Source organism: Phlebotomus papatasi, chromosome 2, assembly GCF_024763615.1.
Source record: "Phlebotomus papatasi isolate M1 chromosome 2, Ppap_2.1, whole genome shotgun sequence".
Classification (NCBI taxonomy): domain Eukaryota; kingdom Metazoa; phylum Arthropoda; class Insecta; order Diptera; family Psychodidae; genus Phlebotomus; species Phlebotomus papatasi.
This window is the reverse complement of record NC_077223.1, coordinates 79,928,325-80,072,503: the sequence shown is the minus strand read 5'-3', so window position 1 is coordinate 80,072,503 and position 144,179 is coordinate 79,928,325. Positions and strand designations below refer to the sequence as shown.

Genomic DNA, 144,179 nt, shown 5'->3' with positions numbered 1-144,179 from the left:
AAAAATCAGTGTTTACAACTACCCTATGTTTACTACTGCCCCAGCATCATCTAAATTGTGTTTTCATTGTGTTCTGTGAACTGTGATGTTATTATCCTTAATGATTGCGATTTATAGAAGAGAGTAACCTTTTGAACTTGAAAAAGGGTTAAAAGTAATTGTTCAAGGTCATTTACGATCATAGACGAGATAAGGACATGAAAAGCTACTTTTTGTCTTAAAGGATTCATAGTGTAAAACTTTTCTTAAAGTGTACAATTATTTTGTATTGTAACTTAGTAATAATGTAATTTAGATTCACAATGCATTTGTAAAGCTAAATAATATCCGGTGAAGTTCAATTTCATTTTAAAAAAGGAGAAAAAGTCCATTTTTAAAGCTGCCCGAGGTGCTACAATTCAAAGGTGGCCCACATCCTCCCTTAAGGCATTATAAAACCAAGATTCTGGTAATTTTCTTATAGTGATCTTGATTCCGTCTTTGAAACTACTAAAAGTAAAGTGACGAACATTTAAGGGCTTAAAAGTTTCTACAGGAATTTAAACACTAAATTTTAACTGATAAACTGATTAAACATACTAAATAAACTAATTTTTCCACAATTTACAAAAATACACTATTTAACTGTTTCCATAAAAACGCTCATGAGAACACAATGGTGTCACTTTTAAAGAAAACTTTTTCTTCTACATGAGGAGATTACACAGCTCTCTCGGATATCCGGCTGACAGCTGCCAAACACTGACGGTTGATGAAATAAAACCGTTTTTTTTACGAAACATGCAGCTTGTCCAGAGTGAATTAAAATGTTACTTTGACTTTATCAAAGCCTTTAATACTTAATTGGGGTACAAAATGAAACATAAGTGCACCATCGAAGAAAATTCTGTTGTTTTTCCACAGAAAATAAATTCACACAGTGCAAAATAGTAAAACCGCTAACCAGATTTAAAAAAGCCAAATGTGTTTTTGTCCCCACGTCAACCGGATATCGGAGAGATCTGTGTACTGTTTTCTTCCCATCAGTGGCGCTGGTAACTGTTCTCAATTTATAGTTCTCAAGCTAAAAGTCGAAAATTTTGACCATACAGGGGCTCCCGGGATTATGCATATTTTCGGGACCGAGAAAAAGCGCCCGAAACAGCTTTATACATGCAGAAATTTTGCATACTCTCAGGAGACTTCTTTTGAATAAGTTACGGAAACGCCGTAAAATATGCTAAATATTACTCGGGTCAATTTTTGGAGTTATTTTCAGCGCCATCTGTTCATAAGTTACGCATTTCAAATTTACCGACAAGAAAAAATGCATACATTTAGGGGGATTTCAAAACTGCACATATGAGCTCCTAATGGTAAGCAATAATGCATAAGTATATCTGCATAATCCCATCATACGCATAAGTGTGATATGCATAATTCCGGGACCCTCTGTACTGCAGTGAAAGAAAAACTAAGATCATGTTTATGATTCTTAGGGTCTCGACAGACCTGAGGATTAGCCGAGAGACGGCCTAGCGTAATTATATTCGAAATAATGATTAAAGTACATTTCCATAATTTTCCACTAAGTCGTCTCTCGACTTAAGTCGTAAGTGTGTCAAGGGCATTAATTTAATAGACCCCTAAGAATAAGTATAATTTGGATTTTTCTTACTCTGAATTATGACAATTATGAAAATTGAGAACAATTGCCTACACCACTCACGGGAGAAAACCTTTACGTCCTAGATGACTTCATTCATGTCACAGTCTCACCTTTGGTCTTCTGCTTCTCTGTTAATGTTCAGCCGTAACAGGGACTGACTATCACTTTTCCAACATCTTTTTTTGGAAAGTAAAATTTTAAAATTATAAAAATCTAGTAATAAAGAACTTATACATAATTACTCTCTTTCTCTGGTAGAGTTCGAGCAAGAAATAGTAAGATTTGGGAAGATGACATAATTTGGGGAGACACAATTAATCCCACAAAGGAGATATAATACGTGCAATATAGAACATGAGACACAATTGGAGTCATGGACAAATTTTCTGATTGGCATATATTATTTGCAGTTATAATATGTACATATATAAATGTTTGTCTGTTTATTTGCAGGAAAGAAAAAAAGACTTACTGGATCACAGGGATGATTCCACATTCAGTTTCGATCCGTCCAAATTGAATGTGAAGAAACTAAATAAAAATCAGAAGAAGAAAATTGATTCACGCAAAGGGGTTCTCCTAGCCAGTTATTCACGTAAGAAAACGAGACGGAGAAAAGGCAAGACGAACGAGGGCAAGAGTAACAATCAAGTAAGTAAACTAGTCCTTTGACTTTGAACATCAAATGCAACCCTTGGTGTCTTTATTTGCCAGACAAAGGGGGGAAGGTCTGTGACACCGAGTCCGAGTCCTAGTCCACGACCAGCTTTGGCTATTCAGAGAGGCCGTGGGGTCACAGTTCAGAGCACAACACAAAATCCAAACACTCTCCATCCATTAGGTGAGAAACCCAATATCAAACTACATAATCGATTGAACCCCATTTCAGGAAAGTGTCCAAATCTATTCAACAGAAAAGGAAAACAATGCCCATCATTCTCATATTTCTCGTTAAAAATTCCATCAGAAAGTTTCCTATTATTGCGGATCTGTGATTACTTTTTTTTTGGCAACCGGAGAACTTCTGACGTCAGAAATTTTCTATATTGACTCCTCTTAAGAAAGCATGAGTAAAGTTTTCCCGCCAGAAATAATTGGATAAGAGCATCCCCTTCATGCTCAACACAGTAGAAGAATGAAAGGAATAATTTGATATTGGTCGTTAAAAGTTTTTATCAGAATACTTTCATCAGCATTTGCTGAAGGAATGCAAATTGAGTGTATTACTTTGGGATGAAATTTCACTTTAATTATTTAAATAAATTTACAAAAAAAACAACAATAAAGTTTAGCATTCTTCTTGTAAATTTTACTTAAAACATTTCTATTTCATACATTATAACAAGTTTAAGTCAATTTGTTGCATATTAGGGTCGAATGAACACCTGTTTGGCAGGGAACTTGGCATTTTTTCAATATGTTGAAATTTACGTAATTAGTATCTATAAATGCAAGTAATATAACGATTTTTCATTAATCTATTTCTTGGCATAGGTGTTCAAATTTCGTATTCCAAATGGTACAAAATAGTGTGCCAAGAGGCCAGGATACGGTTTTTTTAAGTGCAAATAGGTGTTTCTTTGACATTATCAAACATTTGTACACCTGATAAAGAAATTAGCACTAATAGTAACAGATAACTTGATGAACTAGATTTATTTCTTCAGAAAAAAGGCTGAGTTTCTTTACAATCTCAGTTTAAAGTGCGTCTCCTTGAGGATGATCTAATGCAAAGAGCTTGGCAAGTTCATTACCGATTATGTTATCTTCTTAATATTCCCCATCAAAATACATAGGCTAAAGTGATATAATTTGGAATTAGTGTTACAAGTTGGACAATTCGCCGGTACAAGTTGGTCATGGTGTTTTTCTTGATAAATACAGTACAAAATGTGTTTTTAGGCACAAGGAACCAAATTATAAAACTAAAGCATTAAAAATATACAAATAAAAATGAAGTACGAAATTTATCGAGACCAAAAGCCCTGTCCAAGTTGTACCATTGTCCAAATTGTACCACTGCACTGTCCAACTTGTACTACTTTACCCTATAGTTTCAATTCAAGGGTATTAAAAGAGTAGCAAGGAAGGGACAGGGAAGTGCCATAGCCCTGTCCCTCAGACTGTATTCCATAATTTGAAAAATAAATAAATTAAGAGTTTTCTGTCGAATTATATGAGATTTTCAAAAAACCCAATCTTTCAATTTTGATTAAAAATTGAATTGTAGTGAATTTTTGTAGAGATTGCTCAAAATAAAATATTTAAAAAAGCTTTAATGGATTTTTTAAGGAAGTTTCGATTAACATTTCTTTGAAAAAAGTTATGTTATCTTAAAAAGAGTTTCTATCAAACTTTTCTCATTGGACTATCATAATAATAAAAATCGGTTCAGCATTGAAATTTTGGCTATTTGTAAAAAAAAAACTTAAAAATAAAACTCTTGGGACTTAAGAGCATTTCCATACAACTTCTCATCATTTTCTCAGTATTTTCTTCAAGAAGAAGTTTTTCTGGTTTTTCTTTAACCGAATTTTTAGCTAAGGATACACGCCATATTTATTGAGAAATGATTTAAACTAGATTTTCAAAGAAATGAGAATAGAACATATTTTTATATTAATTCATATTTTTACCTAATTTCCCCACAAAGAAAAGCCCAATTGGGAAATATTTTAAGAAAATTAACATTTTAAGAAAAATTCTTAAGAGAATTTTTTGTGGAAATGTTTCTGTCTCTTACAAATAATTTGAGATCAGAAAAAATCGAGATGTTAAATTTTAGAAAATCATCAAAATGTCAAAATCAGATAAAAATAGAATTTATGTTTATTTTTTCTAGTAGATTCTTAAACGCCTTTTGGTCCAAGCTATTTCTTTTTTTTGCCATCATTTTCAAGCTTTAACACTTTAAGGACCAAAGGTACACCGGTGTCCTAAAAACAAAAGCTATTTTTAGGACTTTAGAAGATAAAAAGCTCTTTATGATCAAAAAAGAATGTTTTTATTTTTGGAACACCAGTGTCCTTCTCGTCCTTAAAACGTTAAACTTAATTTCGACCAAGAGAAGCTTAAAAGTTTTATACCCCTTTCGTTTAAATAAGTTACATCGAAATCGTTAAAATATTTAGATCAAGGGACAAAATTTCCTCAAAGAACAGTTTCTAAGTCGTTTTTTTCCAAAATGTTTAAATAAAGGATTTTGTTGGTTTTTAAAAAGGTCAAATTTAAATTGGAATTAGGTTAATTTGATTTTTTGCAAATTTTTCTTCAGAAAATTCCGGGTGCTTTGCTTTAGAAAAACGACGGATAATTCTCCAAAAGTATTCTTCTCAATTTTTTTCTTTAAATTTGGCCTCGTCATATTAAAATCCTGGCTATATCCTTGAAGAGTATGGTTACAAGAATAGTTTTTCACGTACTAGAATCTTAAACATTCTACAATAGAATATAGGGGATAGAGGAAAAAGGAAAAAAGACTGTCCGAGATAATATCCACTTATAGGGGCGGGGCAGGCATCGAAGACCAAAATTCTATATTTCTTACTGTTTAACCCGTTTGACCCCTCTACCTCAGGAACAAACTTAAGGTCAAGTACAAATTAATTCCGAAAAAAATTATTCAAAAATCGGTACTCAATCGATTCATTACCGATGAAGACCGATAGAGCCGGGTTCGAAGTTTCAATACCTGTCCAAAAAATCAAAATTTAACCAAATTGCTTGAAAAATGAGCCCTCCAAATTTATTGACTTTTGACCTTGAAAAGAAGCGATTATATAACTGCTCTCTCTTTGAGTTTGAGCAGTAAAAAAAATTTATACTTTAATTTAATGCAAGGGTAAAGGAAGATCTTAAATTCCAAAACTGATTTGGGATATGTGGTTACTTTTCTTAAATTGTTAAACCTTTTATGTTAATATACGTATAGATGAAAGAGTATTTAAAAGAAAAGTTTATAAATGAAAAAACTATTTTCTTCCTGGATATATACGGCACATTCAGCTCTAATTCTTTAAAATTCAATGGATCACTAAGAATCCAAAAAAAAATCTGACTATACAAGATAAAACAACTATATATCTATAGAAAAAAAATATGTTATTGTTTTTTTTTATAATCGCTGACCCTTTGGTCCTTAAAGGGTTAAATGCTTTATATTCATATCTTGTTCCTTTTTTTAACGTTTCAAGGAAAAACTTAGAAAAAACTTATGTAAATATAAGAATTAAAGTAACATTTTCCATCTGAACAATGGTCTATACTTAATAAGGCTTAAAACAATTCAGCACATGAATATACCATATATTAACTACAATAGTCCGGTGATCGTCGGATGGGAGAAATCAGCCCAGAATAAAAAACTTTTCTTCCCAGAGCTTTCGATGCCCTACGCACCTTCTTCAGTGGCTATAGGGGCAGTTTTATTACAATAATGAATTTACAAAATTTAATTTTCTCTTATTTTCCACTCACTCGAAAATGTCAGGTTTCTGGGCCTTTGTCTTTCTTGGGGGCCGAAGGGATGTCTTCATTGGGTACATGGATTCTGAACTACACACTTCACGAACAATTCCACAGCGATAATCTACTTTTTACAATTAATTGACTATACAATTTACACAAAGTTTAATAAATTAAATAAAATTCTTTGGCTAATATCTCTCTTTCTTGGCGCCTTTTTTTTTCTCCAGTTTTCTCACACAAAGAGTACCAAAAAAAAGCGCCAAGAAAGAGAGATATTAGCCAAAGAATTTTATTTAATTTATTGAACTTTGTGTAAATTGTATAGTCAATTAATTGTAAAAAGTAGATTATCGCTGTGGAATTGTTCGTGAAGTGTGTAGTTCAGAATCCATGTACCCAATGAAGACATCCCTTCGGCCCCCAAGAAAGACAAAGGCCCAGAAACCTGACATTTTCGAGTGAGTGGAAAATAAGAGAAAATTAAATTTTGTAAATTCATTATTGTAATAAAACTGCCTCTATAGCCACTGAAGAAGGTGCGTAGGGCATCGAAAGCTCTGGGAAGAAAAGTTTTTTATTCTGGGCTGATTTCTCCCATCCGACGATCACCGGATTATTGTAGTTAATGAATTGTTACGTCGGCTCCTTACCCTAAAAGTATATACCATATAATGTATTGATTTTAATGCTTGATTGAATTGACATCAATTTGATTATACTACTATGCAACAAAGATTTTGCCTAATGATTTACGTTAACGTTTAGGGGAGACTGGGGCAAAACTTGTCAAAACGCATATTTAATTCTTTCACGAGCTCTGAGAAAACTTAAACGTTTTATAATGAGCGTATTCTTATAGGAAATTTACTGCTCTACAACATTGCAGAAGACTATTTTCCTCTAACTCGAAAGAAATGTGATTTTCGAATCATTTTCTAAAAGTCGATTTTGTGGAGATTCACAAAATTGCTGGGGCAAATTTTGTCAGTCTTCGGATAATTTGTTACGTTTTACTCTCGCAAAGTGTTAAAAATATCAAATAGACATATTTTTATAGGAAATTTATTACTCTACAACTTTGTCGAAGATAATTTTTCTCTATCTTAACGAGAAATGTGCTTAAATTGAGGTAATCAGTATTAATATTTTCTGTGCCAATTCCAAAAACAGGGATCAAAATTTAATTATTTTTTATTTTACATAATCCTTCTACGAATCCCTTGAAACTTTGTAAGTTTAAGAAAGTTCATGAGGCTATCTATAATACAAATTTCAAGCCTGAGTCTGTTTTATTTTAGAAAATAGTGAATATTCAAATTTTCCTTTTGACAAATTTGCCCCAGTCTCCGCTATCATTTAGACTTCAATTTTTTGAACCCTAGGTGAAACCGTCTTTTTTTCTGTTTTTCGATACTTAACTAACCATAGCTTCAATTCTAAGGAAGTAACTTTTACTCTATTTAGGAGAAAATTAAAGATCTTTGAATGTTCAACAAGACGTTCTAATTTTTTTCCTCTATAGTTTATTTTGTAGCCACACACTTGTAAAAGGGCTGAACCCTATTTTGTTGTTGGTATTTTGAATAAATTGAAATTGAAATTGAAAATTGAAGGCTGTAATACAATTACAGTGCTTAAGTTGAATACTAGAAGCGTTTAGTCTCTTATACCAAAATATGAAAATATTGCATTTTAAAACCGGTTTAAACGGAGGTTTTGAACTTCTGAATTTTTAGGGTTTTGCATTAGCTGCATTTTATCTCCACTTAACTTATCTAGCAAACGTCTTTCACTTTCAGATCGTTATTTGAGTTCGAACGAAAACCGAAAACTGAAATCCTTAAAAGTCAAAATAAAAAGTCTTTTTAAAATACAACAAACATCTTCCTTACAGAGTTCTAAATTCGTATCTCCGTTTATAAGCTTCGATAATTTGTACACATAAAAATATTAATAACGACTATATTTTCAATAAGTGAAAGACAGTGATTACATGTACTGCAATTGTAGGTATATCAAAAGCTTTTAAAAGCACGTAATTGATATAAGAAAATCCTTAATCTCCTTGATCGACAATCCTTGGTTATATGCATAGAGCCATAATAATGTATTGCTTTTATAGAAGCAGTTCTAAATTAAACGGATTAGACTTGGCCACATCTTCCACACAATTAAAAAAAAAACGTGGAATAGTGTTAAAAATTTATTAGAATTTTCTCTAGGGTAGTAGGATGTGGTGCTTGAGCAAATAGAAAAGTTTCATGAGTTGTTGTGTGGTGAGGGGTGGGATATAGTTAGTAGTGCAGAAACACTAATTAGTGGTGTATGCTCTTGGTAGCAACCTTTTTACCGCCTGGACCAACCCCAACCACTCTCTGGTTGTATGTCCCATGAGCACTCATTAGGGGATTTATACTAAGAGCTCTCTGTGGCTAATTCGATTTTCTCACTTTTGAAGGAGCCAATTACAGGGGTCAACTTCTGCCTACCAGTCGTCAGGCGAGTTCCAACGCCAGCGAGGGCGGGGGTGTCAATCGTGAATCTTCCCTCGATGATTCTGGCGTTGTGGATGACCATGATGAGCAGGATCTAGCCATGGAATTGCTCCATGCAGCTAATATTGAGGTAAAATTTTACTTTCTCATAAAATCCGATCTCCATCATCTAATTCCACCTCATTCTTTTATTAAATAATTAATAAATTTATTACTATACACTATTTTATGACATAGCAACTCCATCGGGATGTGACGCCTGTAACGTTAGCGCTTTCACCCCGTGAAGTGCGAATAATTAAGTGCAATGGCAATATTGCACGGATGAAGAAGCACAATATGTATGCTCTTCATCCAGAGTATCTATCTCAAATTGTTGTTTTAGGTAAGTGCATTAGTAATTAATATTTGTTTTTGTTATGTTACAAGGAGAATATGTGGAATTTCTGCAGGTATCATGCTTAATTAAACATTTTCTTAACCAAATTAATATTTAATTAAAATTCTACTGACTTTGTAGAATCTACATCACACAATTAATTGTTCTCTTACTGGGTCAATTACTATCATAACAAACCTCAAAAAATAAACAATATTTTTATTTAATCGTTTTATTCTCCTTTCTAATTAACACTAAACCTACCGACCGTTTTTGGTCGTTTTTCGGTCAAATGACAAACCGTAGTAAGGTAGGATATTCAACAAATTTGTCTTGGAAAAGAGCAAAAAATTAAAATTTAAACACTGAAAAGTATATTACATGCATATTTTAAGAAATTCATAAAGTTTGATAGTGATATTGTACCGTTTTAATATGAGTTAATTTTAAACCGGTCAATTTGACCGATTCTTGGTAGGTTTAGTGTTAAAATTGAAAAATTAAATATTAAATTTATTAAATTTAAAATTCAGTAAACAACTTTAGAAAAAAGTAAAACTGGTTCGCGAACGTTGAGTTTAAATTTTAGCGAATTTTTCTATATCTTTGAAAGCAATAAACTAAAAAATCTTTATGCCTTACATTTACTCACTATTATAGTCTTTGTGTATGCTTTTACTAGCTTTGCTATTAGTTTTATAAAACAGTATCACAATGAAACTTTCTACCATTTCTTCATTTCCTCAATTTTCAATTTTAATAATTAATAAAATACAGTCACTGAATTAATTTTAACTGTTTATTATTTAACTTTACAATCTAAAAGTACAGGTATATTTAATGCGTCCAAAAAAAAGTTATTCTATTGTAACTCTGACTGATTATTTATTTATAATATGTTTTTTCGTGAAAAAATAAAAAAAAAATAAGAAAAAAACACAAGGCAAAATTTGAAATTATATACAAACAGTGCGAAATTTCGAAAAAAATCAATTTAGAATTAGGACAACTCTTTTAAACATGATAAAAATATGTGGTTGAAATTATTCTAGACTTGCATAATTTCTAATCAATGCCTTATTCTTATTTTTACCCCACTTTTAATTTTCTTTTTTTGAGAAAGTTAAATTTCAAAATTAGATTCTTCATTGTTTTATACAAACATTAGTTCAAACTTATTCTAAATTCATTAAAAGTGCAAAATGAGAAACAAATAGATACGTTCTTTATAATGTAAAATGGGTCCCAATCAAAATCCCGAACACCAAAGTCCCGAAGAGGCTAAATTCCGAACGCCAAAATCTCGAATGGATCGAAATCCTAAATAAACAAAATCCCAAATGGTTCAAAATCTCGAAAAACACATATCCCTATTGGCCCAAAATCCCAAAAAGGCCAAATCCCGAACGCCAAAATCTCGAATGGATCGAAATCCTTAATAAACAAAATCTCCGAATGGTTCAAAATCTCGAAAAACACATATCCCTATTGGCTCAAAATCCCAAAAAGGCCAAATCCCGAACGCCAAAATCTCGAATGGATCGAAATCCTAAATAAACAAAATCCCAAATGGTTCAAAATCTCGAAAAACACATATCCCTATTGGCCCAAAATCCCAAAAAGGCCAAATCCCGAACGCCAAAATCTCGAATGGATCGAAATCCTTAATAAACAAAATCTCCGAATGGTTCAAAATCTCGAAAAACACATATCCCTAATGGGCCAAAATCCCAAAAAGGCCAAATCTCGAACACTAAAATCTCGAATGGATCGAAATCTCGAATAGGCAAAATCCCAAATGGTTCAAAATCCCGAAAATCACATATCCCTAATGAACCAAAATCCCAAAAAGCCAAATCCGGAACGTCAAAATCTCGAATGGATCGATATCCTAAAAAAATAAAATCTCCAAATGGTTAAAAATCCCAAAAAATACATATCCCTAATGTCCCAAAATCTCGAAAGCTAAAATCCCGAAAGCCAAAATTCCGAATACCGAAATTCTTAAAGGACTAAGATCCGGAATCCTGTTTAAAAGTGTTATAACTACTACCAGGTTTGCATCCGCGCTTGTTGGACCCAAAAGTAAATTTTCTGTTTTAAGATATCATTCTCCTGCGTATAATTTAGCCTCTTGCAGGATTGTGGCGTTCAGGATCTTGACTTTTCGGGATTTTACATTTCAAGTTATGTACTTTTCGGGATTTGAGTTTTCGGAATTTTGGTTTTTCGGGATTTTGGTTTTCGGTATTTTGTCCGGCACACTGCATATTTTTATATTAAATTTTGGAAATACTTCTTAATAATATTTGCTCAAAACCTGTTCTGGCTGTTATGGTGTTCCAAATTTCAAATAATGACTAATTTATTTCTTTTAATAAATGATTTTGATCAATAACAATTATAATTTTATCAGTATTTCAAATTATCAATAACAAAAAATAGTGAAATAATTTCAACAAATAAAATATAATACTTTAAAGAAGATAAGCATCTTAAGTGTTTTAGACTTGATTTAAAATAAAATATATGACATTAAATTTTTTAGTGCATTACTGATAAAAATTGATATTGTAACTGATCATCTTGAATAATCAACGGCCGAACTTGATTTTTTACGGCTCCTTTTAGATCAGGAAAATTTCATGTACAGTGCCCGTTTCGTAATCCGGATGATTGGGAGACAATATGACAGATACCCGATTCGTAATCCGGATGGATTTTTTGAATTTGTTCAACGTATCGAAAATATAATACAAGTTTCGAATATCGAAATTCCAATAAAAATTTTAAAGAAGATTAAAAAGACATAATTAGAGAATTCTATGCTATTATACTTCATTTATTAAACAAAAACATCACAGGATAATTAATTTTCATTGCTGAACACACATGCATACATAACCTCAAATTTGTTTTAAATGTAACCGTCGAGAACTTGTCCGTATTACGCCGATCCGGATTAGAGAGCGGGCACTGTATTCGAAATTCAAATCTATTTTATTCTCAAACGTTTTGCATGTGCCTATCTCACTCTTTCGAACTCTTCTTCTTATTTTAAACATCAGACCAAATAAAATTTCGTTCAATGGAATTTGGAGTACGAAAGAATGATATAGCCATATGCAAAACATTTAAGGCAGAAGGGGACGTTAATTTTGATTTCATGAAATTTTTCCTGATGTAAAAGGTGTGCTGGAGCCTTTAATGGTCAATTTGCTAATCAACTGATCAAAAATGTGTAAAATATTTTTGATTATGATATTGTTGCTGAAAATAATTTATCTCCTTATTAGAAAAATTATAATTACTTTTTATTAAGTTAGATTTTAAAATTTTACAAAAGGTTCATAAAAAATATTTCAGATTCTTACTGAAACTCAACCAAATAATCTTTTTTTTACTAATCCTAATTGTTAGTAAAAAAACGAATTAAATTTCAAATACCTATTTTAAATTTCAGATGATCTTCCTGATCGAAATTGTGACAGATGTGTTCAATGCTGTATAGATTACGAGGGCTGGCTACAGTTCCAAAATTGTTTATACAAAGTATGATGATAATTAGAATGATAATAAGCGTTTACTTGTTTAATTTTCTGGCACATTTTCCACTCTCTTTGCAGGTAGTTAAGGATCCACTGTTTGAATTAGCAATTACATTATGTATAGTCCTTAATACAATGTTCTTAGCGTTAGAACATCACGGAATGAGTGAAAATATTCGTCAAGCCTTAGATATTGGAAATAAAGTTAGTATATATTCTTCTTAATTCTTGTTTACTCTCTCTTTTAGTAACTTTTGCCTGGTGGAACATTCTTGTCTACAACTTTGGGGAAATGTAAACTTTTTTCCCCCTGCACAGCTCAGTACATTTTCTTTAGGCGAGGCGAAAGACCTGTAAATGTAATCTTTAATTACATGACACTGTCTGCCAAGGGAAGTTTTTTTTGGTATCTCTGTCTTGAAAAGTTTTTTCTCATAGAGAATTCCATTCACTTGCCAAGATTTTCCCCTTGGACAACTTTTGATCATTATATAATTGAAATTGGTCTTGTTTTCTGGCAGGTAACTCAAAAATTAACCCTGAAACTTTTAATACTCAGAAAAATTAAAAGTTAGAATACTTGAAAAATTTTATATTCTAGGCAATCGATGAGAAAAAAAAGTATAAAGGAAATTTGAAAAGGTATTTCTATTCATCGTTCGAGGAAGACATTTGAATGGAGTTTAAAATCCAAGTGAATAATTTCACTGAAGTAAGAATTTTCCACCAGATATTCCGTTCTGGATGAATAATGACATAATTAAGAAGAGTTATATAGCCATATCTCATGTATTTCTCATCGTGAAGAGAATTTTATTAAATCACTAAAATGTTTAATAATTTTATTTATGTAAGGATCTAAAAACTTTTAAATTTCTATGAATCATATAAAGTCGCATTGATAATAAATTAATTACACCAAACACACACAAAAGAGCTTATCTTTTATTCGGGATTATTATGCTCAGCGCACAATAACTTTTGTTTTGTAAACATGTTTTCGAAACTGCCTATTAGAGTGAGCGGGATGACTAGATCTAGATCTCACTTCCTCTCACAGGAAGCTCTGAAAACATGTTTACAAACAAAAGTTATTGTGCGCTGGGCATTAAAATCAAAAAAAAATTAAATCGAAAATCAAAATAAGGTCCTTCAAATTCAGTTTGCGTCATGGAATATGGCTAATTTAATAAATAATTAAAATTTTTAAATAAGATGAAATTTTTATTAATTATTATTTATAGAAGATTTAGAAACTATAAAGACCAAGGATAAGTTCCGAAGAACTAATAATCCTAGAACGATGCTTCCAAATATAGAATTTTAAAGATAAAAATAAAGGAGGGGGAAGTCTTTCAGGTTTCGCAAATACTCTAACTTCGAACACTTCATATTTTTTTCACGAAATATGTGACTTGAGACTATCTTAAAATATATTGCTATTAGGTCAGATTCATTATAGGAATAGGGGAAGTTTGGCATGCTTCGCACGCGCGAGCCTTTGAACAATCCGAATTTTTTCTTTGTTGGGAACACTGAGAAAAAACGGGGGTGCGATTAACTTTTTTTCCTCATAACTTTGACACTTTTTAGGTGTAAAAATATATCAACATTTTTTAATGTTAATTTTACACTTTTTTAAGGGTAAAAATAACATGGAAAAGGGTAACTTTAACCCCTAATACACCTTAAAAGCATAATATTTACACCGATTTTGGATCAATACTGTAAGGTAAAATAAACATTTCCGGAATATTATTTTAACTTTTTCGGATTTCTCTCACTGAAAGAGATGAATCCTAATTTCTTAGCCATAATATAGGTAATTATAAAACATATCTTTAGAACAAAAATAAGCAGTCTAACCCTTCTTTCCTAGGATCTAGGATAATAAATAAAAAATTGGCCCAAAATTGCTAATTTTGATGGCGTATATTTCGTGTGATTTCTCACATCTAAGTTCATTTTCAGAAAAACCACTTAGGGGAAACTGGGGCACCACCAAACACTCATTTTTATTTCTAAACTACTTGGACTATCTCGACCATTCCTTCAGTGGACAAGCATCCCTATAGTGCCTATAAATTCCTATCGGTCTTATTCTCTGATATCCAATATCCGATTAAAAAATCGCAGTGTTTGGTGGTACCCCGTGTTTGGTGGTGCCCCAGTTTCCCCTACACCAATGGATGAAGGGTTAATGTGAATTAATATTTACGTAATAATGTTTTGCATCGGAGGAAGTTTTTCCCTACTGGCGAAAAGCTCGCAAATGCTACACTACGTAATGGTTCAACTGCTGAAAGTGTTATGGTTCGACAACCCATTAGGCCACTCCAGCAGCTTGACCGTGGTATCACACTAGAGAATTTCACATTAAAATTTTAATGTGATTTATATTAATTGTTGCTGATATATGTCCTAATGTGCAATTTTTGTCTAGAGCTTTTATAAATTGATTCATTCAGTGATAAAAAAGTGGACTCGGGTCACAAAAATTGGTTTAAATAGATTAAAATAGGATAAATACGATTGATAATTAATGAGCAAAATAATGAGCAAAATTTGCTCATTAAATTTTCATCGGGTAAGACTTTATTGCAGTTATTCGGGTGATTTCTGCGCCACAATTTTCCCACCAGTTTATTCGTGATTAAATTGTTATAAAAAGTAGTTCCAATACCTATTTTATCGCGAACGAGATAGAGAAAGGACAAATGACATTAAAAAGATTGGTCAGGAAGATAAGTAAGAAAAAATCTAAGCAAAAATGTGTTCGATCTGCATTTTATATATTCCTTCATAAACTTCTAGGATATCGTGGTCAAATGAGATGATGGCCGAATTTATTGAGGCTGTACATCAAGAATCCGTCATTTAGGACTACAAAATGCCGGGAATAAAAAAAATAGAGGCAACCGATCTGATGGCTTTCAGTCCGTTTGCGACAAATTGAGTCACCAATCGCCGGAACTCACACATAAGTTGGGATTTGGGTGATATTGGCTCCCTCGTTTTCGTAGTCTTCTTTTGTAAATAAGGCAATACGATGAAGCTCTTCAAATTCCTCCGAAGTCATCCGGAGAAAATTATTATGTCCAAAAATTCGTTACTTGCGATGTTGTCATCATAGAGATTTTCAACGAAATCGCCATGTGAAGATCGTATTAGAAGCCAATCACTCGCCCACATCCACCTTCTTCTCGCTTGGCGAGTCCTTTTCCACGACATAAAAGTAGCGTACAAGAGAACTTCCTCTTCTTCACTGACATTACTCATTTTCACACAAACGACTAAAATACTTCAAAAACAAAATCATTCATTTAACAACCCGCGTGCCATCGTGACATTGAGCAATTCGAGCAATGTGTCCTGACTAAATCAGCAATTTCGAGTGATTCTAGAAGTTTTAATGAGCAACTTTTCACTTTAACTTTAATGTAAAATTTTCTAGTGTGATAACTCCGTGAAAATCAGAACCTAACCTCAATGAGGAAAACAAAGGGAGGAAGAGATGAAGAAAGAGTTCAGAGAGACCAAGAAAATTGAGCTGATAAATTTTCTTATGTTGTCGTATTCGAAATCCTCACATTTTAGTCAATTTGTCGACATTCAAATGCAAGAAAAATAGTGCTTCAGATAAATGGCAAAAAATTGCTTTATACGGGTATTAGACCTAAGGGCCTAGACAGACTTGAGGATTAGCCGAGAGACGGCTTAGCGCAATTATATTCGCATTAATGGTTATAATACTTTTCCGTCATTTTCCACTAAGTCGACTCTCGGCTTAAGTCGTAAGTGTGTCGAGGTCGTAAGGCTTAGCCATCTGGCTTAACTCCTCGATTTCCTTATCAGGCACGTTTTTATAGGAAATTGTTGTTTAGAATTATATATTAAGGGCAAATGATCCATTAGATTTTAATAAATCAATAAAATTGCTTGTTATTTAGATTTTTAGATCTTCGGGAACTGGGCTAAACCTCCAGTCTGAAGCCGGTATTAGGGACAGTCTTGTAGTGAAACGATGGTTTTCACGGATTCATGGCTCTTTAATCTAAAACTAAAACTATAAAAAAGAACTATTTAATTGGGAGGAATAATAATTCCAGGAAAAAATGCAATGACGAACCTATACCACCTATAGGTTGAACCTTGGCTCCACAGGCAAGGTTTGCACAAATCGTCATTCTTTTTTCATTTTCCTGTCCAGGAAAAATCAGAGACTTTGTTTGTGGTAATGAATCAGGCACATAAAGAAACCCAAAAGATCAAAGATTTTTTGGTGTAGCGTAATCTACTGTCCATTTCACAGTTTAGCCAGAAAAAATCTTAAAAATGGACTTCGAGAAAACGTGCGACCCATGCCTAACTTCCCCTATGAGAAAAATAGGAAAAATATGAAGTACTCAGTCAGTCTATGTGTGAAGCCTAAAGCTTTCCCTACTTAGGGGATTGTAGGAATGGTTCGCACAGAGTGAACCTTCAAACGATGCGAATTTCCTCTTTGTTTGCAAAGAGCTGACCTACCATTTCTCATCTCGTTTCATCAGCTTAATAATGATCTATCTTATGGCTAAGAAATGACGAACTAGCTCTTTGCAAACAAAGAGAAAATTTGCGTTGTATGAAGGTTCACTCTGTGCGAACCATGCCAACATTGCCCTATCGTCTAGATCTAGACTATTTGATATTTAAATGATTAAATACACACTTAGAAAATAAATATTAGAAATAATGTATTTTTTGCAGGTGTTCACATCAATTTTTACTTTTGAATGCATTATGAAGCTGATGGCTTTATCAAAAGACTTTTTCCTCTGTGGCTGGAATATTTTTGATTTAATCATCGTATCTGCCAGCCTTTTAGACATTATTTTTGAACTTGTTGATGGGCTGAGTGTCCTCAGAGGCCTGAGATTGGTAAGTTTGAAAAAATTTGTAGAGTGAATTTACCCTTTTCCGCCACTTTTACCTAAAAGAAATCTTTTATTTATTAGTTAATTAATAGTAGCGGAAAACGGTGAATCTCCCAAAATACTTTATTTTAATCAAGCATATTTTTTTTACAGTTGAGAGTCCTAAAACTGGCTCAATCATGGACAACGATGAAAGTTCTACTTAGTATTATAATATCGACAATAGGTGCTCTCGGAAATTTGACTCTCGTATTAGTGATAGTAATATATATATTTGCCGTGATTGGAATGCAATTGTTCTCCAAAGATTACACACCCGACAAATTTTTTCCCGATCCTGTTCCCAGGTGAGGCTATAAAAACAAATCTTTATGCCATGAAAATTGATTAAAAGAGCTGAGTTGAGAGGTGATGGACATTTCCTATTTCAACTGTTTTCATTTCAGATGGAATTTCAACGATTTTTTTCACTCCTTCATGATGATTTTTCGTATTTTATGCGGAGAATGGATAGAGCCTTTGTGGGATTGCATGAGAGCTGAGGAGAAAGTAATATACGCTCGTTGAATTGTGGAAGAATAAAAATAAATTGCGAGCTTTTTTTTCTGCAGTGGAGAAAACTTTTAATTGAAGACTAATAAATTCTTTTTTTCTTCTTTCTCCCATTTTGCCTTTAGGATGGAGCCTCGTCGTGTTTTGCCATCTTCCTACCGACACTTGTAATGGGAAATTTCATGGTGCTGAATTTGTTCTTGGCCTTGTTGCTCAACAGTTTCAATTCAGAGGAGCTTAAATCGAAAAAAGAGGTTCGTTTTCCTTCCAACTCTATCTGCCCTATTTATTTATTCACTGTCCTGTGTGTGTAATAATTTGTAACTTAATGTGAATGGCTGGGTGTGATTATTGCTGGTGTTACAGTGTTTGATGTGTAATTTCTGCATGAATGGAGAGAAAAGATTGAAGATAAATGTCTCCTGAGATGGAGATTTTCCAAGCATAATATACCCTGCTACACTGAGAAAACCTTGGACCAAAAAGCTGGGATTGTAAAGAATCTCAGCTAAAATTGTTTATATTCTTTGGACAAACAGAGATCATATCAATATCAAAATCTATGAGAAGATAAAGAAATTACCAACTTTCAAAAGATTTTTAGAAGCTATCTAATATTTAGAATTATAAAACTTTCTAAATTAAGAGAAGGCTTTCAGGCTTCGCACATACTCTTGCTTCAAATACTTCATATTTTTTTCAATATTCTTTTAATGAATCTATCCTAATTTCAATATAATTATAGGTAGTCTTAAGTCGCTTAAGTCACACATTAAGTCAGATCCAATAAATTAATATGCGAAAAGTACAAAGTATTCGAAGCCAGAGTGTGTTCGAAGTCTTAAAGCTTTCCCCTACTATCTAAATATTAATATTTAACATGAAGAGTTAGATTCAAAAAAAAAGGTAATTTGGAAAACAAATCGAAATAGTTCTATTAAAATGTATCTTATCTTATAATCTTCATACCTGGATAATATTTGAAATCCTTGATTTAAACAAATCTTTACAGTGATTTTTAAAATGAAAAAAAAATCATGTGATTATGAAGAAAAATAAGAGATTTGGTAATTTGAAGTAATCTTAATGATTTCAGGGTTGATTTATATAAGGGGTCTTCAGATGATTTAAAGCTGCTATCTCTAACCGTGTAGTCTGTGGATCTAATAATGTATGTAAATCGATCAGATAAATAAAAATTAAAACAGTATATAGCTCCAAGAAGAACAAATAGATACAGAAAATAGAAGTACTATTCCTACTAAGATCATCCTAACAAATCAGAAAGTTAAGCCTTTACGAACAAGACGATTTTTATTGACCGAAAATCAACAATAAAAAATTATATGGATACATAAAATCAATGAAACGTGTAACATCAAACCTTAGAATATCTAATAGAGGCGAATTTGGTATGTTTTTCACTTTATGAATGATGGGAACCTATAGCCCGTAACATTTAATAAGTTTTCCTGAATATACCAATGAATGATAATTTTCGTTCTTGTGATGAATAGTATAGTTATTGTAGTTTCTAATGATACAAGATTTCTGCGTAAAGAAAATTGGAAATAAAAAAAAATTATTCATCAATGTGAGATCTTGTAAATTCCCCATTTTTTAGCTTAAATTTCTACTACACAGCAAATAGCTGGAGCCTTGCAAATTAATATCCTAGACCTAAATTGACTAAATTCCTTCAATCGTCTATTTTCTGATAGTGTACGAACTTTAGATACTCAGAAAAAATAATTTTCTCTGTGTTCCAATCGCCCTTAAATGGTTAACGTAAAAAAAACGTTATCTTACGTTGCTAAAGTTATTTCAAATGCAAGTAATTTGCTTGTCACGTGAGTGACTTACATGAGAATTTTATTCACGTGATGCAAGTTTTTCAAAAACGTTCATGCGATGCTTACGTTTAAAACGTTTTGCAACAACAAAGTTTTTAAAGTTTGCTTTAAAAGAGTAACGCGCTTAATTAATTTTCGTTACTTTTCCAAATTAACAAGTTAAAGGAACTTATTTCATTCTTCATCTCAAAATGTATTTGATTCGATCTCTAAATATTCCTTCAAAAATTCGTCAAGGACAATGGACAAAACGATTGAACCTTTCGTCACGAATGAGACCTATACCATAGAATAGGTAATGGCAAAAGTAACAACTTTTGCTCCGGATTCAATCGCAAAAGCATAAAACATGCTTAAGAAAACATGCAAAGAACAATTTGTAGGGGAAGTCTTAAGGAAGATATTTCTAGACCAAACTATATATACCTCTCTGCATTTTTATGCAATTTTCCAGATTTTCCTCATCAATCCTTGAGCATCCTTCAAATTTATGAAAAAATTGCATGTAGGGACATATTTTCCATGCAGAAATATTCTCCTTGAAAAACAATTAAGGACTCTGATAGAGCCTCTGATAGGGTCATACAAATTATACCATTTACTCAAAAACTTTGAATTAGTTTAGAGTAGGGGAAAGTGACCATGCTTGATACGATCCAAGCTTGATAATAACTATTTTTTTCCTATGTTAATCAATAGTTATGACTCATCGCAATATATTTCAATAGCTGGTGCTAAGCTTCACATTTCCTAAAAAAATTAGGATCCTAGCTCTTTTTTCCTGGTTTCAGGAAGCAAAAATCAAAAATAGGCCCAAAACTGTAATTTCGATACATGATATTTTATAAGTATTTCTTAATTAATAACGCTGTTCACGAAAACTACTATCATAGGCACATAGAGGGGTCATCAGTACTAATTTTTATGTAAAAATATTTTTACTTGGTGGACACTGTTTTTGTGGGTGGTAACAAATTCATGAATTCTACTTGTGTCCATCCTTTATTTTAAGAAGGGTCCATGAATGATAATTTTAATGTGGCAACTATATCATTAGATGTGATTATTTCATAATTACACATATTGCAATCCGCCAATTTTATCGACAATTGACATAATCTTTAACCCTGTTGCCTGAATTTTAAGGTTGCAGAATGACATTTTCATGGGCTCAAAGTGAAAAAATGGTTTTCGCTAGCGCCCTAATGTCATAAAAACATGGCTTAGAAAAATTACATAAAAGTGATTTTAAAACTAATAACCAGTCATATAAACGATTTAGGCAGATAGATTAGAGTTCCGTCTAAATATTGATGTGCAATTTTTTGTATCCGGTGAATTTTTTGCAGTGAAAATGGGCCTCCGAATTGTCGAATCAATTATTATACAGGAAGGCCCCGGACCCAACTTGTATAAAAATCGCTACTGAATTTCCACTTTCTTCTTGAGGAAAATCTAAGAATTTCCAGGAACTATTTGAGGTTGGATTATGAACCTAATAAGTGAGACATTTTTTTGTCATAGTGCAAGAATCGCTTTGGTTTGTGTGTTAATCAGAAAATAATCACAAACCTTGGACATCATTTTACAGTATCAAGCATGGTCATTTTCCCCTATAGAGTAAAAATATTTTAATAAAGCCATTAAACTCTGAACTTTTTGTAAAAAGTTTCTTAATACCTCCTTTTTAGACCCTAATCTACAGCAATTCTAATTTTTTGTAATGTGAAAATTTTCGTAAATAAAGAAGTTTTTGCATGTTTTTGGGGATCTCAGTGGCGCAATCGGCAAGAGCGTCGACTCTGGCGGAGACATCCCTGACTCAACTCTCGCAGTTGTGGGATCGAGTCCCGCCTGGTGCAAACAAACAAACGATCACCGGATTTTTCATTAAGTTGATATCAGTACTTAAAAAAGGGCCTAGTCTCTAGTCCCATCTCTGGCGAAGGGTAGGACCAGCTTCTATACATTTCTGCCCATTGTCCTTTTTCATAATTATTTTTGTAAACTTTTCCGTGATGTGTTTTATTGGCTTCTCATCTTTTTTCTCACTTATCGACTTTATCGAATACAAATTTTGTATGGGAAAGTACGGAAGGTACTGTCATGAGGTACTGTCAATGTGCTTAGGTTCTAACTATTATTTGCTAAATTCGTATGAGAATTCATATTTTCTAGAATTTTTTTTAAAGGAAAATAAAAATGTCATTCTAAGTGATAATAAAATTAAAATTCCCATCAAAAATATATAAATTAATTCAAACTAATAAGAGTTATAGCTTGGAACGCCGGGAAGATAGTCGATTTTACGGTTATTATTATTACCGTTTTATTATGTGGTTGTAAAAGATTCTAATAATCCACATAATAAAATTGACACTTCTCTATTGTGGGTAAAAGTTGGAAATGAGTTATCAAATTATACTATTTTAAAATTTGTAAGCTAATTAAGAGAGGATAGGGCAGTTGCAAGCAGCTGAACATTTTTTCAAAGCTCATGTGCCAAACGTATGAGCTACGTACAAGATAATTCAATTTGGAAGATAGTTTCTCTTGGGTATTGACTATTTGAAAATACATGGCAAATTTCCCAGATATAAATTTAAAAAAAAAGACTTTTATAATGTTCTAAAGTCATGCATGAGTGAAAGTGAGTCACCCTCCCTTGCCAATTTTAATGTGATATATTCAAATAGTTAAGTTTTCAGTGGAAGTTGGTAATTTTTACTATTCTGTTATTCTCAGTTGTATAACTTGCAAAATAATCTTGTAGATAACTGTTTTTGTAAATATTCTATGCTGCAAATATTGATGTTGTGTATTAAATGCGGTGCGCTACATGTGGTATGAGTGTGTCCTGTAAAAAAACAATTAACGCAGTATACATATTTCAGCGCTCATCAAGTTTCCAAGAGTGTAATTATGAATCCTAAAAAAAAAGCAAATTCACGTAATTCAAATAATTTAAAAAATAAAAGATAATCATCGAGGCATGACATTGAATGTCTCACCCCTCTATCATCCATTTAAATGTTTAATTTCTCTTATCTTTCTGTGTATTTTTGCACAAATTTGTAATACTTGCACAACGAAGAGATTGAAGAAGGTAAATCTAAATGTGTAATATTTGCAATATGTAGAAAATTGTCTTTGCATTTTTTTATTAATGCTTTTTCTGCACATAATTGGTGGAGCAGTGTTATTTCAAATGTAGACATCGATGAAAATTCTATTTGCATATTGCAAGCAAAATATATCAATAAATTATCTCATTTTCTGAATGACAATAATGTGATAATGTTATATGCTAACTCAGGAGGTTGGTGAAGAATCTAAATTGGCAAGGAGCTTTGAAAGGATTCGTTCGATTGTACGAAAGAAGCGATTAGCAAGAGAAGCGAATAGACAGAAGCCAAAACTCGAGGAGATCGTCAATGAAGTGATGGTGAAGCGAAGAAGCAACAAAGATCGACTGAAGACTGCTGATAAACATTTCTTATCAGTGGAAATTCAACAAAAGACTCTCTATAGACATAGTTATCAGGTAAATTATCTTATCAATTTGCATAAAAAATTAACTTAGAATCAATTACTCAAAAAAAAATTATTACAGGAATCGCTTAACAGACCAATTTCTGGCTCGGACTTTGGGCTAGATATTCCATTGAATCCCAAAGGGCATCTCCAACCAATAACAGGAAGTCAAGAAACATTTCGAGAAGTTGATGATCGTCAATTCCCCGAGGATCAGTTAGAGTAATATTACATATTCTTCAATAGCTAACTGAGCCAAGTTAACATATTTTCCATAAACCAGGTATGATGATCCAAAACCTCCAATTCCCAGTGAAAGAAAGCTTTTGCATCAGATTTCATCTGGATTTGGTACACAACAAAATGATAGTCGAGAAGAACCAACGACAACAGAATCAATAGAATTAAGAACATTAGGACCAATAAATTCCACAGATACTGATCCAGGTGATCTTCACATGACGGAGATTGATCACTATGAACCGAGTCAGAAGGACGAAGAGTTATCGGTACGATCACCAGTAACTCAGCTCAACATATCGCCACAGTCCAGGCGTTCAAGTCAGAAATCACAGAGTTTGAAGGTGCCTGGAACCGGGAAATTGCCTCCTAATCAAACGGATCCAACGGATCCCGAAGAGTTGCCAAATCAAATGAATTTACGCGATGAACTGCTCAATTGTGAGCAGAAAGAATTATGGCAATTTCTCAGTGATGACTTTGATAACAGCAACAACTACTTCAGTGAAACAGTTGGATATGGAAGTGCCCTAATAGATCCCGATACCGATAGTTTGGTCTTTGATGATGGACGTCGAGATGACTCTGTGTTTTCCGATCGAAAAGTTTCAAGTGCGAGTTTGCGGTCAAATCTTAGCAATATTTCAAATTCAATTTTTCAGACGCTAGAAGCAAAACGAGGAGGTAGTATAGCTGGTTCCATAGACAAGATGTACCATGATAAAAAACCCTTGGTTGAGACATCGGAGTTTGATCATTTGATCGAGAGTTTTGACAAAGAAATGACTGATCTCAAGAAACAATCTTCCCTTTCGTTGGAACGGAAGCCATCGATTAAAGTGAGTCACGATAAGACTTCATCTCTTCCAGCTACTCTTGAAGCCACTGATATTGTACGTCGACGTCCAAAGCCCGTACATGCTGTACCCACGGATGGGGGCAGTGTGAAGATCAAACGACGAAGTTTGGAGAAACAGAAGAAAATCTCCGATGATGATTTTCACGTGACGGCGGAAATTAAAAAAATCTGTGATCAACTGCAGGCACCCTTCAGCAACGATATGGGTGGATTGAAGCCAAAATCTGACTTTCATGCCTCGTTCGAGAGGATCAAGCGAACGAGCCTTATTGAGCGCGTTGAGGAAGTTGAGGAGAGGCAACCACTCAAAGTTGAGAGTGAAAAGTTGCCGAGGAAGTACCTGGGAAAGGAATTGAGCCTTGAGCCACTTCCACTTAAAATATGTCACAGTCAAGAAAATATTAAGATGACCACTTCACATATGCCAAAAACTGGGAGCGCTTTTCCCGTTCAACATCGCCAAGTGGACACTGTTAAAAGTGTTACATTGGATATTGACTCTTCCGAAAAGTCTGATAGCGATTCCCGAAAAACGACGAAAGGAAAGAGTCCAAAATCAGGTGAGATAGTCTAGATCTAGGGCCCATTTATAGCTATGTAATACGCTGACGTAATACGCCGGTGTATTACGCCTACGTAATATACCAGTGTATTACGCCGGTGTAATACAATTGTGTATTACGCCGACGTAATACGCCGTTGTATTACGTCGGCGTAATACACCGGTGTATTACGTCGGTGTAATACGTCGGCGTATTATGTCGGCGTATTACGTCGACGTAATACATAGCTATAAATGGGTACTAATGTTATTTAGATGGAAGAAAGTGTAATATACCTTGCTTTCTTTCAACAGATAAGAAAGCGAAAGGAACTGAGAAACCATGGCACTGTTTGGTATCATACGTAGACGATCTGACGGTGGGTGGTCGACGAAATTCCAAAGGGTGCTATGAGGATCCCATGTCATTCCCCAGCTTCGGGCGTAATCGCTCGCAGAAGGTACCACAGGATTGTTTCCCGCAACGTTGCTATGAACGATGTCCGTGCTTCCAGCGTTTCCTGAATACACCGCTTGGCAATGTGTGGACTGCAGTGCGAACGGCCGTCCTGACCATTGTGGACACCCCGACATTCGAATGGTTCGTTCTGGTGCTGATCTTCGCCTCCAGTATTACACTCTGCTTCGAAGACATCCACTTGGACTCCAATATACGCCTCAAGAAAATCCTCTATTGGACAAATTTAGGATTCTGCCTCATTTTCATCATTGAAATGGTTCTCAAATGGATTGCTCTCGGATTCACCAAATACTTTACGAGTTTTTGGACCATATTGGATTTCATTATCGTTTTTGTAAGTATCACTTCGCGATGGACATGTTTCTCGCGAACCCGATCATTCATTTTATTTCAGTTTTTGTATAAATGAGAGGAGACAAAAACGCAAAACTAAGCAGGAAGTTATAGTTGTTGCCTCACCATATTTTTTAATAACTTTTTTTCTTAAAATTTTTTCCTCTCTAATTGGAACTTTTAGTTACCATTTTAGCTGAGACGACCATAGTTAAATATTCCTAGAGTAATATACACCAAAAATTTTTGTAGTTGGTACAAAAGTAGTATCTAGATCGCGATCACAGAACCTTACAAGGAGCTTTAGTTGAAGTTTTATTTGAAGGGCAACGCGCACAGAGTTTTTTCGAGTAAAAATTTAATTAGAAGTATTATTTTTTAATGGATGTGATTCCCACATCTTTAGTACTAGAACAATTCAGGAAACCTAAATAGGACTTGAACTTGAGACAACTTCATCATAGAACGAGCGCTCTGACACTTATATGGACCTTCTTTTAGAAAGAACACATTTCTTTTTTTTTGTAAAATCCCATTTAGGATACCAATGAAATCTCTTTGTAACATATCCGTTTTTGCGCGAAATAAACTCTGGGCCTAGCCTGTAATTAGATCTCTTTTTGATCAATATATTAATAGAAGTTTTGTTTTTTGTACTACACATAGTCTAGAGACTCAAATACTTCAGCAATAACTTATAAGCTTTATAACTGCACGATCACCAAGACGATCAGTTTTTCTTTGTTCTTACTGCTTGATCATAATGGTAGAACGTTGAAATAATTAAAAATTGTTCTAACTTTTTAGGTGTCCGTCTTCTCACTACTCATTGAGGAGAATGAAAACCTGCGGGTACTCCGCTCGTTGCGGACACTGAGAGCACTCCGGCCATTACGTGCCATTTCAAGATGGCAGGGAATGAGAATTGTAGTGAATGCTCTCATGTACGCGATTCCATCGATTTTCAATGTCCTCCTTGTGTGTCTCGTCTTTTGGCTTATTTTCTCCATCATGGGTGTCCAATTTTTTGGCGGAAAATTCTACAAATGTATTGATGAAGATGGTGAACTCCTCCCAATTGATATAGTCAATGATCGTCAACAGTGCTTCGCTCTCAATTACTCATGGATCAATTCAAAGATTACTTTCGATCATGTCGGAATGGGATATTTGGCCCTACTTCAAGTGGTTAGTACATACTTTCTTATCCATTTTGGAGCGATTGGAACGTTGTACATGAATATGATATTCTAGGCCACCTTTGAAGGATGGATGGAAGTGATGGCTGACGCTGTTGATGCTCGTGGTGTAGATCTTCAACCTCAACGAGAAGCTAACTTGTATGCATACTTCTACTTTGTGATATTCATCGTTTGTGGTTCATTCTTCACTCTGAATCTCTTCATTGGAGTAATCATTGACAACTTCAATATGCTTAAGAAAAAGGTAAAATTCTTTGATCTTTATCTGAGAACTCTTGATGTCACAATGGTTATTCAAAAATCCTTTCACTACTCCCATGTTTTTATCAATACCTTCTCGTTGTAGTACGAGGGAGGAGTGTTGGAGATGTTTCTCACAGAATCGCAAAAGCATTATTATACTGCTATGAAAAAATTGGGTCGAAAGAAGCCCCAAAAAGTGATCAAAAGGCCTATAAATCAATTTTTGGCCATGTTCTACGATCTATCCAATTCACGAAGGTAAGTCTTCCAATCTACCATTTCCCAAATCTCTTTACTAAAATCAAGAAGAGCGTTAACAAAATGTCTTTCAGATTTGAAATAGCAATATTTGTGCTGATCTTCCTGAATATGCTGACAATGGGAATTGAACACTACGATCAACCACATGCTGTGTTCTTTATTCTCGAAGTGAGCAACGCGTTCTTCACAACAGTCTTTGGCCTGGAGGCGATTGTGAAGATCGTGGGACTAAGATATCACTATTTCACTGTGCCATGGAATGTCTTTGACTTCCTCCTCGTGCTCGCGTCAATACTTGGCATATTAATGGAGGACATCATGATAGATCTACCGGTATCACCCACATTGCTTCGGGTGGTCCGAGTCTTTCGAATCGGACGAATTTTGAGACTCATCAAAGCTGCGAAAGGCATACGGAAACTACTGTTCGCTCTAGTTGTTTCCTTACCAGCACTATTTAACATTGGTGCTTTGCTTGCCCTGATCACCTTCATCTACGCTATCTTGGGCATGTCTCTCTTCGGTCATGTTCGTCTACAAGGTGCTCTCGATGACATGGTGAACTTTCAGACATTCAGCCGAAGTATGCAACTACTATTTCGTTTGATGACATCAGCTGGATGGAACGATGTCCTGGAGTCACTCATGATCCAACCACCGGACTGTGAATTAGGCGGCACAGCAACATCCAACGGAGACTGTGGTCATCCTCTTCTAGCCATTACCTATTTCACGAGCTTCATCATAATCAGTTACATGATTGTGATCAACATGTATATCGCCATCATACTGGAGAACTTCAATCAGGCTCATCAGGAGGAAGAAATTGGAATAGTTGAAGATGATCTTGAAATGTTTTACATACGTTGGTCAAAATACGATCCACACGCCACACAATTCATACACTTTTCCCAACTATCTGACTTCATATCGTCACTGGATCCACCATTGGGTATTCCAAAGCCCAATACGGTGGCCCTTGTGTCATTCAATTTGCCCATTTCAAAGGGAAACAAAATACACTGTCTTGATATACTGCACGCATTGGTGAAACATGTGTTGGGTCATGTGGAAGAGACGGACAACTTTAAGCAGTTGCAGGAGCAGATGGACATCAAGTTCAAGAAACAATTCCCCACACGCAAAGAGCTTGAAATTGTCAGTTCGACGCGTGTGTGGAAGAGACAGGACAAGGCGGCTAAATTGATTCAGGGCACATGGAGGGAGTTCTTGAGACAGAAGCGCGAACGCGAACGATCACCAATATCGCAGGATGATGAACACACTCAAACTTCGAGTCCTGGCGGGTGGCAGAGCAAATTGCAGGCGCTCAATTTTTTGCATTTGCAAGTTCATAGACGTGGCACCGCCACATCGAGTCGAGCATCCTCGCGGAAGTCGTCTCGATGCAGTGAGGGATCGGATTTGAGCGAGTTAACTGGGCCCTGGCTTAATTTACCTCTGATGTTAGTTTCTGGAACTGGTGACCTGGTCAAAGATATGAAAAATCTACAGCAAAACGGAGATGGAGGGTATTTGCCTTCAAATGATTTCCCCCACGCTGTTTCAAGCTCGTAATTCCAATGGGAAATTCTCTTAGTCCTTCAATCAAATCATTTTGCTGTTGCAGTTTTATTTGGTTTTCTTTTAATGCCATGTGTAACTCCTTGAGAATTTCCCAGCTCGTGTTTTTTTGATGTTGTGACCCTATCTCCAATGCTTTTCACATTATGGTTCAGTTGCGAGGTACATTGCATAAATTTTTGGAAAAGGCTTGTGTTTCTGTAGATTCGGCTCGAATGACCAAAATTATTTGAATTGCAATAATCACCTGGTTTAACAGAGTTTGCAATGACACTTTTCACACTGACTGAAATTGGATGTCACTGAGCGTGCTCTATCTCTGACGATCAGCGACAAAATGGCTGAATAGTTTCCACATTTACACCTAGCGGTCAATTCGCAAACTGATCAATGTCGCTGAAAGAGGGCAGAAATTTGCGCCTATTCGGTTTTATTCTTATATTTGGATAGGAATTCAATTTCCTATTCAAACTGAAAGCTACAAATACGAAATGCTATGATACTTTTATGATTCTATATAATTTCTACAATAGTTGACGATGCATTTGATAATTCATTTTTAGCACCGAATCAGACACAATTTTATGGAAACAATCAGCTTTTGATTTTGCATTTTGGTGAAAGAAAGCGAAAATTTTATTTCTGTTTTTGTGTCAATCGATGTTCACATTATTTAGCCTCCCAGTTGAGACTCACTTTTCCAGACTTCTGCACTGACTGTGAATAATAAACCTTTGTTGCGTGACAAAATGTGCAAACAAATAATTTCTCACCAAAATGTAAAATTGAATGCAGAGATATCACTTGTAACTTTTCCATGGTGTGAAAATTGTAATTTAAATTTGAATGTTCACATTTCCCACCATCCGCCTCTTGAATGTTCGTTCCAATTGAAGCGAAAGTAACGCAAGAAAAGATATGAAAATTTTTTGCTGTTTTTTATATTGAAATGTTTTTCATTTCTTTTGACCAATTTTTGAATGTAAAGCCTGTAACTGTTAAATATTGTCGCTCTTGTGAAAAAAGAAACATATACAAAAATATCTCAATGTTGTAATGTGGATGTCATCTGCACGGTGAATGAATTTATTTTGTTCTTATTAATGGTATTTTGATTGATTTAGAACACCGGGTCAACCAGACACGAAGCCCGTGCGTCGACGAAGTTTCTACAATTTCTTCCTGCGACATCAGGATGCAGTTGATGATGTTGCGGCATCACCATCGGTCCTCAGGAAGAGTAAGAAAGCTCCCTTTTACTCGATCTCAGTGTTCCTTCTTCACCAACAAAATAATCCCATTTAAATTTACTCAATCAATGTTTACCATCCATATTCTGTTGTAAATTTAATTTTTATAAATCTTTTTTGTTTTGTCAAATTAACCCACCAATGAACCTATTCATTATTTTATTCCAATTACTGTAAATTCAAAGGTCTCACACCAAGCGGTACAATTGTGTCTCTCAATAACACTGATGAGAAATGCGAAGTTGTACAGAGCTCATCAACACCTAAAGCCAAAAGGGCCACAAGCTTCATTAAAAAAAAGAAACCGCCTTTAGAGCGCGGCCTTTCAGCACAAAGCGCACTGCGAGTCAATAGAAATGCTTTCGTTTGTAAGTTTTTCCTCTCTTTTCAACCAATTTTCCTTCACACACAATTCTCAGAATGAAACGTTTCAATGGATTTTCTCTATTTCACAGAAAGAAATCTGTTGTGTCGTTTCAATTACGTTAAACACTTTGAATTCAGTTACTGGATGGCGTAAACGTGCTTCAAAAAATTTTAAAGAAAAGAAAAAACGTTTTTAACGTTTATTGTTTTAACAATGAAATACGAAACATAGTTAAGGGTATGATTTTTCATCTTTCGGCCAATTGTATTTTAATCTTAATAATATGCCAAACATACCATATAGAGGAACCGGGGATGGAATGATATCTTTTCGACACTATCAAATCGATAGTATCGATAAATCTATATCTGTTAGATTAAGTGAATGTCGATTTTTTACGCATTGTTGGGACATCCATTGTAACATTTTTAAAGGAATGTGACTATTAATAAATATCTAAATTAATTACAGAAAGTTCTGTTATAGTTTAAAATTTTCAGAATCGACAGTCGATAGTATCGAAAATAAGATCATGTCACCCCAGGGTTTTCACTAGAGCGAAATTTCTGGACAAACACTATTAGTTTTTTGGACACCCGATGAAAAATGGATTCAAATTCAAGCCACTTGTATCATGCAAAATTGTTCTATACTAAAAATAAATTAATTCTTTGATTTTAGGATTAGGAGGAACCTTTGAATTCGGGTGCCTTTGAAATATGGGTTTCTCCTATTTTTAAATGGTATTAAACCTTACCATGTTTAAAATTTGGTTTCACAAACCAATTATAAAATTAAATTACATTGTGATAAGGCTCAGTTTCATTTAAAAATTTAAGAGAAAACTTCAATTTTAAAGGTAACTCAATTCAAAGGTCCACTACTGCCTCTTAAACTTTCATAAAACCAGATTTCTGCCAAGTTTATGAATTATGTTACAATGGAATCCCTATACCTACGTCTTAGCTTCATTATCCAGCTTGCTACATTCTATGTTCCTTCCTTGATTAAAACAAATTAATTAATTACGGGTTAAACCAAGAGTCAAGACGGCTTTGTGGGAAACTGATGGGAAAGTAGTCCAATCATTATTTTGATTATAATTACGTTAAGCCGTAGGTCTGTCCAGAGCATTACTCCTTTACTGAGTTGAATTATTCTTGAGCCATAACTAAGCTGCCTCAATATATTATATACTCTATCTATATACTACTCTACATGTCCGAAAAGTGCTCCGGTAGCGTCAGCATACCAAAATACCTTGCTGTATCGAGGTCTTTCTCCCCAGATCGTCCTCACACGAGAGATATAGCCTAGTTCTCAATTCTCAAAGGTCTCAAAATCCTAAATAGCAAACAATTCAGCGGATTCTTCTGGATCTAATAATATTATTTGCCCTTAATAATCTCAAGTCAAAAGACCGATAAGAAAATAGAAAAGTTAAGCCATAAGGCTAAGCCTTATGTGGGAAGCCCTTATAACATCAATTAGCATCCCTGACATTCGGCTCTCAAGAGTTACTTTTTCTGCACTACCCTTGACCATTTCCTGATTTACTGATTTCAAGACCGCGCCCAGGTCCAGAACAATGTTCCACAATGTAATTCGTAAAGTACGTATTATGAAATAGGCCGTCTTGTCAAAAGTATGGGATTTAGTAAGAAATTTTGAACGTTCAAGAAACTTGGATCAGGAAAAATAAGCTAGAATAAATAAAGTAGGGGAGACTGGGGAAAAAATTCACAAATTGAAAATTTCAAAATTCAATATCTTCCAAGATAATTAAGATAGCGGCTTAATTTTTTTTTCCATAAATAGCTTCCATAGACCTTCTTCGATGTTGTATGTTTCTTAGAATTCGAACAAGGAATTTAGAAAATAAGAAATATCAAAATTTTTAGCCCTATTTTTGAAATATTTTCCTTGAACAATATATCAAGTATTATCTACTTATTATTCAAAATTTATGCACTAATGTTTATTTCGTAAATGATTTGGATTCTTTGAATACGAAGCCGCTATCTATTTTAGAATTTTACAAAGATTCTTCTCTCAAGAAATCTTTTTATTCAGAACGACCACTTGGGGTAAAAAGTAACAAAAGATATGGAACAAAAAGTAAGAAAAACTGAAACAATTTATGATGTCTCACGGCAAATAAAAACGTCAATGCCATGTCTCGCTGCTTGTTGTTTACATTGGTCAAACGATTTGCAGTCTTTGTGTGTGTTTTCCAAAATAGCTTGAAAAGCGTTTTTATCGTTCAGTTAGAAAAATTGTGTTTTACAAAGGTGTAGAGGAATTAAGTTCCTATGAAAATATGTTATCTATGTATTTTTTTTAAATTTACGGAATCCCGTAATAAAGCGAATCAAATCCCATGCCTAATACTATTTGCCCCAGCATTTTTGAGAATGGTCACAAAATTACCTTTTAGAAAACGGCCCGATAAACGTATTTCCTTACAAAATTGAAGAAAATTACTTTCACAAAGTTCTAGAGCGGTAAATTTCCCATAAAACTGCGCTAATTAGAAATTTCTGGGGCGTTCGAGTAGTTTGTAAAAAAATAAAATATCCGTTTTGTGACTTTTTGCCCCAGTCTCCGCTACGCTAATGAACTGCGAACCTTAAAACAAGTCAAGTCAGTTATGGTTAGGGTCGGATGAAGAGATGCTAAATTTAGGATTGAAAGTAGCTCTAGTCAGAAAAGGTACAATGAGAAATCCGACTTATCTATGTAAAGGGGTCTCCATGTCAGCTTCAACATATTTAAAATATATAAAAAAAAAACTATTATTGCATTTTTTAGATTGAGATAAATATTACGAAAGCAATTTCTCTGATTTTGAATGCATTTACGTATATCGATCGCACTATTTTGTGATCTTCGGAATAGTTACAGAATTTCACGAAACTAGGACCATAGGACTATTTAAAAAAAACTGATAATTAAAATTTTAGATTTTTAATTAAAACCGATATACTATGAACTGAATCTAACGAATTATATTTTTATCTGATTTAATTCTAAAATATTGTTTTTGCAATATATTTTTTTTATATTGTACTATATGGTTAGCTAAACAAAAAGACGCTTAAAAGAAACTAAAAGGCTTATCTTCTCTAATTTCTTATCAAACAGAGTTTTTGAAAAATTTAATTCAAAATCGAAATTTTAAAGATAAATGAGCTATTAGGTTTTCAAAAAGCAATAAAATCGCTCGCTAATTGAGATTGTGAGACCTTCGGGAACTGGGTTAAACCTTTAGTCTAAAGACCGCCTTACCGTTTACTTAAATTGATATGCATTTTTTTAATTATTTAGCTTCGAAATCGCCTTTAATAAACTATTAATATTAAAACTACTCCCAATGAAATTTAATTAAAAAGCTAGTATGAAGTAAGTGATAAATAGTCAAAATAGGTTTAGAGGAAAGTGCCCATGCTTTGTAAGGTCCAAAACTTCATAATAACTTTTTCCTATGATTTTCAATAAATGTTACTCATCGCACCCAAATTTTAAAAACTAGAGGAATGTGTCCTACTTTTCAAATATATTGCAGACTCACATTTCAGAAACATAGGAAAAATTTAGTCATTATGAAGGTTCGAACCGTACACTTCGTTGGATGTAATTTTCTATAAAATTGAATCTGACGCTCCAGTAACTGAAATGTAAAGCACAATTTTCAATAAGTTATAATATTAAAAAATAAGAAAAACTTGTGGCAATTTCATAAATCATATTCCTGTTGTAAAAATAAAGCTGACGGACCTACCGGACCAGCATCAGATGTGAGTATCCTCGTAACAGAACCATCACCAGATACACCTTATATTTCCGGGGATCATCTCCAGGCCGACCAGACGCTTGTACATGTCCTTGTTCATCGAGAAAGTGAGGAATATCATACAGATGCCGAAGATGGCGGTAAACCGGGTAAGTTTAAAATTTTTAATTTAATCATAAGAACGGTATTTAAATTTTGCGACTACTGTATAGCTCAACCTAGTGAACCAGTGAGGCGTAAACCACCGGATTTGCCTCCACAGGATAACCTCCCTCTAACAGCGCCATCTTCGTCAGTTACAATCATGGTGGAAAGTCCAAAAGAACCACCAAAGGGTGATTTTTCGTCTTCGGACGCCACAACAATTGACATTAACGAGCCGATCGACGTAAATATGCCCGTAGATACGACAAATATTTTCTATGACTACGATGAGAGTGCCGAGATCGATCAGATATGCCAATGTGATCCCACTTCTGACGAGGAAAGGTGACTACAGAGTGAAACAGAGACCGTGAAAAACGATCCATCAGACAGTTGACAATCTTCTAATTCCTGAGTAATTTTTAGAATAGCGAGAATTTTTAGGGAATTCCAAATGGGGAATCAAATTTCAAACTTTATTGAATTGATATATAGAGAAATTCTTTTAGAAATTCTCATAAAATCTCTTCTATAAATGAAAATGACAAAAGTGTAGATTTTTTATTGCTCGAACTCAAAGAGAAAGAGCAATTTTGTAGGTAGCAAAAGAATGTCACAAAGAATTATACGAAAGAAAAAAAATCTTAAAAAGACTTTTAAAGCAATTACCATGTATTTTCATCTGATAAGACATAAACATTAGTTTTGAAAGTAAAATAGACCAAAAAAAAATATCAAGATTTTTAGAAATAGAAAAAAGAAACATTAATAGCCAGCAGAAGAAAAGCATCAAAGCACTTCCAAGTAATAGATTAACAAAAAAAAATAGACTTAATTAAACAAACACTTTTGCAGAGAAATGGAAAATTCAACAAATAAAAGTGGCACAAGGAATTTTCAAAACAAAAAAAAAAGAAAACATGGAAATTCTTAAACGTAATTCTATTTTGAAAAATTTCGCAAAATCACAGAGCATCAATTTAACTTCTCATCTTGAAAAATATATATATTTTCTTTAATGAAAAAGAACAATAAATTAAATCCAGAAAAGTATAAACATAGCATTTTCGATTTAAGCGTAAAAGAATTATTGAAACGAATTTATATTGATAAATGAAAAGTAATATTTCGAAAATGTTTAAATAGGAACATCATGGTAAAGTGCATATTCTAATTAATTTGTATAAGAGAATATACTAAAAGATTAAATTCAGTGAAATTCTATAATAGAAATGAAGTTATTTCTTAAAAAAAAAACGAAACTAATTGGTGAAATAGCAGAGATTACCGCGATATTTTCTTGTTAGAAAATTTTCAAAAGAAAAAAGTTAATATATTTGTAAATAGAGTTTATAAAGCTGACATTCAAGAAAATATATACTCTGTCAATTAGCAAAAAGGAAGTATCAAATCAGACATTTTTTAAATTTTTAAATCATTGCTCTTCTTTCTTAAAATATAACTCTGCAAAAGACTTCCTGATGGCGTACACATTTTCTTCTTCTAGTAAACGAGCTTATTTTTAAAGTACTGTGAAGGAAAAAAATTACTAAATTTAAAAACAAAAACTCAAACTACAGACTAATGGCGTAAAGTTTCTGTTTTCAATTGCTACTAAAAAGAACACAGAAAAAAAATGATTTGTAACGAATTCCTTGTCTTCAAAGAGCATTAAGACCTGGGAACACAGATGAAAATAATTAAAGAAACTAGTCATTCTAACTAAAATGGGAAATATTGCAGCTCTTAGAACTAAAAGAGATTTATTCCACATTAAAAGCGGTTGTAAATATCATGAAGGTTTATCAAATTTGGAAATTTTATAAGGCATTAAAAACATTCAAAAAATAATCTTATACGGCTTGTTGGATATCAAAAAATTAAGTGAAGTGATATAATAGACGACTTATCGTTAGCAACATCAAAACTTCAAATATTATCAAAGAACTACAACTGAAAGAGGGTTAGTCATTAGGATAAGGCTTAACAAAAATAAGTTGAAATGATTTTGTTTTGCAAAATAACAAAATAGAAAACTCACAAAAAATGTTTCATCATACTTGGAACAAGTAATACAAAACATATCATAATTCTTATATTTTGCCTTACATACAATTGTTATTTAGATAATCAAGATATTTCTAATGTTTTTTCGCATTTGCTTGTTTCTTCATTTTTTTTACTTGTTTTACTGTTGGAAAAATTTGCCAATGTCCACTCGACTATTGAAATTTCGAAAAAAATGTGTTAAAGCATCCACTGCAATCGCAGATGCTATCCAGGTCGTTATCCTGCTTTCGAACTCTGGACTTTCTCCCGAATTGTAGCTTCTTTAAGCATTTAGATTTCTTAGACAAAATACGCAACTGTGTTTTATTTCCACTAAACGTAAATAGATGCAAAATTCGTAACTACACTGACTGAGAGAAATCCGAAAAAATTAAAATAACATTCCGGAAATGTTTATTTCACCCTGCAGTATTGATCCGAAATCGGTATAAATATTATGCTTCTTATGTGTATTAGGGGTTAAAGTTACCCTTTTCATGTTAATTTTACCCTTAAAAAGGTGTAAATTTAATATTAAAAAATGTTGATATATTTTTACACCTAAAAAGTGTTAAAGTTATTAGGAAAAAAAGTTAATCACAACCCCGATTTTTTCTCAGTGTAGAGTGTTGTACGGGCTTCAAACTGGAGACATGACCTTGTTTCTGAAGGTCTTGAAAAAAATATATCCCAGTCGGAAATTAAAGTTGAGCCATAGGATTAAACTTTAGGTCCAAAGACTGTTTTAGCATCAAACGGGTAGCCTCTTAGCCGCTGAGGCTCGGTAGTTTCCTTTTTAGGACTATCGCACCATTATTTTAAGCCTTTCAAGCTTTGATTTTCTAAAGAAGTGGCATCTTAGCTCGCTCTCATCCACAATTTACAAAATAGTAATACGCGATTTAGATCTCCGGTCCTTGCTTATTAAGCGATTTTCAGACTAGAAATAGAGGTTTAGCCCAGTTCCCGAAGGTCTCAAAATCCTAAGTAACATGAAATTTTATCGGTTCATCAGAATCTAATGGCCCATGTACAGCTTCCCACTTCCACTAACAGTTAACAATTTTTCGTCGATCTTTTATATCATGATTACTTCAGTAGAATCTCCGGCAAGGGGTAAACAAGTCTACCAGTCACGGTTCATTTAGATTTTACCTTGACCTCTCTTAGATTCTAATATCCGGGAAGTAAATTTTACTGGCCGCATATTATATGTTAGAATTTAACTGGAAGATAGTAAATTTTAACGGAGGATAGTAATTTGGATTGAAATTACTATCCAAGCCGGTAAAATTTGCCATCCTGCTGTTAGAATGTCATTTTGGAATATCGTGGGTGCCGATACAACGGTTCCCGATATGCTTTGAATACATTATAGCAATTCGTGGCGCAGCTGGAAGATGCTCGACTATCATCACAAAGGTCGCGTGTTCAAATCTCGGCGCAGTTGTCAATTTTCACGCACCAAAATGGCTTGAAATACAGAGAGTCATCCAGGAAGAGGGCCCCAAGCCCTCAAACAATGGCCAGAAATTAATGAAAATATGGAAAAATAAATTTTTCCGACATTTTTCATTCTAATATCCGGCTAGTAAAATTTACTATCCTGCCAGTAAAATTTACCATCCGGCTAGTAAAATCTAATATCCGGGGATATTAGAATTTACCATCCGGCTATTAGAATTTACTATCCATGCAATATATTCTACAATTTTTGACAGTCCAATTTAATATCGCGTTTGCTGGGTGACATTTTTACTATCCGGCCATTAGAATTTTGTATGGAGGATGGTAAATTTTACCATCCACATTTTTCTCGGTGTAAGGGCCCAAATAGACTTATGTCCTAGACACGCTTACGACTTAAGCCGAGAGACGACTTAGTGGAAAATGATGGAAATGTATTTTTACCATTATTTCGAATATAATTACGCTAAGTCGTCTCTCGGCTTATCCTCAGGTCTGCAAAGGCCCTTAGGCTGATGCTTCAGGATCAGGTAAAGGAAATTTATGCATAAGATCTTTAATCAGTGATCATAAACGCTCAGTCTATTCAATTTAGATTAAATCTTTTTTGCCCAAATTTACAGACTAAATGTTCTTAAAGGTCAGCCTAAGTGTATTTGCGGCCTAACTCTTCACAGAAAAAATATTTTGTAAAATTGTTCGTAAATGTTTGTGAAATCCTATGGCAGACTTACGAAATGCTCGTGAACCATATAACCCACAAACAAGTTTGTAAAATTTTGAACTTTTTTCACAAACAATGTTTGTAAAATGATCATTTGACGACCATTTTTTGTACTTTTACAAACATTTGTTCGTAAATGTTCGTAAAGACACAAAAAATGTTCGTAAAATTTTGTCATTTGTTCGTAAATTTTTGCAAAACAAAAATTTACGAACAAATACGAACAAATGATAAAAGTTTACGAACATTTTTTTGTGTGTTTACGAACATTTATGAACAAATGTTTGTAAAAGTACAAAAAATGTTCGTCAAATTATCGTTTTACGAACAACGTTTGAGAAAAAAGTACAAAATTTTACGAACTTGTTTGTGGGTTATACGATTCACGAGCATTTCGTATGTCTGCCATAGGATTCCACAAACATTTACGAACAATTTAAAAAAAAAATTTCTGTGTTGGCTACTTAACGAATTGGAGTGATGTATTACGATTTTTGCATTTATGTATAAATCGAAAATATCATTAAATTATTGCTCTCGATTACAAGAAAAGAGAAAAATGTCTTTTAAGGCGAGATGGTGTATTGTACAAGATACCTGGTACTGTCCGTTACTAGGGGAATTTGGGGCACCACCAAATACTGCGATTTTTTAATCGGATGTTAGATTTCAGAGCACAAAACCTGTGTAAATTCGTGGGCATTATAGGGATGCTTGTCCACTGAAGAAATGGTCGAGATAATCCAAGTACTTTAGAAATAAAAATTAGTGTTTGATGCTACCCCGTGTTTGGTGGTGCCCCAATTTCCCCTAAATTGATACAGTCAGTGAAGGAACCTTTCCATCAATTAAGCGGTCCTCAGAATAGAAGTTAGCCGAGTTAATGAAGGTCTAAAAATCCTAAATAGCAGCCAATTTTATTGGGTCAATCCTAAGTTTATTTTAATTCAATCCTAAGTTAATTTTTTCCAAAAAGTTCTTAATTGATAAGAAATTATAATAGTTTAGCCATATGGCTAAGCCTTGGTTTGAAGCCCGTATTAATTTCAGTTGTTACACTCAACGGTAATACAGAGATTGTCGCAGATAAAGGGACAATTGTAAAACCAATATGAAAATATTTATTAAATTGATTTTTTTTTTAAATAGTTACAATTGCTTAATTATTTTATAATTTTTCTCAGATACAAAAAAAATATCATGTACAAAAAAAGCTTGAAATGACTAGTCCCTCTAAAATAAATTTGACACGAAGAATATCTTTCTCAAAAAAAAAAGAAATCATGCATTGTATGCTGCAGTAGAAGAACACAAATTTGCCTAAATATCCACACAGAGAATTGAAATATCATGATTGAGAACTTAAGAAAAACAACCTATAAAAAGAATTTTTATAACATTGCGGTAAGGAATTCAATGGATGAAAGCGAATTTTTGACAATATTATTATGATGAAAAAAAAACTATAGTGAGAAAATTATTAGAAATAAAAAAAAAGTTAGTTGTAAAAATATAAAAAATTGTTAACATTTTACTTAAAAGTATATATAAAAAAATTACTAGAAGAATGAATATAATAAACTATTGAAAATGAATTAATAATAAAAGGCCTACGAGTATTTACAAAATAAGAAAAAGTTAATATCCAAAAAAAAGTATATTATATAGAGTTTATTACTAAAACTTAGATAATTCAAATTCGTCGATATTTTTCATCAATTTTTTTTCTTTAATTTACTAATGTAATTAATATTAGAAAATTTAGAGATAATCTATTGGGGAGAATTATTTTAAAAATGAAAAAAATGAAAATCAAATTAACGATATTTATTGAAATCACATCGCATTTTGAGTCTGCCAAGTTGATTATTGAAAATATAAGATATTTTATACTAAAGAAAAAAAGAAATCACTTTTTCTATATTTCCTTTCGATGAAGATTTTTATTATCAAACGAAAGGATTAAAAATTTCGCGATATTAACAACATAGAATTTCAGGAGTAACTTTAAATATAAAACTAGTATGAAGTGCTTGAAATAATGAATACTAATTTAACGCTGAAATGTTGATTAAAATCCTTATTAAAAAAAACGTATATTAAGTACAAAAAAAGAGAAATATCTAATTCTTCAATGTCCTTTTGTAAATAGACAGAAAACAAAGATTTCCTCTATTAAAAGAAAACCACACACAAGTGAAAACCAAAAAAAAAGTTATTCAGTATGGAGATAAACATTTGAAAAAATATAGCAATATTTTATTTGTATGAGAATTTCATCGAAATTTAAAAAAAAAAAAACAAAAAATCAGTTGGAATTGTTTCAAGAGAACATGAAAAAAAATGTAAAGAAACAATAAATTGTGAGAAAAAATACAATTATAGAAATAGAAAATACTTTATTTTCACTTTAATCATCGATTTTACAAAAAATAATTCGGAACTATTTAGTGATAAAAATGAAGTAGAACCTGGTGAAAATCCTCAGCAGACAAAAGTAAATCTCGTTCTTTGTTGCAATTTCTTTTCTAAATTTCTAAAAGATGGATGATTGCTTTTTTTGAAAGAAAACCTAAAGTTTATGCATCATCCTTTTCAACAGCAAATTGTTCCTCAACAGGAATTGATCCACAATCGGCAATTACGACATCCTTGACAGGCTTGTCGCGTCCATCAGTCTTGGTATCCTCAATCTTCCTCACCACATCCATCCCCTCAATAACCTTACCAAATACAACATGACGGCCATCGAGCCAGGGAGTTTTCTTCACCGTGATAAAGAATTGAGAACCATTGGTATCCTTTCCAGCATTAGCCATACTCAACCATCCAGCACCATAGTGCTTCAGCTTGAAGTTCTCATCCTCAAAACGTTCACCGTAAATTGAACGACCTGCAAGGGGAAGACACCCCATCAATTATAGGCAAAATTTTAAAGAACATTTTGCTTTATCGCTTCATTTTTCTTCGTAACGTCGCTGATAACATTTCATTACTTAAGTGTGTTTCCTTATCTCTATTCGTGCTATTCATTGAAACGTGAGTGAAGAAAACAGAAGGCAGAATTTTCAGAAAGAGTAACAAAGCCCCCTAAATTTGTTGAATGCTGGAACTTGTAACAAATCCCTCAGAATTATTTTTTTCAATATTTATTTTGATGAATAAAATTGTAAATTATTTTATTTTATTTCTAATACGTCCAATTCTAATTCCTTAACTTTACCGGTTTACAACCGATTTGAACTGATCACAGATTTGCTGGAGTTCGAAATAAATCGAAAATCGGTTTCGAAATAATGCAAATAAAAACTTCTCGCTTCGTTCACATGGTAACAGAAGGTCCTGACCGAATTTCGAAGCATCTCGAGTATCAAATGTATCTCTTTTTTCTTTGTTATGGAAAAAATGCCCAACGCACAATGACTTTTGTTTTGTAAACATGTTTTAGACATTTCAATGAGAGTGAGTGAGATCTAGATCTAGTCATCTCGCTCATTCTCATGGGAAACTTTGAAAACATGTTTGCAAACAAAAGTTATTGTGCGCTGGCCAAAAATCCAAAGTAATAAGAAAACCTTTTTTGAACGAAAATCAAATAAATTTTGGTTAGTAATTCGTACACGGAGTTACAAAAGTCGCCTATCAAAAATGCGAGAAAGTCAATATGGCTATGTCCTCACAGCTGAAGTTTGATTCATCAAAAGTATTCCTACTAAAAGGTAAAGCTTTCTATTCGCTCTTACAAAATATTCTTGATTTTCGAAAAAGTCGAACAGAATTTCAAATTTTCGTACTAAAAATTCGCAACCCAGCGAACACAGTTAGCTAAGAAAAAGCAGTGTTTTCAGTAAAACTGTCCTGAGATCGCTGCTTTTTTTAGCTAACTGTGCTCACTGGGAAAAGATTATTAAAAAAGAAAATGAAATACCGCATAGTTAGAAATTTGTTAAAGGAGTTTCTTAGTGACTGTTAAGGTGGTTAAAATGGCAAAATTATTATGATTACCTAATTTTATTTTCAAATACAACATAAAGTGAAAACTAACGCTTTAACATTCAAAACTATAAAAAAAATCGAAAATTCCATCATACTTTTTAGGTTTCGAAACCGATCTTCGAATGTCTTTTCATTTAGAAAAACCCAGGATGTGAATATTCAATTTGTCTCAAAAGAGTACACGTATTAAACTAGGATGTTTTCCCTTAACTTATTGGTATTATTCGAGTTTAAATTTCTTGATAAAACCGTATAATTTTATTTTCTTCTAAATAAAATTATAAAATTCTCAAAAAAAAAATTATTAATCTGAAGCACCTGGAGAGTTAAAATCGTAAAAATAATTTTTATTGAGTGATTGATATAAATATGTTGCAAACGATTTAAAAATACTCCATTATAAAATTATATAATATTTACTTATTTTTGCATCAATTAAAAATACAGTGCCCGCTTTTTTATTCGGATAATTGGGAAACAATATGACAGATGTCCGCTTCGTAATCCGGATGGTTTTTTTGAATTTGTTCAACGTCTCGGAAATATAATACAAGTTTTTTTTTGTAGAATTAGAAAAACGTACGACGTTTTCAAAGGTTCGACCAAGGAATATGGAAATAAAAATTCATTGAAATTTTGAGTCCTACTTTTGGAATATTGTTTCTTTCAGAATATGACAATAACTATAAAATTAACTTAATATTAAAATAGATTTCTCGTTAATGATTAATAAATTTCCTATAAAAATTATACTGCTTTCTCTCTTTTTTTCATTTTTGGATATACAGTAGAGTCTCGCTATAGTCCATATTTGGTTTCAAATTTGACACTTGGGTCGCACTATAGTCCATGTCATTTTTTAAAAGTATCAATGACTTTTAGTATTGAAATTGCTCGACGGCTTCCACTTTGCGATTGTGGTACTTGTCCTTGCTCTCTTCATTGTGGATCACAATTATCACAACTACTTAATAAAGTTTGCCAAAAATATTAAAATAATTATGCATGTCGCATACTAAAAAACATATCCTAACTTAAAATCAGTGTTTTGTAATCAACGGTCGATAAATTGTGGACTATAGAGCGATGGCCTATAGCGAGACTCCACTGTATATGTTTTAAAGCAGAGGTGTGCAAGAAACCGTTGAAACCGAATTAACGTCAAATGAAACATGTACGTCAATGGTCAAAACGCTACTATAACAAACTTATTTTGACGTTAATTCGGTTTCAACGGTTTCTTGCACACCTCTGTTTTAAAGGTTCTCCAGGCGAACATTTTATCCTAATACGAATATCCCATTGAATCATTCCTAATAAAGGTTTTTCAAGTTCAAAGGTTAAAATGTCACTAAAGATGGTTTTTTTTCTCAACCGAATGGTATATAGTTGGGTTCATTGGAAAGGTCTTGAAACTTCAAACAAGTCTTAACTGGTTCCAATCAGTTTTGAAACGATAATAAACCGATTTACGACCAATAAGTAATTTTTAACAGAAAATAAATTGTCTAAGTCTAAGCTATTTTGTGCAATTTTTTAAGTAAGTCAAATCTGTGCAATAATCGGTTTTGAACCGGTAAACGGTAAATTATGCGAAAGTAGTTTTGAGGTATAGCGGGGTCAATTCAGGGATTTGCTGATTTAAAAAGAAATGTGCCTAGCAATTCACAGGCTACAAGCTTTCTCCAAAAAAGCTCTTAATGGGTACTGATTATCGCAAATCAGTGTGGAGAGTTTGCTGTCATTTTCTGATCTGTCATTTTGTTAAATTCATAATTTCCTGAATTGACATTTCATGATTTTCACATCGCCATATTTACTAATTCTTTCACTTCTCGCATTTTATGATCAATTCAGATTATCCCCTCATTGAGTTATATTTTATGTCGGATTTGTGAAAAAAGGAAAGAGAAGACAACCAGCGAGCAAGCAAGTGTTTTTCATTCAGAATGAAAAATTTGTTCATTAAGAGGTTTTTAAGAACAATTCGATATGTGAGTAAAATAGCCTATAAAAGTCCTTATCCGTGCTTAATAGTGGATATTAGCCAATAGAGATGAAGATCAGGAGGAAAATGTAGGAAAACTTTTTCAAGAAAACCGCAACGGAACTGACCCTAAATGAAAGAAAAAGCCAACGATTTGGAATTAGGAACTAAAGGAATCTCGAGATGTATGCCCTGCCCATAGAGACCACAGAGTCTTCAAAATTATCGATATGGAGCCTTCAAAGTTTCCTATACTGGACTTGATACCGTCGTGTTCTCTTGTGATGGAAAATCATCACTTAACATTTCATAGGGTTGGAAATAAAATTGTTTATCAGGAAGAATAAAGCCCACTAAAAAATACAAAATATGTTTTTTTGATAATTTTTAGGAAAATCACAAAGAAAATATGTCTATAAATCACAATTAGGATTTTTTCACTTTTGATTTTCAAGTGTCAACTATTCTGTAACTATTCGTTTTGAACTTACGATTTTCAGCATTTTTAAGAGTAATATTTTAAGCAAGTGCATCGAGTCCAATATTTCTTAGCCAATATGCTAAGTGTCATCAAATTTTCATCAAGCAAAATATACCTTTTTCGATAAATAATTTGTCTATTGAATATTTAATTACACTTGTGGAATACATAAAATTTGTATTTAGTTAATTAATATTTCATTTTATATTATATTTATATAAAAATGAGGCATGGCAAAAAGTGGTAATATTTTGAAATGATTTTACCACCTGTCGCCATCTCTTTTCAATAGGTGACGCTAACTTCACTTCGTAGATTCTCAATTGGCAAATCTGGATTGCTTACTTTATGTAGGGTGGAATCACCAGTTCTCGCCAGTGCCCCACTTCTCGCCACTTACAATGAAATCGCTATTTTTCGCAATTTATGAAATAAATGAGTCGCAATTTTTTTGTATTGTTTCTGCTTCTACGCATAGAATTGAAAAATAATAATTATTCGTTTTGGATTCACGATTTTGATCACTTTTTAGAGCAATATTTTAAGCAAGTGCATCGAATCCAACATCTCTTACCAAATGTACTAAGTGTCGTCAAATTTTCATCAGGACAAAAATACCTATTTGGGTAAATAATTTGTCTATTGAATATTTAATTGCACTTGTAAAATACATAAAATTTGTATTTAGTCAATTAATATTTCATTTTATATTATTTTTGTATAAAAATGAGGCATGGCGAGAAGTGGTAATATTCTGGAATTGATTTTACCACCTGTCGCCATATCTTTTCAATAGGCGACGCTAACTTCACTTCGTACATTCTCAGTTGTCAAATCTCCATTGTTTACTTTCTGCAAAAGCCCCATAATTTGATTTCTCAAATAAAAGTGAAGAAAATCATTTAAAGAGAGTAATAATAAAGTGATCACAAGGAAAGAGAAATGGTGAATGTATTCTTTTCATAGCATTGCCTAAAATAACCGAGTGTGGTTCTTTTCAAGTGGGTGGCAAGAAGTGGTTACAAATTTTACAAAACTGGCGAAAAGTGGTAAAAAGTGGCGACGAAATGGTTATTTTTGCATTATTAATAAAAATCAGTTTTTTAAGTAGTCCAGCGTTATGTTCTAGGATTATTGTTTTCACGTATCTAGAGCCAATACATCTAAGTAACTTTGTGTCAAATTTGACTTATCTTGTAACAAGGATTCAAAAGTTATGATTAAATGAATTTAATTTTTTCCTAAACATGGTGATAGCCGGTTATTCCACCCTAATAGTCCAATAGTTTGATTTCTCAAATAAAAACGAAGAAAAATTATTTAAAATTAGGAATAATAGGGTTATCATCAGGAAAGAGAAATACTGAATGTAATCTTTGCATAATATTGCCTAAAAAAAATCGATTTCGGACCTTTTCAAGTGGGTGGCGAGAAGTGGTTACACAACTGGCGAAAAGTGGTAAAAAGTGGCGACGAAGTGGTTATTTTTGCATTGTTAATAAAAATCTGTTTTTTTTAGGGTTAAATTGGAAGACTATTATTTTCACGAATCTGCAGCTAATAAATTTAAGTAACTTTATGTTAAATTTGAGTTATCTTGTAGTAGGGTTTCAAAAAATATAATAAAATTAATTTCGGTTTTTCCTTAACATGGCGATAAGTGGTTACTCCACCCTAATCCTTTTTTCTGCATGTTTTGTCATTCTGTGATGAATCTGACAAAATTTCTAAATAGGGTTTTTGTGACTCTAACATGCAAATGGATTAAGAAAAAAAAACTGTGTAATTGTGCGGGCGGAAATGATGTCTCGTGATACAGGAAATACATGATTATGCATTTAACTGGACGAGAGAGACTCAAGAAAGGCGCCTCAAGTGACAAACACTTTTCTCACTTACAAATTGATCAATTGGCATGCGATTGCTAATTTAAAAAATTATTTAAAAAAAAATAGTATTTACCTCCAGTTCCATCGCCCCGCGTAAAGTCACCTCCCTGGATCATAAAATCACGGATCACACGGTGGAATTTACTGCCCTTGTATCTGGCAGATAGGGAAATAAAATGAAAAATTTAGTATGCTAGAAAAATTGCATGAAAAACAAATGCAAATTACCCTTCGCCTTCGGGCTTCTCGGCCAATTCCTTGAAATTTCGCACTGTTTTTGGCACAGTGCCTCCAAAAAGCCCAATTACAATGCGTCCGGCCGGTTGTCCATCGATAGTCATATCAAAGTACACCTGGAGATGGAGAGATGAGCATTAGGATTGAGATCATTGATCCCCTGCGAGGGAGTTATGTAAAGTCGGAAAGAGATCCAAAAGGGAACCGGTTTTGGAAGACATAACCTTACAAAATTTCTTTGTTAATTTACACAGAGCCACGTAACAAAGAGAACCGCACTAAGAGGTATTTCTGCATCTCATGGAATAGATACGCAATAATTCAGAAGTACGCACCTTATCAGTGACGGTGGGACCCCTTTCAGCAGCCACAAAGCCCAAAAAGGCCAGGGAAATGAGTAAAATGCACTTCATGGTAAGAATAAGGAAAAACTACAGCAAACACTTAGCAATTCAATGCAACCTGAGATAATTGATAGGGAAAAAAGTGCACTAATCACTGGGGAGGGACAACACTCGTCGAAGAGCCACGCAAAAGTGATTCCTGACGCTGAAATCCAATAGAAGTTGACCACGAACTGCCTCCAAAGTTCTCTCACCCGGTACTTTTACGGTAAAAAAAATCGTGTTTCTCTGCTGAGCCACTTTGTTTGATTGTACATTGTGGCGCTGCTAGTTTGGCTGTCATCTTCTCGGGAAAAGAAATATCGTGTTTTGGAAATTTTCCTCTTCCGTACAATCAAAAAATCCCCCAAAAAACACCTGAGAACCCCCCAAAAAGTAGTCGTGCACGACGACGGGGTGGCATAAGTGCCACATTAGTGTATTTTCTTGTGAAAAAGTGCGTTTGCAATGCAAAAAGTGTATGGGAAAGTGGAAGATAATTGACGGCGTCCTAACCTACAAAACCGAGTTGAGCGAGTCCAAAACAGAGGGGGTCAATTTATGGCATTTTATTGATCCCCTTTTCCAGCCAAGAAGAAAATTCTGAAGCCCAATTTGAGACGAGTCTGCAGGTAAATGCACAAAATAAAAATATAATACAATTGCTCCCAAATAGCGCATTTTCCCTCTCCCCCTTTTCGCCATCTTCGGAATTGGAGGTTTCTGGGAATGTAAACAAACAAAACATCGGAGAAAATGCGAGAGAGCTGAGAGTATTCTCATCTCAGTTGAATGATTTTTCAAAGCCGGTTAGATGGATTGTGTGGGTCGGGAAATTACTGAACACCCTTCGCCCCCCTGAATTCCCGATCAGCTAATTATAGAGTCGAGATATTTCTGAGTCTCTCAGGTCCTTTCTCTAAATATTTTCAGAGACGCGAATTTGAAAATTCAGGCGCAAAAGAGATCGGCAATTGGCAAAGAGGGAGGGAAAATTCATTGCGTCACGAGATGAAAATCTCTGACGATTCTCAATAAATTTCCATCCTCAAAGTCACAATGCGCAACTTAGACCACTGCTCACTTTTGCTACGCTTTCTGCTAAATGTTTGTTTTTTGACTATCTCTAACCCTATAAGGACGAGAAGCTTTCCGCTGAGCAAAATTCAATGAAATCAATTTTCCCTCGATATTTTAGCCTAAATAACAGATTTATGGTTAGAAAAAAATTTTCCTATTCCTAGAAGTCCTGGAAAACTCTGGGTCATATATGACCCAATCGTCCTTAAAGGTAAAAAAACACAAAATTTTCCAGACGAATAGTTTACTCGTTTGCTCTGTTATTTTTGAAAGATAAATAACTTGAATATATTTGTAATAATAAAAAAAAATATTTAGAATACGAGTAAAAATTAAAACGATCAAGAATTAATTTCAAAAAATCTCATTCAATTTTTAGTCTCAAAGACTCTTGAAGACTTGTACACAAAAACAATAATTTTTATGAAAAAATGTATTATTTACTTCATTTTTAATTTTTATTATATTCATCGAAACAATTGCGAGTACTGTTAACACAGAGATGAATGTCGCGTGCCTCACAAATACAATTGGTCTTATAATCCTCTTTTCTGATAGCACCGTGTGCACCTCAGTTTTCTTCGAAACATGTTTGATGGTAATGGGTAGGTGCAATGTTGTTTGTCTCTGGGAATTTCAGACGTACAGTTGCACATTGCTGTGGATTCGGAAGTTCTTCCGGAGTTGATGCGTTTTCGATGAAGACTTCAAAGTCCACTTCATCCACGTCTTGTTCCAAATATATTATGTTGCTTTCGTTCAGGACAAGATTGTCGGCATCATCGCTATCTTCCGGGCATAATATGTGGATGATTTCGGGTTCATTGATCATAAATTTTTTTTCCCCATTTTTGAAGTCATCTACAAGAGTAAAAAGTTATGACGCAAAAGTATCTTATAAATTATCAAAATATTACCTTCTTCAGTCAGTATTGCACTGGGACATCTCAGCTAATTGATATATCACACAATATTACACGAATAATTAACTATTTTGCGTACACATAAACAAAAACATGAAACAGTCTAACCTCAAATCTTCGACAATCCACTAGAGACAAATTCGGTGTTTTTTTACCTTTAGGGACGATTGGGTCATATATGACCCATGAAAATTATGGAGCTTTCTTGAAAATACCAATAAACTATAATTTTTACTTTGTTGAGAAATATTATGTATAGTTATTATAGTTTCTAGTCTCAAGAGGTTTTTGCTTAAAAAAAATAGAAATATTAAAAATATTAAAATTCAAGCACCAACGTGAAAATTTGAAAATTCGTTATTTTTGAGCTCAAATTTTTTTTATATAGCAAATAGCTGGAGATTTGCAAAAGATATCCTAGATTCCTACATCTTTCTACTTCGTGATTATGTACAAACATTAGAGAAATAAGTTCAGGTAGTCAGGAAAAATTATTTTCTCTATGGGTCACGAGTGACCCAATCGTCCTTAAAGGGCTAAAGTCGAATTCAGAAAAAATTCCGACATACCTTTTAGGTCAGGAAAATTCCATGAAATCAAAATTAATATCTCTTTCTTTCATAAAATTTTTGTATAAGTCTATCCTATTCTTTCGAACTCTTCTTCTTATTTTGAACATCACACCAAATTAAATTTAGTTCAGTCCAAATTTTAATTTTGAAAGAATAGGACAGACATTTGGAAATCTTTTGAGACGGAAAGAGAAGTGAATTTTGACTTTATGAAATTTTCCTGAAGTAAAAGATGCAACTGGAGCTATAAAAATTACATCTTTTCCGCTAGTTCCGAATTTATGGATCGGGATGACAAAAGGTCAAATTGTAAGTGTTCGGCTGATGAATCGATGATATGGCAAATTATCTAACCATTAAGAAATGCCCGAACCCGTGGTTTCCAATTGGAAATCGTGTAACTATATAAAATTGAAAAAGAATCGTGAGGATTGTGCATATTTCTGAGCTCTCTGAAAATTGTTTCATTTTTCCTTTTAACTGTGTTCTTCGCTTACCGGTTCGTAAAACCGATTTTCACTAATCCAAAGTTCGACTCGAAACCTATTCAAAATCACGAAAATGTATAGGGTAATTGTGCCAAATTTCGACAAAGTTGCAAATAAGCACCGAAGTCCTTAGTTTGATATGCAATATTTTTAATTTATATTGATATTTCTTGTTACTTCCTTTTCGGGAGGGTTGTGTGAAACCTTGAAAACTAGTTTATCATCTTTGTTTTCTTTAAATCACTTCCCAAAATATTGAAAAATTAATAAAAATATGGACATTGCTTTGGGTAGTATTCCGGCCACTTTGAGTGAAATTCCGGCCACCTTTTTTCTGACCACCCTTTGTAACGCAACGGATAGAAAATTTCAAAATGCCAAACGGAACGAGTTTAATATTTAGTGTAATACGTTTATATGACCCACAAGCCCTGAGATCTTCCGTGTAATTTATCGTGAAGACCTGAAGGATAGCATCTCAAATTTACGCGCAGATTCCCGTAGCAATTTGCCCTTCCTGAAGTCTTCCAAGGCCTTTTCCACATTATCTTTTTCATAGAAGCGATGATTTTTTCTCTGAACACTGTAGAACTCAGGAATTGAAATAAAAAACATAAAATGAATAAGAAATTTAGGAAAGCAAAAGATGTTGCCGGAATAGGGAACATTACCTCACTGGAGAGACGCTCACAAAGTATATACATTTTTACGCGAAATACAGGATCCAGCTGCGAAATTTTACCATAAATATAAAGATTGATTCACTATTAAATTAAACAGAAAGAATCTTTAATGAAAACTAATCAATGTTCATGAAAAACATCGAAAGAAAACCCTCTGTATTTCACCACAAATCACAAGATTGCTAAAAACACAAGCGATGTGTCACATTTTTTGTAAGACTCTTTCCAAATTGAGTTTTTACAACACTATTTAAATTCAAATTATATCTATAATTTAACAATCATCTTTGTGTTAGGGTAAGTGTGCCAAATTTCGGCCAGCTTCTAATTTCGGCCACTTTGAGTGTAATTTCGGCCATGCAAATAAATTAATTAAAATTATGTATGTAATCTTCGAATAGTTAATGAATTCATTTTGCTTTCAAATATTTATTCATTTTAGGATGTATTAACACAAAGATCGTTAAATTTTAGGTATAATTTGAATTTAAATTGCGTTGTAAAAACTCAGTGTGGAAAGAGTCTTACAAAAAATGTGACAGATCGATTGTGTCTCTAGCAGTGTTGTGATTTGTGGTGAAGTGCAGAAGGTTTTCCTTCGGTGTTTTTCATGGAAATTGATTAGCTTTCATTAAAGATTGTTTCTGTTTATGTTAATAGTGAATCAATCTTAAAATTTCGGGTAAAATTTCCCAGCTGGGTCCTGTATTTCGCGTAAAAAAGTATATACTTTGTGAGCGTCTCTACGGTGAGGTAGTGTTGCCTATTTCGGCCACACCTTTTGCTTTCCTAAATTTCTTATTCATTTTATGTTTTCTTTTCAATTTCTGAATTCTACAATGTCCAGAGAAAAAAACCATCGCTTCTATGAAAAAGATGATGTGAAAAAGTCATTGGAAGAGTTCAGGAAGGGCAAATTGCTACGGGAATCTGCGCGTAAATTTGAGATGCTACTCTTCAGGTGTTTAGGACAAATTACACGGAAGATCTCTGGGCTTGTGGGTCATATAAACGTATTAAATTAAATATTAAACTTGTTCCGTTTGACGTTTTGAAATTTTCTATCCGTTGCGTCACAAAATGTGGTCAGAAGAAAGGTGGCCGAAATTTCACACAAAGTGGCCGAAATACTACCCAAAGCAATGTCCATATTTTTATTAATTTTTCAATATTTTAGGAAGTGATTTAAAGAAAACAAAAATGATAAACGTCTTGAAGGTTTCACACAACCCTCCCGAAAAGGAAGTAACAAAAAATATCAATATGAATTAAAAATATTGCATTTCAAACTTAGGACTTCGGTGCTTACATGCAACTATGCCGAAATTTGGCACACTTACCCTAATACTTCCTAAAATGAACAAACATTTAAAAGGAAAATGAATTCATTAACTATTCGAAGATTACATACATAATTTTAATTAATTTATTTGCATGGCCGAAATTACACTCAAAGTGGCCGAAATTAGAAGCTGGGCGAAATTTGGCAGACTTACCCTAAATACAATTTTTTCAGTTTCTTGTTTTACATGTTGTTGCGCTTTGCTTACTTTAAAAACCGATACCCTCCAAAAAATCAATATTTGGTTTATTTAAAATTAAATATCGTTTTATTACCAATTTACAACCGATTGAAACCGGTGTATTCCCAGGATTTCAAGACCTCTCCAACGCACCCAAGTTCGTCCAAATTGGTTGATAAATAAACTCCCTAGAAGCTTTTTGACTTTTAAATTTGATAAATTGGTACAATAGAATCTCGCTCAATCGGCTCTTTTTCAATTGGGCGAAGAATTTTGTTGTCAATTTTCACGTTTGATTTTGAAGCAAATTTGTTCAAATTCGCTATAATTCCTCTTGTTTAATCGTGATTCTTTATAATTGAATCAATTGAATGTTTTTCTGTGGAATTTACAATGACTTTGACGCCCGAATAGAGATGTCATCCAAATCTATAATTTGGATGAAATTTTGTCCCATATGCCTGATTGAGAGGGAGCCTACTACAGTGGGATTTACAGGGAAAAAAGAGATGGCAAAGCGTTCCAGCTTTGTGAAATGTTCGAATATTCACGAGCATTGCCTGTACTATCTTTTTGCATGGTTTTTGGGTGTAAACCAGTTTATTAACACGAAACTGATGGGAATCTAGTCAAATCATTATTTTCATTATGATTACGTTAAGCGGTCTCTCGATTTAAGCCGTAAGTGTGTTTAGGATATTAGACATACCTATTGCTTAATCCAGAAGACGGCTTAGTAGTATACTGATGGGAATGGAGTCTAGTAATTATTTTGATACCAATTATATAAATAGGGGGTTTCCCGAATTATAGAAACCCAAGACTTAGGGGAAACTGGGACACCACCAAACACAGGGTAGCACCAAACACTGCGATTTTGGAGGAGATCGATCGAGGATTTGGAGGAGAAGGAAACGGTCAAGCTTTATGAAATCTTGGATAATATATTTATACACATTCAAAGTGCTTAAATAATTTTTTTTTCGAAAAAAAATTACAAAATGGCGGAATAATGAGTAATTTACTGGAGCGCTTCGTCACAGTACGACCTAATTGGCGGGAAATCTGCAGATAATAATTTTTGTCTGAAAAAAAAAACAGATTAATTTTCAAAACTCATAAGTTTAATTCATACTTAAACCAAGGAAAACTGAAGAAAATTATAAAATTGGACCTTTTTCCCATGTTTGTTTTTTTAAATTAGGTTTTTCGGATAAAATTTTGATTTTAACATGCTGTAAAACATAGGAAAAAAGAGATTTTCTGAAATCATTTAGGTTCAACTAGAAGAGCATTTAATTCTGAAGAAAATAAGCCCTTATGCGTTTCAAGTTTCAATCCGTCCATAAGTTTTCTTGGTATCTTTCCCGCCAATTCGACAAAATCTTGAAAATAAGAAGTGGAGAAGTGGAGTGGTGTTTCTGGCACTCACAAAACATAACTTTCGTGGAATTTAATGCAGATATTTCTACTAAAATGTACTAATACTACTCTGAAAATGAAACTATTTGTAAATTGATGTCTCAACGTGCAATAATAATTGTTAATTACAATTATTTGTGAGATGGAAGCTAACTCGCGACTTAAGATAATTTAGGCGATTCTAGTGAATAATTCTTGTTCTTATACGTGAATTGTGAAATAAATTTAAAAGTAGTTTCATTTTCAAAGGTGTACTTTGAAAATGAAAAATTTGAAAGTGCATTTCAGTAGAAATATCTGCATAAAAACCCACGAAAGTTATGTTTTGTGAGTGCTAGAAAATGTTAAGCCTCGTTTGTTGTGTGTCAGGAACTGACTTGGCTATGAACGAGCTTAGTTGTCTCTGGACTTTAGTCGTAAGTGTGTCTATAGGGCACAAGGGCCCAAATACACTCAGGCTGATCCTCGAAAATATTTAGCCTAATGAATTTGGCAGTAAAGATTTATCCCAAACTTTCATACGCTGAAGACTTAGATTTTACCGATAATGAATCGGTAATTAACCGGTATTTGTATGTATTATGTTATACGAAATTTGAAAAAAAAAAGTGCATTGCAGAGCCTATTTTGCAGAGGTTTATTAATGATCTTAAACCAATTTACAATCTCAAGCCGACTTAAGACATTTAAGTCATCAATAATGGTATTTGGCGGTGTCCTCGAATTCTTTTAATTTTTTTTTCAAATTCTGTAAAATTCATTTTTATAGAGATTATCATTAAAATAAAAGTATTTTGCCTATTTTTACTCCCGAATTGCTTTATGGTGGGAAGTTCATCTAATTCTTTACGTATAATTGTTTTCATTGAATATTCTCTTGGCGCATTCGCTGTGTGAACCAAAATACTTTCGTCACGGTTTCAAGATTTCTCCCCAATCACGATCAGTTTACTTGAGATCTTCCATCGGGACGGTTCTTATTTGCGTGAGTGAATTGAGTCTGTAGAAAATGCGTCAGAGAGCTTCGGTGCGGAGCCGTGGCTCATCTTCAACGACTGGCAGTGATCCACGGGAGAAGATCAAAGATTGCTGCCGGAAATTTGTGGCTTTTATGTGTACACAAGTGGGAGTTGGGGCACTTATTGTAGCCTATGCCCTTGTGGGTGCGGCAGCATTTATGTCCGTTGAGACGCAGGAGGTGAATCCTCAGCTGGAGTATGCGATGAATTTGAGACGAAATTGTGCAATGGATCTGTGGACAATTGTTGAGGAGCACAATTTGTTCAATAGATCCGAATGGTTGAGGGATACTAATGAAGTGTTGGTGAAATTTCAGTCAGATTTTGCGGCATTAGTGCGAAAGGGTTACGATGGTAGAACTCCAGATGAAGTTTGGACCTTTCCGGCTGCTCTGATGTTCTGTTTGTCGGTATTCACGATGATTGGGTATGGGAATATGGTGCCACGGACACAATGGGGCAAGGGTACGACGGTTATCTATGCTACATTCGGTATTCCTCTGTATATCCTGTATTTCTTGAGTATGGGTCGGGTTTTGGCTCAGTGCTTCAAGTGGCTGTACAGATGGTTTCATGAGTGTAGTCATGAAGGAGGAACAGATGGGGCTACCATTGATCCCGAATCGGGTCTCCCGAAGAAGGTCATTGTGCCCTCGACAGCCTGTCTCTGGGTCATTATTGCGTATGTGGCAACAGGGACCATTATGTTTGCTGAATGGGAGAATTGGAATTATCTGGACTCGGCATATTTTTGCGTTACGAGTCTCTGTAAGATTGGTATTGGGGACTTTGTCCCAGGAGCCAATATTCTTGATTCCCAGAGTGGAAAACAAACGAAATTAGCCATAAATTTTGTTTACATGCTCTTTGGGATGGGTCTTGTGGCCATGGCGTACAATCTCATGCGTGAGGAAGTTCGTGTGAAAATGAAGGAGATGAAGGAAGATCTCAGACTCTGTATGGAAGATGTTCGATTGAGATTTGCCAAATGCTGTGGTGACAGTGATAAAGATTCTGCTGAAGACTTTTACTTTGAATAAGTGAAGTGCGCGTTGTAGACAATTTAAACAAAAAGAAAAAAACTACAAGAATTCCATTTATATTTATAGCAATATGTTTTTATTTATATTGACTCGATGGAATTACTGGGGAGGTGAATGTGAGCGAATAAATTTGAAAAAAAAAAATAATGTGAAGATTCTTAAGTGGGTCAGAAATTTGTGAGTGACTCGGTGGCGGATGATGATGTGAGAGAGACAGGAAAATATTCACCAGAAAATCTATTTTTAGTATGGAAAATCATGTAAAATATCTCATAAAATTTTCACATATAATTCAATCTCAACACTCAGATACATTCACAGATTAATGCCAGTTTACTACTCGGAAAACCTTGAGACCTTTTGGGTTTATTGTTATTCTTCTTAAATCATACTTTTTTCTGATCTCAAAACTTGTATATATAGTTCAACAATTTGTTTTCTTTGAGGTTTTTAAAATATTTGTTCGATTTTTGCTGTCCAACAATTTTTAAATTAATTCATTTTCTATTAGAGATACATTGCCGAAAGCAAATTTATTAATAAAAGAGATGAAATGCTCGAAAACATTATTTAAATGCTATATATCCCAAAGAATAATTGTGTTTTTGAAAGGTCCAGTTTAATGTGCAAGCACCGTGCACATGAGTTCCATAATATCGCAAAAACGTTTTCACACCGTATAGGGTAGAATAGCCTAATTCAAAACCTGCTTCTTATGGGATTATTTTTGTTAAAACTTATCAATATGAATGGATTTTTAATTTATCTGGAGTACAAAGAATCAATTAATAAAATTGTGACATAGATAATATTATGAAATTTATAATTCAATAACAGTGTTTTTTAAGGTAATATTCTCTATTCTGTTAAAAATTCCCATTTTGAAGCAGTAGGGGAATTCTGTAACAAGATGACATTATCGTATGACAAATTTATTGTAGTAAATTCAGGAGCAGAACAACAGTCAAGTCCAATGAGCATCAAATGACCATTCCAAGAAGGTTTATGAAGCCTTTAGTAACTGATATCAATCGGATTTACGACTAGTGCTTCCTAATGTAATATAAATAAATATCGGATGAAAATTTATTATCGGTTTCTTACCGGCTCATAACCGATTTGAACCGGTTCAGACTTATCAGAGATTCTAAGACCTTTCCAGTGGGATCCAACAGGAACAAATTAGGTTGGAAATACTCTCTTAATAGCCTTTTAATCTTTTACATTAGAAACCCAGTAAGGTAAAATTAAGTAAGAGAGACCGGGGCAAAATGAGCCACCGATAGAGTCTTATAATGGGATGTTATAGTTTAGTTTACCTTAAAAGGATATAGGGGAAACTGGGGCACCACCAAACACGGGGTACCACAAAACACTAATTTTTATTTCTAAACTACTTACTACAGATAGTAGAAACATTCTTTTACAAATTATACTCAATGAAAAATTTCATTTTCTGGCTAATTCTGTCCCGGTCGGATCTCTCCTAATTTGGGACAATTTTTCTATCTATTTTTTTATCTATTTTTTTTGTGAAGTGAAAATTTCAAATCTAAGATAAATAAAGTACATGATCCAAAAAGATTTTTTTCAAAAAGAAATTTTTAAACATGTTTATTTCAATAAAATGTTTTTAAGACAGTGTAAACTTCATTATGAGATCCACTTTACATTGGTGGTCACGATAACTCAGAATAGATTAATTTGAACTATGAAGTCAAAAAAACCAAATAAATATTTCCTGTTAATAGAAGAGTTGAACTAGAATTTGTTGTTTCCTTGATGACAATTTATTTTACAAGACGAAACGTGATGTATATCACACCAAAAATGGTAAAGTTCGCGTAAAATTCTGCAAAAAGTCCAAATTTCTTTTTTTTTTTTTTCAAAAATCCTTTAAACAAACAACACTTGAAAGAAGAGTAAAATTAACAAAAAAATAAAAGAAAATAAATAAAGAAAATAACTATCACGAAATATTTGATTTTTGAACTTCAGATGAGTCTATGCTGAGTAATCTTGTCTACCACAAAATTATAAAAAGTCTCGAAAATGTTATACTTTTAATTTAATGCTTAAAAGATTAATTTAAATATTTTTTTATTATGATATTAACACGACTGGCACTGCCCGAGGCTTCATGAGCTTTTCGAACTCCCGATAAGGAGATCTGCCTAAATATTCTTCGCACATGTTTTGGGTGCATACAAGTTTAATAACGATTTAAATTTGTCTGTAAATCATCATAAAACCATCTCGTTGAAAATTGCTGCAGAAGAGGTTATTTTAAAAAATCATTATCCTTGAAACTAATTTTAGAAAATTATACTTTACCAATTGAAACCGATTCAGTCGGGTATGCCATACCTAAACCATTCAAATAAATCCAAATTTGAACAAATTGGTTAAAAAATAAACCCTCCCTGAAGGTGGCTTAACTTTGTCATTGACTAACTCAAGCTGGCGATTTCTCCGGTGAAAGGTGTCTATAATAAGGTGGGGTAACTGGATCGTTTTCCGAAGAGTGCTACTTAAACGCTTGTTTTTGGACAGATGAAATTCTTTTTTTATTTATTTTAAATCCATAGAATTATTCACTGTTTCATTCAGAAACATAATATTAAAAAAAAATTAAAAATATTAAAGAAAGTTTATAAAAATGATAACACTGAAATAAGTCAGCCTGCACAAACTGGGTCACCTTTTCGCTAATTCACTTTTAATTAAACCTTTGGATTTATTTTTTTTTTCACAAGGAAAAAAACAATAAATGTTTTCAATCAACCAGCTGTCATTAACGAAAATATTACTGCTAGAAAATTTTTAGTGAAGAACCCAGCTGGCACAAGATTGAAATGAGTCGATTACACTCACTTATTTAATGGATAAAAATATTATTTTTGTTTTTTTCATACTTGAATAGTTATATTATGTTACTGTAGTGAGTATATTACAGAAATAAAAGTAAAAATATTATTTTAAGTGGATTAGTCATAAACGATCCAGATAGCGAAGCGTCCGGATTAGCACACTTGACTGTATGAACGAAATGTTCAAGTAATTGGCTACAAAACGCCAAGACCAATTTTAAGACAAATTAGAAGAGAAGAACCACATTTTTGTCAGTAAGAAGGGGGATAGGAAACGAATGAAGAGGGAATGGGAAACAAATGATAAGTTTCGAGATAATGTTATTTTAGGAGGGGTCATCGCAAACCAAATGTCGATATCTTTTACCGTTTGAATTTTATATGGGTCAGAAGACCAAAAAAGAGCGACACAGAATTTTCAAAAGAAAGTCATTACCGTCACTTTATCGATTCATTACCGATTATAATCAATGTAGTCGAATTTGGAATTTCAAAACCTGTTAAATATATCCGATTTTAATCAAATCGGGTGAAAATTAGGCCCTCCAGCTCTAGTTGTGCTTTGACCTCGAATAATCCAAGGTGACGATTTTTTCGGTAAGAGGTTATCTATAAACAAATTGTTCAACTTTAACAATTTATTCAAAAATGAACAGAATTTCCAGGGGCAATTTTGAAATAAGTAAAAAGAAAAAAGTATTTGGAGAGATTAAAAGTTAGTTCGATAATTGTTATTTTGTGGGGGGCCATCGAAGCCTGCAAGTCGATATCTCTATTTAGAAACTAGAATGGTAAGACTGCAGCTTTTCCGTGAAGTTCGAGCAGTTAAAAAAATTAGAGAAATGAAAATATGCTGTTTTTTAATCTTCGCGACTATCCAACGTAAATTAACTAAATTAAATTTTTAAAATAAAATGATAAACGCTTCAATTAAAAATTTGTTAGAATTTTTAAATTTTAATATTGTTAAAAATAACAAGAAACTTGAAATGTCTCTGATACACATTTAAATCGAATTTTCAAGTGCTAGAGATACATCTCCTGCTGAGATTTGCATGAGCGTTCACTTTGTGTTTTCAGGCACTTTCGCGCAATATTCACACTCTCACCAGAGTCAGGCGGAGGGAGAGGATAGGGGGAAGGCGTAGAGACTTCCACGAGGAATCGCAGCGTAAGAGACGGAGGATGCTGGGCAACAACCCAGCGAGATTAAGTGGCTCTGGTGGCGGACCAATCCGTCTGACGGGCGTCAGTGGTTTCGAGGGACGCGTGAATGATGTGATCTACTGTCCACCGCTCCAGAAGCCCTCAGAGGCGGACGGAGAGGAGCCAGAAAATACGGCAGTTGTGTACTTTGGTGGTGACATTCAGGTAAGTCAAAAATGATATTTCTGAGAGCCAATTGATTTTGGCTTGTGATCACAGGGATGAACTTCAAAAGAATCTTTTTCTATATACCCGTCATTATGCTCAATTTTAATGGGAAAAGCTGTAAAATATTGTATTCTCCACCGGGGCATGCAAACACACTCGGAAAGAAGAGAGTCGAAGACTAATTTTAGAATAACATCTCTTCCAATTGATTCATTCGGCACGATATATTGTGAAATTGTTTTCCAAACTCTCAGACGCGCTCTTGACAACCCAGGATGAGATCAAAAGCACGTGAAAGACACAAAAAAGATTTTCTTTGCAGAAAATTTATCGTCGAATTACAATTTAGTTTGGGATAAACATTTGAAATGCAAGTTTAATTTTAGTTTAGTTTACCCATTTCCACAGAAGATTGCATTAGATTTATGAATTCTTCAGTTATAGATTGTTCCGTGTTGGAGTGTTAATATTTTGAACTGAAACTTTAATAGTTTTTAATCCTTTAAAAATCAGTTTGTCTCCATGCACCGGTAACCCAAAAGACATTTTTTTAGAGAAATCCAAAAATATTTAAATAACATTCCAGTAATATTTATTTTATTCTAACTGTGAGGATTAGAAATTTGTGTAAATATTACCTTTAGGTGTATTTAAAGTTGCCCTTTATGTCCTTGAAAAAGTTGTATTCACACTTTTGTGCCCAACGCAAATTAACTTTTGTTTGTAAACATTTTTCAAAATTTCCTATAAGAGAGAGGGAGATGACTAGATCTCTGCTCCATTCTCTCTCATTAAAATGTCAAAAATATATTTACAAAACAAAAGTTATTGCGCGTTGGGAATTAACATGAAAATGTGTTCAATTCTACTCTCTTTTTCCCAGAGAATGACAAAATAATTTTATATAGTTAACAAAGTAACATAATAATTTTGAATTTAATAGCTCCTCCCAAAAAAAATGAAGCAACGCCCCTTTCAGGAGCAATGGCCAAATAAACTTGTTTTTTGATTTTCAATTTATTAATAAAATACAAAAATTTATTAACAAACTGCAATAAAATCAATTTTACAACGTCTATACTTTTATTTTTAATTGGAATATGAACGGAATTCAGTTATTGAAAAATTGGCCACGCCCACCTACAAAGCTTATTAGAGGAAAATAAAAATTATTTATTTATGTTTAATTGCGGGACATCGAGTTTTTTGTAAAAGTTTTGAAATAATTAAAATTAATACAAAGGCTAAGTCTTGTTTTGGCCGAAAGGAGTTTTTCTTTTGACAGAGAATGACGTCAATGATAAAGTTACGATGTGACAATAAAATAAAATAATCAGAAAAGTCATATGAAATGCCACAAGTTCTTCTGCCATCAAAAGTTTGAAGCCATCGCTAGCAGCGCATTTTTAAAAAGAGAATTTTCCATTTTTCTTATTCGAATAGATGAAGCCCTATGACAGAAATGAGGTCGATAAAATTCGTATGCTGTCGGGAAACTACAATTATCTGCAACAGATAATTCTTAGGTCCTTGACACACTTAGGACTTAAGCCGAGAGGCGACTTAGCGGAAAATGATAGAAATGTGGTTTAACCATTATTTCGAATATAATTACGCTAAGCCGTCTCTTGGCTAATTCTCAAGTCTGTCAAGACCCTTATCCTATGACACAAATCAAGCTCAAATTTTAGTATGTTATAGCTGGATTTTATACCTCTATCAAACAAAAAAACTAAAATTCCTCGGTCATTTCTTGACGTGACCAGAGCTAAAAGGGGTCGAAATTCAAAAATTGACCAGCCTGTATATTCCGTTCTAAATTAACCTAAGCTTAAAAAAAATAAAGTTTAAAAGAGAAGTCCCGGCTAATACATTAAGTAGGGGGAAGTACTCTCCCTTCGTACGGTCATGCCTTCGAATATTATGAATTTTCTTTTATTTTTCCTAAGTGACTTACACATTTCTATCTAATATTAGTTAGCTTTATCATCAATTATTGATAATTGCGTTATAATTATGTGTAAGTCTCTTAGAGAAGATAAAAGAAATTCACATTATTCCAAGGCATGAACGTTCGAAGGGAGAATACTTTCCCCTACTCGACTATAATGGTCCTACTTAGCACAACTCAGGAGCATCAGCTCGCTCATGAATGTGATCATAGCATTGAGCTACTTTTGTGAAAATTGTTTAATTTTTGATCATAGATCCTGCAATTGTCACATCCCGCCCCGTTGTAAGAAATGTAGTGGGTCCCATAAAAGTGAAAAATTTTCTTTTGAAGCAGTCATTAAATATCGTAACTGTGGCGGCGCCCATTGTGCGGACGATCTTCCCGCCCGTCAAGAATTTATAAGCTTGGGGCTTCCTTGAGTTCTAAATCTAATCCTCGTAAAAATCGCCACAATAAACTACTTAAAAATACAGTAGAATCTCGCAAATTCGGCTTTTTTTAAGATCGGGCAATTTTTTAATTTGGGCAGTAGTTAAATTTGAAAAAAGTTTGTTGTTATTTTTCAAAGTTTGATTATGATTATCAAATGAAGCAAATATGCTCAAATTTACTATGGTTTATCTTAGTTTTGATGTGTTTTTGCACTATTAAGGGGTTTTCTTGAAATTTACCATAAATATGAGTATGTAAACTCAATATGTGTATGCAGATGAATAAAAAATCGTTGCATTTCAAAAAACTTGTTGCGCGAAAGGGCAGAATCACATTATCACGTACAGTGAGTGTCAATAGTTTGTTGCCTAATGAATGTTTGAGAAATCAAGTGAAAAAAATGATAGAAAAAAATACTTTTCCAAATTTTTCTTTTTGCAGATGAGCTCCTTGTAATCCGTAGATATTATTTATAGTTTTCAAAAAAAAAAATTAATTTTATTTCATATCAAAAATAATTGTTTTCCAAAAGTTGGTCATTTTTGAAAAATCAAAAGTTTGTTGCCTCATTAAAAAAACTAATTCAAAATGGTGAAAACGTGCAACCAACTTTATGTAAACCGGTTAAATTTTGAGCTTATGTCATTTGATAGGCAAATGGTGGATTTGTACATTTTTAAGGCTGTCAACGTTAAATATATAGGTGTAAGAGTGATGATAAATAACAAGAAATGATCAGTTTTTTGATAATTCATAATTTAGGTTATAATTGCAAATTACAAAAAGTTGAAAGGTGGGATATTGTCCAGAGATACTGCTGGAAGGAATCGGTGTCGCTTAATTGCCAAATTTTATGGAAATTCATGAAAAGTTATACATAAAATGGTCAAATATTATAGTTATGAGGCACGAGTACATATGAAAAACGCTACTGGTAGACCCAGGGTTTCGACTCAGAAAGTCGATAACCGCATTCTAGGTATCTCTGATAGTAACCCCATGATGTTTGCTTCAGAAATTCAGAGTCGGCTGGTTACAGAAGGCATACAGGCTTCAAAACCAACCGCAATTTAATGAAAGTGGTAAGAATAATTACTTGGTTTGCAGGTTTCCATTGGTAAACAAAACCAATCTGGTTAAAAGGTTGTAAATTCACTTGGAGCATGCTAAAAACGTAAAAATACAACCTCTTACGCAGTTTGGTTTTGCTTACCAATGGAATCTTGCGAGCCAAGTACCTATTCTTATATTTTCTTTCATTTTGAGTTTGATTTTCGAAACATTTGGAGCCTGTATGCCTTCTGTAACCAGCCGACTCTGAATTTTTGAAGCAAACATCATGGGGTTACTATCAGAGATACCTAGAATGCGGTTATCGACTTTCTGAGTTGAAACCCTGGGTCTACCAGTAGCGTTTTTCATATGTACTCGTGCCTCATAACTATAATATTTGACCATTTTATGTATAACTTTTCATGAATTTCCATAAAATTTGGCAATTAAGCGACGCCGATTCCTTCCAGCAGTATCTCTGGATAATATCCCACCTTTCAACTTTTTGTAATTTGCCATTATAACCTAAATTATGAATTATCAAAAAACTGATTATTTCTTGTTATTTATCATCACTTTTACACCTATATATTTACCATTGACAGCCTTAAAAATGTACAAATCTACCATTTGCCTGTCAAATGACATAAGCTCAAAATGTAACCGGTTTACATAAAGTTGGTTGCACGTTTTCACCATTTTGAATTAGTTTTTTTAATGAGGCAACAAACTTTTGATTTTTCAAAAATGACCATCTTTTGGAAAACAATTATTTTTGATATGAAATAAAATTAATTATTTTTTTTGAAAATTATAAATAATATCTACGGATTACAAGGAACTCATCTGCAAAAAGAAAAATTTGGAAAACTATTTTTTTCTATCATTTTTTTCACTTGATTTCTCAAACATCCATTAGGCAACAAACTATTGACACTCACTGTATATCGTTAATTTACGCATTTTCATTGCAAGAATTACGCAAATTTTCCATTACCGTATTACCTTATCTCATACTCGGTGGCACTAGGTGAAAATAATATAAGATAATTGAAGAAATAAAATGAAAATTCGATAAACGGTGAGCAAAAAAACTGTACGATTAATTTCTCTTACAGTTTTTTATTGCTCACCATTTATCGAATTTTTGTTTTATTTATTAAATTTTCTTATATTATTTTAACCTAATTCCACCGAGTTTGAGATAAGGTAAAACGATAATGGAAAATTTGCGTAAGAATTGCAATAAAAATGCGTAAATTAACGACATACGGTGAAACATTTCGCTGTCAATGTAATTCCGCCCTAATTCGGGTGACATTTTGGTCCTAAATACCCGAATTTGAGAGACTCTATTGTATATAAAAACGAGGCGAACGTCAGAGCTTTGCGGCGAATATCTAATTTAATATGGCGAAACTGTGCTTTAATAGTAAGTACAGAATAAAGGCTTTTGTAAAAATCCTTAATTAAGTAGTTTGTGTAAAAGACATGAAAAGTATTTTCATTAAGTACTTAATTAAGTAGTATCGCTTAAGCACTATTTAGTAGTTTAACTCAGGTAGTATAACTCGGGTTTCGAATGCGGCTTGGAGGCCAAATGTTGCCTTTCCAAGACCAGAAAAAAATGGGCATAAGTTGTAGCTCCTCCAGTGCTGTACTGAAAATTCTGTAGATTTTCAGTGTTCTCGGTGATTCCAATTGGTGAAATTCACCTGACTCGCTACGATTATATGCATTTTATATGATTGACATTCCCGGATCACACGTCTAAAGGAAAGATTTTACCCTTCCGTATCGGAAATTGAGGGCATAAAAAGAGAGATTTAACAGATTTTGGAATTCTCGGGGCTCAATAACTTTCCCCGATTACAAGCTATTGGGACTTATGGTGTCTACACACTAAAAGCAATTTTCGTCAAAAATTGTTTTTTTTTTTTAAATATTCGGTGTATTTTGTGCTTCTATGAACGATAGGGGCAAAAATAGCCCAAAAATTTAAGTAATTTTTCTTCAATACCAATGAATAATATTTTTCGCTTTAATGAAAAGTATTACGTACGAGTATTGTAATTTTTATTGCCAAAAGGGTTTTGCTTAAAACAAATTGGAAGTATAAAAAATAAATAAAATCAATTATGAATTTGAGAATTTAAAAATTCGCCATTTTTGAGCTTAAATATTTACTACATAGCAAATAGCTAGAGACTTGCAAAAAATATTCTCAATTCCTGCAACCTTCTACTTTACAATTATTTACAGACATAAGAAAAAAATAACTTTGGGTAGTCGGGAAAAATTATTTTCTTTATGGGACACCGGTGTTCCAATCGTCCTTAAAGGGTTAAGGACTTAATGTACTTATTGAGGACTTATTTTATACACTTGGACAAAAATGTCTTTTTTAAGAGAATGGACAATGACTTTAATTATTATAACACTGCGCTAGTACCAACTTTACCTTGTGAATTGTTGTCAACAATTTTCCGACATATTTCCCAATCCGCAAAAAATTACTCTGACTTAAAAATGACTACACAGTAAAAAATCATGTAAAAAAAAATAACGTGTAATTTCCAAATTACCACTAAAAAAATTGTAAATTTTGATTTTTACCACTATAAAAATGGTAAATTTTGTGTAAAAAATAATTTGTGTCAAAATTTTCAGCATGTAATTCAAATATGTAATTTTTACCACTATTAAAGTGGAACAGTGTCACTTAAAAAGTGGTAAATATTGCGCAGCGTGTAAAATTTGGTGCATGTAATCAGAAACGTGTAAAATCGCCATTATAGTTTGACAGCTGCTGGAAGCATCCACCTCGGTGAGTATTTTCTTTAGTTTTTTGAGTTTTATAGATTCTAATAATGAGAAATAAGACCAAATCCCTCAAGAAAATGGTGCAATACTTCTGCTCAGTGTGGATTTTCAGGGTTTTATACAAGTGATTATGAAAAAAGTGATTAAATTGCAGCGGCGTCATTACTTGCTATATTTTTGCACGTTTGTCAGTTTTCTGTCCAGTTTTCAACTTCACAGGGTGCTTTTGTGGCAGTAGGGAGCCTCCAAATCAACTGCCTTTGTGATCATCAACCCTCCAATTGCACCTCGAAGGATTTTAATGTGAATACCGTGGAGAAAACTTGAGCAAATTTGGAAGATTTTGAACTTCCTAAAACACCGCATGTCATTCCCGGAATACACTACTTCCCTCAATGTTTTTGCACTATGGGGTCCTTCTGTCTTCTTAGTGAGTTTCAAATACATCGCTTAGTGATTCTTGCCAGTTTTAGCGAAAGAAGAAAGCGCATTTTTCACTATTGAACTTCTATAATCGCGATAAGTTCCTGGAACAATTTTCCTTAGTATGGACTTTTTGGGGCACTAAATGCGATGAGTGACATCCATATTAAGGTTCTTTTGTACAATTTGGTTTATTTTATCTTTACAGAGAGAAGTTGATCACGGAGATGGGCATACAGACGAAGGAACGAAGATCTGTCTCGATCCTGACGGAACAACAATTAGGGAGAACATAAAGGAGGAATAGCTGGTGGAGTTGTGAAGGAATGTATTAGCCTCAAAAGGTCAGAGTTTTTTTCTTATTTCCATTTTTGAAACAGGAAAACTTCTATTTCACAATATCTCGTCGTTTATTTACAGATTCGTCACCAAAGTATCTTCTTTAATAAAGAATTCACGCAAGACCATAAAATCAGCAGCTATTCTGGAAGCATATGACAGCGAAAACTTTTTGTGCAAAAACATATTAAATTGTAAAAATTATTGTAAATTTTACAAGAAAATAAAATTATACATTCGAAATTACAAGTTTTTCACTTTTACATGCTCCAATTTACACACTATTTAAGATTACATTGTGAAGATTACAAGGAAAAGAAATTACACGCTGAAGATTACACGTTTTAAAAATTACATTTTTCCCAAAATTACCACTATAATAGAGATGTCAAAAATTACCTACTATTATAGTGGTACTTATTTTTTACTGTGTAGTTTTTGGTGTACAAGAAAAGGTCAAAAATATTACTCCTAATTGGAATCTTAAAAATTAGTCGTATTCGCGTCGTATTTTGGTCACAGCATTACTCAAGATTCGTTCTATGTAAATTTCTCTAATTTTTTCCCTAATTCACTACTCATACATTTTCGAAGATTTTGCCCTTCGAATGAGTCATCCGACATGTCAAAAATTTTCTAACTGGATAGCAACAACACAAAAAATCTTTTAAAATTTTCACTAAATAGGTCTTTCAGGTCTTTCCGATACAAAATTTTAATCACAAGACACTACAGAAACTGAATCAAACTCCTGAACCACAAAATTTCATTTTATAAAAAAAAGTGTTTGTGTGTTTATCATGCAAAAAATTGCCTAATTTTCATTTAATTCCTGTCGGCACTGTACATTTTCGAATCACAACACACATTTCTAATGGAGGAGCTTTTCCGCCCATTGCACACTATAATATTGTTGAGAAAATACGCGCAAATTCAACTATAGTCAAGTGTGCTAATCCGGGCGCTTCGCTATCTGGATCGTTTATGACTAATCCACTTAAAATAATATTTTTATTTTTATTTCCATAATATAGTCACTACAGTAACATAATATAACTATTCAAGTTTGAGAAAAAGCAAAGATAATATTTTTATCCATTAAATAAGTGAGTGTAATCGACTCATTTCAATCTTGTACCAGCTGGATTCTTCACTAAAAATTTTCTAGCAGTGATATTTTCGCTAATGACAGCTGGTTGATTGAAAACATTTATTGTTTTTTTTCCTTGTGAAAAAAGTATTTTAAATCCAAAGGTTTAATTAAAAGTGAATTAGCGAAAAGGCGACCCAGTTAGTGCATGCTGACTTATTTCAGTATTATCATTATTTTATAAATTTTCTTTAATATTTTTGATAATTTTTTTAATATTATGTTTCTGAATGAAACAGTGAATAATTCTATGGATTTAGAAGAAGTAAATAATAATTTTATCAGTCCAAAAACAAGCGTTTAAATAGCACTCTCCGGAAAACGATCCAGTTACCTCACCTTACTATACTTCGCGAATTCACAGTACTGAATAATTCTATTTGCCATTTGACAAGTAAAATTTCCCCTCGCATATACCCAGTGAGGGGAAGATTTTTTATAGGGACACTGGAAGTTATTGGAAGTCGACGTCATATTTTAGTCTTGAGCGAGTAATCTCAGAGTTATTATGAGGACGCCAAATGACTTCCGTAATTACCGTCATATTATTCCCCACTTTCCGTCATTCGACTCTCTGACGACCGTCATAGGGATAGGACCCGATTTTGGAATCCAGAATACATACATCCAACGGTAATCTTACTTCAAATTGCTACTTGGGTTTGAAGTACGTCACATTGACACAAGGGGCGCTGTGATCAAAAAACAAGTTCTAAAAGAAATATATTATCTCGGCTCGACCAATCGATAAGATCAAGTTTTAGGATAAAATTTTAGAGGACATTCTATGTTACATCCGGTATCCGGTCCCTAAATATTTTGATTTTATTTATAAAACTAGCAATTTCTCAAATTAAATTCCAAAGGCCTTTATTCAAAATTTCATGCATTCCGAGTTGGTTCAAATTAGGAATTTCCCCTGCAATAAGCAGATCAAGGCTCATCAGTAGTTTTTTGTTTCCTTCTTAGGACTTCCCAGAGAATATGCAAGTTCATCGAGACAGTAAGGCCTATATAAAGTATAATTTGGAGAATACGGCGTTGATGCTGCGGAATAACTTTCCAAAGTCCCACATTGTGATAATAAAGGCCGTCAGGTGGGTGCATGACTTGTTGATTGTCTAAGGCGAAACCCTTTTCCTGACCAAGCATCACCTTCCCGGGGGATGATTAATGTAGCCATGTATATTTTAGGATGGAATTCAAGACATTCAGCTGCTATGATAACTTTGTGAGGGGCTGCAATGCCGGAATTCCAGATCACACACCCATGAATCATGCACTGCAACATCTCGAAAAGTGAGTCTCGGCACATTTTCTGCATCCTAATTTTTTTTGTCTTTCGGTCTATTTGCTCATGACCAACTTTTTGTAGACTCTTGCAGAACATCCCAGTGAGGATTCGTTCGATACCAGAAAGTGAGCTCATCAGTCAAATGACGGCATTTTCGAGCTCAACAAGTGCAACGGCGACGACAACGTCAACGGCGACAGCAACGAGTTCAACGGTAACGTCAAATGCAGCTGCTCAGGATACTGGGCAGGATATGGACATTGATATTCTTCAAGTGCAGGACACTGTGAATGTTGAGTCGGACAGCGGAATCGGTTTCACCTGCAAGGACAACTCATGCAATTCAATTCCTCGATTGCCGACGGATTTGTCTCTCGATCTCCTTCAGGTTAGTTCTTTTGTTTCTTCCTTACTCTAAAGTAAAATTCTATTGAAAAAAATTTAAAGTCAAAATATTCATCCTTCAAAAAAAAAGTGAAATTTACAATTCAAATTTGCAAATTGCAATGTGTAGAGTGACATGCGAAATTCGAAGATAAAATCTCAAATTTAGTTCTTATTCATTTTCAATGATTAATAAAATTTTAAATATATTTTTTTTCATATTAAAAAAGTAATAAACAAAAATATATTTACAAAGCATGACGGTCCCTTTAATAAATTATCAGCTAAAATGAAATTAGAGAAAGAACTAAAAGGAGGGTGTCTCGGATTAACGGATAATGGTAAATTGTACGAGATAATTGGTATTGAGCATAAGCTAAATTTTTGGTTTTTGACAGCAATCAGTTTTTTAGTTACGCCCGTGTAGTTAACGTCTGAATTTTAATTTTAAATTAAAAAAAACATTCTCATAAATCTTTTTATCAGAAAAAATTACAATAATTGAAAAAAACCTGTTCCCAAATCGCGTTTTTTATATTTTCTATTTTACTTTTCTTAAATGTTCTAAAAATATTTTTGGAATTTGTTTTATATCACTTTTAAGATGTACGCAGCCCTACCAAGAATCTCTGCTTTCTAAATATATTTTGTCTTTAGAAAGTGATAACATTTCATTCATTAAAGCACCTAGTTTGCAAAGTGCGAAGCAAGGCTTTTTTTATTGATGATTTTTTTTATAATTTCTTTTTTATTTTGGTTCTAAGTTCCAAGACCTTTCATATGACCTTATAGTTACCCCAATTGGATGAAAAATACGCTCTCTAGAGAAGTCTAAACTTTAATTTTAAAAAAATATCGATAACCCGTAAGTGGTCGAAATGGTTCAAATTCCAGGTTTCCCAAAAAAAAAAATCCATGAATTCTTCTGGTTCCTTTGGTTTCCCCGGATTTCCCGTGTTTTTTTCAACGTCATCAATTCCCCATAGGGTCTTTGAATTTTTAACAAAATGAAAGAACTCAAAAGTTGATCGAACTGGGATTTTCAATATGGGATCCCGAAATCTCGGTATACTATACTTTGAGATCGGAATTATTCCTGAAACCAAGCATTGAGTAAAACGGGACCCCGGGTTCCTGAAATTCCTAATTATAGTGATCCCGAAGTCCTAGTTCTGATCAAACTTTAAACCTATGGTTACCTGAAAAAAACTTTTGGGTTTCGAAATGTTTCTAACGGTCTTTCCTAGTTTCTTTCGATACTTTGCTTCCCCATTGTTCATAAGTTTTTTTTATTCTAGCATTTAGGAATGATCTTTATCGATCCGATCTACTATATCTGATCAATGAAGATCATCCTTAAGTGCTCAAATTAAAGAAAAGCTTACTAAAAGCCAGGTATGCAAAATTCCTTCATCTACGGTTAGTTAAAGTATTTCGTGTTCTCGGTTCTTCTGTTCTCCTTTAGGTTCCTCAGTTACTCTGTGAGATCGTTGATATTCTGTTAAAAAGCAACTAAAAAAAAGTTAGAACTTCCGGTTACCCTGAAAGAAAAAAACCACTGAATTTCCAAGTATTCCTAATGGTTCCTTTAGATTCTTTGAGTACTCCATGATTTTTTTCAGTTCCTGTATGGGCTCTCCGTGTTTTCCTTGGCTGCTTAACAAGCAGGAACTCAAAAAGTAATCAAAATCGTTCGAATTCCCGGAAAGCGTTTGGGTTTTCTTTGGGTTCTTCGGGTTCCACTTGAGGCCAACGACTCCCTCAAAAAGTTCAAAAGTAATCATTGTCATTCGGACTCCCAATATTTCTTTGCGTTTCTCGTGATTTTTTATGGTTTCTTGTAGGTTCTCCGAGTTACCCATATTTTTCTCTTTGATTCCTTTGGATCCCTACAGATCCTCTGTGTTCATATCAAAAGTTATCAAAATGTTTCAAGTTCCCGGTACCTCGGGTCCAACACACATTTGCGTTTCCTTTGGGTTCTTCGAGTTTCTGATAAGAAAAATCTCAAAGGAACCCAAAATCTTCAAGCTCCCATTTTTCCGGAAAACTTTTTAGAGATTCTACCGCCGAAACGTTTTTCGTGAATTCCTTGTAGTTTCTTCGGGTTTTCCGTGAGTTCTTGTAGGTTCCTTGAGTTGCCTTTACACCTTTAATTTTTTGGTTATATATTATATGGGTTCCTACGGATTCTCTTGAAGGTCAAACAAGGGCTAAATCAATAGGAATCAAAGTAGTTCGAGTTCACAATTTTTCCGAAAATCTTTGAATTCTACGGTCCAATCAAAACCCAAACGCTTTCCATGGCTTCCTTATGGTTTCTTCGAGTTTCTCGTGAGTTCATTCTTCGGTTTCTTTGAGTTCTTATGGATCACTCGAGTTATTCATATTACTGCTCGAACTCCACGGAGAGCGCAGTAATATGTCAATGCCAAAAGCATGTTTTTTGGCATTGCTCGAAAACGCGTCTTGCGATTTTTTTTTCATTTTTGGATATGTTTTAGAAGAGATTACCCAGGCGGGCATTTTGTCCTTAGACGAAAATACCGTTGAATCAGGACAGAATCACATTGACAATAAAATGCTCGCCGTAGCCTCACCGTATTTCGTTAATTTACGCATTTTCATTGCAATTCTTACGCAAATTTTCCACTACCGTATTATCTTATCTAATATTCGGTGACACTAGATGAAAATAATATAAGAAAATTGAAGAAATAAAACGAAAATGCGATAAACGGTGAGCAAAACAAACTGTACGATTAATTTCTCATACAGTTTTTTTTTGCTCACTGTTTCGTATATTATTTTCACCTAGTGCCACCGAGTATGAGATAAGGTAATACGGTAATCGAGAATTTGCGTAATACTTGCAATGAAAATGCGTAAATTAACTAAATACGGTGAGCATTTTACTGTCAATGTGATTCTGCCCTCATTCCTAATAACGGTTTTTCAAGGTCAAAGGTTAAAAAGGCACTAGAGAGCGCATTTATCAAATGAGTGGGGTCATGTTTGGGGTCGTTGGAAAGGTCTTGGAATTTCCGACAAAACTGAACCGGTTCCAATCGGTTTTGAATCGGTAATTAATCGGTTTATAACCGATAAATAATTTTTATGCGAAATTCAATTAAATTACGCCTGAGGTGTATCTTTGGAAATATTTTGAGTGATTTATAAGTCGATTCGAATCGGTTGTGAACCGGTAATGAACCGGTTATTTACCGATAAGTAATTTTTGTTCGAATATAATTTTTATTTGTACTCTTCAAACTATTTTGTGGAATCCATTGAGTGATATGAATCGATTCAAATCGGTTGAGTACCGGTAAACCGTAAATGATACGAAAGTACTTTTGAGGTATAGCATCTAAGTTACGAGTTCGAAGATTTTGCAATTCCTGGGACGCTTTGCCACCCCTTTTTTCTTTGATTCCTCATGGGTTCCTACGCATTATAGATTCCTCGACTCGATCTTTCGGCTTCCTTGTAGGTTTCTCGCATTCTTGCATAGCTTACTAACTACACTTTGCAAAGTTTTCATTTTACTGATAGTGAGAGCCTTTTACTCCTTTTACTGCTCGAACTCTACAGAGAAAACGCGTCTAAAAAAACGCGTCGTGCAATTTTTTTTCATTTTTGGATATGTTTTAGAGATTACCCAGGCGAACATTTCGTCCTTAGACGAAAATACAGTTGAATCATTCCTAATAACGGTTTTTCAAGGTCAAAGGTTAAAAAGACACTAGAGAGCGCATTCATCAAGCGAATGGGGTCATATTTGGGGTCGTTGGAAAGGTCTTGGAATTTCCGACAAAACTGAACCAGTTCTAATCGGTTTTGAATCGGTAATGAACCGGTTCATAACCGATCAAAAATTTTTATCTGAAAATCAATCCTATTACTTTTAAAACTATTTTGGGGGATCTTTTTGAGAGATTTATGAATCGGTTCAAATCGGTTGTGAACCGGTAAACGATAAATGATGCGAAGGGGTGTTTTGCCACCCCTTTTTATAATACAAGCGATGAAATATTAAAGTCAGGAAAATGTAATCTCTAATTCAGGCTGCTGAGGAGTCCGTGGACTCAATAGGAGTTCCTAATGCCAGTGATTTGCTGTGGTGGCGCGAAGGGTTGAACCTGGACAAGGCCACACTTACGTTGATTGCCTTCAGCAAGGGCAGCGTGGTGCTCAATCAATTTATCTATGAGTTCCACTACCTCAAGACCCTCACGCCCGATGACAGCAGCATGATGAGGCTGGTGTCGCGTATACGTGACATGTATTGGTTGGATGGGGGTCACAGTGCGCCCAAGAATACGTGGATCACGTCACGGAGTCTACTGGAGACTCTGACGCGACTCAATATCAATCTGCATGTACATGTGACGCCGTATCAGGTGCTGGATGATCGGAGGCCATGGATAAGGCGAGATGAGAAGGCTTTTACGGATTTACTGAAGAGATTGGGAGCACCACTTACGCGGATTCTGCATTTTGACTCTGGTGTGACGAATCTCTTTACGCACTTTGAGGTGCTGGAGGTGTTTCGGCAGGCCAGGGTGGAACCTCCGGCGCAACCGGAAGCGGTGCCCAGTGAAGCCACCCAGAGCACATCGAGTGCTCCGGCTACGTCCACGAGTGTCTTGCAGGAGACTGGAAATGCCAAGAATGCCGAAAGTGAGGAGAACTGACAGAGATCTAAAATCATCCGGATTTCTGGTGGTGCAGAGTGATTGTTCAATTTTTGATTTTGTGAGTGAGAATGTTTTATTTCTTCTTTATTCGTACAATGTGAGTGTCCTGTCAGTCCCTACCCCCCACCAATTCCCTGCCATCTGAATTAATCCGAGTTTAATTCACTTTCACTTCCCAAAAAACGTTCCCCTATCCCTTTACTCTGTCAGTCCATTCCTCATGTTTTTTTTTGTTCTAATTTTTGTCTCTATTGAACGAATCGTGCAACTTTGCAGCATTTTACATCGAGACTTTTATGACCTTTTTCAACCTCAATCATTTAGACCAGATAACAATTTTATTTTTATTTTTATTATTTTATATTCTGGGGGATTATCAATCAGTTCAAAATGTCCAGTCTCGAAGATACAAAAAAAAAGATTTTATTGATGAAATTTAGTCCGACTTTAGCAAAAATGAAAAAAATATATATTTTCATTATTTGTAAATAAACATTAAATTTTCTCACAAAAAAATGGATTATGAGAAAATAAAATGGAAACTTTCAAGAAAAAAAAATCTTATCTAAGAAAAAATTAATAGTTCTTTGTGTAAAACACATTACCAAAAAAAAAACGGTTGAGAACAAAAATATCACAGAGACAAATGGAAGGAAATAAATAAAACTATCAAAAAATCAAACATGCATCTTTTATTAAACAATTTATTTGAATATTTTTATTTTTTCACTTTTTGTAAGGTAGTTTATCGCTCTTGTAAGCACCCAGCGCATTTGTGCTGTGCTGACAGCGCCACTTTTAGAAATGGTTTTAATTAAATTTGATTTAGGTTATGGAGGTTATGTTAAACATAACCTCGAAAAAAAGGAGAAATTGTATTGCAAATTCTCAGATTTTGATTTCAAATGCCAGATTTCTATAATTTATTTTGAAAAAAAGAACCAAAAACTACTGATTTAGGTTATAATTGATGAAAGTGATGTTGTTGAGCCATAACGAACAATGGTGAAAAATTTTTATGGGTAAATTACCGAAATTTTCAAATGGAAATTTTCTGGAAATTTTCCATTGAAAATTTCTCTGGAAAATTTCCAGCCATCTCTAATAAGTGAATTTAGTACAATCTGAAAAATATTGCAGATATGAAGGCACAATCTTTTGAGAACGGTACAGAATGCAGACTATATTTCCAGAATATACCTACTAATATGTTCTGTGGTAGGTATGTAACATAGATATTTGTGTTTTTATGTGCTCAAAATTTGAAAAAAAAATTATTTTCTCGACGTTTGAAATTTAGTTACAACAGTAGACTCCATCAAATTCGGGCATTTGGGACCAAAATGTCACCCGAATTAGACAGAAATTCGGGCGACAAGCTTTTTGAAATGCAACGAATTTTTATTCATCTGCATACACCACGGCATACACATATTGAGTTTACGTACTCAAATATATTGTAAATATCATGAAAATCCCTTAATAATGCAAAATCACATCAAAACTAAGACAAATCATGTAAAAATTTTGAGCATTATTTGCTCAATTTGATAATCATAATCATAATCAAACTTGAAAAATGTCAACAAACTTTTTTCAAACTTAACTGTTGCCCGAATTAAAAAGTAGCCGAATTAGCGAGAGTCTACTGTACAGTAGACTCTCTCAATTGGGCATTTGGGGCAAAATCTGGTTTATCGACAGATCTGTGCGTCAAAGCCTTTGTAAATTTCACTAAAAGCGCTCAATTATAAAGAATCACGATAAAATAGGAAGAATTGCAGTAAATTTGAGCAAATTAGCTTCATAATTAAACGTGAAAATTGTCAACAAAATTTTTCGCCCGATTGAAAAAGAGCCGATTGAGCGAGAGTCTACTGTACATAAAAATGGAGGATTCCGATTTGTGGATGTCATAACGTCATAAGAAATCCAAAGCACATCTAAAAGAACACGGGAAGGTCTCTAGAAACATATGAGCTTTTCTTGAATTCGAAAAGCACATTAAATAGAAACGTTTCGCGAAACACGAAGACGTTTCTAAAAACGTGGAATGCATGGAAGTATTTTTTAGTATATTGGTAAAAATGGTAAGTAAAAACGTTAATTGGTTAGTAGTGAAATATAATTGGCAAAAGAAATATTAAGAAGTTATGGCTCCGGCACACCTTTTAGATCAGGAAAATTTCATGAAGTCGAAATTCGAAACCCTTTCTTTCTCACAAGTTTTGCATATGAGGCGCTCAGAGCAAAAAAAAACTCTTAAGTCGTATGCATTTCCCTATTAAAATATCGGTTTTTTGCTCTGAGCTCCTCATATGACTATTTCATTCTTTCTCATACCAAATTCGATTGAGCTAAATTGAATTTGGAATGATGTTTAAGAGAAGAAGAAGAATGCGGAGGGAATGAGATAGCATACGCAAAAGAAGTGAGAAAGAAAGGGATGCGAATTTCGACTTCATGAAATTATCCTGATCTAAAAGATGTGCCGGAGCTATTAAATTAAAAAGAAAGAGACGTGAAATTTTGATTTCATGAAATTTTACCGATCTAAAAGGTGTGACGGGGCCATATGAATGTTGAGTAATCCTAATATCACACTTTCTATAAAAAAAATATTTCTGAGTTCGTATTTTAATTTAAAATCAATTAAATTATACTGAAAGAACTCCGATTGCAAAATCAAAACAAGCGAGAGTGAGGCTATGTTTTACTGTCCCAAAGTGTCACAATAACGAGCCGACAATGCGTGAAGAGCCGACAGGGGTCTCGGTAGCTCAATGGGCAAAGTGTTGGCTTTGTGACGCAGAGGCCCTCGGTTCGATCCTTGATCGAAGCGCGTCCGGTGAATAATTGGAAAACAGTTTTTCACCGTCCTTAAAAGCTACAAACTGAACGCTAAAATATCAAGAAGGAAGTATGATAAAAGATAATGGAGCAAAAAAAAGGATTTGTGATGGAGCAAAAAAGAAAAATGATAGGAAGAGATGAGAGGAACAAACATATAGGAAAAAAGAAAACAAATGGAACTCGTATGAAAATGAGAGTGAGCGAAATGGCTATTTGGACCTGATTGAGTCTGACAGCCAAAACGTAAAACAAGAGAGAGAGAGAGAGAGAAGAGCCGACACTCATTTCATTTCATCATTTGGATTTAACGACACTAGAGGTTCGACAGTGTTGAATCGATACTAGCGAGAGCCAAAGTTATCATTTCACCCCTTTTACCGGCCTTGGGGGTTAAGATAGAACAGGGGTGAAATGATAACTTTGGCTCTCGCTCGATTCGACACTATCAAATCTCTAGTATCGTTAGATCCAAATCATGAGATGAAATGAGTGTCGGCTCTTCACGCATTGTCGGCTCGTTATTGTGACACTTTGGGACAGTGTAACATAACCTCACTCTCGCTTTTTTTTTATTTTGCAATCGGAATTATTTCTGTGTTTTTATTGCTCTAAAAACTAAAAAAATGAACCCAGAAAATATTTTTCATAGAAAGTGTGATTTTGGGGAAACTAAATATTCATTTTGAACGTGAAGACGTAAAAGTCGCGTTATGAAAATTACTCTTTGAAGCTTCCGGAAGATGTGTAGTCATAAAAAAAATCATTTATGTAAAAATCTATCTATTTACACGTATCTTTTATGTTTGCCTTGTATTTTTACAAAATAACTGACTGATACTGAAGAAATGGTTCCAGGAGTTTCAAGAATGATATCCTTCTCTGTTCCATCAGTACGCGGATTCTTTTTGGATTGTGGTGTTTAATAGTTTTCAGGGAAGGGCAGAAGGCCCAAAAGAAAGGTAACGAATCTGTGGTCATATCCGACAACTCATGAGTTTCTGTTGAATATGTTCCATGTGGCCACAAAATGGATCTATGAGCAACTTCTTCGTCAACTTCCTGGACACTGCCTCAAATGTTTCAGCTTTCATTACCGTGAATGCTAGCTGCTTCTTCTGATGAGCCTTTCTAAGTCGACGGAAGGATAATTTTGTGGTTCATTGAACACAGTTACCAGAATAAAATTTTTCGCATTCAATTTGGCCAAGATAATTTCAAGAAATTCCATATTTTATGGTGAGGCCAACATGAATAAAATTTCACAAAAACTGTGTCTTTTTTTATTAAAAAAAATTAATGAAGATAAATTAAAAGTGTAAAACAATTATATACATAATAAAAAATGTAAAATGTTCATTAAATTTCCCTTCGAGAGTGCAAATCGGCAGCCATAGAAGTGTCGATAAATTAGTGGCGAGAATTATCGACACTAGCGACAAAAAATGTATAAGCTATCATCTCGATCGCCCATAATCGACACTCGACACTAGCGATGCATCGCAATGGGACAGTTATCATTTCACCCCAGGAGAATGGGGAGGGGAGTGCATAATGGGCCCAAATAAGTGGCCTGGGTGCAGCGGTTCCGAAAGGAATATAACGGACCCATAGACAAAATCTTAAGCTTTAGCTTAGGATCCTCGATTTCGAATTTCCTTTACTGCCAGGTTTTACACAGGCTAAATATTCTCGAGGATCAGTCGGAGTCTATTTGCGCTTTTATCGTACCTTCAAGAATTGGCTAGGAATCGTCTGATTTTTTTCTCTCGAATTTATCAACCAATAATCATAAAAAGAGAAGAAATAAATGAAATATGAAAATCAATTCCCAATCATACTGAGAATATCAGCACAGCATGACCAGATGCCTTGCTAGATGCAGATTCTGGAGAACGAGGAAGATCAAGACAATTTTGGTGTTCATAAAGTGCCAAATTTATTACTTTTGTACTTATCCTCTGTAACATTCTAACTATATGAGAAGAGTGAGCAATGGACGAGTGATGAAGAGGAATAGTGGATTAGGAACAGGTAGTGGGACATGGTTGCCTCCGTCTCGTGGGTAGCCATTCGTCCGATCCGTCGCAGCAATCACAGACACCATCGTTGATGCGACTGCTAGGGATCACGCGGTTGTAGGTCTTCCCGGAAACATGCACCTGTGGAGTTTCGCAATAGAAGATGCCCCTGGAGCAGGCATTAGTTGACGGCTCATCGCTTCCGTCCGAAACACAGTCACAGTAGTCGTCATTGACTTTCCCAAAGGATATTTCCTGACCACTTGAGATGCACCTGAATGTTCCTCGTTCACTGGGCAGGTAAAAGTGAGAATCCACAGATCTGATACCTCTGGAAGGATATTAAGACCATGAAATACTGTAAAATAGGGAAAAATTTCTGAGGTTTTCTACCGGATAACCGTCCTCTCGACATCCCGGCTGGGCTGCCAACCCTTTGCTCCTTGCATCTCCTGACTAGGACTTTTAACTCTTCTATCACTACTATCACTCTCCAGCTGACTCATGTAGAATATCTGGTAGCAGATGTACAGGAAAGACACCAAAATCACAATACAAAATGCTATTCTGAGCTTTTGGGTTTTGTAGAATGGTTTCCTATATATACTGTCTTTCTTTATCCACATTTTACGCATCTTGCTCTGGCTTTTCTCGTCTTCAGCCTGCTGATAAATTCCCGCATTTATCAAGTAATTTTTGGAGAGAAATCACTTGCCGGAAGATGCTGAGCAGTCCGGTTGTTTTTGTGTTTTTCACTGACAACGGATCTTGGAAGTCATTATTTTACGCATATTTTGTAATTTGTGTAATAAATAAATGACTTTTCAGCCGGGTTTTGTACTCGAAAATAGAGATGTGCGCGTAGAAATTTCGACGGCGGCGGCTAACATTTAAAACTTGTCGACGGCCGGCTGCGCGCCGGCGCGCCATCTGAAGCAATCGGCTGCGGCTCAGCTAGGCGCGCCAGGCTTTTTTCCTTAACATTTTTCGATTACAATCCACATAAATTATCGATTTTCTTCAAATTTTTTTTCTTGCTAGAATTACTAATCATGGAAATCTATTTAAAAAAAATAGTAACAACAAAACAGATAGAAAACAATCTGTCAACATTTTTATGATTTTTCAAAAAGACAGATTCAATAAAAATATTAACAAAAAATTTTGAAATTCGTAGACGAAAAAATGAAAATAATTTTATCTGGAATTATAAACTCAAATTTAATGACCAGCGCACAATAACTTTTATTTGTAAACATGTTTCAAAATTTCCCATGAGAATGAGAGAGATGACTAGATCTAGATCTCACTCACTCTCATTGAAATGTCAAAAACATGTTTACTAAACAAAAGTTATTGTGCGTTGGGTATAATATCCAATAGAAAAATTGTTTATCTACAAACAAAAATATTTCTCGATGAAAAATTGATAACAGTTAGAATATTTGGTAAGAAATGTTGAATTCGATGCACTTGATTAAAACATTATTTTAAAAAATGTTTAAAATCTTAACCCTTTAACCCTTTAACGACGGGACACTTTTAAAATACAAATAAAAATCTTTTCAAAAATGGATTTAATTTCTCTATCCATAAAGATCGAAACTTTCATGAAAATTCCACTGCTTTTAAAGTTGTAAATTTAGTCACTTCTCAAACTTGATGTTTTACTGCTCGTTTGTACAGTATCAATACAAAAATGAGCTCATAAAAACTCAAACACAATTAAAAGCCCCATGGCTTTTCAAAAATTTTAAAAAGTGTAAAAATAGGCAAATATTTCGCAACTAATTTTGCTTTCTTCTTATAACTTAATTTCAGTCATATATATTTCGAAAAGAAAGAAATTGTCACATAAATAAAGAATTTTTAATGATTTATAACGAAAATCCAAAAAGCCACGCAGAAAGTAAAAACAAAAGGTTAGAATTTGTTTTAGAAAAGTCATCCTTGAGACCTCTAAAAATCGTTTTATAGCAAGGACAAGGAGAAGTGCAATTGGTTTATCACCAATATAGGCCGACAGGCTTATGCAGTTCTGAGATCTGCAGCGCAGCCACGAGACATGGAGCAGCTTACCTACAAGGAAATCATCGACATAATGAATGAAAAATTTGAACCAAAAACAAATGTCATTCAGGAGAGATTCAAGTTCTTCAGGAGGTCTCAGGAATCTGGTGAGAGCATTTCTGAATATGTGGTTGAGTTGCAAAAGTTCGCACAGACCTGTGACTTTGACAATTATTCTCTGAATGATGCTCTCAGGGATAGAATGACATTGGGCCTTAGGAATAGGTCCATTCAGGAAAAATTGATGAATTCTCGAAAGGGTTTTCAAGAATCATATTCCGAAGCCATAAGCATGGAATTGATTGCATCTCATTCACGTAAAAGTGAATCCACGGCAGAAGTGAGTGCAATTTCCCACAAGAAAAAATGCAAATTGTCGAAGAAGCACGAGTCACAAGGTCACTCCAAGGAGAAAAAAGTGCTTTGTTGCAAATGAAGAAGATGGGGATATCATCTTGCGGCGGATTGTACGGTGGGACGTGAGCATAAGAAGAAGGACAGCTACAGCAAGAGCAAGTCAGGGAGAAAGGATCACCGAAGGAAGGTTTATCACTTTGATGAGTGTCGAGAGTTGGCTGTTGGAATAACACGCCATCGACTGTCACCGGGTTGGAGCCAAACGCACTTTTGCTGAATTACATACCAAGATCTCCACTAGCAATCACCAGCCCGAAGAAAAGTGAGGAGAGAATTGAGATTGTAGACGATGGACCAGTCACTGCTGAATTTAGAGAGGACACAGATATTTATCAGGGGGAAGAAAGCCAAGTCAGGAGAGAAAGATGTAAGAAGGAAGATTTTAAACCAGAAGAATTAGTGCTCTACTTCAACAATCACCTTAACAAGTGGACTAAGGCGAAGGTGGTTCGACAAAAGAGTCGTGTCACCTGGGTTGTCAACATTGGAGGAGCTCTACGTGTCGTGCACAGGGATCATCTTAAAAAATATCATCGCAGTTTTCTCACATCTCCAGAAGCCTTGCCTTCTCAAGATTTGAACTCTGATGAAGAAACAAGGATTGCTTCAGACGCTGAGTTTGAAAGTTGCGACGATGGTGCAGACGATCCCACCTGGAAACCGGACAATGAGCTAACCCCAAGTGAAGTCGAAGAGAGCATCGAAGTACAACCAGTGCGTAGGAGTAAGAGACCAAAAAGAAATATTAATTATAAAGTCTGAATTTAAATCATTTGTTAGAAAAAGAATTAAGTCACTTTTGCTCAGTATTTAAATTAATATTTATTGAATTAAAAATTTAAAAGTTACTATATTAATTAAAAGTTAAATTTTGAAGTCAAACTTTAGAAGGGGGAAAATGAAGTGTGCAATAACGCTAATGGGTTAATAGTATAATAGTTTGCATTATCATATGGAATATCAATGTATGAGTTATTATAAATTTTGTGGTTCAATAAACCATCAGTTAGTCCTCTGCATCCTCCTCGTCTTTAAACATACAGTAGACTCTCTCAAATTCGGGCATATGGGACCGAAATGTCAGCCGAATTAGACAGAAATTCGGGCGACAAAGTTTTTGAAATGCAACGATTTTTTATTCATGTGCATATAGATATTGAGTTTACACACTCATATATAACGTAAATTGCATGAAAATCCCTCAATAATGCAAAATCATATCAAAACTAAGACAAACCATGCCAAATTTGAGCATATTTGATTCATTTGATAATCATAACCAAACTTGAAAAATGACAACAAAATTTTTTCAAATGTAACCGCTGCCCGAATTAAAAAGTAGCCCGATCTTAAAAGAGCCGAATTTGCGAGAGTCTACTGTATCATGATGTTACACCATTCGCTAAATATTATTGTAAATGTAAATAAATTAAATAAATATTTCCACCGGTCGACTTGAAGAACCCAGGGTGGTCGACTCGAGGATACTTTACCTTATATCCAAATTTTTTTTTAAACAAAAGCCTCTTGACAATAGAAAGTACAATAAATAACTATCCTAACTATACATTTCTTTTTCATAAAAATGAAAATTATCTATTATGGGTATTGTCAGAAAAATTACTGAATTGAATTGAAATATAAACAAAATTCGCCGCGGCGCGCTAAAAAAGAACTGGCGGCGGCAGCTGGCGGCGCGCATTAAATATTTTTGGCGGCGGCGGCTCGCGCCGAGCAGCTAAAATCTGCTCGGCGCACATCTTTACTCGAAAAACACCTTCGGAGCCTTCGGATTTCACTCGGCTACTTCGTGCAGTGAATATCGGCCGTTGACCACTTTTGACGCAATTCTTTAAAATAAAAGCGTTCTCCAACGGGAGTTTTTGGCGGAATTGTGAAGAAAATCAAAATTTTAGTGCGTTTTCTAGAAGAACATTCAGTAAAATCATGAGGAAATCACGCATTGATGAATCAGCAACGAAATCACATAGGTACTTTTGAATTTTATTGTTTAATTTGAGAGCATTTGTCAAGAATAATTTCTCCTTGCCAGGCAAAGTCGGATTGCTGTGCCAATTAAGAGGAGTACTTTTGGCCAGAGAGAATCCATAGATCCACGAACAAGATCTGCAGACCGTGGATTCACCTTGAGGAAAACCTCCCTCGCTGGACCAATGATGCATCGTAAAAGATCTAACAGTGCCACTCCCATGAGGACACCCATGAGAACTCCCTCGACCACAAGACTCGCTCCCAGTACCACGGACAAGAAGAGAACTCCACAGAATGACAAAGTTTGGTTTCAGGGACAACTCAACCGGATCTTCAACTACATTGGGAACATTGAGGGTGTAGACAAGAATTTTGTGCAGAAGAGGGACATCCGGCAGATGACAATCAACGATTTCCTGAGAATTATGTGTCACCTGGCCAAACTCTGGGTGCCACGGGTATCTTTCAGCAATAACTACGCAGATGAGATCTATGAGATGCTGTGCAAACTCAGGTATCCCTACAATTTCAATAAATCTTGGCTAAAAACTCCCAACGCGCCCCATTCTCTCAATCACATTGTCGTGCTAATTGGATGGCTCCTAGACGGTGTCCGGGATGACACAGAACAATTCATCTTTGATGATTTCATTGATTTCGATGAGTTTCCCTCAATGCCCTTCGTAAGGCTCTTCCGGGAAACTGTCAGTGATACCTACCAAATGTGGAATGATGATAGAGATCACGATCATGAGATTGCCGAAGCTAAAATTGATCTCCTCAACAATTACATCAATGAGAGTGTCGGTTTTTCCAGCGAGAAAGAAATACAGGAGGCTATTGCAACGCTCAAGGAAGAATGTACAAATCTGCAGGCAGACTCTGACGAATGGGAAAAGAGGCATGTAGGAACAGCAAAACTCCAGCATTTGCTGAAAGAGAAACAGCACCAATTGACCACAGTTCGGGCAGAAATTGAGAAGAAGACAAGGGATACTGAGCTGAATAGGGAAGGTGTGGAGAGCAAAAGCAAATCCTTGGAGGAGTTAAAGACCAGGATGGAGCTTACGAAGAGAGAATGGAAACAACAGGAAAAGGAGGACAGGACTGGGAAGCATGAGGCATTGCTGAATACTCTGCACGAGGAGAAGATACTGGTTCAGTCCATGGTAGAGCACTCGGACAAAGTGAAGGTAAGTTTAAATTACTTAGTACATATTCCAAATCTGTTCAATCTTTCAGATTTTGAATCAAGTTAGGTTTATTCCATTTCGAATTTTTCATTCAACAAATATTTGCCCCTGATACTATCAAAATGATGAAAAAAACCGAAGCACAACGATTCTCTGAGTAAATTGTTGTTACAAAAATCCAAAATCCCGAATGGATCAAAATTCCGAATGGATTAAAATCCCGAAAGCCAGAATCTTAAAAGCCAAAATCTTGAAAGTCAAAATCTTGAATCGGGTCTATAAATCTCGAAAAGTCAAAATTCAGAAAATCCAAAATCAAAATCCCGAAAAGTCAAAATCCCAAAAACCGAAATACAGAAAACCTAAATCCTGAACATCAAAATCGCGAAAAGTCGAAATCCCGAAAGACAAAATTCCGAAAGTTAAAATTCCGAAAAGCTAAAATTCCGAAAGCCAAAGTGCCGAACGCCAAAATCCCAAAGAGGCAAAAACCCGAAAAGATAAAATCCCAAAAGCCATATCCCCAAAGAAAAATCCCAAAAGGCTAAAATACCGGAAAGCCAAAATCCCGCAAGTCGAAATGCCGAAAGTTAAAATCTTGAATGGTTCTAAATCCCGACAAGACAAAATCCCGAAAATATGAAATCCCAAAAGCCAAATCCCTAAAGGAAAATCCCATAAAGCCAAAATCCCGAACGCCAAAATCCAGAAGAGACAAAATCCCGAAAGCTGAAATCTTGAATGGTTCTAAATCCCGAAAAGATAAAATCCCAAATGCCAGATTTCTAAAGGAAAATCCCAGAAATCCAAAATCCCGAAAGTTAAAATCCTGAAAGCCAAAGTCCCGAAAGCCGAAGTCCCGAATGCCAAAATCCCGAAGAGACAAAATTCCGAAAAGATAAAATCCCAAAAGCCAAATCTCTAAAGAAAAATCCCGAAAGCTAAAATCCCGAAAGTTGAAATCTCGAAAGCTAAAATCTTGAATGGTTCTAAATCCCGAAAAGACAAAAACCCGAAAAGATAAAATCCCTAAAGAAAAATCCCAGAAAACCAAAGTCCCGAAAGCCATAATCCCGAACGCCAAAATCCCGAAGAGACAAAATCCCGAAAAGATAAAATCCCAAAAGCCAGATCCCTAAAGGAAAATCCCATAAAGACAAGATCTCGAAAGCCAAAATCCCGAACGCCAAAATCCCGAAGAAACAAAATCCCGAAAAGATAAAATCCCAAAAGCCAGATCCCGAAAGAAAAATCCCATAAAGCCAAAATCCCGAAAGTCGAAATCCCAAAAGCTAAAATCTTGAATGGTTCTAAATCCCGAAAAGATAAAATCCCAAATGCCAGATCCCGAAAAAAATCCCAGAAAGTCAAAATCCCGAAAGGCCAAATCTCGAAAAGTCAAAATTCAGAAAGCCAAAATTTTGAATGAGTCTGAATCCCGAAAATCCAAACTCACGAAAAGCCAAAATACAGTAAATCCAAAATCGAAATCCTGAAAAACCAAAATCTAAATCCCGAAAAGTCAAAATCCCAAAAACCGAAAAACGGAACACCTAAATTCTGAACATCAAAATCCCGAAAGGCCAAATCCTGAAGAGCCAGGATCCTGAATGTGTCGAAATCCCGAATGGTCTAAATCTCGAATGGATCTAAATTCCGAAAAGCCAAATGTCCAAATGGATTTAAATCCCGAACAGCCAAAATCCCGAAAGCCCATTTCCCGAAAGCCAAAATTTTGAATGGGTCTAAATCCCGAAAACCTAAAATCACGAAAGGCCAAAATCCTGAATGGATCTAAATCCCAAAAAGTCAAACGTCCAAATGGGTTTAAATCTCGAAAAGCCAAAATCCCGACCGCTAAAATCCCGAATAGATTCAAATTCCGAATTCTCAAAAGTGGCATTATATACTCCCAGGATAGCACACGTCAAGGCACTCGTGCTTGCTGCGGGCAAAAGGAAACTTTCTGTGATTTGGAAAATTATCTAGACATTATCCTCCATTTATTTATGTATCTTTTAGGATTTTGACCATTGGGGATTTTAGCTTTTCGGGGTTTTATTCGACACCGTTATTTTCTTATCAATTTGAAAACTGTATATGTACGGAAAACGTAATTCTCACATAACCAAAAATACTTTAAAAAAAAAACAAAAAAATAGACATGATTATAAAGGAATCACACCTAATTTATGAGTGATTTATAGACTTTATCATATTCTTTATCAAATTCAAGAGTGGCAAGAGTAGTATTTTCTTGCCAAATTAGACCCTTCACGGAAGTGGGAAAAACATAAATTTTACGTCATTAGAATTAGTTAGGCAGTAATATAAATCGTGAATATTTCTTTTAAAGTTAACTAAATTTCTTTCGCTATAGGGTGGATAGATCATTTTAGAAATGGTTTGAATTTTTGAAGGTTCCTCAGGTTAGTTTATTTTATTTATTTATTTATTTATTTTATTTTTTTTTTTGAATACAAAATGAATTACTAAAAGCACTTTAATTTTAGATATATTAAATAAAGAGAAAAATAATAGAAATTGTCTGTTATGAAATTTCTTGCGAGCTTTACCATATCTAGCTAATTTTGTAATTTGGTTTAGTTAGAGGTTAATTAACAAGATTTAGATTATGTTAATCTTAACCTCATAAAACACGAACATATTACATCACAATTTTTAGGGACAATAATCTTGAACTTCAATAACATCAATAACATGAAAACACTAATTCAAAAGTTTTTTTTTTTAATTTTAAAATAAATCAAATTCTAACCTCAAAATATATCAGATGACTCTAATAATTTAAAATTTTCCGAAAGTATTTTTTAAATTTTCAAATAGTGTGGGATTGTAAATTGTTGAGATTTTTTTTTAATGCATTGAATTAGAAAATTATCTGTTGCGAGATAAAACGATTTTTCGAGGTTAAGTTAAGCTAACCTCAAATTATAAAATAACCTCTTTATTAAACAAAAGAATTAGGAGTCGTATGAGAGAATTTGATCCGTGTTTAAAAGAATTCTAAAAGATACGTAAAGTAACTTGTTTTTTTTGGATAATAAGGCCTTAATATTCCATATTCGGAAAAATAAAGTACATAACCTCAATTTATTTCAACGAAATTTGAATTTAGTTTCTTTTTCTATTCAAATTTCAAATGCTAAATAAGTTATTGTGAAATTGAAAGCGAATGTGTCCCTTTCCTTTTGTTCTCGTTTAGGCAATTGGATTTGATGTTCAGATCGAAAAATCTAGGTTACTGAAGAAACTTCATGATATCACGAACGAAGTTAATCTCTCTTTGCATTGCATTATAAAAGACTGCCCACTTGAAGTGCAGTTCGATGAATTGACTCTCGAACCAAATTGCTATGATGCCGAAAAGCTTTCCAAAATCTATAAAAAACTGAACATCATTCAGGATACGATGTCGGAGAAGATTCAGAAGAAGTACATGCATATTGTTCGACTAAAAAGTGAACTTGATATGGGTTTGAAGAAGGATGTCGAAAGATGCGAAAAGTCCTTAGAGAAGCTTACAAAGGTATTCAATGAACTGGAGACACAATTGGCAAAATTTACATCGACCAGTGAGCACAATCGTGTTATAATTCTGGGCAGAATTGAGAGTGCTGAGAAGAGAAAGAAAGATCTGCAGGAGTTAATAGAGCAACTTGAGGAGGAAATTCGTGAAGAGAAGGAGAAACAGAAAAATATTCTGAAGAAATTCCGCGAAGAGAGTGAGGAGATTTTGCGACAGAAACAGCAACTTTTGGATCAATTGACCAAAGATGCTGAATTTCTGCGTGAAGAACTCAAGCGCTTCGGTATAAATCCTGATGCATGGAAGAAAGGTACATAAATTTTAAATTTATCTAATATTTTTATTATTATTATTATTCATTCAAACATTCAATAGATTACAATTTTTTTGCGCTAAAATTCATTTATATAATTCTCAAATGATGCCTATCTGGGCAGAAAATGCCATTACACACAAAATTGTCTCCCTACTCAATTGTTGAGCATCTCCCAGAAGTCATCTTCGTCCTTTTTCTTGGAATTTTGGGAGCTTTTTGGCTTCATGGATTTCACATCGAGTGCAGAAAAGTCATCGGTATGACTTGGTTTTGTTGGTTTTAAACTCTTTCTCGTAGCTGGGACGGTTGTTTTGGTCACTTCTGGTGTCCCTGATGCAGATTCAAATCCATTCCACTCATCAGCATCATTGCCTGCATCAGAATTCTGATAGGATGCATTGCAATTGTATTTATCATCTGTCCAATTTCCCTCCCAACTATCAGCCCTTTTTCCTCCATTCACCGAAGATGATCTCTGATATCCGTCATACTGATGGTCATTCAGACTCTCGCCGGGAGATGTATAGCCATCTTGTGAGGGGACTCCAGTACTAATTGACGTCCAACTCTTTTTACCCAATTCGCCAACCTTTAAGAAAAACACAAGATTGTTATTTCTCTATCGGAAATTTTCTATTAAATGTGCTAAAAATTATGAATAACAATCCTTCTTAAAGTTCAATTAATAAATTTGCCTTAAAAGTTTTTGAGTCACTTAAAAATAGTGGTTCCCTATTTTGAAGAATTTGCACAGGGAAAATGAGTGGCCAAAAAGTTATTTTAGGCCACGCCCCTTCAGGAATTATAGTATACTAAAATGGAAAGTCATGAACAATTCAAACTTAGACCATAGCCTAAAAGATTAAGCTAATAATAAAAGAGCTCACTCCCTAAATCTGATTGATACAAGGAGTCCCGGGACTATGTACATTTTCAAGACCAAAGAAAACCATATAAAATTGCTCTATGCACCTATAAATTCTTGCAGAATATTATGTGAGTTTCTTAACAATTTCACCTACTATAATCCTAACAAAATCTCATGGCCTCCGATCGGCCCCAAACTTTGCCAGAATATCCGTCCGTCCGACCGACCGCTCTTTGGAGCTTAATAGCTCCCAAACTAAGAAAGATATCGTCTTGCGGTTTTCGGCAAAGGTTATATATCGAGTGAAAATTGCAACTTGGTACATTGACGCTCCCCCATGCCCCTCCTTTCGCGATTTTGTCCATAAAACAACCGCTAGAGACGCTATTATTAAAAAGAAAAATTTTCAATTTTATAAGTTAAATAATTCAAAAATTCCTTTGTGCATTGGGCTAAAATTTTAGTATGTTGTAGCCGCTGATTATACCACTATCAAACAAAAAAATACTTAAGTCGATCGATAACCCCTGACCCGAGCTATAAGGGGTCAAAGTTCGAAAACTTTGAATCCCATGAAGCCAAAATTCCGAAAGTCGAAAAGCTGAAAGTTAAAATCTTGAATGGTTCTAAATCCCAAAAAGACAAAATCTAGAAAAGATAAAATCCCAAAAGCCAGATCCCTAAAGGAAAATCCCATAAAGCCAAAATCCCGAAAGCCAAAGTCCCAGAAGCCAAATATACAAGAAAATCCTAGAAGATCTGGAATTTCCTGGAGGAATCTCCAGGAATCCTCTGACCACAGAAGGTATCTGAAGTGTTTTGGATATAATATACAAGAAAATCCTAGAAGATCTGGCATTTCCTGAAGGAAACTCCATGAATCTTCTGACCACAGAAGGTATCTGAAGTGTTTTGGACGTAATATACAAGAAAATCCCAGAAGATCTGGGATTTCCTGAAGGAAACTCCAGGAATCCTCTGACCACAGAAGGTATCTGAAGTATTTTGGACATAATATACAAGAAAATCCTAGAAGATCTGGCATTTCCTGAAGGAAACTCCATGAATCTTCTGACCACAGAAGGTATCTGAAGTGTTTTGGACATAATATACAAGAAAATCCCAGAAGATCTGGGATTTCCTGAAGGAAACTCCAGGAATCCTCTGACCACAGAAGGTATCTGAAGTATTTTGGACATAATATACAAGAAAATCCTAGAAGATCTGGCATTTCCTGAAGGAAACTCCATGAATCTTCTGACCACAGAAGGTATCTGAAGTGTTTTGGACATAATATACAAGAAAATCCCAGAAGATCTGGGATTTCTGGAGGAAGCTGGAGAAATCTTCTGACCAACTTGGGTATTTTGGGTGTTCTTGACAAAATACGGAAGAAAAACCCAGAAGATCTGTGAATCCCTGACTCGAATGGTGTTTTTAATATTAACGTTTTAATATTGTAGTCAATTTGTTCAGTGTGTAGGCAATTATTGAAATATTGGTTTCAATATTCGCTTCAATTTTGAAGTTTTTTTTTCAATGTCACTTTGAAATGCTATTATTTCAATAATTTTTCTAATGTGTAGACAGCTTTACAGGCTCTATCGAATATTCGAGTTTCCGAGACCTTGGAATGATTGTGAAGGTCATAGATGACTCTGCAAAATTGTCAAAATAAATAAGGATTAACGTAATGCAGTATTTGCATACATTTAAGGCTTCAGAGTATATCCTTTGGACCAATGGGACTGATAGTTTGAAGAAAACAATAACTCGGAGTTTATAAATTAGCCAATGAGATAAAAACGCTCCGTCTTCAGATATTAACCGGAAAGTTTGTGGCGGAAAAACTCCAAAGAAATGCCCTTGAAGGGAAATTTGCTCTAAAATAGGTACTTCATGTTTTTGAAAAATGACAAAAACCAACAAATGAGGCATTTAGAGTGATCGGAGCGCGATAACTTAGATGAACAAAATTGTAGTCCTAAGTGGTGTCTATCGCCTGGTGTCAATGAATTTTTAATATTTTGTTTAGTTTATTTTATACAAATTTTTATAACCTCACTTTAAGACCATTTTTTCTGGAATTTTTAGAGAAACTCCAATTTTACACCCTGAAGGAGTGGTTTTACAAAGTATTTTGTTATTATCAAAATTGAAGCACAGCTAATGAGCTTTCTAACGGACCCACACTTTTTAAGTTCTGTTCACTAGAACCTGAGATATAACGGATAATGTAAGACAAAACAGAAAAAAATATAAAAGTATTAATTAAAAAAACATTGTCACGTGATGGAGCAAAACCAAGGTCAGATTCTTAATCAGGGGACTTGACTCTATCAAACGTATTATGTGAGATCTCTGTTAGCAAAACCGTGTTGCATAGTGAAATGAAAGAAATCGTAAAAAACATTTTCGAAATAAACCAAAAAAACATGAAGAGGGAGAGGAGTGGGGGGAAGAAAAAAAGACTGTCCTTGATAATGTTGAATTATGGGGGGTCGTCGAAGACCGGAAGTCGATATCTCTTACCGTTTGGCTTTCAACCGTGTCACAAGTTGAAAACAAGTGGATTTTATTACTGCTATCTCTTTGAGTTCCAGCAAAAAAAAAATTTCACTCGTCTTTCGTGTATTATGACCTTAAACCAAGTAATCAAAAATTAGTGTCAAAGTGAGCTTTTTGCAAAAGCTTGGGATATTTTTTTCCTAGCACTTTTTTTTGACTCCGAAATGTTTTACTGCTCGAACTCAAAGAAAGAGTAGTTATATAATCGTCTTTTTTTTCAACTTCTGGAGCTTAAACGGTAAGAGATATCGACTTCCGGTCTTCGATGACCCCCAATAAAAAACAAAATCTCTCGACGTTTGTTTTTCCCCCTCTCCACCCCCCCTCTAACCCTCCAAAAAACCACGTTTTTTTTTTGGTTTTTCTCAAAATTGGCCCAAGCTTTTTCAGTGATTTTCGGATATGTTTTCAAGCTAGCTCAGGCGAACATTTCGCCCAAACATACCTATGATCGGAAAATTCGCCATTTTGAATTATTGAAGGTCAAAAGTTGGACACTTTGGAGGGTTCACTTTTCAACCGATTTGGTTAAATTTGGATTTTTTAGATAGGTATTTGAAATTCCGAACCCAATTGCATCGATCATAATCGGTGATAGATCGGGAAAGTAACGGTCATAGATTTATTTTGAAAATACAGTTTTTGGCACTTTTTCAGTCTTTTGACCCATATAAAATTCAAACGGTAAGAGATATCGACTTCCGGTCTTCAATGACCCCTCCTCAAATGACATTATCTCGGACCCAACCTCTTTATTTTCCCCCTCCCCTTTCATACGTTCCCTATCCCCCTAAAATAGATCAAAAATGAGGTTTTTTCCAATTTTGCAAAAAATTGGCCCAAGCTTTTTCAATGATTTTCGGATATGTTTTAGAGCTTCCAGGTAAAATTTCGCCCAAACATACCTATGACCGGAAAATTCGCCATTTTGAATTATTGAAGGTCAAAAATCTACTACTTTGGAAGGCTAATTTTTCAACCGATTTGGTTAAATTTGGATTTTTTGGAAAGGTATTGAAATTTCGAACCCGGCTGCATCGGTCTTCATCGGTAATGAACCGGTTAAGTACCGATTTTTTAATTTTCAAATGCTTTTGTGATTTATGAATCAATTTAATCTCTCGCGGTGAGCTCTATCTCGTGAATTCGAGCATTCCGCAAATCTGGGACGCTTTGCCATTTCTTTTTAGAAGAAAAATTGTTTTATAAATTTTAATTTTATAAAACCATTTATTTTAAGTAAAAGTTTTACTATTATTGTGGATTATTTCTTTCAAAAAACTTTAGACAATTACTCATGCGCTTATCGATTTATCAATCATTTTCGCAACTCTGTCTTTTGTTGATTCAGCTGTTAATGAAAATGTTAATCTGAAACTTTTAGGCCACGTCGATAATTGCCACCACATGGCTCAAAGAGCAAATATTAGCAAAAAGACCACAATAGAAATTTCTGCAGTGAAAGGGAATAAACAAATAAACTTTTCCCCTCCTAAATACTTTTACTGCAATTTGTGGAGGTTTTCTGAAGAAATTTTGAAGCAACAAAAGGCGGAAAAAATAAAAATAAGATAAAAAGAAAAATAAGAAACAAACCTTATTAGCCAAAGTTGAAACTTGATTGCCTACGTCATTTAAAAGGGTTCCATCTTTAACCTGATTTGAAATTAAGAAAAAAATAATAATAAAAGAATAAATAAATAAGGATAAAATAAAAATGAAATAAGGAAAAAGGAAAAATAAATGCGAAATTAACCTTTTCACCTACAGTACTTGATACATCAGCTACCTTTTGTGAGGCTAGACTTCCGTATTTAAGGGCATTTTCTTTAGCTGTTGAAGCTACCTTCGATGCTCCTAGAGACAGGAGACTCCAACCCTGAAATCAGGAGGTAAATTTTATAAGAAGATTAATTTATTTTTTGACGGTTTATGACTAACGCACAATAACTTTTGTTTGTAAACACATTTTCAAAATTTTCCATGAGAATGAGCGAGATGACTAGATCTAGATCTCACTCACTCTCATTGAAATGTCAAAAACATGTTTACTAAACAAAAGTTATTGTGTGCTAGGCATTAGACTGAAACTTTTACGTACACTGGCAAGAGATGTCAGGGTTGTATCGAAGAATTCCTGGGATTGACTTTTAGGTGGAGGATCACGTGTGAAGCCAAATCCAGAATACTTTCCACCTTGATTAGGCGGTAAATGACTGTAAAATGAATAGGAATAGGATTTCATCTATTTAAAGTTGAAATAGAAAATTTAGAAAATTTTCTTTGCCTTACTCTGGCCTCGAAGCATTTTCCTGTTGTTTCTTGTTAAAGAATGATTCCTTTTGATCCCTGAATTCCTGTGAATTGAAATTCTGATAGCCACCACCATCTTGGTAGCCTCCACTGCCGGAATTGTAGGAATCGTAGCCAGTGGTAGAATTCGATGAGATTGCTCCTTCACTGTGCGAATAGGAAAGTGACGAAGTGGAAGTTTGATTTGTTCCCTTAACAGATGCCTTTGATTCATCCCATGCCTTGCCCTGTGCCAGGGCATTTATCTTTTCCCGATACAGGGCAGCAGCTCGGGTATTGTAGCGCTGTTGGATGGGCATTGTCTCATCCCAATCGGATTGGGTATCAAAAAATTCTCGTGCTCTCTTATTCCCGCCCACTTTCATCTTCTCCAATTCCACATCCTTCCACTTGTCCATGGTCACGGACCGCACAAAAGACAGATGAACACCCAATCCACGGTGCTTCCCAGAACACTCCAGGCATATCCAGATGCCATAAGTGACTGAAACCCATTGAGGATTGTGTGTCCCACATTCAAAGCATTTCTTCATGAACCGAAAGAGAAAGAAAGCCCAGTTATTCCCCTGCAATTTCCTACAATTCCTGAAAAAAAAATCCTACCGTATTTCCATTGTCTGGTCTCAGATCCTGGAGGACTCTTCGAGTTCGAGGACTAGCCATGACTCACTTTCACTTCTTTGCACTCAATTAAAAAAATATTTATAATAATCCGTTCCACTAATGTTATAAGAAGCACATAATTATGTCAAGCTCCAAGATATTTTTTTTAATTTTCTCTAAACTACTTGCATTGGGGAATTCCTGGAATTACAGTGGAGCAGAAAAATTATCAGGAAGTCCAAAATGTCAAGCACGATGGAGACGTGGAAACTAGATAATGCCCGATGTTTCCAACAGAGGCGCAAAATTTATTTGCCCAGCCGATCGTCTGTAAATGGGGAAATATACATTCAAAACGATATACTCTTACTTGGTACCGTTTCCCTTACAAAATCAGCATGGCATTAGCACTGGTTGTTGTATTCCTCCAGGCCTGAGCTAAAAGAAAAGCCGAAGTGAATTTGGTGATGCCTGTTGGCATTCTTCGAAATGCCGCGAAAATTCACGCAGAGAAACTGAGAGGTTTTTTAATGTTAAAACTGCTTAATTCCTTAAAGTTATTTCATTTTCACACAGTTATTTGGGTTAATTGTGAATAATTGTCGATATTACAACAAAAACATTGGGATGAAATTTTGAGCTGGAAGACTAATATTCTTTTGAGCTGTCCCAAAATTCAGGATAGGTTTGAGAAAAACTCTTTTGTACAACACTATTTTGGTTAATAAGGAATGCAAAAGTACATATTACAAGAAGGGACACGATCTGCTAATAAGAATAAAATAGAGAAGAAAATATTTTGTCGCATTTCAGAGATTTTATGCAACCCCAGCGCCACCAGACGTTTGTCAAGTGAGTATTTTGTGTCTCTATCTCTCTCTCACAGTTGAATTACGCGCGATTTAAGAACTTTCCATTTGAAGTGAAATTTGTATTTAATTTCTTTGTATTTCCGCAAGATTCAAGTAAAAAGGTGTCTAGTGAACAGCTATCCGTCTTCGGACAAAGATATTAAGAAGAATATTTACCATGGCACCGTGAATAAGCGGGATTAGTGTTACCAATATGGCAATCTGTAATTTCCATTAAAATTATCAACACAAAATTTCCGACATTACACCACTTTTAACGAGCACATGTCTGCTTAAATTCTCAAAAAACTAATGTTTTTTTTAAATATATTTCTCTTTTTAAACTATATTTATTTAATGTCTGATGAACAGAGAATTATTTTTAAAGCAAATTTAAAGTGATTAACACAAGAGTACTTCGCCTTTAAAAACACCGTAGTTCATCAGCTATTGCCCGACTTGCCTACGAAAAATAGAATAAATCTGGAAAAATTAAAATTAATTTTATGATTTTATTTCAAATTTACATTTTTTATAAAGTTTTGTTCGTCTTTAATAAAATTATAAGAATATTAAATTATACGATTTTTTAGAACATTAGAAATTTTCTCAGTCGCTGCTTTAGTGGTGATGAGATCGTATTTGTTGTTCAAAACAAAAATATATCTTAGCTCAGAAATTAATTAAATTCTTAGAAAAAATATCCTTTAGATTAGGATAAAATTTGAATTTTGTCAATTTTTAAATAAAATCTTAGTGCCAAAAAAATGCAAAAAAGTCAAATTATTTTCACTTCAAAATTGCAAAATATTTACTTTCACAGGATAGAAAAAAATCATTGACCATTGCAAATTTTTATCATAATTATTAATTGTTTAAAAACAAAAATAGTATCTGACAAAAAAAAACAAATAAAAAACGCTATTAAAGTCGAAAAACACTAGGCCATAATCCTTTTTTACGTTGTAAATTTCCAATTTTTTGAACTTTATATCGTTAAAGGGTTAAGTGGGTTACGAAGACTAAAAAAAACAGTGAAATTTCTTTAAATATATTTTGTAACATAATAAAAAATTTAATTAATTAACGCTCTTACAGTACAACATTTAAACTGTATATTTTGAATTTTCTGAATTTTCATTTAAAAATTTTAAAATTCAATTTTGAAATCATTAAGTTCAACTAGAAGAGCATTTAATTCTGAAGAAAATAAGCCCTTATGCGTTTCAATCGGTCCATAAGTTTTTTTTTGCTATCTTTTCCACCAATTTGATAAAATTTTAAAAATGAGAAGTGGAGAAAACGAGCTTCAAAGTTTTGTATGTTCGTCTAGGCGCTTGCAAAACTACTACGCGCTCCTTTGCTTTCGGCTCTCTATCTTCGAAAATACTTGGAATAGAGTTCTGAAATTTTGGTGGTGTATTCTTAGATAGTTTATCTATCGATTTAAGTAATAAAAAAATATCGATTTCCTTTGACCTTGTAATTCGGAAAACCCCCTTAACCCTCTAATGGTGTTTTCTTTAATATGCGAAGAAAAGTTCTAAATCAATGTTTTCTAGTATAATTATGATCCAATAAAGTCGAAAAACCATCCATTCTTCATTATCTTTTTTAGTTTAGGCGCTAGGTGAGAAAATATAAAAATTTTTTGAAACTCTTTTTGCTTCTAAAATTCACATTTTTAGCTTTTTCAAATTTTTTAAATAAAATATACAAAGTAGAATGACCACAAAGTAGAATATTTTAGTCAGATAACTTTAAATCGGTATTTTTATGGAAATTGGAAATGATTTTTTTTGCACAAATATTTTTTGTTGCTTTTTCTCTGACCTGTCACACAAAACTGGGAATAGCAACAAAACGAAGAGTCAAAATGAGTTCAAACTTTCAAGAGATGTTTATAAGACTATTAACGAGGACACTATAGCACTTTTAAATAAATAAAACCTTTATTGTCGCTGTAAATGTGATTTTTGTGAAGACCGCCTGGAGGCGGTCTTACCCGTTAGAGGGTTAAACTAGTCCTTGAACGAAACTAAAGATTTTTTCGATGATGATTTAAAACACGGATTATAACTCATGTTTGGATTAATTTGCTTTCTACTTTATAATACGCAACGTTTCGGAGATGCTTGTCTGTGAATATTCTTCTTAAGCATCCCATCCTCGCCGCCAAATTCGTGATGTATAAATCTATACACAGCTCTCTCCGATATCCGGCACTTCGATATTCGGCTGACGGCTGCTAAACACTGACAGCTTACAGTGCCATTGACAGTATACAGTTTGTCCAACATGAGTTAAAATGTTAGTTTTACTTTATCAAAGCCTTTGATACTTAATTGTGGTACAAAACGAAACATTAGAGCCCCACAAAGAAAATTCTGTTGTTTTTTGTCAGAAAATAAATTCACACAGCGCAAAATAGATAAATCGTTGACCAAATTCAAAAAACCCAAATGTCATTTTGTCCCCACGTCATCCGGATATTGGATAGAGCTGTGTATCTTTATTCAGAAGCTGGCTACAATCGATTGATAGTTAACAAAGGATCATTAGGGGTTTATACCCGACTAGACAATTACCATCACTTAGGGTACACCATACTTGACAATGTTCCGCAATAGTTCCGTACACATAAAACCTATTAAGGCGATGGCACCCAAAATCCCGAAATCCAAAATTATGCATGTTCAAATTTTTGAAAGGGTTGAAATCCCGAAAGCTAAAATCTGGAAGATCAAAATTACGGACATCAAAATCCTGAGTGGGTCGAAAACCTGAATTGTTCGAATCCTGAAAGAGTTAAAGTTCCGAAAAAAAAACAAAATCTTAAATGAGTTGAAATCGCGCTTATACGGGCTTTAGACCTAAGGCTTAGCTATCTGGCTTACCTCTTCTAATTCCTCATCAAGCATGATTTTTTAGGAAATTGTTGTTTATGGCTCCGGCACACCTTTTAAGTCAGGAAAATTTCATGAAGTCGAAATTCGAATCCCTTTCTTTATCACACGCTTGTCTATCTCATTCTCTCGCACTCTTTTTTTTTCTTTTAAACATCACACCAAATTCAATTTAGCTTAATCGAATTTGGTATGCAAATTTCCACTTCATGAAATTTTCCTGATCTAAAAGGTGTGTCGGAGCCATTAGGATTTAATATTAAAGGCAAATGATTCATTGGATTTTGAAAAATCAATAAAATTGCTTGTTATTAAGATTTTTGAGACCTTCGGAAAGTGGACTGAACCGCCAATCTGAAGCTGGCATTAGTCTAAAACCCAAATGAACAAAAATTCCGAAAGCCAGAATTCCGAATGGGCCGAAAGCCCGCAAACCGAAATCCCAAAAGTCAAAATCCCGAATGGGTCAAAATTCCTAAAAGCCAAAATCCGAAATAGGGTAAAAAAATCCTGAAATTCAAAATCTCGAATGATCAAAATTCTTAATGGCAAAAAATTATGCGAAGGATAATGTGTGGATTAATTTCTTAAAAAGCAGAAAATTTCCCATTCTTTCCAGCAAGATTGGGTGCAATCATGAGAGTAGCTATGTCACTTTTAAGAATTCAAGATTTGATTACGAGATTTTGACCGGTACCAGCAAGGGTTATCAATCAAAAGCAAAGGTATTTTGTAACTGTGATTTGTCGGTGCCAGTCAAAATCCCGAAAATCAAAATCCCGAATTTTCAAAATCAAGGGATGAAATTACATGGAGGAAACCGTTTAGAATAATTTCTTAAGACACAGAAGATTTCCCTTTGCCTCCTGCAAGCGCGAGTATAATCGTGGGAGTAGCTGTGGCACTTTTAAGAATTCGAGATTTCGGCTTTCGAGATTTTGGCCCATTCGAGATTTTGACCGTGACCCGTGATTTGTATATGTGAGTCTTGGAAAATCCACCCTAGAGGTTTCTTCCTGCGATGAAATTTTGTTATAATCCTCTGAAATGTGTCTTTGCTAAAAGGAAAGTCAAGCAAATTTTTTATTAGATGTGGGGAGATTCTGAATAATCTTACCCTTTTAGATTGATACAGTACTTTAATTTACCGTAGGAAAAAATTGAGAAAAAGCAAGAATAAAGATATTTTTTACCAACAAATCTGCTCAGATTTTTGTGCACCGAACACCGAAAATTAGACATGTTTAAGCCGGGTAAAATTAAGTGAATTTCCATCGTTTGAATGGGTCTAAAAAAGACAACATAAACTGATTTTTAAAATTATAGCTTTGCAAATCGTTATAGTATATTGATTACAAAAATATGAAAACCCATTTTTATCCAGAAAATCTTTTGAACTTCAAAAGTATCTAAATAAAATTATTAAGTGGTGTGTTCAATTAGACTATAAAGCAGAAAATTTTCTATTATTTTATTTTACTTACCTGCTGTAATTTTCAAGTTCAAATGACAATGTAAAAAAAAGGAAATCAAAGTAAAAGTCTCTTTTTTCATGGCTCTTTGAAAAGATTTTTCTTTTGTATATTATTTCTTTTAACATTTTTCATCATATACAAGCAATCAAGTGTCTTCATGATCTTCCTTATCAATTGTTCATCTTATAGAATCTTATTTATATTAAAAACTACACCATTTTTTTCCTTACAACTCTTTCCATGTCTAGAGTAGTGGAAAAGAAGTTTTCTTTTTTTTTTTGCCTTTTTACTGTTTTCTATCTTTCCTATAATATTCCTACTATCCTGCCTAATCAATTACAATTGCTGTGAAAAAATAGACTTTTTTGCCAATATTTTTCTAGTTTTTGCAAAGAAGGAATTTAGTGGAAACAGGATTCTTTTTTTTGGGGGGGGGGGATTGTACAAAGAATTAACAAAAAGAAAATAATATCAATAATAATTTACAATCGTTTTTCCTCACACCTATTTTTTTTTCTTTTCCAATGAAAAATTGAAAATACTTCATTATAACATTTAAATATTTTTCCTCAATTTAAAAGAATACTGCAAGATTATTAGAATCTCATTGATTTTTATCTCATTTTTTTTCTACGTCTTAAATAGGGTTTCTTTTACTTAAAAATATTTTTTCATACTAGGTATAGTTTTTTTTTGTATTTTAATTACTTATCAACTAAATATATTGAGTTAGTGACGACAAAGAATGTATAATTTCATTGGACAATTTTCTTTTTCAATTTTCACTTAGATTTTTAGTAATTTCTCATTATTTTTTTTGTAGTTTTATTACTTTTTCTCGTCTTGTCTTTCTTTTTTAATTTTTTTTGTTAATGCTTGCCTTCTTGAAAAAACTATTTTAACACAGGTACAACAAAGAGGAGGCATATCCTTTTCTAACTTTTATTAAATCTTGCTATGTCTTTTGTAGTTGTCAATTGAAATATTTTTTATAGGCACGTTCCATTTTTCAAAAAATTTGTTTTTGCTTTTTGCTGTCTGAAATTCTTGTTATTTCTCTGCATTTATAGTGTCGATTAAATTAAATATATAGGCCAAATAATTTATACTAAAAGAAACTCATACAATCTCTTCCAAAAATTTGTTTTTTTTTCACAATAATTTCTATTTATTCTTTTCGCTATTTTCACATGGCACTGGTATCTTTTTTTTACGAGGTTTTTTTTCTGTATATATTTTTTTCCGGAAAGCACAATAAGAATATCCTCTTTAAATCAGAAAAGTAGGATTTTTCTTTTACAATCTCTCATGTGAATTAGGGAGGATTAAATTGTTTATTCTTAGAAATTATTCTAATAATCTTATAATTTACGTTATTTTATTCTCTAACTCGTTCTATACAATTTTTGTTTTTCCAAGTGGAGGGATTAGAAGGGACAGATGTTTTGGGAAAAAGAAAAATAGCAGAGATTTACAGTTCAGAGGGAATGTACAGAGAATGGGAATTAAAGAGGAAGGAAAAAGGAGGAAAATGGGCTAAATTGCACAGAATGTTCATGAAGAACTGTGTTAGATTTTTCCCGCGAAAAAAAAATGAACATAGTGGAGGGAAGCTTAAGCTAAAACTCTTCTCAAAGTGATATTCTTCAGTCACAATTTGAAGAATAAATCCAATGAGTGAGAGATTTTTATCAGTCATTCAGTGAGGCAAATCAATGCAATATTGCTTCGCCCTATTGTTGCCTGAACACACGTTTTTTTCTTTTTGTGGAAAACACAAAGAAGTTTAATTTTGAGGAGAGAAAAGAGAAATTGCCAAAGACACAAAATACGTCTAATACAATCTGGCGAAGTGTCTATACCTGAGTCGATTGGGGATTTCGGGCAATTTGCTCAGTATCTTCGGGATCGGATTCGGAGTCAGATGAAGAAGAGCTACTCGTGCTGGTACTTCTATTCCGCACCACATGGTCACGTTTAGCACTTCTGGGGGTGGCTTTTGGGGCCTCAGCATTGCTATCCAAGGTCGAATGTTGACTCGATGGTGGTGGACTACACTCAGAAGTGTTTTCCTCGTCTGACAGAACTGTGGCAGAGACCGGAGGGACGTTGATGGGATTCACGGTGACTGCCGTGGTTGGACTCAAAGTGGGGTACTTGTAGCGTCGACATCTCATGCCACGACTTATTGGGAGACGCGCCAAACTGAAAAGAAAGAAAATAATTCAATAAATTCATGCACTAAAATACTTATGCACTAAAAATGTGCAAGTGTTATCACATTTGCACATTAAAATTTTAATATGATTCACATTAATTGTTGCTGGTGAGAGTCCAAATGTGTAATTTGTGTGTTCGAATTATTTTATATTCAAAATTTGATCTATTTGTTGATAAAAAGGTAGACTTGACTCGCAAAATTTGATATAAATTGATTTATAGCATTAATGCGAAAAATTAATGCGATTTTCTCTTTAATTTTTTAATGTGAAAAATATTTATGCTTTAGGTAAATTTAAACTTATTTTTGCAGGCCAAGTCCACTTCTTTATCAATAAATAGAAAAACTCCAAATATTTAAGTGACTCAAAGACACAAATAACATATTTGGACGTTCACAAGCGACAATTAATGTGAATCACATTAAAATTTTAATGTGCAAGTGTGATAACGCTGTTAAGGGGGCTCCCCTAATTACAAGGTCGAAAAAGGTCTATATTTTTTATTGTTTAAATAGATTTAGAAATACACCACAAAGATTTAAAAAGCCAATTCGAAGTATTTATGAAGATACAGAAACAAAAGCAAAGGAGTACCGAGCAGATTCGTAAGCGCTCTTAAGGGGGTTTCCATAATTACAAGGTCAAAAATGTCTATATTTTTATTAGTTAAAAATAGATCGACAAACTATCTAAAAATTTAGTGTAAAAATTTTAGTTTAGAAGCCAATTCTAAGTATTTTCGAAGATACAGAGACGAAAACAAAGGACCGCCGAGCAGATTCGTAAACTTTCGGAAGAACATCCAAAACTTTGAAGTGCATTTTCTCTATTTCTCATTTTTACAATTTCTTCAAATTGACGGGAAAGATAAGGAAAAAGGGATGGCAAAGCGTCCCAGGCTTTGCGAAATGCTCGAACTCGTAACTTAGATGCTATACCGCAAAAGTACCTGCACATCATTTACCATTTACCGGTTCTCAACCGATTTGAACCGATTCATAAATCTCTCAAAAGATCCCCCAAAATAGTCTTAAAAGTAATTGGATTGATTTTCAGATAAATTTTTTTATCGATTATGAACCGGTTCATTACCGATTCAAAACCGATTGGAACCGGTTCAGTTTTATAGGAAATTCCAAGACCTTTCCAACGACCCAAAACATGATCCCATTTGCTTGATAAATGCGCACTCAAGTGTCTTTTTAATCTTTGACCTTGAAAAACCGTTATTAGGAATGATTCAACGGTATTTTCGTATATGGACGAAATGTTCGCCTGGATAATCTCTAAAACATATTCAAAAATGAAAAAAAATCGAAAAATCAACATGGCAAAATCACATTGACAATAAAATCCTCGCCGTATTTCGTTAATTTACGCATTTTCATTGCAATTCTTACACAAATTTTTCATTACCGTATTACCTTATCTCATACTCGGTGGCACTGGGTGAAAATAATATTATATAAGAAAATTGAAGAAATAAAACGAAAATGTGATAAACGGTGAGTAAAAAAAACTTTACGATTAATTTCTTGTACAGTTTTCTTTTTTGCTCACCGTTTATCGAATTTTCGTTTTATTTCTAGAATTTTATTATATAATTTTCACCTAATGCCACCGAGTATGAGATAAAGTAATACGGTAATGGAAAATTTGTGTAAGAATTGCAATGAAAATGCGTAAATTAACGAAATACGGCGAGCATTTTATTGTCATGTGATTCTGCCCTTATTCTTTTTTTGTGGCATCACAATTTTTTTTTTAGTTTTGAGTATCACATCAAAAGATTTTAATAATTTTGTAAATAATTTTCTTATACACAGCTAAAAAGTCAATGAACAATTTGAGGTTACGTACTAAAAACCAATCATAAAAATAATAGGAATAATTTAAGCATTTATTTTCACATATTTGTCTTTTACGACACAAATGGAGCGTTTTTAAATATTTTTCAGGTATTTTAAACTCTCTCTACACTGAGAAAGAAAAGAGGGTGCGATTAACTTTTTTTCCTCATAACTTTAACACTTTTTAAGTGTAAAAATATATCAACATTTTTTAATGTTAATTTTACACCTTTTTAAGGGTAAAATTAACATGAAAAGGGTAACTTTAACCCCCAATACACCTAAAAAGGGTAATATTTACACCGATTTTGCATCAATACTGCAGGGTAAAATTAACATTTCCGGAATGTTATTTTAACTTTTTCGGATTTCTCTCAGTGTAGATATTTTCATTTAATACAAAAAATCAAATTCTAATCTAGAATATTTCATTCTACTAGAGAAATAAAAAAAAAGTGTAAAGCATCACTATCACTTGTTAACATTTTTTAAAACTAGAAATTTTTCAAGATTTGCTAAACTTAAATCTTTTCAAAAGTTGAAATATCTCTAAATTTATTCTTAAACACAATCCTTCTTTTCGACTTAACCTCTTAAAAATTTAATGGAATTTCTCTATACTAAATTGCCAATCAGATTATTTTCATCTCTCTATCGATAACCCTAACTCTCGAACTTCCTAAATATATACTCAATAAAAAATAAATGGAAATACCATGTTTTCACTCATAGAATCCATCAAAAATTCTTTCAAAATGAATCATATTTTGATAAGTGATAACTGAAAAAGTAGAAATTATCATCGATTGTAGAGTATTGGAGTGGGTCGGTCATTCGATGGGCAGAGGGGAGAAATTTGTCTATTTTTTGAATGAAAGTGACTTCCTTTAGCACATGGTGCCACTCTTTATCAGTTTTAATCGCAAACAATCAACACATAATTCTGCTCATAAAAAAAAGACAGTGCGGCCAAACAAGTTGAAAATAATTGCTGGATGACTAAGAGGCATTAGAACGTCATCCACAACACGTGATCGGGAGCTAAAGGTGTAAGAAATTTGATAGAGAAAAAAACCCCCGCGATTGTCTCTATCAGTTTGTGTTTTGAATTCTAATCCATGAAGGTAGCTCTTCAATTTTGCCAAATTGGTTACTAAATTGGCGGAAACATTTCTTTTACAACCTGCCTAAAAATAAACCATAGAATCAAGGTCGTAAGGTTTGAACTTGAACCCTTCTATCGAGTTCAGAAACCTGACTGCGACTGATTATGTGGTGCAATGCGATAAGGGAAATATTCTCTTTAAACTGTTGCTGCAAATCAGTTTTTCAGCAACATAACAATATAATAATAAAACTTTCAGGATGCGATAACAAGACATATAATTCTTTTTTTTTCGTTGTACAAGTTACGCAAGGTCATGAGATTCTGCAATCAAACAACATTATTTAGTGCCTTTTATCATTTTCTATTTTTAAAACCATTTTTCTCTTTTGCTGACGTACTACGCATACAATTTCCAATAGGTATTCTATTCAAGATTCTTGGAAATACGATCGTGAGAATTTTCAATTAAGAGAAATCATTTATCATTTGCATATTATCAAATCTGAATTATTTACAAAAGTGTTTGAAATACGTCATATTTGGCTTTATTCGTATTTTTTTTAGTAGATAATAGTTTAAATTGAAAATTTTTAGGTTATGTTGAGTCTTTGGAATAATTTTTGGTCATTTAACTGACAATGTAAAAAGGTTATAAAATTCTAACCTCAAAAACATAATACGTCCTCACTAATAATATTTCTACATTATTTTTTTTAATTAAATGAAAAGTAATTGGAAATTCTTGAAATATCAGGTCTTCATTTTTAATTTCGCCACAATTGAAATAAATGTAATAAATGAATGTAATTTGATGTCTTTTAGAATAAAAAGAAAACTTAGGGTAAATGTCCTAATTCAAAACCATTTCTAGACGCTTTAACTTTAACAGAAGATTCAACACATTAAGTTTATATTTTTTCTGAAGAGAATTACATAAATTTGCTCCTTTACTCTTCTAGAATGTTACTGTTTAGTGGAAATTCTTTAAATATAATTTGAAAACTTCTTAAATACAAGAAAAATACGCGAATGTAAAATGCTTCTATTGGAAACAAATTAATCCAAATGGAGACAAGGGAATTTTTCTAATTGGAGACAAACAGTGTAAGTGAAACCGCGACGAAAGGCTTCCAAAACTTTATTAAGTTGCTCTTGAGTGCAGGATTTGTTCTTATTCCTGGTCTTTTCTACTGTTCCATCTAAAACAATAAGAAAATCTCTCCAAAAAAATCATATTTCCCGGGTTTTCTATTGAAGCATTTGCAGACACTTCAGAAAAACCCTTTTTGTTCACGAAATAGGCAATTATTTCATTTGAAAACTTCACGTACCGTTTAACAATAAAGATTAGCACTTAATTTAACTAAAATTATCCACAAATATGACATAAATGTTAAACAAAACAAATAAACAACAGGCACTTTATTGTGTTTTTCATTGGAAAACATGGTCGATCGATGAAAAATTCGATTGTGAAAAGGTACACTTTTAATTTTTCTGAGAAATTAACAAATTAAAATTTGTGAATATGAATGGATTTTCGCTTTATTTGGAGCAAAATTAACTAAATAATGAAACTGTGATATAGAAAATATATAAATATAATAATTTAGTACTGTATTTATCATGAAAACAATGACGTTTCCATTTGGAGTAGCTAAAAATTTCCATTTGGAGCAGGTTTTGAATTAGATTAATTTACTCTGGATCAAAATCTCCCGAAATAAATGTCAAATTAGAATCTCTCGATGATCTATCATTTATATCTCAAATGCACAAATTTTTGAAATGAATGTGTAATACGAAAAAAATGAAAGTTTCTTCCATTCAATGTTTGAGTAAACTTGTAGAGGTTATATTCCTCATAACCTCATACAGCAAAATTGTTTTTTAACCAAATAAAAAGGTTAGGTTGATTACGTCAGTTTCTTTTTGTCTGGCAATGAAGGTATTCTAGGATTTTGAGAAATGTGACCTAACCTCGATAAAGTTCATATTTCTTCTACATAACCTCAAATAGCAAACTTTATTTTTAAAGAATAAATAAAACCATGTCTACTGATCCTCAAATTCTCTTATTTTAAAAAGAGGTTAATTTACGATTTTAGGTTATTTATGGTTTACTTGCTAGGTTATGTATGACCTAACCTCGAAAAAAATGTCATCTCACAAAAATAAATTGAAAATTTAACAAACACTTCAGAAATATTTTCAATAACAATGATAATTGAATAGATTACTCCAGTGAAGATGGAAGAAAGGGGTGAATACTTGATTTATTTCAATGCAATTTGCAATTCAATAAAGTCAAGAGTATCATAACATTTTCTATATCAGATAGCTGTTAGCGACACTAGCCATATGCGTAAATAATATTTCATTTTCAAAACGCATTTTATGAGGTTATTGACAACAGAAAAATCGTGTTAAAATAACATTTACGACTTTTTCCAGATATAACCAATTAATTCAATAGCATTTTTGTCACTATATAAATTTTGTAAATATTTAATAGCTTTTGTAAATGAAAGTTTATGGAAAAATATTAATTGTAACTTTTATCAGTTTGATATTCTTTCAAGAAAAAATTATTGGAACAGAGAAATTTAATACCTCTGTGTTTAGATAAAAGTGAAATGTAGGTAATTTATATTTGGTATTCGTACGTCAGAATCAGTTAAATAAATTTTAGACAGAAGCAACGGTTCATTAATTCAAATTGACCTATTTTTTCAAATTTCATAACATCTGTTTTATTCTTCTTCCAACTGGATATTTTATTTTGTTTAATCACTTTTATTATTTGGTATCAATAATCTTCAGAAATAGGTCATTTCCTGAAACTTAGAAAAAAAGACTCACTGGAGTTGTGTAATGGAGCTATTATATGAAAATTGTCAAATAAATTTAAAATAATCTGCAACAAGAATATTTAATTTTTTTTTACTTAAAATACTTTAGTAATACTCGTTTGATTATATTTTTCTTTACATTTGATAGAAAAAATTATGTTGCTGATATTGTACTAAATGTGTTCAAAATTTAGTACATTGTCCTTTGTTATAGAGAAAGTTAGATTGAGTATCTTCAAGCATTTCATAAACACTTTCTTTTGAAATGTTATAAGGATTATTACATGTGGTTATCTAGCATTTCTCTTATTTATACGGAAAAATGCTAAGCCGATTATTTTTTCTGAAAATGCTAGATTTAGTACAAATAATCATCCGTAATACTTTATTCAATAAAATTTGATTTTTCCCCTCTCTGCATATTTTTGAAAATTAAAATTTCTAAATTGGTTTAGTACATGCATGTACTAACAGAGTAACACCAGCTGAACTTTTGATTTTTAAAGTAAAAGTCTATAATAACAATTTTCATAAAATAATATCGTTCTGAGTTTTTTTTTCTCTATTTGATCCAAAAAAAAAATTAATTTTTGTTAAGATTTCATTTAGTACATGAATGTGCTAAACATTCAATCCGATCTAAATATTTTAATGAATTAATGGGATTGGTTTCATGCACAGTCTGTTCCGTGGTTTATTCTATTTGTATTTTATCCTTATATATTAAATATCCGTATATTTTCGCAAAAACCAAATTATTTAGTACATGTGCTAAACTTTGAGTTTCCATATAAATATTTTATTTTGTAAAAGATTATTATTATGATTAAGTAAGGTGTTTTAAAAGTATTTCCTTTTTATTAAAAAAAATACCAGGTATTTTACCCTGAAAGCGAAAGTAATTTTCATCTTAGTACATGAGTGTACTAAGCATTTATATTTTATTTAAATATTTATTTGTATTGAAGGGAATAATTTCATGTGAAGTCTGTTCTGCGGTTACTTTGCTCTCTATTCTATTCGATAATGTATAAATTTTGCCAAAATATAGTACATGTGCTAAACTTCAAGTTTCACTTTAAATATTTTATCGGGTAAAAATAGGGTTAGTATCATGACAAAGTTAACTTGGTCATGATACTAACCCTCTTTTACCAGATGAAATATTTAAAGAGAAACTTGAAGTTTAGTACATGTACTATTTTTTGGCAAAATTTATGCATTATCAAAGCAAAGTTAACTTTGTCATGATACTAACCCTATTTTTACCCGATAAAATATTTAAAGTGAAACTTGAAGTTTAGCACATGTACTATTTTTTTTGGCAAAATTTATGCATTATTGAATGGAATAGAGAGCAAAGTAGCAGAAGAACAGACTTCACACGAAATTATTCCCTTCAATACAAATAAATGTGTTTTATGAATAATTTTTTATTTATAAAAAACAACAAAGTATTTTACCCTGAACACGAGAATAGTCTTCATCTTCAATGTTTTATGAAGATTCTCAAAATAAAAATAATTATAAAAAAAAACGAAATGGCAAACATTAAAGACGTGAGAAGCGAATAAACACTCAATATTTGCGATAAGGTCGATGGAACTGCAAAATGTTGGCGTTTTCGCATTTGTGAATTGTGAGGGAAGTGGGAGAGGAATCCCAGATGGGAGGAAAGGTGTGTGTTGATGTTAAAATGGGAATTTCCGCGGTGATCGACCCCTTGTCGTGCCCTCCTTTACCTTTTGGCGCCATGAACTCTCGTGCCACGAAATGTGGGTGACGCTCAGTCTGTTTGTTTTTTTTTTAGTCTACTTCTTAGGAACTATGCTATAGTATTTGATTTGATGAGCTACTTTCTTGCTATAAGACTTATCTTGATGTTATATTCCAATTTAGTGGTTTGAGCCTAAAGGACTAAAGGAATAAACAGAAACTAATTTAAAAACTTAAATTCGAATTAAATATTTTTCCTAATGTATTAAAAGCTCCCTTTACATCATGTTAGTGAATTTTGTATTCTAAGTCCGAATGCTGAAAATCCTAACTTTCTGCCTAAACGGTTATAGATACAAATTTTAGACCTAAACGATTTGAAATATCAATCTGGCATTTAATAAAAATACAAAAACTTTTCAATCAGATTTTTGCAGTTAGGAAAAAATATAAATCTTTATTGTTCTTTTTTCGTATTTTACATCGCTTGTTACTAAATTAGTAATTGTGATCTAAACGGTTACCGAAGGCACTTCAGCATTTAATAAATCGATGGAAAAAGTCTCATAAATTGATAATGCTATTCCAATTAAAAAGGGGTGGCAAAGCTTCCCAGGCTTTGGGAAATGCTCGAACTCGTGACTTAGATGCTATACCGCAAAAGTACTTTCGCATCATTTATCGTTTACCGGTTCTCAATCGATTTGAACCGATTCAAAAATCTCTCAAAAGATCCCCCAAACTAGTTTTAAAAGTAATGGGGTTGATTTTCAGATAAACATTGTTTATCGGTTACGAACCGGTTCATTACCGATTCAAAACCGATTGGAACCGGTTCAGTTTTATATAAAATTCCAAGACCTTTCCAACGACCCCAAACGTGACCCCATTTGCTTGATATGTGCGCAGTCAAGTGTCTTTTTAACTTTTGACCTTGAAAAACCGTTATTAGGAATGTTCGGTAGATTACTGACGGCAATTCGTATAAGAAAAGGTCAAGGAGATGAGCTCCATCCGGATGCGTCAGGAGGTGCAATCCTTTCAGGACAGAAAAACACAAAATTCTTTGCCAAAGCTTTCGACGCTTCAACGCGTCTTCCTCAGTGGTCAAATCTGTGATTTGTCTCTGAAATTTTGTCCGCACTGTCTGTTCACTACTCCAAATGAGGATTTACAGGGAAAATCAGGAATTCGTCGCGGGTACTCCTTCTTGGACATTGATCTGAGGCCAACTCTTTCAAACTTTCAGGACAAAATTTCAGGGACAAATCACAGATTTGACCACTGAGGAAGACGCGTTGAAGCGTCGAAAGCTTTGGCAAAGAATTTTGTGTTTTCCTGTTATTAGGAATGATTCAACTGTATTTTCGTATATGGACGAAATGTTCGCCTGGGTAATCTCTAAAACATATCAAAAAATGAAAAAAATCGCACGAGGTGTTTTCGAGCAATCCAAAAAAAAAAACAGTTTTGGAGGGGAAGGGGAGGGGTGGGGGGAAAATGAGGGGCATGTTAACGATCCTTGGGTCGACTTATGGGTTGGTCCCCCTTAGGTCTCAAGTCACTATCTCTAACCGTTTGGCCTCTAGAGCTGATGACAACCGGACGGACAAACGGACAAACAGCGTGACGACATTTCTCAGAAATCTTCTGAAACGCGAAGATTTGTTGAGAAAAGTGGTCTCCGGGGGGTGGAAGGTGTAAATACTGCTCTCTCCGTGGAGTTCGAGCAGTAAAAAATGACGAAAACGAAGACAAACCTTTCTCCTGAACATTTTTAGTACACGACTGTTCTCAAATGCATCTTCATTATCAACTTTTCTTTGTGTTGGTTTCTGTCTCGACTGTTTTCCTCAGTTCTCGTCGTGTTCTAAAACCACCAAACAGTCGTGACATAAACCAACACAAGAAAAATCGATAATGCAGAAACATTTGAGAGCAATCATGTGCTAAAAAAATGTTCAGCAGAAAGATTTCCCCTTTTCATTTTTCATTGGACTAGCATATTAATGTAGCTCATGTGGTTGACATAGAAATCCCAATTTGCACAAACGAGCTTCCTTATTGAGGCTATATTAAGTAAATTTATTTTGTGGGACTCACCTTCTCCTGCGCAATGAATAATTGTAGTCAGACGGTTCTTCGCCCTCCTCATCAGTCCAGCTGTCGTTGCTGCGTTCGTCGCGTGAGTCGCCGTTGTTGAGATCCTTGGCGCCGGCTGTAGTTCCCGTGCCCTTTGCGAAGGTGTTTACACCACTTGGCCTAAACACCGTCACTTCACCACTGTCCGATGAGACACTGATGAAGCCCCTCTTCTCAATGTACGCATTCAAATTCCCATTTTCACCCGTTATCAGTTGTGTCACCTTTCGACCCAGAATCTCTAGGTGGTCATCGTCGCTGCACTCGCGAATTTCGAGGCGTTCATTGCTATTCATGGCGTCATCCAGGAGATCGGGACTCGAACACGCGTCCTGGTACGTGATATCACTTGTGCTCATGGAGTTCCCGTTGGGACTGGTGAGCTCATGGTGAGCCTGATGTTCGCCCGCAGGCGTCGTTCTCGTGGTCACCATATTCTCAGATGACTGAAGAGGAGCCACAGCTGCTACATGCCTAGTACGCTGATGCTCCTCTCGCATCGACAGGAAGGGACTAGGACTACCATCGGTTTCACTGATGTCCATGGCATCTGTCTGCGTCTCTGTGTCCACAAGTCGAACAAAACGTGTCTCTGGTTCACTCTGGTACCTTCTATCGCGATTAGGACTAGCCTTAGGTGAGGCAATGGTACCCGATCCCACTCGACGGTGGCGCATCTTCTTGTGAGACTTATTGGGCATCACAGCCACTGATTTTGGTTGATTTGCACCATCCAACTGAGCATACAAATTTGCCCGAACGGGACTCTGCAAAGTAACAAAGAACCACAGAAAAAAAGTCAGATTTTGATCATAATCCAGTGATTGATGGCCTTTTGAGACCCATGGTGATCAAAGGATTTTCCATGAGTTTTCTAAATCAACAAAATCTTACCGTGTGATCATAAATAGCGTCCGTAGCACAAGCATTTGTACACTTCTTGCGTGAGATCTTGTCATGGGCCTTCCTCAGTGGATTCACAACCTTTCTCTTGTAGCCCGGAAGCATTTTTTCCCTCTCATGCACCTCACGTTCTCGCTGTGCCAGCTGATGTAGGAACATGTTGACTTCGAGGAATAGTCTATTGGTTTTCTCCAATTTCCTCTCGTACACCATTCGAATATCCTTGATGTGCCTCAGTTCCTCTTGGCGCTTCTTAATCAGGTCCTGTTCAAATTTCTGGGCATTTGTACTGTTGGCTATCATGTGAGTCTGAATCTCCTGGCGCCACTTTTGCTGTGATTTAAAGTATTCAGCATCATTCTGCTTCATCAACTCATTCCCAGCAATCTCCAAATGAGTGAGAATGATCCGGAATGAGGGCCTATTGCGTGGCTTCTGGCACCAACATTGCCGAAGTAGAAGAGCAAAGCCTTCAGGGCAGGTTTTTGGAATGGGCAATTGCAGCTGATTGCTCCCAACACCCCAGATAATGGCCGATGAATCGACATCCTTGTAGGGAATTTCACATGTTAACAATTCCCACAGGACAATGCCATACGACCAGATATCCACTTTCTCTGAGCATGGTTCGCTCTTTATCACTTCAGGTGCCATCCAGGCAACAGTTCCTGCAAAACTCATCTTTGTACTGATCTCATTCCACTCGCGACATGTGCCAAAATCGCTGATCTTTACCACTTCATTGTCACCAATCAGAATACTAAAAAGTTTAGCATAAAAGAAAGAGAGAATACTTTTGAGAATATTTTCTCTGGTCATTTAGGGAAATTACTTGGGGAATATTAAAGAAATTCCAATTGGTTTAATTGTTTGTGTTGGAAATGCAGAAAATTAACCGAAAATTACCTGTTGATCTTATCACTTTAGCCCTCTTTGTAAAATCATTGCTTAAGTAATGATTATTTAGAGAGAGTTGGGTCATTACTAAATAATCAGCAACATGTCTTAGCAACTGCAAAAGTGGGAATGACTTCTTGGCATAATTGTTATTTAGACATTCCTGTGGTAATTGTATCTTGAATTGTTTTAGAGATTCCACAATAATCTACATAAGAAATCAAAGAATCTGCATTTCAAATCTTATCAGAAATATCTTAAAAATGATCAAATTTGATCGATTTGAATGAAATTTAAAGATTTCTGATGAAAGTGATGAAAGGTTTAAATTACTACTGCAAGGAGGGCCTGTTGAAACTTAAAGACAGATAAACCTAAAAGATTTTCTAAATTAGGGAGAGAACTTAAAATTCAGTTCAATAAAACTTGTGGCAACCTAAAATTATATTACTCGAGCCCTGGATATCGATAAGACGAGACGATAAACCTGGGATTTAGTTAATTTAGCGATCTTTGTATTCAATAACGAGGATTCACTGTTCATTTTAGCATTTTTTATTCTAACAGTAAAATTAAAAATTCCGGAAAACTCATTTAAAGTTCGAGTAACTCTCTTGATAAAAATCAATTAAATAGTCTTCAAAAAACTCTAGATCTAGAGCAAATTTATTAAATTATGATTATTAAAATCCGAACTTCCAAATTGGTTTTGTTTAAAATTACGCGTTGTACAGAATATAAAATTTTCCGCTAAATAATCTTGAATTTCATTCATTATTTCATCATTAAAGAAAAACAATGTCTAACAAAAATTCACGAAATACTCACAAAGAAGGTATTTGGACCTTCGGACGAATTTCTTTATGAAACTTTGCATATTACCTAATTTTGGCACGACAAATACGATAGACTTATGATTTCGGGTATTTCTCGAATCGGGCTCTGATGGCATTGAAATCTGTGTTACTTGCATCCTAGATCAAGTACAATAATCCTTAGAAACGTATTTTAAAAAAGGGGTGGCAAAGCGTCCCAGACTTTCCGAAGTGCTAGATCTCGTGTGACTTAGATGCTATAGGGTAAATTAAGCTAATTCAAAACCTGCTCCAAATGGAAATTTTTCGCTACTCTAAATGGAAACGTCACTGTTTTCATGATAAATGCAGTACTAAATTACTATATTTATATATTATATTTTCTATACCATAGTTTCATTATTTAGTTAATTTTGCTCAAAATAAAGCGAAAATCCATTCATATTCACAAATTTTAATTTGTTAATTTCTCAGAAAAATTAAAAGTGTACCTTTTAACCATCGAATTTTTCATCGATCGACCATGTTTTCCAATGAAAAACACAATGAGGTGACTGTTGTTTATTCGTTTCGTTTAACATTTATGTCATATTTCTGGCTAATTTTAGTTAAATTAAGTGCTAATCTTTATTGTTAACGGTACGTGAAGTTTTCAAATGAAATAATTACCTATTCCGTGAACAAAAAGGATTTTTCTGAAGTGTCTGCAATTGCTTCAATAGGAAACCCCGGAAATATGATTTTTTTGGGAGAGATTTTCGTTTTGTTTTAGATGGGAAAGCAGAAAAGACCAGGAATAAGAACAAATCCTGCACTCAGGAGCAACTCAACAAAGTTTTGGAAGCCTTTCGTCGCGGTTTCACTTATACACTGTTTGTCTCCAATTAGAAACTTTCCCTTGTCTCCATTTGGATTAATATGTTTTCAATAGAAGAATTTTACGCTCGCGTATTTTTCTTGTATTTAAGAAGTTTTCAAATTGTACTTAAAGAATTTTCACTAAACAGTAACATTCTAGAAGAATCAAGGAGCAAATTTATGTAGTTCTCTTCAAAAAAAAATATGAGCTTAATATGTGTTGAATCTTCTGTCAAAGTTAAAGCGTCTGGAAATGGTTTTGAATTAGGACATTAACCCTACCTCAAAAGTACTTTTGCATTATTTACCAGAGTCAACTTATGGTGGGGGGGGGGGTTCCCTGAAGGTCCAAAGTCTCTATCTCTAATCATTGGAGCTCTATTGGTAACGGCTAAATGGATAGATAATCGTTGCGAAAACGTGGAGATATGTTGCAAAAAGTGGTTTGAAATGGGAAATTGCGGGGATGAAAAATTCGAGAGATTATACTGCTCTCTCTGTGAAGTTCGAGCAGTAAAACACATTACGTGAATGTAACGTACTGAACACACCTACGACAAAAATTCAAAGACGACTAAGCTCATATCGAGATCAGTTTCTAGCATTTATTGGCAATCAAGAAACATCATTTTTGAGGGTTTTTTATGCATATATTTCCACTGAAATGCACGTGTACACTATTGAAAATAAAATTAATTGTAAGTTTACGCCACAACTCTCACGTCTAATTACTATTCTTTTTTGACAAGAATAAACCGCAAAAACTGATTTAAGTCGCGAGATGGCTTCTACCTCACAAATAAACGATAATTAACAATAATTATTACACGTGGACTGATGTAGAAATTCAGTAAGGGAAAGCGCGTTACCTTCGTATGACTCAAGCTTCTAATAACTCATTTTTTAATATGTTTTTAATGAATTTGAGACATTATAGTATCATATTTTAATAGCTAGTCCTAGTCTTCAAATTTTCTGATTAGAGTTATGGGTCAAACTCATCAGGACCATTGAGAAAAATTGAGTTGTCGGAAGCTTGAATCGTCCGAAAGTAGTGTGCTTTCCCCTATATTTGAATAGCCAGTTTTAACATTGAGAAAAAACGGGGGTGCGATTAACTTTTTTCCCTCATAACTTTAACACTTTTTAGGTGTAAAAATATATCAACATTTTTTTATGTTAATTTTACATCTTTTAAGAGTATAACACGAAAAACGGTAACTTTAACCCCTAATACACCTAAAAAGCGTAATATTTACACCGATTTCGCATCAATGCAGGGTAAAATTAACATTTCTGGAATGTTATTTTAATTTTTTCGGATTTCTCTCAGTGAAGGTACACATTTTCTGAAAAAATTAAGCCAGATTAATTAAAGGAATATGAGAAAAATATTAAGTGTTAGAAGCTAGAATGTGTGTGAAACTTGAAGGCCTTTCCCGACATCTTGAAATGATCACAAAATTCAAAATAAACTTGCTCTAAATCTATTTCCAAATACCAAGGAAAATTTTTTTAAGACAAAACCTATGCTCTAGTTGCAAAAAAATCCAGTTTAGTTTGCCATTCATTGATTGAACGTGCTCAAATCTCCACAAAATTACTTGATACGCTTTTGGTCGGCTTCTAGAATTCTATTCAGACTTTCGTCACGTTTCTTGTAAGGTCGTTCTTCATACGAGATTGAGTAGGTGGGAATTATTTAATTTTCTTTCCTCATTCCATAAAAGACTAATTTCAATTTTTCTTGGAAATCCCCAAAAATAGTGGAATACTAAAGTCTGTATAGAAGTTGTTTTTTTTCAGAATGTATTTTTGGAGAACGCGATTAGTTTCCTTTTGTGATTGTCGAGAAACCTTTCCACTAACTGGTCAGATATTGATTTTTTTCCCAACCATTTCCACCCACATAGTAGTTTCGTTGCTGACGTCTTAAATATTGGTGCTCAACAATCCGTGACGTCAGGGGCAGGAGGAATTGTTGTTTTTGGGCAGAGCTTGGGGGGGGGGGTTCGTGTGCGTGAAAATTTGCATAAAAAAGGGGAAAAGCGCAAAGGATTGAAGCGCGCAGGGAAATACTTACTTGGGACTTTTCAGGTCTCTGTGAATAATTTTGTGTGAGTGGAGATATTGCATGCCGAGTGCGATTTGTTTGGCCCACGATACGAGTCTCGATGGCGGGACAACTTCCTCGTCCTTCAGTATATTCTGCAGAGTGCCATAAGGGCAAAACTCCATTATAATACAGTACACTGGCGCCGTCGTGCAAACTCCCCTGAAAAAAAAAGTGTTGAGACGTCGTTACGATTTCGTCTACGAAAGTTGAATTTGCACCAAGAGTATCATAAAAATCTTAACATTTTGGTCAAATGGTTTTTGTTGTTAAGCTATTTTATGCGGAAAAAAATATCAATTATTGCAGTGTAAAACTTACTTGAATTTTATGATATTTTCATGGTCGAGTTTTCTCAAATGCTTGATGTCTGTGTCGAGGATGTCATGCACTTTCTTTACGGCAACAATCTCATTGCGCCACTTGCCACTGAACACAGAACCCTGAGCTCCAGATCCCAAAAATTCGAGATCGGTGATGTCCTCAAAAGGAATTTCCCATTCCTCTGTTTGTTTCCCCTTCATGTCCACTGTGGCCTTTCCTATAAGCGACAGCACAGGTCGCATGCACCCCAAGAGACCATCCATCCAGCCAGCTGGTTTTAGTCCATCCGCCCCGAAGCCACTGCCACCCGGCACCCATGGATTTCCACTACCACCCACACCCCCACAACCACCCATATTCCCCCGACAATGCTCATCCGACGCATCTCGATCGTCAAGTCCTGGCTTATAGGGCAAATCATTCTGATCTGTAATGCCCATCTGCCCAAGCTCCTCCTGGATGCACATCATTCTGATAAAGAAAATAAAAACAGGGAGAAATTCTCTGGTTAGTTAAACATTTTCTTCCCCTTACTCCAATATTAGGATTTAGATTTAGATTAAAGTTAGAGCACGAATTCAATTTATTCCACAGAGTTGATTCTCTATGTTAACACTTATTGAATATTTTCATTTATAAATTGAAAGTGAATGGTTTTATCGAAGGAATAAAAATATAGAGGTCCAACTCTATCAATTTAATGAAAATAACACAAGTAGTAAAAGTTTTGAACTTTTTTCATGTTCTTTCTCTTTTTTTTTGTTTTTTTTTCTATTGCTTGGGTTCAATGTCTCTCAATGGTTTGGGTTCAATAATTTTAATTTGCTTTTGCGCCCGTAATGTAGGCAAAACCATTTTGATATTTTTTGGTACTTAGATGATCATAGCTCTAATTTTCGAAATCAATTTAATTCTTCATAAGGCAAAATTTAAAGGCCTTTAATAGATCGACATTTTATAAAGAACTGATAAAGTTTTTAAAACCGTAACCACACTGAGTGAGAGAAATCCGAAAAAGTTAAAATAACATTTCGGAAGTGTTAATTTTACCCTGCATTATTGATCCGAAATCGGTGTAAATATTACCCTTTTTAGGTGTATTAGGGGTTTAATTAACCCTTTTTCGTGTTAAATTACCCTTAAAAAGGTGTAAAATTAATATAAAAAAATGTTGATATATTTTTACACCTAAAAAGTGTTGAAGTTCCGAAGAAAAAAAGTTAATCGCATCCTCTTTTTCTCAGTACATAGACATGTAGTCCCATACATTAAAAAAAAACTAGAAATAAAACTAAATGAACTAAAACTTTCGCTTCTTGTATGAGATATTCCTGAGATCCCGGTTGTTCATGATGAACATGTTCGTTCATACAAATAATTTTCAAATTAGCATTTTTTAATCTTTGAAGGATATTAATGGGTTTTAATTCATATCAGAGTACTTTTGAATAGTTAAATCAACAGGATATTCATCAAATGTCCTCACATCCTAAAGAGGATACGAATAATTCAACACAAAAGTTGGACAGTTTTGGCTTCACGAAGACTTTACAAGGGTTTTCGTTACCCTTATTTTTTAAGTCAATGACTTATCCTTGAAGGATTTAATGACTATTACATTATTTTTAGATACCTTTACTACTAGGAATGTCCTGTCATTTCAATTAGAGACGAATAGTTTAACTAATATACGGATTTTAGTTTTGGTTAAATCGAGTCATTTCACGAAGTATACAAAACAAGCTGCACTTTAACGGCAAATATTGAAGAAACTAGGATGCTAAATGATCCTAAACTTTTACCATCCTATTTCTTATATCCTTAACTCTATCTGATATTAATTTGCTACCATTCTAACAAGTAGTTTCTATGATATTAGCGATTAAAAATTGTCAAAAGTTCTTGTTAAAATTAGGTCAATATGCTCAGTGCTAAAATTACACCCGTTCATTCACTTTTTCCAAACAGTCAGTCCAAACAGTGAAAAAATTCCCCAGAAAGTTCTCACCAGAGCAAATGAATAATCTGACGGGATCCGGATTATTCTCTTCCTCTAGCTTCGGCTTTTCAGCTCTTTGGAGCCGAAACACCGGTTTTAACCGAAAATGAAACTCAGCCAAAGGGAAAAAACTTTCTTATTTTCAGACTGTTTTGCTACAATATCTAGTGTTTTGGGCAAAAAAGGGCCTATCTAATTTTATTTAAAATTATTTGTTTAATTTGCCTTATTTACTTGTATATAGGGTCAAAGGAACACTTCTTCGACAGTGAACCCCTATTGGCACTTTTGTCAAAATGTGGAAATTTATTTAATGTATCTAATAAAATGTAAGTAATATGACGTTTTCTCATTAATCTACGTTTTTCGATAAAGATAAATGTTCAAATTTTGTATTCCAAATGGTACAAAGTAAGGTGTCAATAGGTCCTGATCTGACACGAGTTCTTAAAGTGTCAATGCTGTTCCTTTCATCCTACTAGGTACTCAACTAATTTTTTAGGCAATTTTGCCAATAAGATATCCCAGTGAGCTCCAAATGCTAACCGATTTCAATTCAGCTAAATTCCGCTAATCCTAAAACGACACTGATGGCGATATAGAGCCATTTACATATATTTGATTAGCGTTTATTGTTCGAGAACTGCTGACCGGTCAGCATATTGTTGCTGATCGTCTCAGCAAAAATATGCTGAAAATGCTGCCTTTTTCAGTTAACTGTGATCGCTAGGATAGATAGAAAATTTCTAAAGACATACAAAAACTATTATTTTAAGTATCAATCCTTGCTAGCTACATATTTTTGCCATCTCACTGGCAACACATGGTTAACTGGACAATAAAACGAGACGTCCTTAGACCAATACCAATACCATTAGATCTTCAAAATTGACAAAGTCCTGCTCAGGAACTCCGTGAGCAATCAACCAGAACAATTGGTAATTGGAAGGGGCTCAATTTAAAGAAAACAGCCGGGATAGTAGCACATCTCGTTTTAGGTTTTGATGTTGTCCTGGACCATAGAAGTGAAATGCTATGGAACCTTGTCGAGTTCTAATAATTCGCCTGTGTTTTTTTTACCTATTTTGACCAGTTTTCGACCAATACTTGATCGAAATTGGTGGGTAGCAATGTCTATTGTTAGTATCGCTAGGTTTATGTATTTCGTATTGCGTGATTCCTAGTTGGTCGTACTAAACGCTTAGCATTGTCTTTTTCCGAAAAATTTTGTATGTACTTTCGATTTTGATACTTTGATAGGAAAAAGTTACAATATTTTGAGTTTGGATTCGATACAGAAAACTTTTTCTTTAATATCACAAAGGCAAAGCTTCAGATATCAGTTTTTGAATTTTTTTGGTGTTTCAGTCAATCCGTTAAGCACAAATTTTCCTTCATTTGGATTTTCCCCTTGGTATGTAAACGCTTGAAAACACCTTGGTGAATCATATTTAATTCTCCTGCAAGCTAATCTTATGATCGTCATCCAGTAACGCTTTCAGATCGGCGCCATTAATTGTTTTTGGTCTTTTAGTCCTCTGTAGTCGAAATCGCTATTTCTGAAGCGTTTAAACTGATTTTCTCATACCGTTCTCAGTAGTGGATGTTCGCTTTAGACCATTTTAGCCTAATTAATTTTTAACTTAACTCAAAATATTAGTTGTTAGAAAATCTATTTTTTTAGTTGCAATATCTACTGATATTGCAATCGGTTATTGTTGATAGATTAATATTGTAGATGCGGCTGATTTCGTTCTCCGTAGATGGACCTCTACTGTTCGTAAACGTTTCTTTAATTCTAATGTTTAAGAACGGTCCTTACCGAGCAGACATGGTAGATCGGATTGATAAAGACCATTTTTAAGTGCTAGAATTAAAGAAAAGCTCACGAACAGGATGTGGGCAAAGTCACATGCATCTACGGTAATCTATAAAAGCTTGCACTTTATGTCCCGGAAATCTTGCTTACAAGAAGGTCTAGTTCAATTACAGAACGTTGTGGCACTTTTATTTATATTACTATTAGCTTCCAAAATTCACAAAATACTTTCTCTTGAATTAATCATATAATGCCTTATTTAGGTGAAGCATATTTGCTTAGAAATTTGTGAGAAAATTATTAACCAATAGACATAATGAAAGTATTTAACAGTGATGATTGAGAATTGAGAACAGATTCCAGCGCCTCTTGCGGCAGCACACAGTGCCCTTATACGGAGGAAAAGTTTGTCAATATCAGTGAATTTTCAGCACTGTTATGCTGTGAAGTTTTGTAGAAAATAGAGCCATTCAGTTTTCTCAAAATGGGAAGCAGTGATAAATCATGTATGAAGGGTTTTCCAATTATCCTTCACATTTACAAAATAAAATCGATGATCAAAATAAAGTAAGCTTTTCACGAGCTTTTAGTAAATAAAGTATCATGGATGTTGTATTTTTATCTTCTCACGTAAGCAGATCGTTTTGTAGATATAGATGGAAAAAATTAAATGGGTTTAACTTAATGGGTTAAGGAACTTCCGCTAATACGTTTTCAAAGATAGTTCATCCCTCTGAGTCCAACTTTCTCTTGAAAAAACTGTCTTTTATTATACTTTTGCAATGAAATATTTGGATTGGTTTTTCTGTAAAGTGAAAACACTTCGTCGTATCAACATAATTGTTCAAAAATAGACACAGTTGTCAAAACAATGGACTAAAACTTTGATAAGAATATATTTTTGGTTCTATTGACGTTAGCGACGTTAGTATGGCTCGTAAGAACATTGGGTGCTGTTTGTTTTTGACCATAAAATATCCCAGAACACTTTAGAATTTTATGTTCTTTTTTATATTACAAAAAGTTAACTTTTCTGTAGAGGAGTAAAATCATGAAACTGTTATCAATTAAATGATTATGAAAAGAACTTCCTAAATATTACTTTATCAGAGGCGGCAAAGTAAAATTAAAGGCATTGAAAAACATTGAATATAATCCTTCACTTCAGTTGGAATAACATGAAATCAATAGCGTCAGCAAGTTTTTCGTATATCAATTTGTCTAGTCTCGGGTTGATGGTATAATTGAGAGAGGAAAAAGCAATTCTTTGCCATTTTCTGCAAAAGAGCAATAATTTCAAAGTTGTCTGAAGACAAGCTACTAAAAATAGAGATGGTAAGAGAATTATATATTTCTTTCTGTTAGCCGGTTATATTATCGATAGGACTTTTATGGTGTTTTCCGAGGTGATAAATTGAATAACTTATTCAACTGTCCCTTTGTGCACTTTCTTCTCTATTTATCCGATTTATCCCACCTACTCTCTTGGGATTTTCCTTTCTGCAATCAAACACAGAATACGAACCCTTGAGTTGTCCAGAAGCATAAAACTCAATGTACACATAATGGCAAGTGAAGGGGAGTGAAACTTCTTTGATTCTTTCGTTAACTAAAAGGAAAAAGAAGAGCAAATAATAGTGAGGGAACCTTGAGATAAGTTAAAATTTCCCCTCCATTGATTTCTAGAGACAAACACACGAGGTCAATCATTTTTCCCGTGTGTATTCAACATGCTGAAGATATTGGATTTTTTATGGGTTATATAGTTTTTAACTCTTTAAGAACGAATGGGTCATATATAATTTGTAAGATTTTTTTTTTCTAACAATTAGAAATACCAAAAATATTTCTTATTATAGATGAATATCCATTGAGGGTTGGTAAATTAGGACTGATTTTACCCAGGTTCATTTTTGAAAAAGTTTCGTCAGGTTTTGTATTATAGCCGAGGCACCCTTGAGGGGATTATAACAGATGGGAAGGCGCTTTTATCTCAGGAACGAACCTCCAGAGGACATTTTACAAACTTCACTATACAGTAGACTCTCGCTAGTTCGGCTCTTTTAAGATCGGGCTACTTTTTAATTCGGGCAGCAGTTACATTTAAAAAGAAGTTTGTTGTCATTTTTCAAGTTTGACTATGATTATCAAATGGAGCAAATATGGTCAAATTTGGCATGATTTGTCTTAGTTTTGATGTGATTTTGCATTATTAAGGGATTTTTAAAAAATTTACCATATAATGAGTATGTAAACTCAATATGTGTGTGTATGCAGATAAATAAAAAATCGTTTTGCATTTCAAAATGATTATTGCCCGAATTTCTCACTAATTCGGGTGACATTTTGGTCCAAAATGCCCAAATTTGAGAGAGACTCTACTGTAATTCCATAGCTCATTCGCAAGTTTTGGAAAAGCTGATCTAGAGGTTTGTTTCTAACATAAAAGCGCCTTCTATCTGTTATAATCCCCTTAACGGTGTCTGGCCTCATCTGCACAGTAAAAAAATGTGTAAAATTTTACTACTATAATAGTGTAAAATCGACCATTTTAGTTGTTTAATTTAAAAATGTTAAAAAATGCACAACATTTTGGTAATTTATTGTCATGTGATTGAAAATTACCACTATGATAGTTGAAACATTTTCAACAATGTTGTTTAATTTGAAAATGTGTAAAATTTTAACACTATAATAGTGTGAAATCAGATAAATTAATTATTTAATTGCGATCTGTGTAAAATTTCTCACTGTTATAATCATAAAAATTTTTCTACAATATTTCGTGATTTAAAACTGTTTGACAATTTCTAAAAATTACCACTATTATAGTATGATTACCGTTTTTCACATTATTATATTGTGTAAAAATACACAACTTTATGGTATTTTTTGTCATATGATCAAAAATTAACACTATTATAGTCTGATCATAATTTTTAACACTATTATAGTGTGAAGCCTTGTGTATTTCAACCAAAGTTGTTGAATTTTTAAACAAAAGTTATTGAATTTTTAAACAAAAGTTGTTGAATTTTGAGACAAAAGTTGTTGAATTTTTAAACAAAAGTTGTGTAAAAATTGTTGAATTTCCAATTAAGACTTATACTTCAGTCGAGATGCTTTTCATTGGGCAAAAGTCATGTAGAACATCAAATATTTATATGCATAATAATTATATCGTGAAGATCCGAGCATCAGATGTAATCGTTTCGCATCAGGGGGGATCCCGAGTACAGAAAAAAATATTAGAAATGTCTAAAAAGGCAAAAAAAATCTAAATCTTCGAAATGAAAAGACAATTCAACAATAAACAGAATTCAACAATTTTTAAATTCAACAATTCCAAATTCAACATCTTGAAATTCAACAACTCTAAATTAAACAATTTTAAATTAAACACTTTTTCCAAATTTAACACTATAATAGTAGTGTGAAAAATTACACACTATTAATAGTGTTAATTTTTTTTTTACTGTGTGCTATAAAAATCTGACGAAGCTTTTCCATCTGAGCGATTGTTATATATTTCTAAATGCAGTGCGATTCTAAGGGTTCTTTTAAACGGCGATGTTTATTTTAAAATTTACCCCATTATGCAATTTACCCAAGAATTTTAGCAAAAATTCCCATAGATGTTCGCCCTTGCTACTAAAATCTCAAAATTAGATTTAGAAAAAAATCATATTTATTGAGGAAGTGCCGAGAAAGTTATAGCAGGAAGTGTCGGAAGTAATGAACATTATAAAAAATATTCTGTAAACCTAGAAAATTTATTTTAATTCTAGTCAATAGATAAAACTTTAATTTTAGTAAATGGTTCGATAGTTTTCACATCGTCTTTCAAGAGTTAATGCAATTCCCCGAAAAAAAAGTTTACTGATAAGAACGGTGCGAGAGAGAGAGGTACAGCAAAAAAATATTGTGAAGGCAAAGAGTATGATGAAAGAGAATGTAGCACAAGCATACCTCTCAGATAAGAAAGATAAGAGGTCGCGGAAAAAAAATATATATTTATAGAGTGAGGAGATAAACCACCCATAATAGCTCTCTAAAATGTATAGTGAACCACCGATTGTTTTAGCGTTTTACTCAGTCGCCATCACCCCCTTTTGCCATTATTTCTAGTCAAAATCGCACATTTTCCACTGAGATGGAATTCTGTGTTATCAGTAAAATACAGAAATAAATGTTATTCAACACAGTCACAAGGGATTTTCGAGCTACATTAATTGATGTTTTCGAGGACATTATCTTTTCCACTTTTCGCCTTCTCACTCAGTCACACAATACAATTATCATTTAAGTATAAGCGATACAGCTAGACTTTTTCCTATAAAGCATTTTCGTTTATGCCTTGTTAACAGTTACTGAACAATACTGTAGAGAACGGTGGAAAAAACTTACCGTTTAGACCATCTTATCAGACCACTTAAAGAGCTAAAGAATCCCTATTGTGTTCAATGAGCTTTCGTTTAATTATAGCTTTTCTGTAGAAATTCACTATCAATAAGAGTATTCTAGGAAACTAGTTAGAAATCAAATTCAATTATAAAATCCAGCTACTTTGTGTCTCATTCGGATGAAAGAACTTTACACGATAAGTAATTGCTAACTCCATATACGACTGAGTGCTTAGATTCTTTATCAACTTTGGCTGAATTTTACGACTAAATGATTGAAAACTGAAAATTGAGAACAGTTGCCAGCGGCACTTGCGCGAAGAAAAGGTCATTTTTTTCAAAAATATCCTTGACATTTCATTAATCTTCATTTTGTGAATATATAGCTCTTTAAATTTTCTCGAGATGGAAATAAATCAAAACTGTTCTCAATTGATCTTTCGTGAATAAATATCGCAGATCATAATCAAAGCAATTAAAATATCAGCGACATATTTGAACTTACGTAAAAAGTGGGCTTTTTGGACGCTTTAAGAAATTGAGAAAAACAAATGTTGGAATTTTGTCTTCCCATGTAAACACACCATTTATTATCGATAAACTTATTTGTGTTTAGTAGTGCAAAGGAGTGTTTATATATCTTTCAAAATATTTGATTATTTTTATTACAAAATAAAACAATTGTTTTTATCAATTTTGGAGTGACACTGAAATTCTTTTGCGTAAAAAGAAAGTCCAAATTTGTGGTTACGTCAATTCAAATTTGAATTTAGGCCATTATAAATTTAAAATTTAAATAATTACAATAACAAAAACCAAAAGATTAAGGAAATCATCTATCTAAGAGGTATCAAAGTATCGAGTTTTGTGAGATTTATCAGCATTTTAATACTGAGAAAAATGCAAAGCCTAGCACAAAGAAAAAACACAAAATTCGTAAATGTCGAAAAAATAAGTGTCAATAATATTCTGTGATTTAAAATCGGAAAATCTTGTATATTAAACAAATTACAGGGGAAGACACTCAGGCTTTGCACATACTCTGGCTTATATATACGTAAAAGTATATTACTTTAAATTAAGTATTTAAAGTTATGTAATTTAGATAGACAAAATAATTATGAAACAAAATAAAATAATCATAGGGTCTGCATCCCTTTGAAGTACACTAACGGCCAAAACATTAAATACACCCTTCGTAAGCTTAAATACACGTGATTTGGACCGGGAAAACGCTGTAATATCCAGTTCTATTGACTGAAATAGTTTCATATATAAACCTAAGAACAGTTTTAAACCAGATTTGAGAAAATACATAAGCTACAAAATTTATAATTTGAGCATCAGTCAAAAATAGCTTTTTGGAAAAAAATGAAAAAGTAGCCCCACATTCTAAAACTGATCTAATCTTTTAATAATCATTTAATATAAGCTAAATACTATTAGTAAATATTATTGAGAGTCAGAAAAACTGAAAATAATACCGAGGGAATATTTTTGGTACGGATTGTGGTCGGTTTCCGGTGTGATGTGTTCTGAAAGGGGTTTCTTCTTTGAATATTGAAATTTCAGCCCAAATTCTACTTTTTCATATATTTTTTTTATTATTTTTCAAAGTACTATTTATTATTGTTGCAATTTCATTTCTTTTACTTCATTATTTTATTTAAATAAACATGAATAAAATCATCAAATTTAGTTTTCCTCGAAGAATCCTCCTTTAACTTTGATAAGCGCCTCACATATTCGAGGCATCCTGTTGATCAGTTTCTACAAAATGTTAGAAGGGACTTTTCCCACACATCCTGAAGTGTTTCCACCAAGATTGGAACTGATGTCGGCGGCTTCTCTCGAACCATCTGGTCTAGAAAATTCCAGAAAATTTCGATGTGGTTACAATTGGGTGATTGGGGTGGCTAATGCATGTATTTTAGGACCCAGCGTTTCTCTTTCTCAAGAAGGAAACCTCTACAAAGCTTTGAGGAATGCTTGGAATCGTTCTCCTCTTGAAAAACAAACCCACGCCCAATGAGCCGGATGCATTGGCCACCCCAGTCACCCGATTGTAGCCTCATTGCAATTCTCTTGGATTTTCTCGACCACAAGGTTCGAGATTAGGCGCGACATCAGTTCCAATCTTGGTGGAAACACTTCAGGATGTGTGGGAAAAGTCCCTTCAGACATTTCGTAGAAATTGATCAACAGGATGCCTCGAATATGTGAGGCGCTTATCAAGGTTAAAGGAGGATTCTTCGAGGAAAACTAAATTTGATGATTTTATTCATGTTTTCTAAATAAAATAATGAAGTAAAAGAAATGAAATTGCAACAATAATAAGAAGAAATTTGAAAAATAATAAAAAAATATATGAAAAAGTAGAATTTGGGCTGAAAATTTCAATATTCAAAGAACAAACCCCTTTCAGAACACATCACACCGGAAACCGACCACAATCCGTACCAAAAATATTCCCTCGGTATTATTTTCAGTTTTTCTGACTCTTAATAATATTTACTAATAGTATTTAGCTTATATTAAATGATCATTAAAAGACAAGATCAGATTTAGAATGTGGGGCTACTTTTTCATTTTTTTCCAAAAAGCTAATTCTTGACTGATCCTCAAATTATAAATTTTGTAGCTCATGTATTTTCTCAAATCTTGTTTAAAACTGTTCTTAGGTTTATATATGAAACTATTTCAGTCAATAGAACTGGATATTACAGCGTTTTCCCGGTTCAAATCACGTGTATTTAAGCTTACGAAGGGTGTATTTAATGTTTTGGCCGTTAGTGTATACGGAAAAATCGTATATCAATGTAGCCCCAGAGCTCAAAATAGCCCCACCTCCCCCTAATTACCCGATCGTGGTTAAAAATAACAAAAAAAAAAGAAATAAGGGAACAGCACCAGCGATCACCAGCAATGTTCCTCGGATCGTCAAGTTATTGTCATATTCTTGCATTAATTAAAATGAACTTTTAAAAATTATTAGATACTTTTTACCATTTAATTCTTACAAGAAAAAAAATCGTCTATCTAGGGTAAATTAAGCTAATTCAAAACCTGCTCTAAATGGAAATTTTTCGCTACTCCAAATGGAAACTTCACTGTTTTCATGACAAATACAGTACTAAATTATTATATTTATATATTTTCTTTACCGCAGTTTCATTATTTAGCTAATTTTGCTCCAAATAAAGCGAAAATCCGTTCATATTCACAAATTTTAATTTGTTAATTTCTCAGAAAAATTAAAAGTGTACCTTTTCACCATCGAATTTTCATCGATCGACCATGTTTTCCAATGAAAAACACAATGAGGTGACTGTCGTTTATTCGTTTTGTTTAACATTTATGTCATATTTCAGGATAATTTTAGTTAAATTAAGTGCTAATCTTTATTGTTAACGGTACGTAAAGTTTTCAAATGAAATAATTACCTAATTCGTGAACAAAAAGGGTTTTTCTGAAGTGTCTGCAAATGCTTCAATAGGAAACCCCGGAAATATAATTTTTTTTGAAGAGATTTTCGTTTTGTTTTTAGACGAGAAAGGAGAAAAGACCAGGAATAAGAACAAATTTTACACTCAAGAGCAACTCAACAAGGTTTTGGAAGCCTTTCGTCGCGGTTTCACTTATACACTGTTTGTCTCCAATTAGAAACTTTCCCTTGTCTCCATTTGGAATAATATGTTTCCAATAGAAACATTTTACACTCGCGTATATTTCTTGTATTTAAGAAGTTTTCAAATTATATCTAAAGAATTTTCACTAAACAGTAACATTCTAGAAAAGTCAAGGAGCAAATTTATGTAATTCTCTTCAGAAAAAATATGAACTTAATGTGTTGAATCTTCTGTCAAAGTTAAAGCGTCTGGAAATGGTTTTGAATTAGAACATTTACCCTACAGTGCATTAGTGTAGATTTAATTTATAAAACCAATTTTCCGTGAGACACCTGATTAAATTCGTGACGATCCGAGGTACAGAGTACACAGTAGCAATTACATCTATTTTTTATTAATCTATTGTAAAATTTTAAAGTTCAAACACACAGATATAGTTAAATGTTTCACTAATATACCGATTAGAATACACAAAATACCGAATAATATTTTGAGGCTTATATTTTCAACTAAATATCGATCATGTCTCTTAAAGTTCCGATCCGTGGTACTTTTCCCTTATGCTGGGATTTGAATTTGATAAGCTCTAAAATTGCGAAATTTGAGGTTATATTTCAAAAATTCTTAATTAGTGTAAAGTGGTACAAGTTGGACAGGGCTTTCTTTCTTGATAAATTTAGTACTTCATTTTTATTTGTATATTTTTAATGATTTATTTTTATAATTTCGTTTCTTATGCTTAAAAAAATTTAGTACTGTATTTATCAAGAAAAAATCACTCTCCAACTTGTACCGGCGAATCGTCCAACTTGTATCACTTCACCCTATTTACTGAATATTCCATGTAAAGTGAGTACTTTCTCAAGAATTTAGAACATTAAACAATAAATTGTATCATAGTTTTATCTGTGATGGAATATTCTAGTTTAGAAATTATTTTATATGCACAGAGGACAAACCAATATAAAGTTTAGATTTGTTTTATGTATGCGAAATCTGTCTATAATCCTCTTCCAGGAGAACTTTTAATTGACTTTCTCACTAATTTATGAGATATATAAGATGATTTGACCTATTTTTCATGGATTTTGTAGTTCTTGTACCACGCAAATATCTTTAAAAATCGCATTAATTTAAATTAATGAAAGATGTTTTGCGCGATGAAAACATAACCATGAATAAAATGAATTTCAAGCCTCAAAAATAAAAACCTGTTAAATTGTTTGTTTTATCTCCCAAATTTCGTAATTGTAATAAAAAATTTATTACGAGAAATTTAAAAGTCTTTCACTTCCAGTACATTTTTCGCTTTTCGGTTATCAGTAACATAACCTTACTTTTCAATATAACCTAACTTTGAGCGATGATGTTGATGATCTCTCCCTCTAGCAGAAAATTGTTAAATGCACCAGAGAAATATATTAACAATAAAGAAGGGCACTAAAATCATAGAACTTTGTTGTAAAGGAATCTCAAAGCATGAAGCATGTCGCCCTCCAATATAATATGGAATCTATATGGAGGTGTTATAAAAGTATCAGATTTGAAGATAAAATAACCATAGTACATACGATAAAAAATAAGCTCAATGTAACAATATAATTGAGAGAATAAAACTTCATGCATCACCTGACTCTAGTCGAAGCGTTACTTTGACGTCACAACACGTAATACTTCATTTCAGCGAATTATTTCATGTACAAAAAAATATTGTTGTATTTTTTTTAATGTAAATCGTGTGAATGATATAAATGCAAGGTGTTTCTGTGTGCTTATTTTTGCTACATGTCTTTCGATTGCGCTGTATGAGAAGAAACACATGAAGGAGAAAAAAAATTGAAAGTCTATTGAACAAATAGGTCAATTAATTCATTGTAAGATTTTATAATAAATAATACACGTTTATTCTATATAAATCTTTTCTCTACGGCATAATTGCGTAAAAGTTTTAGCATGAAGCTGCTATTTAGAATTAATAGGAGAGAATAGATTAATTTAAAACACTCGTGAATACAACTGGAAAAAAATCCTGTTAAAGATTATAAATGAAATTCAATTTAAATGTGCATACAGATCTATTCAGATGGAGAATATTTGTTTCTGACTAAAGTCTTGGAAACTAAAAAATTGAGAACAGTTGCCAGCGCCACTGGTGGGAGAAAACAATGCCCCCACGCGGAGAAAAATGTTGCCTGTGTCTGCTAATTGGCAAATACGCTTGTTTTCATTTTAGAGTCAAAATAATTTTTCGATAAATATGAAGCCATTTAGCATTCCCAATAGAAAATAGTGTATAAATTTTGTATGGAAGATTCCGTTCGTCTTTCAATATTAGAATAAAATCAAAACAATCGAGTGACTGTGAGATATTTGAGCTCAATTAAAAAATAAGCTTTTTGAAAGCTTTTAAAAATTGTTTATTGTAAATGATTGGAATTTTATCTTCTTAAATGCAAATTGATCAAAAACCTGCACGAGTGTTTTTCTCAATAAAATAAAGCTTTCAGGAGAGGGGGAGGTTCCATTGAACGCTGCATTATAGGGCTATTCCAATGAAAAATGAACATGTTTTTTAGCACTTTACTGTTCTCAAAAGATTCTACTTAATCGATTTTTCTTTATATTGATTCTTGTCTTGACTCTTTTCCACAAGTACTCGTTGTGTTCTAAAACATCTAAAACCATCAAACAGTTGTGACAGGAACCAACACAAAGAAAATTCTATCATGTAGAAACACTTGAGAACAGTTAAGTGCTTAAAAACTGAAGTGTTCATTTTTCATTGGAATAGCACCATTAGTTCTTATTGGGTCTTCTCTTATTTTAATTAGGAAGTTACTTAGCAATGTCAGGTTATGCTGACCATAACCTTAAAAAAAATACACAGAACAAATATTTCCTAAAATTGTTTCAGGTGCACTCAATGGGTCAAGTGGTAGAGCACTCGCTCTGTGATGCAAGTGTCCCATTGTTCGTAAGAACACAGAAAAACGTTCATACAATTTTGTCATTTGTTCGTAAATTTTTGTTAGTCAAACGAAAATTATGAGCAAATGCTTGTAAAAAAAAACATAAAAAAAATACTCCTCAAATGATTATGTTACGAACAACCCTTGCGAAAAAAGTACAAACTTTTATGAACTTTTTAGTAACTTATACGTTCTACAAACATTTCGTAAGTCCCCAGAATTAACTAACATTTACGGCCAATTTTACAAAATAGTTTTTTTTTGTATATTGAAATGCCTAACAATACCAAAGGAGGAAAAAGGTTGAGCGGTAATTTGATTAACACTTTAAAACCCGAATTCTATTCAATATTATGCTAAAGTGATAACACGAATCTAAAGAGAACTTGATTAGCTTTCGTTTAGAGAGGAAAAAAATAGTTGATAACTTTTCTATTATTAAAAAAAATAGGGAAAAAAACAAAAAATGGGCGTAGAATACCAAATTGGCGTAAAATGCTACCTTTTCTTACATGAAGTTGGCATCAGAAATGAACATTTGAATGGCTTATATTACATAACCTAAAAAATGCTAACAATTTTTGAGTTTTGTCTCAATTCGAAAAAATCGCAAGAAATACGTGAAAATGTTAAAATAATTCTTAAAAATTAAATAATATAAGACCTAGAATTGTTGTAAAGTAGTACTGTAGAAAAAAATAAGGTGAAAATTCACTTTACGCCTTGTTTTTCTTTTTAGAATTCCTGTAGGAATTTCACATAAAATTCTCTTAAACAAAAGCGCAAACTTATAAATGAGAATATATAAAAATTTTACAGGAAAATATATTGATATGAGTCCTAAAATCCTTGCCAAATCGCTAGGAACAAGGAAATTCAATAGAAATTGTTTTTTTTTCTACGAAATTTTGTAAAAATTCACTTTGGCATTTTTTGTCAGTTTGGTATTTTACGTGATTTTTTGGTTCGGGTTTTAAAGTGTTAAAATTTGCCAGAAAAACGTCAAATTTAAATTTTTAAATAATTTGAAATGCTTCAAAGAAAAGCAATAATCTTAGAAATGAGAAGACTGAAAAGTTATGAACGGTCTTGGCATCTCAGATGCGATTTAACAATGTTTAATCCTGTATTAGAAAATTCATAAAACCCATTATTCATAAAAGTATTTTATACAAAAGCAATTTTCAGGATATAGAATCAAAATCATGAGTTGGAGCTTTATAACGCTCTGTTTTTTGAAAATAATAGCTTACAAATCATTCGAGGAATTTTGATTTTTTTTAGGTAGCCTTTTGAAGGTTATGTTGAATATAACTTCATACTACAGACTAAAGGCCTTGACACTTGACAGACTTGAGGATTAGCCGAGAGACGGCTTAGCGTATTATATTCGACCTAATGGTAATATTTATTTCCATCATTTTCCACTAAATCGTCTCTCGGCTTAAGTCGTAAGTGTATCTAGGGCATAATGCTCTAGACCACCTCGTCACGCTTATGACTTAAGCATTTCCATCAGTTTCTGACTAATTCGTATCTCGGCTTAAGCCGAGAAAAGGATTAGTGGGAATCTGATTGGAATTTAGTCAAATCATTATGTTAATTATAATTACGTTAAACTGTCTTTCGGCTTAAGTCGTAGGTGTGTCTTAAGCATATTTTTCCCTAAAGACGAGAATAAATCACATTAAGATTACTGCGTCTTCATTATCTAACCTCAAAAACTCTTTGATAGTCTAAATTTGGAAATCTATATGAAAAGTTATTCAAATTGTCAGATTACCTTTACAAAATGCGTATTTCTTTTCTTAAATAACAAAAACAAGCGATAAAAAAAAACATAGCTGAAAAATTCTGTTTATTTTTCACCTCAAACGTGCTCTTCTTCTTTTTAGGTTATAGAATAACCTTGCATTTCAAAATAGTTCTTAAACCAAAATTATTTTGGCAAATAACGTTTATTTTCCTAGACAGTCCGTGAAAAGATTTCTGTGTCGACACGGGAGACAGTCCCGATGGAGACAAATTGTGGGGAGAACACCAAAAAAAAATGTGAAATTATCTGTACGACAGAGAGAGAAAATTCACGACGTAGATTGAATTTTAAAATGCACACAAAGAAAGAAGATCGTTTGAAGAGCTTGAGGTCATTGTTTTCCGATGAACCCTGTTACAATAATGAAATTTTGTCGACAGACGTGGAAAAGTGTGTCTCCATCTTGTTTTTTTGGAGATAAAAGAAGACCTTTATAGCAAAATTACCGATAATAATAGTTTTAATCCCTTTTTGGGTTTTTTTTTCGAGAAATTGAGAGCTTAAAAGCTTAGTTTGAGCTTTTGAAATTCTAACATTTGCACAATCCAAAGACTTTCGCTCCAAAAATGATGCAATTTAGTGAAATCTAGGGCACTTTTCCCCATTTTTTCATTGTTTTAAGGCAATAAAGGGAGAATTTTAGCGGTTTTGTGATAGATCTTCGTCTGTTAGGGCATAAATTTGGCAAAATGAGTGGCCTTTTTGGTATTTGTATGTCACAGAATGGCGGATCGCCCACATTTTGCCACTCGTTTTTCTGCCTGTTTTTTTTCGTTCCTCTCACAGTCTACGGTTTCTTAACTATTTCAAGGTGTTTTTCCACCTTTGGACTTCAATTACCTTTTTTGCACATCTGTATCCATATTCACTTTATCCTTATCAGGCGGTTCACCTATTCGGCTCACGATATTGATGAAGAAAACCATTTCTAACACTCAATTTTTCCACCTAAATCAACTATAGACAACTATGAACCTTTTTCCACCAGCCACCAGAGGGATTTTTTTTTCACGCGCGAAAAAGGATCGCCACAGTTAGGTTAGAGGTACTGAAATTTAGCACAAAGTCCGCGGAGAGGGCAAAAAAATCCGCTTTGAAAGCACACGCGAAAAAAACGAGCTTTTGGAGCCATATATTTGTGCTTTGGAGGACGCAAGTGGACTGAGAGTACGTCGGAATTTCCAGTTAATTCCAACATTGCAGCCGATATGAGTGAACAGGCTGGCAAGTGTGTTAGACAAAGATACCATGATAACCGTGTGAGACGTCAATGTGGGGAGGTGCTTTTGGGTGGGGGGATCAAATCGTTTGTATGCCGATATGATGGTCACAAAACGATTGCGGAAAAATATGCCTTCTCGTGGATACAAACAGAAAGAAACATCGGTTCATCTTCTTTTTTCTATACTTCATTTGGAATAATGATCAAGACATTTACAGAAATTCCACCGTATTTTTTGGCTATTTAATTCAGCGCGAGAAATTGTTATATCGTTAAGTCATACACTTCTCCACCGCAAAGTAGTTGCATAAGTTAGCATTTGGGGTTAGATTAAAATATTAAGATAAATGAATAATTTGAAAAGGTTTTGGAAATAAAAATTCCAGTAATTTACAATAAGATGAAATAATACTACAATTCATATCGTGCTGTTCTGAAAATTCACATAATGGAACTACCATAATGGAAGTGAACAATAAAAATCAAAAAAAATGTGTAAATATTTAGTACATGGTTGTACTAAATCAATTTAGTACTCCGCTTTAACCCTACGAAGCTGATGGTGGGTTGCAAAATGTAGAACCTGAGAAGGGATTTTCCATCGTTTTGTCCTGAAGGTTGGACTTGACATTAATATGGCGATGGCCGCACCGGAGACGGGTTAGAACAAAGAGATGAAATACTATTCTATTCTATTTGTGATTGAACTGTGCTTTTAACTAGTGAAATTTAAATTATGAACAGATACGTGATATCCTTATCATTTTATTTTATCAGCTTAACTCTTTATTTTATGAAATAAACTTTTAGCACATTGTTGTACTAAAACAATTCATCATGGAAATACGCTATTTTTATTCGTAATTATGTTAAAAATTTTTAGGATACATCTTCTAAAGCAAAGAACAGACACATAGTATGTCTGTCCGCGCACTTACTCGTATTTATATGTTTAAGCGTTTTAGTACAGAATTGTACTAATACTAATACATTTCCGGGCAGAAATATTATATTTTCATATGTGAAGAAATTAGGACAAATGTTACAACAACAGAAAATACCCATTTGATATATTCATGCTGTTATTTTATTTTTTTTATTACATAAACCTTTAGCACATGATTGTACTAAAGCGATTCATGATTGAAATAGGTAAATTTTATTCGAAAATTTGTGAAAAATTAAGCATTTTTCTAATAAATTAGGGAATATGTACAATATACTATTGTTTCATTTTCTTTTTTCTCATTGTACTAAAATTTAGTAGTGGAAAGTGCCCATGCTTTACATGGTTCCAAGCTTTACAATGATTAAGTTTTTCGTATGTTTCTCAATAAAAAAACTAGGGGAAATTGTCTTGTTTTTAAAATATATCGCGAGGTCGCATTTATTCAAAAACTAGGACAAATTTAGTCATTATAAAGCTTGGGATCCTTCAAAGCATGGGCACTTTCCCCTACATGATCGTACTCAATTAATTCATGACTGAGATATACAAATTTTATTTGAACATTTGGGGAAAAATAAGATTTATTAAAAAAACGATCCGTAAAATTTTGTTTTACTTAGAAATCTGAAAAAGGTTCATCAGGACTTTGACTTGGTATAATGTTTGCTTTATTGCAATTAAAATAAAATAAACATCAAATAAAAGATAAATATCTGTAATAAACACCCAAATTTTACTATTATGTAGAAATCCCTCTATAAAATTTAATTTAATAGAACGCTACTTAATTTTATTTGGTTTAGATAACACAATTCTTATTTTGATTAATCTATTGCGATTTCTTGAGTGTTCTGAGAATAGTATCCAATAAGTTATTGCTTTTAACGGGTTTCAAGATAAATTAATACAAACATTTTTCAATTGTCTTATTGTGCATAATGCCGACAGCAATTTTTTCTGCAAAAAGGGATTTTGGAAAATCAATTATTTGCAGACTTATTAAAGGAGACATAACAGGTTTCCCTTGCCTCAAAAGAGCTTAAGTGACGTGAAAAAACTCTTCAGTTAGTATGGCCAACGTAATTTAGATTTATCTGCAACAAAAGATAAGATCTGGAAATACTTTTCAATTTATACTAATAGGAATTCCTTTAGATATAGCCTCATTATCTCTAAGAAGCAGGTGAAATAAACTGTTTTAAATCGGAAGAAACTAATCGGCTAACACAAAACATATTTTTCTAATCTCAAAACAATCATGCAAAGTCAGTGATAAGCCTGTAGGAACTTATTGTAATAAAGATTCATAAAGTAACTTCATTATCCAGTTGAATTTAGAAAAATGGCAATTCACTTGGCTGTTTTGAGTCAAATTGGAAAATTTTGATACGGGAAGGTGGGGCAGTAACGAAGAAGAATTTTTTTTTTTTTGTATATTTTTCTCCTCTTTGAAGGGAATGGAATAAATCCTTTACGTTACACTCAATCCCGGGATTAAGCACATTTTCAGACCGAAAAAAACTCACGAAATAGCATTACGCATTGAGAAAATTTGCATACCTGCAGGGGCTTTCTTTTGAATAAATCGCCCATAGAACGATTTCGCGCGGAGTAAAAGTAATTTAAAAAAAGATTCAACTGTTTAATAGAAACGCATTAACAAATAGAATATTTAAAAAATTTACCTTAATAAAAGAAATTTAAGTTTTATTCTGAAAAAGTAGCAAAATATTTTCAAATTTCCCGCGTCGCAAAATAGTATACAATCTGGCGCATTTCAAAAATGATTTCATAAATTGACTGCCAATGGTAGGCAAACTTGCATAATTGTATGTACATAATTCCGACAGGAGCATAATCCCGAAGGACTTAATGCCGGGACTGAGTGTACTAGGGAGAAGTGGGGCACCTTTGCATTGAGGCGTCTTTGAAATTATTTTTTTCACCTATTTTTAAATGAAAAAGGTACATTTTCATTGATTGATTGTTTGATTTTAAAGCAAATTTATTGAAATTCGCTGTAGTTCCCCTTGTTTTATCATGATTCTTTATAATTGAGCGCTTTTTGTGGAATTTACAATGACTTCGATGCCCGAATCTCTCGATAATTTGGATGACATTTTGTCCCAAATGCCCGATTAAGAGAGTCTACTGTATTTGCAAAGAGTTCTACGGAGTTCTTTCAATTGACTTTAAAAAAAAAATAAATAAAAGTATAAGATTTTAGCTTGGCTGATGCCTGATCTTATTATAATGATCTTTTAATGTTCAGAAGTAGTTTAGCATCGCGAAAGTTAAGTAAGGGAAGAGTACCCCGGATCGGAATGTTAAGAGACATGCTCCATATTTAGTTGAAAATATAATCCACAAAACATTATTTGATATTTTTATGTTTGCTAATTGATACATTAGTGATCCCTTTAACTATATCTGTGCTTTTGAATTTTTAATTTTTACATTAAATTAATAAAAAATATGTGTAATTGCAAACTTGCGCTCTGTACCTCGGATCGTCAGAAATTTAATCAAGTGTCTCAGGGAAAATTGGTTTTATAAATTAAATTTAAGTTAATGTACTGTATTCTTGTGAGAGTTAAATGGTAAAAAGTAGCTAATAATCTTTAAAAAATCATTTAATTTGGAGCAACAATGTGATATTAACTTGACGATCCGAGGAACACTGCCGATCGCTGGTACACTTCCCTTAGTATTATCAAAATTTACAAATTAATAAAAAAAATATGACAATATCTTATGTTTTCGGATTTATAGTCAAAAACTTTAATGAAATCTTTCTCGATAATATTTTTGTGTATAAAAAGTCTTTAAAAAATTGAAATTTTAAATCCATTCTAGTCTCTAATTTTTATTGCCTTATTTTTACCACCCTGCTGCCCTTTGGCTCTTACTTTTCAAGTATATGTGGGCGCTGTCCAAAATTTTTGTTTCCTTTAAAACTAATATATTTATTTAATCCACTTTGGAGGACTTTTGCGCATTCTGCCGTTCATATGAATCGTCTTCCCCACAATAGACCAATGATAGGGGCAGATGGGGCTACTTTGAGCTGTGGGACTAGATTGTTATACGACTTTTTCGTCTATTTCTAAATGAATCAGGACCTTACATTTATTTTATTTAGATCCACAATTAGTTTTGTCTATACAAATTGTTAAAACCCGGTTTCCATTAGAAATATGCGAAAAAATCGTATAACAATGTAGCCCCAGAGCTCAAAGTAGCCCACCTCCCCTTATTCAAAGACAATTATTCTTATTTTTATTAACCCTAATCCCAAATGTAACTCACAGTTTATTCTATGTTTTATTCCTATTTATCATTTTTATACAAAACGATATCAAAATCCAATTTGCAATTAAGGGGTGAAATTACTACACCCTCTCCCCTATTAATGTTAGCGCCCCTACTCAGTTTAGACGGAGTTTTGATGCTTTATTTTATATGCACTACTGCAGAAAAACAAAACTTTTTCAGGGATTAAGAAACTTTCGAAGATAAAGACGAATTAAAGCCATGTTAAATGGCTAAATGTTAGTTTCGCAAAGAACTTCCCTTTAATTACATCTTAACCGGTAAAGCATCTTTAGCAGATTAAATATACGAAATAATTCACTTACTTTAATGTAAATATAGATCCATTACATAGATCAAAGCATATTAATGTTTCTAATCAACTTCCATTGAAGTATAATTAGTAACTAACGAGTTACAAATTTTAAAGCTTTTTGAGCTTGAACGGCTTGAACTATGATTGCTTAATTTTTGCTTGTTTTATTTTACTTAAATTATTTATTAAACTTCATCCTAATTCAATTTTATAAATGGGAAAATCTTTGCAATTTCGACAGCAATAAACTTGTGAAAAATTGTTTGCTAGGAAGGGAGATAAAGATTTTTGTAACATCAGCAGAATACGTTCAAACTTGTGCGTAACTTAATTGCCACTGACCGTACTTCCTGGCCAATTACGAGAAAACTAATGGGTCATATTTTACGACATAAGGGCACTCTTTTTTCTTGCTGCAATGCAAACATTTGAATAGAAAAATATACCTGAATCTTTTATCTTCTTCTGTTTACACTTTGCTTGAAAACTCTTTGCAATTCCTGCACTCTGAATAGATAAAATCATTGAGGGAATGTATGAGGGTTTACTCTTAGGGAAGTTCTTGTGTGGGTGGGCTATATGCGGATGTTTTGTACCAAGGACATTCGATTTTGGATTTACTATGTTGAAAAATTTCTATTTGAGATAAATTTTAGCAAATAATCACACATTCAATTTACCTTCTGGGGTGATTCTCAGGGATTTGTGACTCCTCTCGAATATTGAGGGTGTCCTTTGAGGGAGGCTCCTCCATTTTGGGGTAGTCGCCGTTGCAGGATTCCGAAGACGCTGTCATTTTTCCCGTCAACGGTTGCATTATTCACATTTATTCACCATTTTTCCGTCACAATCACGTTATAGTAACTGAATATTATCACTTCTGGTGAGTTTTCACACATTTTCACACTGCATTGAGCCCTTTTATCACGGCAAAAAAAAATTCAACTAGGAAAATACAGTGAGAAATTACTTGAGGAACTGTTCACTTGCACTTGTGCCACCCTCTGGAATCGAATGTATGTTCATTTTAGGGTGGTTCGCGGAAAAATGCCGTAGAAGCACGAAGAGGTCCCTCCGTCGCCGGTACCCCTTCGACTATACAAGAACTGGCTCGATGGTTTAATTTAATCAATGACGAGCATTCCGTCGTGTCGCATGCGCACTCATCATCCCTTCCTCGGCGGTCCTGCAAGGAAATAGAAAAAGCTTTTACTACAAGACATTTTTCCTTTAATTTTAATCATTCATTGTGGAGAAGGGATGAATTCCTGAACGGATAAATTTTTATGGAATATTACTTCTTGGGTTGTTTCGCCACTGAGAGAGATAATTTTTATCTATGATTTATTGAGAGGGGCAAATTAGCAGGCAGTTTTATCAGTATTTTTGCATTGTAGAAACATGGTAATGGATTATTGGGAAATTTGTTTGGGAATATTTACACTACTTTTCAACACTTTTCGATGGCAACCAGTTTATTATGGTGCTAACATTCTCAATAAACTCTTTCTTTTCCTATTTTTCAAAATCACGCAAATCTTCTTTTTCGCTCATTGAGGTTAATTTGGGTCCAACCGGTCCAACTAACACTAACGATTCGAATATTTAAAACATTAGCTAATGCCAGGGAAAATAATTTGACGCACAATCTGAAAAATTGATATATCTAGAAAGTTAAATTTTTTGGAATACTATAAGATTCGAAATAATCAGTTAAATAATATAGCTTGTTGTTAGGAAAGATAACGGAAAATGTTAAATAATACCGATTTATAGGGGGTAGGGTCATCGAAGATTGTAAGTCGATATCTCTCACCGTTTGATTTCTAGGATTCTAATTGGCAAGCAGCCAAATCAACAGACAGCTTGACATCAAAACAATCAAAAATCAAGCATTCCAAAATGGTATATAATATATATGATTTAAAATTGACAGAATAATATTTCTGTCTCTTTGAATCCGTGCTATAAAATACATAAATTATTTATTTACAAACATCAAAATGCGGGTTAATTTCCCCCTGCTCTTCGTAAGTTTTTTTTTTCATTATGGCACATAAGGAAGGTTTTCGGGATATGGAAACTTCGTACTTTACATTTCGTATTTTACATGTTCGTTTTGCACATTTCGTATTGCGGAAACTTCGTATTCTAGTACATTTCGTATTTTACCATTTCGTATTTTACATTTCGTCTTTCATAAATTTTATACAAAAATTGAACAGGTGCTACTGATAACTTTCCAAAGCACATAAAATTTCCATTTGTCTCAACAGGTGCTACTGATATCTTCAAAAAACACAGAAAATTTCCCTTTGTCCCAACAGGCGATACTGTTATCTTCTAAAAACACAAAAAATTTCCCTTTGCCTCAACAGGCGATGTAAATGACTTCCCAAAGCACAGAAAATTTCCTTTTGCCTCAAAAGGAGATGCAAATGACTTCCCAAAGCACAGAAAATTTCCCTTTGCCTCAACAGGCGATGCAAATGACTTCCCA

General features: G+C 33.6%; 7 protein-coding genes across 16 annotated transcripts in view; 3 read left to right on the top strand and 4 right to left on the bottom strand.

The window, feature by feature from the left end:
- LOC129804607 (sodium channel protein 60E) overlaps window positions 1–36,605 on the top strand; it is a 198,820-nt gene extending 162,215 nt beyond the window's left edge. Inside the window, exons 10-31 of the mRNA XM_055852097.1 lie at window positions 2,102–2,299; window positions 2,363–2,489; window positions 8,574–8,740; window positions 8,848–8,995; window positions 12,453–12,541; window positions 12,616–12,741; window positions 17,287–17,457; window positions 17,607–17,800; window positions 17,900–18,002; window positions 18,131–18,259; window positions 23,175–23,402; window positions 23,472–23,614; window positions 23,676–25,051; window positions 25,348–25,847; window positions 26,654–27,034; window positions 27,101–27,292; window positions 27,395–27,549; window positions 27,624–29,084; window positions 30,261–30,376; window positions 30,572–30,754; window positions 34,522–34,695; window positions 34,759–36,605. Of these exons, the coding sequence (XP_055708072.1) occupies window positions 2,102–2,299; window positions 2,363–2,489; window positions 8,574–8,740; window positions 8,848–8,995; window positions 12,453–12,541; window positions 12,616–12,741; window positions 17,287–17,457; window positions 17,607–17,800; window positions 17,900–18,002; window positions 18,131–18,259; window positions 23,175–23,402; window positions 23,472–23,614; window positions 23,676–25,051; window positions 25,348–25,847; window positions 26,654–27,034; window positions 27,101–27,292; window positions 27,395–27,549; window positions 27,624–29,084; window positions 30,261–30,376; window positions 30,572–30,754; window positions 34,522–34,695; window positions 34,759–35,039 (6,642 nt within the window). The 3' untranslated portion in view covers window positions 35,040–36,605. The remainder of the gene's footprint in view (window positions 1–2,101; window positions 2,300–2,362; window positions 2,490–8,573; window positions 8,741–8,847; window positions 8,996–12,452; window positions 12,542–12,615; window positions 12,742–17,286; window positions 17,458–17,606; window positions 17,801–17,899; window positions 18,003–18,130; window positions 18,260–23,174; window positions 23,403–23,471; window positions 23,615–23,675; window positions 25,052–25,347; window positions 25,848–26,653; window positions 27,035–27,100; window positions 27,293–27,394; window positions 27,550–27,623; window positions 29,085–30,260; window positions 30,377–30,571; window positions 30,755–34,521; window positions 34,696–34,758) is intronic.
- Window positions 36,606–41,309: 4,704 nt separating this feature from the next.
- Window positions 41,310–47,937, bottom strand: LOC129804603 (peptidyl-prolyl cis-trans isomerase 6). The gene is made up of 4 exons (XM_055852092.1): window positions 47,856–47,937; window positions 47,512–47,636; window positions 47,357–47,439; window positions 41,310–41,823 (listed from the first exon to the last, which is right to left on the bottom strand). The coding sequence occupies exons 1-4, from the start codon at window positions 47,931–47,933 to the stop codon at window positions 41,510–41,512; spliced, it is 600 nt and encodes a 199-aa protein (XP_055708067.1). The 5' UTR covers window positions 47,934–47,937; the 3' UTR covers window positions 41,310–41,509.
- Window positions 47,938–48,121: 184 nt separating this feature from the next.
- Window positions 48,122–76,134, top strand: LOC129804595 (mitochondrial protein C2orf69 homolog). Of its 7 annotated transcripts, none has more exons than XR_008752003.1 (7): window positions 48,122–48,535; window positions 60,607–60,897; window positions 70,044–70,171; window positions 70,269–70,373; window positions 70,450–70,756; window positions 74,820–75,510; window positions 75,729–76,134. XR_008752003.1 is itself a non-coding variant. In XM_055852081.1 (6 exons), exons 2-6 carry the CDS (start codon window positions 60,712–60,714, stop codon window positions 75,447–75,449), a joined length of 1,356 nt encoding a protein of 451 aa, XP_055708056.1. In that variant the 5' UTR covers window positions 48,178–48,535; window positions 60,607–60,711; the 3' UTR covers window positions 75,450–76,134. The 7 variants fall into 7 exon arrangements, 4 of the variants coding, with proteins under 4 accessions (XP_055708056.1, XP_055708054.1, XP_055708057.1 ...); XR_008752002.1 differs by having other exon boundaries at window positions 48,178–48,535; window positions 70,254–70,373; XM_055852081.1 differs by having other exon boundaries at window positions 48,178–48,535; window positions 74,820–76,134.
- Window positions 76,135–80,216: 4,082 nt separating this feature from the next.
- LOC129804605 (uncharacterized) lies at window positions 80,217–81,110 on the bottom strand. The gene is made up of 2 exons (XM_055852094.1): window positions 80,717–81,110; window positions 80,217–80,654 (listed from the first exon to the last, which is right to left on the bottom strand). The coding sequence occupies exons 1-2, from the start codon at window positions 80,956–80,958 to the stop codon at window positions 80,327–80,329; spliced, it is 570 nt and encodes a 189-aa protein (XP_055708069.1). The 5' UTR covers window positions 80,959–81,110; the 3' UTR covers window positions 80,217–80,326.
- A 3,488-nt stretch (window positions 81,111–84,598) lies between these two features.
- On the top strand, window positions 84,599–89,943 carry LOC129804593 (kinetochore protein ndc-80). Its single transcript, XM_055852077.1, has 3 exons — window positions 84,599–84,801; window positions 84,864–85,995; window positions 89,222–89,943. Exons 1-3 carry the CDS (start codon window positions 84,758–84,760, stop codon window positions 89,861–89,863), a joined length of 1,818 nt encoding a protein of 605 aa, XP_055708052.1. The 5' UTR covers window positions 84,599–84,757; the 3' UTR covers window positions 89,864–89,943.
- On the bottom strand, window positions 89,865–96,508 carry LOC129804596 (ADP-ribosylation factor GTPase-activating protein 1). Of its 3 annotated transcripts, none has more exons than XM_055852083.1 (6): window positions 96,214–96,508; window positions 95,590–96,137; window positions 95,399–95,513; window positions 95,054–95,176; window positions 94,894–94,953; window positions 89,865–90,450 (listed from the first exon to the last, which is right to left on the bottom strand). In XM_055852083.1, exons 1-6 carry the CDS (start codon window positions 96,271–96,273, stop codon window positions 90,016–90,018), a joined length of 1,341 nt encoding a protein of 446 aa, XP_055708058.1. In that variant the 5' UTR covers window positions 96,274–96,508; the 3' UTR covers window positions 89,865–90,015. The 3 variants fall into 3 exon arrangements, with proteins under 3 accessions (XP_055708058.1, XP_055708060.1, XP_055708061.1); XM_055852085.1 differs by having other exon boundaries at window positions 95,087–95,176; window positions 96,214–96,498; XM_055852086.1 differs by lacking the exon at window positions 94,894–94,953 and having other exon boundaries at window positions 95,087–95,176; window positions 96,214–96,498.
- Window positions 96,509–101,876: 5,368 nt separating this feature from the next.
- Window positions 101,877–142,692, bottom strand: LOC129804591 (mitogen-activated protein kinase kinase kinase 13). Of its 2 annotated transcripts, none has more exons than XM_055852073.1 (6): window positions 142,360–142,692; window positions 119,243–119,716; window positions 118,892–119,083; window positions 114,230–114,998; window positions 113,297–114,102; window positions 101,877–103,650 (listed from the first exon to the last, which is right to left on the bottom strand). In XM_055852073.1, exons 1-6 carry the CDS (start codon window positions 142,494–142,496, stop codon window positions 103,302–103,304), a joined length of 2,727 nt encoding a protein of 908 aa, XP_055708048.1. In that variant the 5' UTR covers window positions 142,497–142,692; the 3' UTR covers window positions 101,877–103,301. The 2 variants fall into 2 exon arrangements, with proteins under 2 accessions (XP_055708048.1, XP_055708049.1); XM_055852074.1 differs by lacking the exon at window positions 142,360–142,692 and adding an exon at window positions 136,721–137,051.
- Window positions 142,693–144,179: the final 1,487 nt, after the last annotated feature.

Coding starts and splice junctions, on each gene's coding strand:
- LOC129804603 (XM_055852092.1), bottom strand. CDS start 47,933: ATGAAGTGCATTTTACTCATTTCCCTGGCCTTTTTGGGCTTTGTGGCT. Junction 47,440..47,511: donor GAGAAGCCCGAAGGCGAAGG/GTAATTTGCATT, acceptor CCTATCTGCCAG/ATACAAGGGCAGTAAATTCC. Junction 41,824..47,356: donor GCGGGGCGATGGAACTGGAG/GTAAATACTATT, acceptor TTCCCCTTGCAG/GTCGTTCAATTTACGGTGAA.
- LOC129804595 (XM_055852079.1), top strand. CDS start 60,712: ATGCTGGGCAACAACCCAGCGAGATTAAGTGGCTCTGGTGGCGGACCA. Junction 60,898..70,043: donor ACTTTGGTGGTGACATTCAG/GTAAGTCAAAAA, acceptor TTTCCTTCTTAG/GACTTCCCAGAGAATATGCA. Junction 70,757..74,819: donor TGTCTCTCGATCTCCTTCAG/GTTAGTTCTTTT, acceptor TCTCTAATTCAG/GCTGCTGAGGAGTCCGTGGA.
- LOC129804605 (XM_055852094.1), bottom strand. CDS start 80,958: ATGCGTAAAATGTGGATAAAGAAAGACAGTATATATAGGAAACCATTC. Junction 80,655..80,716: donor GTCGAGAGGACGGTTATCCG/GTAGAAAACCTC, acceptor ATATCCTTCCAG/AGGTATCAGATCTGTGGATT.
- LOC129804593 (XM_055852077.1), top strand. CDS start 84,758: ATGAGGAAATCACGCATTGATGAATCAGCAACGAAATCACATAG. Junction 84,802..84,863: donor TCAGCAACGAAATCACATAG/GTACTTTTGAAT, acceptor TCTCCTTGCCAG/GCAAAGTCGGATTGCTGTGC. Junction 85,996..89,221: donor AGCACTCGGACAAAGTGAAG/GTAAGTTTAAAT, acceptor GTTCTCGTTTAG/GCAATTGGATTTGATGTTCA.
- LOC129804596 (XM_055852083.1), bottom strand. CDS start 96,273: ATGGCTAGTCCTCGAACTCGAAGAGTCCTCCAGGATCTGAGACCAGAC. Junction 96,138..96,213: donor GACCAGACAATGGAAATACG/GTAGGATTTTTT, acceptor CGGTTCATGAAG/AAATGCTTTGAATGTGGGAC. Junction 94,954..95,053: donor CAAGTACTGTAGGTGAAAAG/GTTAATTTCGCA, acceptor ATTTCAAATCAG/GTTAAAGATGGAACCCTTTT.
- LOC129804591 (XM_055852073.1), bottom strand. CDS start 142,496: ATGCAACCGTTGACGGGAAAAATGACAGCGTCTTCGGAATCCTGCAAC. Junction 114,999..118,891: donor AGAGACCTGAAAAGTCCCAA/GTAAGTATTTCC, acceptor TAAACTTTTTAG/TATTCTGATTGGTGACAATG. Junction 114,103..114,229: donor ACGCTATTTATGATCACACG/GTAAGATTTTGT, acceptor GTTACTTTGCAG/AGTCCCGTTCGGGCAAATTT.